This window comes from Malaya genurostris, chromosome 2 (assembly GCF_030247185.1).
Source record: "Malaya genurostris strain Urasoe2022 chromosome 2, Malgen_1.1, whole genome shotgun sequence".
Classification (NCBI taxonomy): domain Eukaryota; kingdom Metazoa; phylum Arthropoda; class Insecta; order Diptera; family Culicidae; genus Malaya; species Malaya genurostris.
Genome location: NC_080571.1, coordinates 71,928,506 through 72,070,446, shown reverse-complemented (window position 1 = coordinate 72,070,446; position 141,941 = coordinate 71,928,506). Strand labels below are relative to the sequence as shown.

The 141,941-nt window shown below is 37.1% G+C and overlaps 2 protein-coding genes across 3 annotated transcripts; one reads left to right on the top strand and one right to left on the bottom strand.

The window, feature by feature from the left end:
• The first annotated feature begins 4,187 nt into the window (after positions 1–4,187).
• Positions 4,188–30,505, top strand: LOC131427978 (cryptochrome-1). Its single transcript, XM_058591594.1, has 6 exons — positions 4,188–4,436; positions 21,207–21,487; positions 21,716–22,050; positions 28,685–29,346; positions 29,405–29,653; positions 29,753–30,505. The coding sequence occupies exons 2-6, from the start codon at positions 21,340–21,342 to the stop codon at positions 29,991–29,993; spliced, it is 1,635 nt and encodes a 544-aa protein (XP_058447577.1). The 5' UTR covers positions 4,188–4,436; positions 21,207–21,339; the 3' UTR covers positions 29,994–30,505.
• A 9,075-nt stretch (positions 30,506–39,580) lies between these two features.
• On the bottom strand, positions 39,581–136,000 carry LOC131432280 (phosphatidylinositol transfer protein alpha isoform). 2 transcript variants are annotated; one of them, XM_058598465.1, is made up of 8 exons: positions 135,445–136,000; positions 95,272–95,302; positions 63,663–63,774; positions 63,434–63,585; positions 62,897–62,974; positions 55,041–55,150; positions 54,782–54,961; positions 39,581–40,874 (listed from the first exon to the last, which is right to left on the bottom strand). In XM_058598465.1, the coding sequence occupies exons 1-8, from the start codon at positions 135,459–135,461 to the stop codon at positions 40,736–40,738; spliced, it is 819 nt and encodes a 272-aa protein (XP_058454448.1). In that variant the 5' UTR covers positions 135,462–136,000; the 3' UTR covers positions 39,581–40,735. The 2 variants fall into 2 exon arrangements, with proteins under 2 accessions (XP_058454448.1, XP_058454447.1); XM_058598464.1 differs by lacking the exon at positions 62,897–62,974 and adding an exon at positions 62,382–62,459.
• Positions 136,001–141,941: the final 5,941 nt, after the last annotated feature.

The following is a 141,941-nucleotide window of genomic DNA, read 5'->3' as shown; positions in this document are numbered from 1 at the left end:
CACTTCATCCTTGATTGTTGTTTTGCTCTTGGTTAAAATGACAGGTTTATTTTTATTTTATTTCGATCGAATTCTCGTGTAATTTATGCGACATGGAGATAAAGCTGTCTTTAACACTTAGGGAAATCGTGTGATAAGTGTTCAAATTGTTGTAGTTGAAATATTTCTATAACAGGCAGGAGGATTTTGTTATCATTCCGGAAAGTAGTGGAACGTTTTAAAAGATCGCGGCGAATAGTCGAGTAGGTGACAGTAGTGTTTCCAACGTATAGCAAATTTAAAACTTACACAGGATTTTGAAAAATTTAGTTCGAGCCTGTATATCTGTTATCTGTGGTGCGGCGTAAAGGCATTCTGAGGAGGTTGTTGTTGCGAAGAGCTCGTGCGCGAACATTTATGTTTATTTGACAAAGAAGTGCTGAACAATCGACATTGTTCAACAAAACGTCGGCGATTAGCAATGCACGGGACAGATCACGTCGCACCTTCAGTGTATCGAGTCCGATAAGCAGTCCGCGGCTTTCATAACTCGGCAACTGATGGGGATTATTCCATGGTAACTGGCGAAGAGCGAAACGAACAAATCTGCGCTGTATTGATTCGATTCTGATATTCCCATTATGGTAAAGCGGGTTCCATACCGCCGAACAATATTCGAGCGTTGAACGTACAAGCGAGCAGTAGAGAGACTTCAAACAGTAGATATCTGTGAAGTGCTTAGCAGTTCTCATTACAAATCCCAGGCAACGTGAAGCTTTTGCAACAATGTACGAGATATGTTGCTTGTAGTTCAGTTGTTCGTCAAGAAAAACCCCAAGGTCCTTGGCACATGTGACTCTATCTATCGTAGATCCTCGGAGACAATAGTCGAAACGTATAGGTGTTCTTTTCCGTGTGAACGTGATGATCGAGCATTTACTGATATTTAATGTCATTCGATTAATCTCGCACCACTCCGAAAAAATTTCTAGATGACTTTGGAGGGAAATGGCATCCTCAGTTGTCTTAATAATTTTGAATAACTTAAGGTCGTCGGCAAATGATAATCGTGGGACACTCAGTAAAAAGTTCACGTCATTGAAGTACAGAAGGAAAATCAGTGGTCCGAGATGACTGCCTTGTGGAATGCCAGAAAAAGCATAAAAATCATTAGATAGATCATCACCGATCTTAACCGCCAACCGTCGATTGCAGAGGTACGATTCAGTCCACTGAAGAATACAGGAACCGAAACCCAGTCGGTCCAGTTTGGCGATAGTAATAGCGTGATTTATTTTGTCAAAAGCAGCGGAGAGGTCCGTATATAAAACATCTGTTTAAAAACCGTTTGACATAGCATCTGTTATAAACGTCGTAAAGCTTAATAGATTAGTAGCAGTTGAGCGTTTCGGCGTGAATCCGTGCTGAGTTTCTACGATATACTGCTTACAGTGATTGAAAATAGGTTCCAGAACAACCAGTTCGAACAGCTTAGGAATTGCACTAAGTAAGGTAATGCCGCGATAGTTGTCGATATTCTTCCTGTCTCCTTTTTTGTGCACTGGGAACATATAAGAAGATTTCCAAACAACAGGAAATACTCCAGTCGTGAGTGACTGTTGAAACAGTTGACATAAGGGTGTTGCAATACCGCTGGAACATTTCTTCAAGACGACAGCGGGGATGCCGTCGGGTCCAGGAGAATATGAAGACTTCATTTTAACGATAGCCTTTTGGACAGAGCTAATATCAACATTGATGAAATTCAACGATTGACTCAAAACAGGAACGTTCCGTGCTGCCTGGGGGATTTGATCCGTTGATAAAATATCTCTAGAAAAAACCCCAGAGAATTTCTTCATAAACATGTCGCAGATTTCTTGCAAGCTAGAAGTCGGTTGATCGTTGTAGTACATAGACGAAGGAAGATCTGGCTCTTTCCTTTGCTCATTAACGTGCTTCCAGAACGACTTAGGGTTAGATTTTAATTTCCTCTGCACACTTCGCAAATAGTTGGCATAACATCGTTTGGCTGTTTTTTTATAAACGTTATTTATTTCCAAATAGTTTTGCCTGAGCAAAAAACCACCTTTCTTGGAATATTTCCTTAGAGCTGTTCTTTTCAAACTTTTTAATTTTCGTAACTCAGCGGATTGCCACGGTGCTTGTCTGGAAAGCTGGCTGATTTGCTTTGGCACATATTGGTCAATTGCATAAATCAGAACGTTGGAAAAGGTTTGCGCTGCAAAATTTATATCATCATTGTCAAGAATTTCAGTCCAGTCCACGTTTGAAAGAAATGCAACAATACTGTTGTAGTCGGCTCTTTTAAAATTGTATCTGACGGTTTGAGAAACTTTACAGTTATCCAACGTTTGATTTGATTCAAGTACAATGTGCAGGATGATATCTAACGGATTTCACTATAGGAATTGCTGCTTCGGAAATTCTGGGTGCAAAATCGGATTTACTTGAAAAGCAAAGATCGAGAATTCTGTTGTGCTCATTTTCGACGTGATTCACTTGACGCAATAGGTTAAGACTATTGATCAAAGTAAACGAGGAAATAGTAGCAGACAAAAACAAAACAAACAAACAAAAACTCTGCAATCTTCGACAAAAATATGTATTTTTATAATTAAAATATAATTGTAGAACATTATCAAATTCTAAAAATTCATTGAAAAAACTTATGATGAAAAAACTTGATTTTGAGGGTCTCTAATAAACAATGCATCATATCTCGATACCAACACAAATGAGAGCTTAAAATTTTCAACACACTTCATCCTAAAGTTCCGGAATAGTTTTTTTATTTGGAACTCGGCTTGGAAAAATCGGTTGTGCCAGAAAATGGAATGAGTTCCGTTTTAGAATATTTGACCCCTATTTCTGCTATTTTCGAAACTGGATTTCGGGGACCGGTAAAGCCAAAGCTGGTTCGTAAATAGGGATAGTTTTAAGCTCAATTTAGAAGAATATTTCCCTATTTTGCATCGTCGCGCTGTAAAACGGATTAAAATTTTTAATACTCATTACTCTGTAATTCCGGAACCAAATGTCAGATCCACCGAAATTCAGGAATTTTGTATAAGACCGTATCAGAATCAGAATAAATTGGCTCAAAAGGAAATCTGTTCGGATATCGCGGAAGTTTATGGAAATCTGTTAGGTTCTCGTGGAGAAAAGTGAATGAGTTCCATTTTGGAGGTTTTGGCCACTATTTCCGGTACTTCCAGAACCGCATTCAAGGAACCGGTATATTCGATGTGAGTGTGTGTGTGTGGTCATCAACTTACGAGACCAGTGAACTAGAGGAATTTATTCAAAAATTTTAAGCAATTAGCTAATCTTTACATATTCTTCTATAAAAGCAAACTATTCGGAAGTCAGATCCATATAAGATTTAAAAAACAATCTATAGGACAATAGTGGTTTTCATTTGAGCCTAAGTTTGTAAACATCAGTTCATCTATCTCGGATAAAAATGAGCGCATATTTTTATAACATAGACACATTTTGCGATCTCGACGAACTGCTTCGATTGGTTCCTGCCACTCGGCTCACCGGCCCTAAAGTCAAAAGTCGGGTTTCAGAGTGATTGCCTAGCCTTTCTTTATTAAAAATGCAAAACGAATGTCATGTCTATTTAAATGATCTAAAACTATAGACACAAATAATTTGAAAAGATCGATGTCATAGAAAACGTTGTCCTACCACGACCATACAAAACGATAAATTAAGATGAATTTGTGTTCATTCAAGGATCTAAATAATATGAGCTATTTTCCTTCTAAATTAGTAATTGGAAGTTTCTTGTCTAAGTTGAAATCAAAGTAACGCATAAATGTGCCGATGATAGCTCACCATAACGAAAAATTGTTGATAATTATGCACCGATTTCTACGATTGATAGGCTTTAATTCAATTTTCGGATTCCACCACTACCACAAACAGATGCACTATGTAATTAACCGGCATCGCATCTTGCCTGAGATGTGATACTGCTCGTGCGTAAACACGTGCTCGAGTTTTCCAATTACAATTAGCAAGACAGAGAGTTCGCTTTGTTTACCGACCAAGAAGTTGAAGGAAAACTGTTTCAAACCAACGAACAACCCTAACCGGTATTACCATGTCGCATGCGCGGACCGGCTGTTTTCATCGGCCCGATAACAGTTAAATTCTATTCCACAGGTAGATTTCGGTCTACTTCGCGTCGCAACGTTGTTACGGGTGCTAGTCTTACGGGCGGTCATGTTTCGTACTCAGCAAGTATAGTAAAGATCCAGTTCAGTGACAAAACAACCAGATTTCTGTTCGATAACTTGTGGGTCTTCGCGCAAAGTGTCATAGCACGACGTACACGGAATACAACTTCTGCATAGCGAAAATCAATATCATAGTGAGAAATGCACGTGTAACTTCACAGTGGCAGTTAGTTAGACATCGAATCGGTAATTAATATATAATCGAATTTATAGTAGAAATAGATTACCGGTTTCTATTTTTTATAATAGAGACCCGAATAAAAAATACTGTTGAAAAACAATACGATTTGCTGTTACAAAACGTGCCACAATTTTGCTTTGACCATTGAAAAATATTTTAATGTATTGTTATACACTATTCAATCAATTGTGAAATTGATTTCTACAATAGAATGTATAGGTTGTTAAGTATCGTAACAATTCAAATCATAATGTTATTTTCACATACATGTTTTCTTGGAAAACAATAAAATGTACAGTTTACATATTGTTTGAAACACCACGTGTACAATAAATTCAATTGTAGAATCGTAGGAGCAATATATTGAATCGTTGGAAATGAAAAAAATCTTGTCAAGATACAATAAAATTTATTGTAACCCATATATCTAATTGTGAATCAATTGTTTATGCTGTAAAATCAACGGTTTATTTGTTTACGGGGAACCATCTCCAAGTCAGGCTTCACGTTGAAAGGTACCAACGTGTTGCAATCAGTTATACAAATGATGAACCGACACGTGAGATATAGTTTCAGCTAAGCAAAAGTTTTGCAATTTGAAAAACTATTTAGACAATGTAATATAAGACAAAGGATGTGTAAACAATCGTTGGATGTTTGAAAGCTTATGATCAGTTGAAAAAGGTTTCACAAAGTGAAACTCCCTGTGTTATTCAAAAATTAAATAATAATAGTAAAAGTTCGCGCATAACTTCCGGAGTGCAAACTTTATGAGTTTGTTATAACTTTTGTCCTCTGGTGCTTAGGAGTTTTTCCGGTAGCATTATTTCTGAAAGCCATTTGTGTCGTGGAACTCCTTTTCATAATTCTATACACGTTTATCACGTGGCACTGAAGGATAACATCTGGCATTTCCTCACATAACCAGAATTTTTGTTGCAATACAACAGTGACCTTAATGCAATCTGTAATTTTAGGTTCTCTCTTTCCGAAACTTCTTACTTATTTACATACTATTTAGTTGAAATAAATTCACTTGAAACTATTAGCTACTTTAACTAACGCTTTTGTTTGTTACCATCATACATTGTTGTGTGTTTGAAGACATTTCCTTTATGGTTCCGTAATAATCGAAGTAAACTAAAAGCTGCTCTCGTTTGCAGATAGGCCCTTCTGTCGCGTGACGATCTAATTATTTACATATCATAATCAAGCCTTGGTATTTTATTTTTTATAATATCTAATGGTCCGGCGCTTCATCAGCCCGGTTAAGAAAGAGAAAGAGAGAGAGAGAGATTCTGTATGAAATATTATTTTATAAAAATAAATTATTATGTAATGTTATGCAATTTTCAAAACTATTATTAATTATCAATTTATACGCTAGAATAGTAGAAACAGACACAATTTTACTTATAAACGCGTAAACTCAGTTAGTCATTTCATAAATAAGATCGTAGTTAATTTGAACCATTTTTTTTTTCTTCATATAACGGCGTAGTAGGATTGATTCAACATAGACATTGCCGATAACATCAACTCAACGTTTGTTAACATAATAAATCGTTAATTTATTTTAGCAATAAAATCAACCGAAACACATATTTTTTCCATTTGACTTGACCAAAATTTTGATTCAAATCAAACAGAGAACATTGTTGATGTTGAGGGGAAAAATTGGTTCAAAACAATCACATTCTAGCTTGAAATCAAAAGAATCAATTTTAAAAATTTACTAACTATTTTGTTTTTCTAAACGAGCTCCATTTCTCGGCGTGTACAGTTTGTTGTTCCATTATTTCAATGGAAAGATTTTGATGATTTTCATTAATATAATATTTGAACTCGCATGCAATTAAGCAGATAATTAATAAAAAGCCAATAAAAATGTTTTAAAACATGTTTGATATTGCTCTTTATCGTAATACACACTGTGTTGCATTGATTTCGTATCCGTTCTTTATTGAGTGATAAGAAAGTACAATCCTTTGGTTGATTGTGCCTTGGTTTATCTAGAACAAAGTCGCGAAAAATTTGATGTATTGATATCAACGTTCTCAATCAGATAATCAATCATCTGATTGAGAACGTTGATATCAATACATCAAATTTTTCGCGACTTAAACATCTGTCCGGTGCTTTATCACTCTCGTGACTATCAACTTAAACATCTTACATGCCTTACCAGCAAAGACTACACTCAACTTTATAATTGGAACTATGTTTGAATGTACAATTTAGGTTTTTCAGATAGCTAATTTGAATTGGAATCACCGCAATTTTTTAGAAATGGATAGCAAGTCATAAGACTTAGCACATAACAAGTCGTTCCTGATTGTACCTGATGGTGATTGCTACTGTTGATTTCTGGATTGCTATCAAGCTGCAGGATTTTTTTTATTATCTTTGAACTCGATTTGATAACAAAAATGAAGCTTTCTATAGTGAAAGCTATGAGGAAAATGCGAACGAGGGAGTGTTTGTACTATTCAACATGTAACACTCGGCGATAAAATAATCAACTAGTGATTGATATCCTAAGACAAGCCTAGCGCATTCAATTTCTTCAATTCTATTTCTCGAAAACAGAAAATTATTGCATTTGAGTACGTCTAAATTTTTTTCACATCGATTGATAATTACATTGAGATTGTTACAATTCTTTTTTTGCTGCGTACCACAGTAATTTTGCTGAGAATACAAGCCACATGAGAAAGGCATCATCACACCACTAGGTGGGTTGAAACAGGTTTTTAAGTAATTATCTACACTTGCAAGTTCGTGCAACGTAACTGAACGAACTTCTAAGCAGCTTCTAGAATACATTGTTCATCCTCTATACAGCAAGAAAGTTCACACGGAACTTGTTCTGCATTTTCAAGTTCCCTAAAGTTCTGCGTGTAGTTTTAAGCAGCAAGAAGGTGGATGTTTTAAGTAATTGTGGAAGTTTTGGTTGCTTGAGTACGCATTCAAATCGCTGATGCCATTCGAGAATCAATGGGCACAAGCTAATGCTATCAATAACCTACCGACTGCGGTAAAGTTTGCGAAAAATCGCAGTAATTTACCTCGAAATCTTATTTGTACCAGGTCCAAGTAACCCTAACCCTTCCGTGACAAAAAGCAGATAGGCCCTTCTGTCGCGTGTCAACGCGTCAACAAAAAATGCTGATGATGCGACATCATCAATCTGAAAAATGGTACAGACGAAAATTGTTATGAAAAAGGCGGGTGGGTAATGTCAGAGACATAACTGGATGTCGTGAATACGTAAACAACTGACATGTTCCTTAACACTTCTGAATATCAATTAGTTGATCAATTGTATGAATTATGCAAGCATTCCCCTTTTCCACATTTTTCGCAAAAACAAAGAAGGCTTCACTTGATCTCGATTACTGTGAATTTCCCACAGCGAAAAGTGCACAAATCTAACCAAACTATTCTAGATTTGCGCTAAACTGAGGATATTTCCTTTCGATTTGCGAACAACAAATCCTAATAGTTCTTTAGAAATCTTTTAGAGCCATTAGAACGGCTGATTTTGTGTAATGCTCTCCACCGTTGCTTTTTCACCAATGCAAATGACTGGCAGCTGTGACGCAATCGCTCTTGTCGGAAGCGAAACTAACTTTGCAAACGACACAAAATACATCTGCTCGCAGTGACGATAGAATCCAAACTGATCCAATTTTGTTGAGAGGCTTGTTTTTACCTGATCTCGTTTGTAGCTTTTTCACTAATGGGCGGTCCTAACGGCTAAAAAAATAGCAGCATATAGAATTTTAATTTCGATATTTCATTTCGGATTTGCATTTCATTGAAAGAAACTATCCGGATGCTGTACGGGATTCATTCCTGCGTTTCAGAAGCATCAAATTCTGGAGTTCAATACGATATTAAACACTGTTCGGAACATTTTCTCGAACGATTTGTTGTACAGCAGCAGATATTTTGTTCTCTTCCTCAGAACGCGTTCTGATTGGCTACTTCAATGAAATAAATACTTCAATGCTTTTTCTTTACACGCTTAAGTTGAAAAATTTCGATTCTATTGGTAGTTAGATTATATAAATCCTTTCACAGATCACTGAGCTATGAGCTTTCAAAATACGAGAATGGCAAACGCGCCTTATGGATTATCCCCTTTGATACTCGTTTATACCAAACATTTCAGAAAAGTTTAATTTTAAACTATTTGAGATTATGTCACACAACTGAATATTTTACCATAAAATTGTGATCATATTTCCGATGGCATGTAGCAAAAATTATGTTGATTCGTTAGATACAACAAGAGATATTCACGATCAAAAACTTATCACTCTCTCAGAGGGTAAATTTTGAAAAGGCACCCCATAGTAAAGTGAGTCGTATTCACGACAAAAATCTACCTTAAAATAAATAAGATAAACCGGCAAATTTTTACTAGAAAATGGGGCGTACTTGATTTCTTAATCCGCATAGCAACATGAAATATATTTTGAAAAACACTTTTTTAACAAATGTGGATTTTTTTTTTTTTGGGATTCAGTAAAAACCGCGAAGAGGTTGTGTTTCGATTGTACTGGCTCGTGAGTTAACGGCTGCTACCGAGACAATTCTAAGATTCAGGTAGTTAAACTGCCCATAGCAAACGCAATATTCGGGGCGTTTCCCGACTGGAAAGCTAGCAACGAAGGCCATCCCGTTCATACGCACAGAGGTTTAGAAACACAGAGGTTCGAGAGCATAGAAGTGACGAGTCACAGAGGTGCCATCGCATAAAGGTGCGAAGACGAAGGGGTGCAAAGGCACAAAGGTGCTAAAGCAACCCAGTGCTGATCTACCAGGTACCAGAATTTGTACGCTGCGTAGGATCAAAAGAGACGGCATATATCGCGAGGTGCTACACTGCAAGCATCGCATTTGATCGCCACCAAGAGCAAAAGCACTGTACCTGGGGTCAGGTACAGGCAGCACACCAAGTTCAGTGGTGTCCACAACGACGGCAGAGCAACTGAGATAGCAGTAAACGACAGAAGACTGCCAATTGGAAACAGCAGAAGACTGCCAATTGGAAATCGTTGGAAGAGCTTCACGTCGTTCTTCACGATAAAGGAACAGAGACATCAGCTACAAGGTAGATTTAATTTAATTTATTTTTTATTTCTTATATCTGAAATTTTACTAAACATAAGTTTTTATTTTGGTATTATTAATTTACAAAAAAATTTAATGTAATGGATGATCTCATGGAAGATCATCCGAATCCGATTCCGGATACTAGTAAGAGTTTAAATACTCCGAGGGCTAAACATTATCCACAGGGTACCACTGGGCCATGGATAGTCTATCTTCGAAAAAAAGAAAAGATTTTAAATTTGATGCAAATTACCAAGGATTTGACATCACATTTCTCTGAAGTTAAAGAAATATGTAAAGTTAATAGAGATAAAATTCGAGTTGTTGTCAATGACTTGAAACAGGCGAACGAAATTGTAACCTGTAAATTATTTTCTGTTGAATATCGAGTTTACATTGCATCGAAGGAGGTGGAAATTGACGGTGTTGTGACTGAAGCAAGTCTGACGGCCGATGATTTACTTAAAAATGGAGTTGGTCGTTTTAAAAACTCCATGCTTGAGGGAGTTAATATACTCGAGTGCAAGCAATTGTACTCAGCATCTATTGTCGATGGAAAAAAGTCGTATCGTCCCTCAGATTCGTTTCGTGTAACATTTGCCGGATCTGCGTTGCCTAGCCATGTCTATATCGATAAAATTCGTCTTCCTGTTCGGCTTTTCGTACCGCATGTTATGAATTGCACGAACTGTAAAAAATTCGGGCATACAGCTACTTACTGTAGTAATAAGTCCAAATGTATCAAATGTCAAGGGCCTCATAAGGATAATCTTTGCGATAAAAATGTTGAAAAATGTGTTTATTGTGGGGAGAGACCTCATGATGATCTTTCAGTATGCGCTGCATTTAAGTTGCGTAAAGACAAAATGAAGCTTTCTTTAAAAGCACGGTCTAAGCGCACATATGCAGAAATGCTTAAAACGGTCATACATGTCTCCCCCTTGGAAACCGAAAACGGTTTTTCAAATCTTATGGAGCCAGAGGAATCTGACTCCGACGGAAATAGTGAAGATACCTCGTTTGTCACTCCTCAAGGGTCTGTTAAGAGGAGATTAACAAACCACAAAATACCTAAAAAGACACCTAAAATTACATCTTCAAAAAAAGATCCCCGTGTTAAAGCTAAAAAGCCAAATTTAAAACCAAAAACTGTGCCTCCTGGTTTGTCAAATTCACAAACCAATCCAGAAACTAGCTCAAGAAAAGACAATAATCCAGTGGGCTCCGTTTCACATTCACCAACAGGATTACTTAAGTTTTCGGAAATTGTAGAATGGATTTTCGCAGCATTCAATATTTCTGAACCTCTAAAGACTATCATAACGGCATTCCTTCCAATAGCTAGAACTTTTTTGAAACAGTTATCAGCTCAATGGCCAGTTCTTTCAGGTTTTGTATCATTTGATGGATAATTTATCATCCGCCGCAAATGATTCAATCACTGTCCTGCAGTGGAATTGTCGAAGCATCATGCCAAAACTTGATTCATTTAAAGTTTTGTTGCATAGTCAAAAATGTGATGTATTTACTTTGTGCGAAACATGGCTTACATCAAACATAGCCTTAAATTTTAATGACTTTAACATTATACGTCTCGATAGAGACTCTCCGTATGGTGGAGTGCTTTTAGGAATTAAGAAATGTTATTCCTTTTATAGATTAAATATTCCTTCGACTTCTAGTATAGAAGTTGTTGCTTGTCAAATAAACATTAAAGGAAAGGACATTTGCATTGCTTCAGTATATATTCCTCCAAGAGCTCAAGTTGGACAACGACAGCTTAATGAAATTGTGGAAGCCCTTCCTGCTCCACGTTTGATTTTAGGAGATTTCAATTCGCACGGAATGATGTGGGGTTCCGTTTACAATGATAGCAGATCATCCTTAATATATAATATTTGCGACAATTTTAGCATGACGGTACTAAATATGGGTAGCATGACACGGATCCCAAGACCTCCTGCACGTCCAAGTGCATTAGATTTATCTCTTTGCTCGACTTCAATTCGACTAGATTGCACCTGGGAAGTATTTCCTGATTTACACGGTAGCGATCATTTACCAATCATCATCTCAATTAGCAGTAACAAAGGCATTGCTAATTCAGTTAATATTCCATATGATTTGACAAAAAATATTGACTGGATTAAATACCAAAGTAATATTTCAAGTGCCTTAACTTCAATGGAAGAGCTCCCCCCACTTGAAGAATATGACTTCCTCGTTTGTGCGATTCTGGAGGCCGCAGAACAAGCCCAAACCAAACGATTTCTTGGTACATCGTCTAACAGAAGGCCTCCAAACCCTTGGTGGGACAAAGAGTGCTCAGATGCTAAGCACGCGAAACAAAATGCCTTCAAGACGTTTTTAAAACGAGGAGGAGGAACTCCTCAGAATTTTGAAAAATTCTTGACTTTAGAAACCAAGTACAAGAGCATACTTCGGGCCAAGAAATGTAGCTATTGGAGACATTTTGTCGAAGGTTTGTCAAGAGAAACCTCAATGAGCACTCTTTGGAATACGGCCAGACGAATGAGGAATCGTAACGTAGGAAATGAGAGTGAGGAATACTCGAACCGATGGATATTTGATTTTGCGAGGAAAGTTTGTCCAGATTCTGTTCCTACGCATAGCATTATTAGGGAATCTTTTTCAAATAATGGTTCCATTGATAGCCCCTTTTCAATGATGGAATTTTCCATAGCACTCATGTCTTGTAACAATAACGCTCCTGGGTTGGACAGAATTAAATTCAACTTGGTGAAGAATCTGCCCGACCTCGCAAAAAGACGTTTGTTGGAATTGTTCAACAAGCTTCTTGAGCAAAATATTGTTCCACCTGACTGGAGGCAAGTGAAAGTTATCGCCATTCAAAAGCCGGGGAAACCAGCTTCCAATCACAACTCATATAGACCCATCGCGATGTTGTCCTGCATCAGAAAATTGTTCGAAAAAATTATTCTACGACGTCTCGACACTTGGGTCGAGACGAACGGTTTGTTGTCAGATACTCAGTTTGGCTTCCGTAGAAATAAAGGGACGAATGATTGCCTTGCATTACTTTCGTCTGACATCCAAATTGCCTTCGCTCAAAAGCAACAAATGGCATCTGTATTTTTAGACATTAAAGGAGCATTTGATTCAGTTTCCATTGATGTTCTTTCAGACAAGCTTCACCAACATGGACTCCCAGCGGTTATAAATAATTATTTGCACAACCTTTTGTCAGAGAAACGCATGCATTTTTCACATGGCGATTTGGTAACATTCAGAATTAGCTACATGGGTCTACCGCAAGGCTCTTGCCTCAGTCCGCTCCTCTATAATTTTTACGTGAATGACATTGACAGCTGTCTAGTATCCCCATGTACACTAAGACAATTGGCAGATGATGGCGTAGTTTCAGTTACTGGACCCAAAGCTATTGATCTGCAAAAACCATTGCAAGATTCCTTAGATAACTTGTCCGTTTGGGCTGTCCATCTGGGTATCGAATTCTCTGCGGAGAAAACAGAGCTGGTCGTCTTTTCAAGAAAGCATGATCCCGCGCAGCTTCAGCTTCATATGATGGGAAGAATGATCCAACAGGTTTTGACTTTCAAATACCTCGGGGTGTGGTTTGATTCCAAATGCACGTGGGGAGGACACATTAGGTTTCTGATAACAAAATGCCAACAAAGAGTAAATTTTCTTCGAACAATAACCGGATCTTGGTGGGGTGCTCATCCGGAAGATCTAATAAAATTGTATCAGACAACGATACCACAAACGAATTTCCAGACATGACAGTCACGATCTTTTTTTGGCGCACATCTACGGTCCTCCGTGAAACTGGCACCAATGGTGATAAATTGGTTGCACTGCTGAGTTCCCATCATACATTCCTAATGCAAATGTCAAACCGTGAGAACCGTTTCGATTCGGTAGCTCATTTGTATATATTGAGATTTTATGGCACACTTTGGTTCAAATGATAACAATGCAATTAATCTCGCGCTCCACCAAGCGGTGAGTGCGGTCATTTCAGAAGGTACCGGGAACGAACCACATTTTTCAAAAATATTTATATGCACGTACATGTCTTTATTATTTATCTTTGACGATACTTTCAGTGATGGAATATGGATGCGTTTGCTTTCGTTCCGCTGCAAACTCTCATATTATCAAATTAGAGCGAATTCAATATCGTTGGTTGCGAATTGCTTTAGGCTGCATGCATTCGACACATACAATGAGTCTTGAAGTTCTGGCGGGAGTTCTTCCATTGAAGGATCGTTTTTGGGAGCTTTCGTCGCGACTGCTAATAAGATGCGAGGTACTGAATCCCCTAGTTATTAATAACTTCGAAAGGCTAGTTGAGCTTCAATCTCAAACAAGATTCATGACTGTATATTTTAACCATATGTCACAGGAAATCAACCCTTCAAGATATATTCCTATCCGTGTCAGCCTCCTAAATGTCCCTGACTCAACTTTATTTTTCGACACATCCATGCAGCGCGAAGTGCGTGGAATTCCGGAACACCTACGCTCGTTGGAAATCCCAAAAATATTTACAAGTAAGTTCAGGCATATCGACTCTGAGAAAATGTTTTACACGGACGGATCGCGAATTGAAGAAGCGACAGGGTTTGGTATGTTCAACAATAATGTTTCGGTCTCCTTTAGGCTTCAAGAACCTGCATCTGTTTATATAGCAGAGTTAGCAGCAGTTCATTATAGTTTGAGTATAATCGTCACATTATCTCCAAACCATTATTTTCTTTTCACAGATAGTCTGAGTGCAATTGAAGCCATTCGCTCAAAGGCTGCTGGCAAAAATGAACCTTTTTTCTTGGGCAAAATAAAACAGTGCCTGAACGTCATATTGAATAATAATTATCAAATCACAATAGTTTGGGTCCCGGCTCATTGCTCCATTCCAGGCAATGAAAGAGCCGATATTTTAGCCAAACGTGGTGCTATTGAGGGTGAAATTTATGAGAGACCAATTGCTTTCAATGAATTCTATAGCGCGTCTCGCCAAAGAACACTTGCCAGCTGGCAAGCTTCTTGGGATAAAGATGATCTGGGTCGGTGGATGCACTCAATTATTCCTAAAATATCGACAAAGGCATGGTTCAGGGGATTGGATGTGAGTAGAGATTTCATTCGTGTGATGTCCAGACTCATGTCCAATCACTACACGTTAGATGCACATCTCCTTCGAATTGGACTTTCCGAGACTAATCATTGTGCTTGTGGCGAAGGTTACCGCGATATTGACCATGTTGTTTGGACATGCGTGGAGTATCGTGATGTCAGATCTCAACTAATAAATTCCTTGCGTAACCAAGGTAGACTATCCAATGTCCCAGTTCGCGACATTCTTGCTTGTCGTGACGTTCCTTACATGAAACTTCTTTATTATTTCATTAAGTCCATTGGAGTTCCAATTTAAATTTTATTTTATGTTAGATTGTTTTCTCTTCCATGAGTTCAACCAATAGCCAGCTATCTTATATTAAATAAAAGTGATGAACTGATACAAACAAACCTGAAATAGTTATAAGATCATGTACAAAATAAATGTATTTCATTTAATGTAATTTATAATAGCAACTCGCTTGATAAAAACAGTGTTTAGATTAACTAATGAATACCAACATACTAATAGGATATTCGAAATGTATTAGGTTTAAAGTACTATGTATTGTAGATGCCACGGCGAAGAAAAACTTATGTATATTGCCTATGAAATAAACGTATTTATGAAAAAAAATGTGGATTTTTAGCGGTGTTAAGAAATTCTTTCCTTTCGTAACATTTAAATCCGTATTTTTCAGGAGAAATAAAATATAGGTTAATTTATCATCATGTTTCGAAACGACACCCATACTAGTATAAAGATGTGTTCTACATCGATACCTTTATTTTTGCATTGCGTGTGAGCGTTGCCCGTCGTAATTGAATGCGTTAGTGATAGAGCAAACTTTTTGCAATTTCCATTTCGATGAATCTGATGCTTTTGGTAAGAAATGAAGAAAATTCAATTAATTCTTAATGACAATCCGTGGGACTGAAAAGGGCCTTGAATTGTCACGGCCAGCAGGATCTGCAATTAGATGAAACTGATATGGCTCTCGGCGTGATTTCCAACTGGATTCCAAAGAAGTTGGAGCGGGATCAGTAGGTGCATATGGAACTCAAAATGAATTCCGACTCAAATTCCGGACAACTTAACTGGGCAGCGCTTCCATGACGACTGACGACTTCCACTGACAGGCCTTTGGTGTGTGCCCGATTGCGACTGTTCTGCGGCACAATTCTGCTGTTCGGCACCCGCTTCATTCCAAAAGCATGAGATCTTCGATGTTGCTCTCCCGTATGTCTTACTTACGACAACCGTTGCTCATAAAATGATGGGAAAAAGAGGAATATTCGTTTTTTATACCGATGCAGTTGTACAGCAGCACATATTTTGTGATCTTCGTCGAAACGCGTTCCGATTGGCTGGTGCTGACATGGGTTAAATAAAATAGGTTTTTCAATAGTGTACTATTGAAACACTTCAATGTCGTTGCAATACACGTACAATTTGAAAAATTTCGAATCTATGGGTAGTTAGATTATATAAATCCTTCTACAGATCACTGAGCTATGAGCTTTCTAAATACGAGAAAGGCAAACACGCGTCATGATACCAAACATTTCAGAAATGTTTACTTTTAATTATTTGAGATTATGTCATACAACTGAAAATTATAACATAAAATTATGATCATATTTCCGATGGCATATAGCACGTTAGATACAATAAGAGATATTCACGATCAAGAACTCTCTCAGAGGACTCAGACTACGAATGAAGCTGATACGCATCCTCATTAGTTGATTGAGTATGTGGAGTATGCAAGATAAAATCACTAAAATTTCTATTTGAGCTGTTAGTAGAAAATTCTCACTAATAGTACTGTTGTTGTACCGTTCAATTCCACTATGTCACGTCATTACACTCTCACAAAGTCACTATTTTCACGAAAGTGTATCAAACGTATTTCGGAATGTTATTTACACCTTTCTTCACACTTCACACCGTTACTCTGAAGAAGGATGTAAAAAACATTCCGAAATACGTATCTGTATTATAACGTTTGATACTCTCTCGTGAAAATAGTGACTGTGAAAATAGTGACTTTGTGAGAGTGTAATGATGTGACATAGTGGAATTAAACGGTACAACAACAGTACTATTAGTAACCTAAATTCGTTCTCATAATTGTATCGATGAATCTAAAGTACAACTTATTCGCATTAAGCGTAATCTAATGCACAAATAAATAATGCGAGGCAAAAGGGAGTAAGCAATTTTTTCAACCCCAGAACTGCCCACGGTGCAAACTAAATCAATTCTGGCGCGTTTTTCAATCAAAGAAATATGAAAAACAATATTTTGAGAATAATTTTTGTTTTCGCCGCTGTATATTGTAGAAAATAATTGCTGCTGGTTTGGTTCAAATGGTGCACTTAATGAATCTTCCAACTGCCCGAACAGGACACAATGTGAATTAAATCAATACCAACATTAATTGGATGAAAACGAATTTATTTAAATACTGCGTCATTACACGTTTCCAATCAATGAGGCGGGACTGACGAGAACTAAAGAAATGCTCGAGCGCAAAACGACGCATGGTGAAACTTTTATCATGAATAACTGATTATATTTCCAACACAACTCGAAATATTCGCGACTGAAAACTTATCACTCTCGCACATGGTAGATTTTTGAAAGACGTCCCATAGTTAAGTGAGACGTTTTCACGTAAAAAAAAAGAATTGGGCCGAACTGGACGGTTCATAGAGAGATGAAGTGCTGGAAGGGCTCCCATATTTATTTGGTGGTAACTACACCAATACGAATCAACAATAGAAGGAAAAAAACAAAGTCTTGTATTACATTCCTTTTGTTAAATTCGACCTTCTGTTTGAACAGACGTCGCAGCCGATTCATAGCGTCCAGCATCATTGCATGGCTGGTGCTACGATCCTATTGACACTAAGGTTGTGGTCAGAGTGAAAGCGTCACGCGATGCGTCTAGGCGCGCGTGTGAGCTAGTTGCATTTGATCAAAGCAAACCTGTCAGAGTGAATGCGATGCGATAACAGTACATTGCATAGAGACGCTTCGCTTCGCATCGCGTTCCGCGTTCACTCTGACATCAACCTAAGGCTGTGAACCATTTCGCAGTTAATTTTAACTTTTAGGTCAAATCTGACATTCGAGCGGTTAATTTGATGTTGTCAAAAATAACCCTGCTCGAGAGCATGGTTATTTTTAACAGATCGATAGTTATTTTGCGACACTGAAAAAAATCCTGCGATGAAAATTCTTTAGTTGAAATTATTTCCAGTGGAAAATAAATTTTTAAATGAGCCGCAGTTTTAGTTAAATTTAACTACTCGACACAAAAGAACCACTCAAGTGTCAGATTTTAACCGAAAGTTAAAATTAACCACGAAATGGTTCACAGCCTAAGAATCCTTCCAGATTATAATTATAAGTTATAAGTTATATAAACCTGCGATAGATGGAAGCAAATCATATAATACAAAATTACACTTTGAATTTTAGCCAACCGATTAAGCGAAACCGAATCTGAATAACATCATTACTACTGCAAAGGTTCTTTAGACTCTTAAAATAGGTTGACTTTAATATTTTGAAGTATTGCAAACGTTTCAAAATCAGAAGCATAATTTGATATAGGGGCGGTTTCAGCGAGCGAAAAGCAATCAAAACAACCTTCATCACTAAAAATCATCTGCAGATTTCAATTACCTATAATCTTTTCAATTCAATAACGGTCGTGGCATTTGTGAGTTCCTGCTGTTTCTGGATAACAGCAGGACAACTTATTTGTGCAACAGTAAATATCTGATATGATATCTTTTCTTCCTGCTATGACGTAAGCCTGAAGCGTGCTGTGCATTGAAACCACGTGACCGAGCAGCAGTTGTCAGTGAGCTACTAAAAAAGTTCAATAGCCGCAAATGAAATGAATGAATCAAACCAGAACATAAACACTGAGATGATTAAAGGTACGGTTACTCGATTTTTAATTCAGAATGATTTACATAATTTGTGTTTTTGTGGCATTATCAGTAAACTTTTCAACTTTGCGAAACCAAAATGTGATGAAAACAAAGCGCAATCAAATGAACTAAGTGAAAAACTTTCATCTCATATTTTTGAATACTTTTATTGCTTCGGGTAGTTTTTAAAGTTTTTAATCGTTAATTAAACAAATGGCAAGTGAACATTACTAATTATGAAGTCATCCAGCATTCAACAGTAGTGTAATTTTGTGAAATAGTGATCATGTTTTGAGACGAATCGATTAGTGGATATTCAGAAACATGACGAACTGTAAATCGAAAATTTGACCTAAATTGAAAAACGAGTTTGTTTTAAATGAAAACAAAAACGATCACCGAAGAATTTAAAATCATTTCTTTCAATGGGAAAGTGTGACAATAGCTAAAAAAACATTTCAAAACATTTCACAGTTTGCTTCCGGTACGTTGTGAGATATTATTAATGTTCGTAGTAATGAGATGAAGGGATGAGATGAAAATAGAAGCTCAGATGAAATAGGGAGCCGTTACCCTATTTGAGATTTAGAGCGCCTTATTTTGGCACTGAATTTCATCTTAATGCTCGTCCATACCAAACATTTTAGAAAATTTCAATCTTGAGTTATATTTGGATATCTCATACTACTGAAAATATTATCATAAATTACTAAACATATTGCCGATGGTATAGAGAAGAAATTATGTTGCTGCCTTAAATACAACAAGAAATATTTACGATTAAGTTCTCCCCATTCTTATACAGGATAAATTTAGAAAAGGTGCCTCATAGTAAAGTAAGTCGTATTCAAAAAATATTGTGAAATAAATCGGTGAAGAAGTATTTTCGAGGACGCGTTTTGAAAATCATGATTTGTGGTACTAACTGTATCTCAGTTCAAAAAATTCAAGTAACATAATTGTAGTAGATGTTTTTTAGGCCTCAACGTCTATATTTGTTTTATTTTTTTATTTTCGGTGTTTGTTCAAAGTCAAAGCTGCGATTTTTCGTAAAATCTTCCTAAAGCAAAAAAACGAAAATAAAACGTTGGGTTTTGAGTATTTTATATGTGTGTGCCAAGTTTGAAAATAATTGGTGTAGCAGCTCTTGAATTTCGACGTACACGGACTTTTGAAACGTGCTTACGAGAAAAACGCATTTAAAGTTTATTGTCTATAAAATCAAAAGGAACCATTTTATTTTTCTAGGGGTCACCCCCTCTAACACGGTACTAACACTTTCGTAAAATCGTGTTTTTTCTTTGCATTTTGCATTTTTTGAATCTCTAAAGTTTTGTTCAGATATGCTTGAAAATTGCACAAAACATTCTTGAAATGTTTTACTATAAGAAAATACAAAGATAAAAACATGATTTTTCAAAAGTGTTAGGGTAGGGCGGGTTGGTCCGTTAAGAAAACAAGATCTCTCTTAGCATGGATTGGTAGAAAGAATAATCGCATAGATTATGACGTTCAAATTAGAGATGGGCAATTCGTTCGCGAACGGTTCAAAAGAACTAGTTCTTTTAAAAGAATGAATGACCACTAGTTCTTTTTTTGCGAACTGTAGTTTTTCAGAGTCTCAAAGTCATGGACAATTTTTTTTTGCTCGCTCAATCTTTTTCGGCCTACGAAACCTTAGTTCTAATTGGAATCTCGGTTAGTCATTTAACTACTAAACTAACTATAAAGAACGAACGAACGGCTCTCGAGAACTAGTTCTTTTGATAGAACTCGGCATCACTGAACGGTTCTTTGAAATGAACTGTTTTGCCCATCTCTAGTTCAAATATCTTTGGAACTGAGAACATATTATGTATCTGCTAATCGGAAAACTAGATTCATGACAGTGTATTCCAATCACATGTGACAATAAGTCAAACATTCCAGATATACTCATACAGTATACTCCCAACTCTACTTTACACATGTTAGGGGAAATTCGTGGTATCCCGAATCTTTTGCGATTGGTACAAATCTGGAAAATTCTTTTCAAATTAGTTCTAGAATGTTTTTTTGCAGGGAATAATGTTCCTTATATTAGTCAGAGTATCATAACTAATAGTCTAAGTGTGATTAGAACTGTTGGAATATTGAAATTCGATAAGCATGAACCGTTCTTTTGGCGCAGATCAAAAAATATCTCAGTTCTTGAACACAAAAAATAGATAAATGTTCAATTCAAGACAATGAATAAGCGTATGAACTAGTCTCTGAAAATTTGTCATTTAAATCTGATACACAATCGAACATTTCATTTGTTTACCAGGACATCAGTTCCGAAAGAGACATTGATGTAAATCGATGATGAAAGACTGCATATGCAATGACATAACCCAAATTCACAACAACATCCGATATTTCAAAATTTTTAAGAGATGCGATCTTAACATATTTGCATGCGTTGAATGCATTCCTCAAATCGATGTGTGTTCGAATTGTTGCAGTGTGTTCACCATATTTGTTCTTCGATAATAAAGCGATATGCGTTCAACATTACAAACAGAGATTAAATTTAATTCCAATTTGAATTTCAGATTCACTATCGCCCGTTCCGTGTGCTCTGAGGTGGTTTCGTTACATTCGACAGAACCTTGTCACAGTCAGTTAGTCAGTTCGCAGCCATCAGCAGTTACGGTTGCATCAAGTAAATCGGTAAAACACAAAGACATGACAGTGAATAACATTCTCTGGTTTCGCCATGGGCTCAGATTGCACGACAATCCAAGCTTGCTCGAGGCGCTTCGCAACGACTACGGTGACAACACGGAACCAGTCCGACTGTATCCGATCTTTATTTTTGACGGCGAAAGTGCTGGTGAGTACATCCCTCGGACAGGTTTGAAAATCTGGTTTATTGTGGTTTAGTAACTGGACTTAGATGGAATTTATTGCCACAAAGATCATGCGCATATGATTATTGCATTTAGTCAGCAAAAGAATAACAATTCAGGTTTGATCAAACATCCTTCTAGTGCCTAGAACACAGTTATAAAATATATTCTTAGCCATTGCGTTCACGTGACTTATGTTTATACTCCCACAGGAACAAAACTGGTGGGCTACAATCGGATGAAGTTTTTGCTGGAGTCGTTGGCTGATCTGGACCGACAGCTACGGAATATCGGAGGTCAGCTGTACCTGTTCCGCGGTGATGCCACCAACGTCATGCGACGCCTGTTTGAAGAATTGAATATTAAAAAACTGTGCTTCGAACAGGACTGCGAACCAATTTGGAAAGACCGAGATGAACGGATTGTGAGTCTGTGCAAAATGATGGACGTACGGTGCGTAGATAAAGTATCGCACACACTGTGGAACCCGGAACAGGTGATCCATGTCAATGGGGGAATACCGCCACTGACGTATCAAATGTTTTTGGTAAGTACTGAAGATTCCGTTTACCAACTTGTCCGCAATTGGATGACCAAACCAATGAAAAATCGGTACTAAAACTTTGCACAATATGCTTGGATGCAGAGATGCCAAGTCATTTGTCCAAAAATCTGTGATCAAGCAAAAAACAGGCACGTTTCCCGTACAATAAAAGCTTATCAGAATCATTTTGGTTAACAAAACAAATGTCTTACTATTTCCAATCGCTCTCTACTTTTTGGTGCTTAACTGTGATCGATTTCAAAAATCTGTGATCGATTTAGGCTGTGAACCATTTCGCGGTTAATTTTAACTTTTTTTTGTTAAAATCTGACACTTGTTCGGTTATTTTGTTTCGAGTAGTTATTTTGTTTCGAGTAGATGTTCGGTTATTTTGTTTCGAGTAGATGTTGGTTACGATAGCACTAGCTGGAGCGCCTGGAGTCGGCCGCCGACGCGCCGTCGGAAGCGGCGGCCTCTTGCATACAAACCTGTAACCGCCTCGTTTGCCCGGTCTACTCAAAGCTAGGTTTCTTTGCTTTAGTTAGGTCCGAACGAGCGGTAGCGAGGACGGACAGCACATGAACCAAAACGATGTGGCGTAGCCGCATTAGTATTTTTTTCATTTTCACCTAATAAACGAAAAATACCACCTACATTTGCCTAGTAGATACACCTATGCAATTGCTTTGATGCTTACTAGCTAATAGTCAACAAGTTTTCTTGGGAACTACTTTCTGAGGTTCATGAATCAATCTTTATTCAAGAGTACAACAATCAATCATTAATTTAAATCAATTCTAATTACGATTTCAGGACGATTTCAGGATTCGGCGAAATGACCCTTTCGGCGAAATGGCTTTCGGCGAAATGGCATTAGGCGAAGTGACCCATTCGGCGAAATGTCATTCGGCGAAATAACCCTTTCGGCGAAACGGCTTTCGGCGAAATGACCCTGATCCATTTGGAATCACTTGGAGGCGTAAAGTATCCGAAATTCCACATATGGCTTATTTCATGGATTTGTCGGAAAACACAGTAGAATTAGAAGTATCAAATAAATTGCCACGGAGAGGATTGTAGAAAGAAGAATTATTGTTATGTTATATAAAGCCAAAATACAAGGTCATGAATCGGGTCTGAGAAATAAGCTCGACTAGCCGTTCAAAGTTATCGATAACCAACGAATTTAAGACACTGCATCGAATCGTCAGTATCTCGATACCATTCGTATGAGTCGACTATATACAATCCAAGGCAATACGCAAACAACGATATTAAAATATTTTCTGCTTGATGAAGTGTATCTTCGCGGCGGAACGGAAACAAAAATATCCATACTACATCACTGACAATATCGTTGTTTGGTACAGCCTTATCAGATTTGTTGGATGACCTCCCCATCAAGTTCCGATTACTGTACGGAGAAAGTTGATTGACATTTTCGTTTCTGATACCTCAGGTGACATCCCCAGATACCTTTGGAATCGAACCAGACTCCGAAAATACTTGATGGTGGAAGCCTGAGCTATGGTTTAACCCATTCGTTGAAACTGTAGTTTTGGAGGTTTATACTTCCTAGAAAATACTACCTGCTCAGTATTCTCCCTGGAGAATTTGATACCCAGCTGTAGAGCCCATGTAGACAAAGTATCCAAGGTAGATTGTAATGGTCCTTGAAGATCGGTAGACTTGGATCTTATAATAGATACTACACCATCATCTGCCAGTTGCCTTAACATGCAAAAGTCGTCGAAAATTCATGGAAACTCAATCAAAAGCCCCCTTTATGTCTAAGAATACTGATGCCATTTGCTTCTTGTGAGCAAATGCCGAACTCTTTGTTTCCAACCTTTAGCAAATTTAAAATTAACACAAAATTTTGGAAAATATTGTTCGAGCCTGTATATTCGCTACCTGCACAGCAAACAGATATACAGGCTCACATATGAACTGTGTGTAAAATTTGCTCAATCAGCGTGGCGAACACTAGCAGATGTCACCACGATCGACACGAGGTGCCACAACGTGATTTATGCGACATGGAAATAAAGTTGCCTTTAACACTTAGCGAAATCGTGTGATAAGTGTTAAAATTGTTGTAGTTGTATAATTCCTAAAATATTCAGGAGGATTTTGTTATCGTTCCGGAACGAAGTGAACCGTTTTAAAAGATCGAAAAATTTTGTTCGAGACTGTATATCTGTGCTACCTGTGATAAAACGTAGGGGAGACCGGGGCTAGTTGGCCAAACGGCCGTTTGGCAGAGCAGCTTTTCTGAAAAGGCTATTGTGCGCAGAGGCGACATCTATAATGATTTTAGTGGAGCATTAGGTCACCCATGTACCGACATAATTTTAGGTGTTTCTGTGTTGTCGTTTGTGAAGGAGCACGTTCTTTTTCGGCACTGGTGAGTAAATTTCAGTATTTGTAAAGTAATACGTGTAACGAGGATCAATTTATATTTGATTTCCAAAAACATGGTACCATTGGAAAGGGTATTCAAAACTTTACAAAATGGAACATTGGTTCTCAGTAAAACCTTACTTTTATTTTTGTTAATCGTGAGTGTTCTCGAAAACATTCATTGGGACAGGTTGGTAGAGTTTTGTGCATGGTTGGTTGGCCGAGTTGTAAGTTTGGCTTAGAGTAAAGTGCACTTGGATATTCGTGAAATGTTATCCTTTTGTCGTGAATACGACTTACTTTACTATGGGGCGCCTTTTCAAAATTAACCATATGGAAGAATGGGCAGAACTTAATCGTGAATATCTCGATTTGTATTAACGGTAGCAACATAATTCTTTCATAATTTCATCAAAAATATGATCAGGAATTTAGGATAATATTTTGAACAGCGTGAGATAACCACACACAACTCCAAAATTAAGTTTTCTCAAACTTTGAAAACAACGCGGAAAACTCTTTACTTTTGTGGTCAAAAATCGATCATTTCTTCTTGTGCGTTGGACGGAAGCAGACGTCGTGGGACCAGCAGCTTCAGAGAGTGCACCTTTTGCGTGGTATAAAGCCTCAAACGCTCAGGTCGTGATTTCATGTGGACTTCTATCGTCGAGTGCCCGGGTTGGCGGTTCAATGCATAGGACGCTGGTCTTACAAGCCAGTTGTCGTATGTTCGAGCCCCGACCTGGAAGGATTCTTAGTGTCAGTAGGATCCATAGTACTAGCCATGCAATGATTCTGTACGCCAAGAATCGAAGTCTGTTGAAACAGAAAGGCCAGACCTTTAGCGTTGTACAAAACCTCAAACGCTCAGGTCGCAGTGCCAGAAGATCGATTACATCATCCTGTTGGCGGTCGTTTGCATTGGAGCAAAATACAACGGGAAATGGACAACAATGTGGAACATTATGCAAAATCAGCCCTTCAAATGGCTCTAAATGTTACCTAAAGAACTATAAAGATTGCTTCTTTGTAAATCGAAAATTAAAATTTTTTTATCATAAAGAATACTGGTTATTTTGTAATATTTGTGTGTCAGAATGTTTGATGTAACTAATCTGTACTGTAGTTTGGATGTATCGTTTCAAATTCTAGTAGTGAAAAATGGTAAAGCTTGCACAATTAACACAATCGATCAACTAATTGATATTCGGAAGTATAAAGAAAGAGTGTCAGTTTTATTCGTATTCACGACATCCAGTTATGTCTCTGGCATTACACACCTGTACTTTTTATGTCACGTTATTACACTTTCACGAAATCACTACACTTTAATGAAGCCTAACAAACGTTACCATACAGATACGAGTATTTCGGAATGTTATTTACATCCTTCTTCAGTGTATCGGATGAAGAAGGATGTAAATAACATTCCGAAATACGCGTATCTGTATGGTAACGTTTGTTAGGCTTCATTAAAGTGTAGTAACTTTGTGAAAGTGTAATAACGTGACAGTGAAATAGTGGAATTAAATGGTACATAAATAGTGCAACTATTGGAAACATACAGGAATGAAAAAAAATCACACGTGCTCAAAAGGTGTATCTTCATGACAGAGCAATGGGTTTATAAAAATGTCCAACCAGAAAGCGTACAGAAATTCCGAAAGCGAAACTCGGCCAACTAGCCCCGGTCTCCCCTACTTTTTCAAATTGTTTACTTCACTTCACACTTAAAGTATATCAGATGGAGTTCGTGGGAGGACAAAGCAGTTTTCTTAATTCAATTCTGATTTCATTTGTATTTTGGTCATTCGATGAACCTTGCAAGACAAGTTTGTTGGGTTTCACATCACATGAAATAAGATTTATATAGTTTCTTAGACAAATACTGGAGAAGGCGTTTGTGATCCCCCAATTAGGTTTTGCACGATGACGCCACGAATGACCGCCGATAAATCCAGTTCATCTTTTGACAGCTATCAGTGGTTTGTTTACATATTCATTAACACGTATTAGGTTTTCTACCGTCACTGCTAACGTCGATCGGATGAACATTTTGACAGTTCAGTTGTATTTTTTTTGTTTGTCTGTTGACAAATTGGATGAGACCATTTACATCCATATCGCCAAATTAGAGTTTTGAAAAATTTGTTCATGATTTGGTACGGTTTGTTTTTGAGATTTATTAAATAAAAGTGACTAGTTGCAAAGTGTAAAGATGATTGTTTAAGATGTGCTCTTCGATTTTTGTTTAAGCTTGTTTGTAAACAGTGCCGCTAACCTGTCAAAGATGAATGCAATGTTCATTTGTGACGTCACGATAAAAAATCTAATTTAAATTAGAATAAACACATACACAACTGATAGCTGTCAAAATTAGTTCATTTTGTTCATTTTTGTGAGTTTATGTCATGTTCGTGCAAAACCTAAATCAGCCCATTAGGTTTTGCACGATGACGACACAAATGAACTGCCGATGAATCAAGTTCATCTTTGACAGTTGCCGTGTACTTGTTTTGTTTTGCTACTCGAAGTTAAAAATTGAAAAAATGACGAAAAAGTGCCTGTGAAAATGAATAACAAGATTGCCCTGTATGTGTTTCCAGCATCAAGGAGCGATATATGTATGAATCTGTTGAGTGTGAGGCGACTTGCAATTTTTACTTTCGAACGATGAACTTCTGATGAATTTTTAAACTGTAAACAAGTACACGTCGACTGTCAAAAAAAGTTCATTCTGTTCATTTTTGTGAGGTTATGTCATGTTCGTGCAAAACCTAATTAGGTTTTGCACGACGAAATGAACTGCCGATGAATCAAGTTCATCTGTGACAGTTGCCGTGTACTTGTTTTGTTTTGCGACTGCAAGTTAAAATTGAAAAAATGACCGAAAAATTGCCTGTTAAAAACGTATTCCACAGTGAAAATAACTAAAAAGATTGCCCTGTATGTGTTTCCAGCATCAAGGAGCGATACATGTATGAATCTGTTGAGTGTGAGGCGACTTTTCAATTTTTACATTCGAACGATGAACTTCTGATGAACTTTTAAACTGTAAACAAGTACACGTCGACTGTCAAAAAAAGTTCATTCTGTTCATTTGATGACCACTCGAATGAACTATCAATGAACTGCCGATGAATCAAGTTCACCTTTTGACAGCTATCAGTGGTTTATTTACATATCTATTAACACGTATTCAAATTAGAATGAACGCAATGAACACATAAATTGATAGCTGTCAAAATTGATTCTTTTGTTCATTTTTGTGAGGTTATGTCATGTACGTGCAAAACCCAATTAGATTTTTAATCGTGACGTCACAAATGAACAAAAATTCATCCTTGAAAGTTCAGCGGTACTGTTTACAAACAAATTTAAACAAAATCGAGGGACACTTCACAACTAGCCACTTTTATTTAATAAATCTCTGGAACGAATTGTTAACAAATGTTTTGAAACTCTATTTAGGCGATATGGACCGTGAACGTTTTCATCCGTTTGTCAACAGACAAACAAACAAAAAAGTCTGTTTGCAGACAGTACCGCTGAATTGTCAAAATGTATTCATCCGATTGAGGTTAGCAGTCACGGTAAAAAAAAACCTAATACACGCTCAGTTTTCCGAACAGTCCAAATGAACCTTGGGCGGAATAAAAAACTGAACAATTAGCTTAACTGTGCGTTTGTTTCATCAGTTTTTTCCATGGAAGCACATTATTCTGATCAAAAGAAAACTGATGCACTGAACGATTAACTGAAGAACTGATCAGTTTACCGGATGAAACCGAGCTCGAGAGCTTCAGTCCAAAAACCGGACGTTTGGCCGGATGAACTCTTCAGTCACTTCAGTTAATCGTTCAGTTCACAAGAAACTGTCCGAAAAACTGAGCGTGTATGGGCAGCTTAATACATCCATTAATACTCGACATTCCCCTCTTCTTCCGACTTCCGGAAGAAACGAAGAAAGCTCATTACGAAATGCTTTGAAGTTGGAGATCATCTCAGTCTTTGAAAGAATAGATTGTTGTATTTTTCCCAGAAATTTAAATTTTCGATTTTGAATGAATATTGCAAATGTTATTAGAAGAAAGTGGCTTAATGAGATGATTCCTTCCGTGTTCTTTTAGTTTTAACCTTAGCCATCGTTTTGTTATATAAAACAATCTGACAATTTTTCACTTCTGTTTCGAAAATTTCGAAAAAGAAAATAATGTTCAAAAATCCTTTTCAGCATACTGTGAACATTATCGGCAAGCCACAACGTCCTGCGGAAGCACCATGCTTCGAGTTTGCAGAATTTGGCAAAGTGCCGGCCATTCTGGCTACGGAGCTGAAAATGTTCACCGCGATTCCCAGTCCGGAAGATTTCGGCATTTACTACGATGGTAATCCAGATCTGATGCATCATCGATGGGTGGGCGGCGAAACTAAGGCACTTGAAAACCTCAGTCGCCGGCTCAATCAGGAAGAGGAAGCGTTCCGCGATGGATACTATCTACCCAATCAAGCTAAACCGGAGTTTTTGGGTTCACCAACGTCGCAAAGTGCCGCTCTACGCTTTGGATGCCTGTCGGTGCGAATGTTCTACTGGTGTGTCAATGATCTGTTCGAGAAAGTGCAGGCCAAGAGTCAACACAAGAATCCGCAAGGTCACCACATAACCGGGCAGCTGATTTGGCGGGAGTATTTCTACACGATGTCGGTGCACAATCCACATTACGCTGAAATGGAGGCAAATCCGATCTGCCTTAACATACCTTGGTACGAGCCGAAGAGTGATTCACTGGATCGATGGAAAGAGGGCCGAACCGGATATCCAATTGTGGATGCCGCAATGCGGCAGCTGCTGGCCGAAGGATGGTTACATCATATTCTCAGGAATATAACGGCTACGTAAGTTCGGAAAGAATTCATCACAGGGTATAATAAAGTGATTCTGTTTTCCCCGTAGATTTCTAACACGCGGCAGTCTGTGGATAAGTTGGGAAGCTGGTGTGGAACATTTCCTCAAATACTTGCTTGATGCTGATTGGTCAGTTTGTGCTGGTAACTGGATGTGGGTGTCATCATCAGCATTCGAAAAACTGCTTGACTCATCGTCCTGCACATCGCCCATTGTGCTAGCTCGTCGGTTGGATCCATCGGGGGAATACGTTAAACGATATCTTCCAGAACTCCGAGGCTTGCCAACAATTTACGTGTAAGTTTTTTAAGAACTGAAATAAAAACTATAGTCTTTTATCGGCATTAACGATTCTAATCAATTTTTATATTTACCGTTGATTGCCTATACTTGCAGTCACGAACCGTGGAAGATGCCGATTGCCATGCAGAAGCAGTATGGTTGCATAATCGGTCAGGATTATCCTGCCCCGATGGTCGATCTGGATGAGACGGCCAAGCGGAATGCCAATACTATGAATGGAATTCGCAAGAAGCTGATGGAACGCGGATCAACACCACCCCATTGTCGGCCGTCGGACTTGGAGGAAGTTAGGCAGTTCTTTTGGTTACCCGAGGATATCGTAGCGGATTGCTAAATATTTTGGGTTTTTTTTTCTACCTCTTCGCACAGCGGTTTCAAACCTGGAAGAAACGATTAGAGAATGTGGCGAATGTCACAAAAAATACATAAATTTATAGCATCTTATATAGGCATTAAGTTCAATTGTCGAAACTTTGTATACATTATCAGATATAAAATCAGGTCTTTGAATGCAGTTAATCCGACGAATGGCCGATCTGATTAATATTTGTGAAAATTTATGAACGGAACAGCATTGACTAAAAGAGACATATTTTTCGAACTATGCTGCAACGAATCAAAGAAAAGAATTAGGTTAAAGCCGGGGAAAAATAAACGATATAAAAAATAAATCAAAGAAAAGCCCACCAATATTTGTGGTATTTATTAAATTGCGTAAATTCGTTACTATTAGAAGTAACATTTCAGTCAGAATTTGATATTGATAACGAAAAACAGACTCATTAAAAATCTCAGCAGCAGAGTAAATCCTAGTAATGTAACTAAATAATAAATTATAAACAAAAATGTTTTTCAATATCTTAACTTGTTCATATGACACATCCTTTAATTTACAGTTTTAGTAAACAAAACACATTACCTTCAAGGAATTTTTATTTCATTCAAATTATTTTACATCGCTTTTTGAACGATTTTGCCATCTTTCTGATAATTTGGTGAGCCCATTTTACAAATTCTCGCAAGAATCGTAACGCTGCCCCGAAAGTTCGTGACCCAACGAAGCAAAGAGACGGTAGTCGGATGGGGCCAGGTCTGGTGAGTATGCCGCATGGTCAAGCACTTTCCACTGGAGACTTTCTAGCGTGGCGCGAACGTCTTTCGACTTGTGAGATGGTACGTTGTTGTGGAGCTAAATCACTTTTTTCTACCATTCTTCAAGTTCTGATCGGTTCTTTTCAACTGCTCGGCTCATGATCCCATGCACCAGTCACGGCCGGATACCAGCTGGAGGCTGGATCTCCCAGAGTTACTAAATTCTGCCATTTTCAAATAGTTATAAAAATGCCCTTAGTCCTCCAAAAGTATCCCATAAAACCGACATTGTGATCTTTCCTTCCCATTGAGACGCCCTTCAAGGCACTCGTGCCGCTTCGAAACACTCGTGCTGACTTCAGTATATTGTCGGGTAATCATTCTGTTCTTTGGTGTATAATAATGGATTCAACCAAACATGTACTCAAAGTGTGCTTGCGTTCGTCTTTTTAGCCCTAAATAAGTATGTGCGAGATCCAGCGGCAGGATATCTTTCTCATCAACAGAATCTTGCTTAGCTAAGGCAAGTTCGCGCACTTTATCTGTCCGGTCGTCCAGTACAATTTTATGTATTATTATTATTGTCATTTTTTGTCGTGAATACGACTTACTTTACTATGGGGCGCCTTTTCAAAATTAGCCATATGGAAGAATGGGCAGAACTTAATCGTGAATATCTCGACTTGTATTAATGGCACTGCGAGCGGATGTGTAGGTTTGTTCGCAAAGCTAATTTCAATTCAAGCAAGAACAGCAGAGCTGCTGGTCGTTTGCATTGGAGAGAAAGAAAACGAAAAGTTGACAACATTATATAAAATCAGCCGTTCTAATGGCTCTAAATGTGATCTAAAGAACTATTAAGATTACTTCTTTGCAAATCGAAGGTAGAAATCATCAGTTTAGTGAAAATCCTAAATAATTTGATTTGCTTCGTGCACTTTTCGCTGTGCGAAAATCGTTTCGAGAAAAATATTTCGAGCTGTGCTAAATATCGTAGAGAATTCCACAATTTGGTCCTTCTAAAAGGCAGAAATGATTCCTGTACTTCACCTTGATAGTTTCTTTCAATGAAATATGCAAATCCGAAATGAGATAATCGACGTCAAAAATCGTTGAAAATTTTAGTAGTGAAAAGGGGGAAAGTTTCTCAATTCACACAATCGATCAACTATCAATTCGAATTCGAAAGTGTAAAAAATCGTGTCAGTTTTATTCGTATTCACGACATCCAGTTATGTATCAGACATTACACACCCGTACTTTTTTCACCCCGGTTTCATTCTCCATTTTATGTGGTTTTAACTCTGTTCTGTTTAGGACCACATTGAAGGAATCCAGGTAAAGTGTAATAAATATATTAAATGTTTATATCCTCTTATAAACAGAAATTCTAAGCTCTGTCTAAAAAACAAATTGTTAATTTATAAACAAATTTTCAGACCAGCCATGCTTTATGCAGTACCAATTTGGTCAAGTTGTTGTTCCACCAGGAAGAAAACGCTTCAAAGGATTCAGAATAAAATTCTGAAAATGATTTTGAAGCGTTACACAGACTCACAAATATAGAACCATGAGATGTAATGTCACATAATATTATAAGCAAATTCCGACAAAAATCGATGCAATCTTCAATTGAATCGATTCGCTCTCTGTATTAGTTAGTAAGTTATCATATAAGTTCCTTTTCCTCATTACACAATACAAGTAGGATTAGAATTTTCCCAACACAAAAATCTTAGAATTGCGGAAGCAAATGATGTCCTCATGGTAATAACCAAATCATATATATAATAGGGCTGAAAAGTCACCGCTTATGGCTGAACACCCAATTTAAATCTTAATAATTTAATTTTAACTCATATTCCATGAAATAGTTATTGAAAAAAAACTGTTCTGTTTCGTAGGACTTGTCACTGCGTGCTTAATCGGCAGTGGAGTTTCGATTCAGCCATAAGCGGTGACTTTTCAGCCCTATTATATATATGATTTGGTTATTACCATGAGGACATCATTTGCTTCCGCAATTCTAAGATTTTTGTGTTGGGAAAATTCTAATCCTACTTGTATTGTGTAATGAGGAAAAGGAACTTATATCATCACGTAACTCTCAAAAATTCTATCTCACGGTGCAATCTACAAGATCGACAGCCTCATAATATTTCTCAAACATTTTTTTCGATTCTGTTTCTGATTTCAGAAGCCCCCCCCCCCCCCCCCCCTTCTGAGTACGTGGCTGTCGGTAACATTTAAAATATTGAAACCGTTGAATCATGTAAAATAACATTTCAATTTACTGAACACTCTCATATCAAGAAAAGAACTAATGATTCCTTCATGGATAGAATAGAACAATTAATTCACTAGAATAATATTTATGCTTATTTTCTTTTAAAATTTGATACAAGTTTTCGTTTCGATAAGATATGTCATCGTGCTAAGTGTGATCTATGTATTCCATGTCGTTGTAGAATCATTTCTAATTCCCTGTTCACAATTTTGACAATTCCAGTAGATTTTGCCAATAAGTGACTTTTCAATATGTTCAAATTGGGATATCAAAACTTTTGTAACGCTTTTCAACACCTATAACACATATACCGTTTCGTAACACACAAAACTCACAACAGAGTAACGGATGTAAAACATAAGGTAACTAATCGTAACGCTTCAAACTTACTAAAAAATAACGCATGTAATGCTTAAAACTTACAAACGAATAACGCTTGTAACGCTTCGTAACGTCTATAATTCATTAAAAGTAACGCTTCATAACGCTCCGAAACGCCTGACATACTAAAAAGTAACGCATGTAACGCTTATGATTCATAAAAAGTAACGTATGTAACACTTATTAACACCTGTAACTTACAAAAAGTAACGCATGTAACGTTTCGTAACGCCTGACTTACAAAAAATTAAAACATGTCACGTAACGTACGTACTAAAAAGTAACGTATGTAACGCTTCGCAACACCTATAAATTACACAAAAGTAACGCTCCGTAACGCCCATAACTTATTAAACGGTAACGAATGTAACGCCTCGTAACACCTATAACGTACAAAAAAGTAACGCATGTAACGCTTCGTTACGTCTATAATCTACAAAAAATATCGCATATAACGTTTCGTAACGCTTACAACTTACTACGCATGTAACGCTTCGTAATATCTATAACTTACTATAAATTAACGCATGTAACGCTTCGTAATGCCTACAACTTACAAAAAAGTAACGATTCGTAACGCCTATAGCTTACTAAAAAGTGACGCATGCAACCCAAATAGCAATCCGCAACTAGTTCTGATACGACAAAGTCCAAACTATGTTGCAACAAGAGTACGAATATGTTTTTCATGTTATACTGGTTAAAACATGGTGACAGCAATGTTTCATCCTAAAATAACTAGTTACGAAATAGTTATTTAGGTTTCCAATATTAACATCTTTGTGTCATATTGAATTAAATATAATTTATAAGCAATAGTTACTTAATCCAAACATATCTTTTATCACAACAATGCTTCTAGGTACTAGTTGAAAATAAGTTTATTTGACTTCAATAGTAGCAACCCGTAACTAATTTTGATACCGCTTAACCCAACTGTGTTGCAACAAGAGCACGAACATGTTTTTCATGTTATACTGGTTAAAACAAGGTGACAGCAGTGTTTCTTTATAACGTAAACATTGAAATAACTATCATTTGTAACAGATCGGCTGAAAAGTTCGTATCGTTTCTATGAGAGGGCGCCACTAGAATTAAATCCATACCATTTTCAGTTAGTACCAACCTTCAAAAGATACGTGTATAAATTTGACAGCTGTCTGATTATTAGTTTGTGAGATATTGCATTTTGAGTGAAGCTACTTTTGTTATTGTGAAAAAAATGGAAAAAAAAGGAATTTCGTGTGTTGATGAAACACTACTTTTTAATGAAAAAAAGTGCCGCCGATACCAAAAAATGGCTTGATGAGTGTTATCCAGACTCTGCACCGGGCGAAGCAACAATTCGTAAGTGGTTTGCAAAATTTCGTACTGGTCATATGAGCACCGAAGACGATGAACGCAGTGGACGTCCAAAAGAGGCTGTTACCGATGAAAACGTGAAAAAAATCCACAAAATGATTTTCAATGACCGTAAAGTGAAGTTGATCGAGATAGCTGACACCCTAAAGATATCAAAGGAACGTGTTGGACATATTATTCACGAATATTTGGATATGAGACAGCTTTGTGCAAAATGGGTGCCGCGTGAGCACACAATCGATCAAAAACAACAACGAATTGATGATTCTGAGCAGTGTTTGGAGCTGTTATATCGAAATAAAACCGATTTTTTTCGTCGATATATAACAATGGACGAAACATGGCTCCATCACTTCACTCCGGAGTCCAATCGACAGTCAGCTGAGTGGACTGCACGCGATGAACCGAACCCAAAGCGTGGAAAGACTCAACAATCGGCCGGTAAGGTTATGGCGTCTGTTTTTTGGGATTCGCATGGTATAATTTTCATCGACTACCTTGAAAAGGGAAAAACCATCAACAGTGACTATTATATAGCGTTATTAGAGCGTTTGAAGGACGAAATTTCAAAAAACGGCCTCATATGAAGAAGAAAAAAGTTTTGTTTCATCAAGACAATGCACCGTGTCACAAGTCGATGAAAACCATGCTGAAATTGAACGAATTGGGCTTCGAATTGCTCCCTCATCCACCGTATTCTCCAGATTTGGCCCCCAGTGACTTTTTCTTGTTCTCAGACCTCAAGAGAATGCTCGCTGGTAAAAAATTTAGAAGCAATGAATAGGTAATCGCTGAAACTGAGGCCTATTTTGAGGCAAAGGACAAATCGTACTACAAAAATGGTATCGAAAAGTTGGAAGATCGCTATAATCGCTGTATCGCCTCTGATGGCAATTATGTTGAATAATAAAAACGAATTTTGGCAAAAAAATGTGTGTTTCTATTAAACGATACGAACTTTTCAGCCGACCTGTTAAGTTATCGTTACTTGATTCTAACATACACGGAACCACCCGCGATCCCATTTCAACCAGAATATTAGTTGATTTTCTGAATTCAATTGGTTAAAATTTGGTACAACTAATCGATTGTTGTTTTAACTAAACTGTCATTTTTGTTTATCGATTAGCAGAAACGATGGTTGAAACAACTAATTTAACTGTTTGAAAAAAAAATGCTGTCAATTAGTGAGGACACATACCTTTCAATTTTAACAAATATTTTAGTTGAAATAACTGGTTTGTTATTGAAACAAAATACTGTAAGTTGAAAAATAAATTGGTTTTATTTGTTTTAGACATTGCAAATAGTTGAATGACCTCGAACAATGTTATTGATTTGCGAAAATAATCAACATATTCTTACTGATACACGTCATGATCTATTTGAAATAAGTTCGGTATGTTGAGATTAATGGAATAAATATCGTTGTTAAAATATAAACAGTATTTTATATTGACATGTAATATCATTAGGGCTGAGAAAACCACCGATCACTGCTGATTTCAAGTGATCTTAACCAAGGAATATATTATCATTACGAAATCAGAACTGAACTGATCTCTAAGTGATTTTGATTTTTATATGATCATGATCATGTCAAGTTGAGATCAGTAAAGATCTAAGTTCTAAAAAAACACTACTGATTCGATCGGAAATGATTGATGTAGAAAAACGTTTTTAATCAGCAACAGTGCCCGGAGGGGCGAGTAAATTAACGAAATTATAAAATTTACCTAAAATGAGTATTGAAAGATGATGCCTTCAAACGGTTGTACTAAACTTATGCACTGATAATTTTAGTCAATTCATATGAGCTTGGGTGCATCAACTGCTGGGAATTGGAATTTTGCGACGGCAATTCAAACGCGCCATTCAATCGCAGCGCGTTCTGTGTGTTTGAAACCCTTCGCTCCTGTTACTTTTATAAATTAAATGAATGAACATCATCATCGATATCAAACAGCTGGAAGTAAAACAGTCTGCTGGAAGTAAATCAATGATCGAATTTGAAGCATAAAATTTTTGCGCATACCTGAAAGATTACGAGATGATCATTCATTAACATTTTCTAATTTGTCACCAATTCTTTTTCATCTTAAACAAGGTTAACTTTATCACAACACCGCTGTTAGATAAACACTTGTTATCATAAATTTCTCAAATCGAATGAACACAATTTCACCAAACGCTTTAACCACCGATCTTGTTTCCATTGACATTTTGAAGCGACGCGAACAGATTTCAACTAAAAAAGTTGTTGATTTTGCATTGCGATTATTGTTTGGCTTTCAACTGTCTCCGGCATTTGACAGCATTCAAAACAACATATTTTTCAATTACTTGAATATATGCAAATCAAAAACCATATTGGTTGAATCAAAAAGAAATTAGTTAAATCAACTATTGCAAAAATCAAAAACTGCGATATCGCAATTTTATGATCGAAAGGTTCTCCGTGTATCTTTAATCACAGCTATGCTTCTAGCTACTGGTTGGAAAAGAGTTTATCTTCCGTTGCGAAACCATTATAAATACGTTAGCGTATATGTGAATCGTTGCTGTGAATTGATATAGCAATAACATAGATATTATAAGATTATAACATATAATTTCTTCAGTGATTCAGATAGTTATCGGTAGGTTTTCCCAACGTTATGATAACGAAAATGCAAACAAAAAAACTTTTGTTGGCTTTAATATGGCGAACACAATATAGAGTCTCAAGAAGTGTATGAAACATAAATAAAACCAGGATATTACTTTTTTTTAAAATATTTTTTGCCGAAAATAGCGAAAGCCAGCATAGTCATTTTTGTTCTATGCACTGTCATAAACACGAAGAAAATATTATAGGGATTGAACATCGATTGTGATAATATTATAATTCTCATGATATATGAATTTAAAATGATGAGAAATCACTCTACTTGGAATAATTTTGAGCATTCTGAACATAGGGTTATTTTTTTGTTTATTTTTTATATCTTTATCAACAGATTTTGATTGTAGGCGCATGAAAAAAGTTAAGTAAAATTGAATTCCGGTCGACAGTGAAATTTGTACCTTGTATCAAGTTTGTGATTCAAAGTACTCTTCTGCCTTTTTATTGATGATAGAAAAGGATCTGGATTCATTCAAAATTTATAATTTTGAGGGTGAATAAGTTTCAACTAGTTTACTTGAAAACAGTTTTTTTTAAGTTATGATAAGATAAGCTATTTCAGTATGGCATTACAACGTAACGACAACTTATTTTTAGCCGACTTAACAACTAGTAGAAACTGCGCTTTTTGAGTCATGCAAGTGGTTAGATGTTAGTAACAATCACACAAATATCTTGTTGCAAACTAGTCAAAAACAAGCTAACGTAACAAAAATTGTTACTTGGAAAGGTTCCATAACTCACAAAAAAGTAGCGCATGTAACACTTCGTAACGCCTATAACTTACAAAACAGTAACACTTCAGACGTAACAACAGTAACACTAAACACGCATGGAACGCTTCGTAATGTATATAACTTACTAGAAAGTAACGCAAGTAACGCTTCGTAACTTCCATAACATAACTCACAAAAAAGTAACGCATGTAACGCACCTAGTACATCAGTAGGGTAAAACTAACCTGTTTCACGACGGTCTAAACCCAGCTCACGCTCCCTTGAAAGGGTGAACAATCCTACGCTTTGTGAATTTTTCTTCACAATGATAGGAAGAGCCGACATCGAAGGATCAAAAAGCCACGTCGCTATGAACACTTGGCGGCCACAAGCCAGTTATCCCTGTGGTAACTTTTCTGACACCTCTTGCTAAAAACTCTTTAAACCAAAAGGATCGTGAGGCCTAGCTTTCGCATGTAACGCTTCGTAACGTCCCTGAAGATATTTGAAATTTTCACTAGGAATCTCTGATCTTAGGACCTTTCAGTCTCCTAATGTGTCTACTTCCACTTCTAAGATCACACAGTGGTCCTACGTTTTTCTGGCAGGATTTAGCCATTACTCGAAAGATGTTTTGAAGTATTACAAGGCTAATGTGGTCAACGTCGTGCCGAAGAACTTCAATCCCCCTAACGCACCGGAACTGCTGCCAATTGAAAAGTACGAGGCCATCATGAAGCAAACACTTCGTAAACCTTTCTGTGTAAGTAAAATCGGAGGAAGATATGAATCGAAAATGGATTTCTACACGAAAAAAATGGTCCAAACGTTGTACAAGACCTTATGAGTAGTATGAAGAGGAAGGTTCGTACAACTGGATATGGCATTGAAATAACTTTGATTTGTTTCCCTGAAAGTTTGGAAATGATCGGTTGAATGGGTGAATTTGGCCGAATATTTTCTTGTGATGAAATTTTAATCTACACACCTCTACCAAAATGTTCTCCTATGAAACAAATCACCATGGTCATGGTCTGTGATTTTTTACGTTTCGTCTTCCACTCGTCAGTGCATAGCAGTTTAGACCGAACTGTTATGCCACCTAGCAGTTCAACATAAACCGCTCAGCAAACTTAAAGCTCAAACTCAACTTGAGTTGCAACTTTTCCTAAATACACCGCAGTGCGTCAGTCTTACTGATGTGCCGAACGTAAAAAAGTTTCGACTTACTGACCGATTCAGTTTGTAGTCGGTCAGGAGTTTGCCTAACTTTTTGCTTAGCGATGCACTGAGGAATCGAAGATGAAACGTAAAGAAAAAATATTGGTTCTGTGCCCTTGGAACAAAAATTTTCAAACACTTACTCTACAAGGTAAAACACATGGATGTGATATGATATAGTAAAGCACAGAGAAGGATTTTCCTCGAACTTCATTGTTTAATTTCATAACGTTTACCAAGTTTATCGCCGGAACAAATCGTTTTTTTTTGAATAGTATGTTTCGTCGTCAGCGTTTTATAGTTTTTATATACCGAATAACATATTAAACATTCCGGCGCCTGCAATTGCGAACGGCAGAACTCACAAATTGATTATTCGGTTTCCAATTTCCATCGGTCGCCCGGACACTGCATTTCTCCACTAAACCACATTAATGTTAATGGAAAGAATCGATTTGTTTACATTTGTTTTAGTTAACTTTGCCTACTAGAACTGAAACTACATGCGCACCGAAATCGATCGGATCTATCTCTCTCTCCGATCGAACTAAAATAGCTCTCACACTCGCTGTATGCCTTTTTGGATTTTGATTTACTCACGCACGCATGAGCACGAAATGCTCACTCTGGTCTGCCATTTAAATATGATGTTACCGTTAAAACAAATCAGGAGAATACAAATGCGAGTCTGTATGCGTCAACTAAATATCAAAATAAAAACATCCGAGTTTTACAATAGGTGCGATGGACATAAATTAACATTATGTTTAAAACAAATTTGACTATTTCCTCGCATGGACCACCCATGCTTACTCGCATCTAACTTAAACTGTAATGCTCTTTCACTTCATAAATAAGAAGGAAACTGATTGTTATATCCTATTTGTCTAGTTGTTGTTTTGCTTCTTCACCATTCAGAATATTAACGCCTAACAGTTTGCATCCATCATAGCTACACGCTACGTGCTATTTTTTTGTTTGTTTGTTTTGTTTTTGCTTGGCCGGTTCGCCCTAAACATAACCCATTGCATTTGCTTTAGATTTGCTCGTGGCATCCTAAATGAATCCTAATACAGTTATTTCCTGTGTCTATGCATGTCTAGAAGTGTCTCTGTGTGTGTACGTGAAGGTTTTGGAGTAAGTCTCAATGTTGTGTACTGCTGTAGTAGATTTTTGTATTCTTTCTTTGCTTAATAACTGTTGTATTTCTTTTATTTCTTCTCTGTTAATTTTCATTTAATAGATTTAATGTCTATACCTCTCATCCAGTGCTATGTACTGCTCCCACTTTCTATATATATATATACCAGGATGGTGTGATCTGTTTCTTCCAAATACCGAAAATCTTACGTCTAATCCGTTTCGGCACGCATTCCGCGGACCTCGCCGAGATGGCGCTGCTTGTCTAGCTCCTCTTTGGTTTTGTCCTCCAACTCACGGATGTCCTCCATGGTTAGACCGTGCCAGCTGTCCATCCAGCAAAACACTTGTCTAGAAAGAGGAAAGAAGAAAAAAATCGACAGTAAGCCAACATTAATTTTCTTTAAACCATAAGCCGATTTTATTGTCATCAGGAAACGGATTTGTTTTTAGGTAAATGAATGTTCCTTTGGGCGAATAAAATAGGGAGAATGAATTTAAAACATCTTCCAGAGGTAGAAGCAAAATTTGAAACCCTCCTCCAATTCATAGAACTGCTGTGCCAAAGAGTTACCCTAAGGATGTTCGGTTGCAAACCAATCAGACAAATCATCAGTTCATGTGAGAAGTGGTATGTCGATATTGCATAAGCACATCGCATTCAAAACATGATTTTGCATTTCCACATTAATTACATTCACAACCATATTCCAGGAAGGCAAGTGGATTGTCGATTTCAATTTCCCGGTTTTTCCCGGTTTACGAGATTAAAATGTTCGGTTTTTATAATAGACCCGAATCACATCTGTTGATTTTTTTTAATATCTCTTTAATTTAAGCTTTGAACAGAAATCCCCAATTAAAAAAAAAACTATAATAGGCTCGCTAGATGAGGATTGAAGTATCTCGATATATAAATTCTATAGAGAAAGGCAAAAGGAAATATTGGAAATTTGTGATAGAATTCTCAGGTACATTACATAACTACAAATAACACGAAGTTAAAGTATTCCTAAATGATTGAAAAATAAAGAAGGAAAAAAAATTATGTTTCATTCATTTTAGCCTGCGTAGTTTCAGTTCAGACTAGAATTCAGGCCTTGAGTCCAGTTTCTGAAACTCAGTTCCTCGTCTAGAATCCAAGGCCAGAATCGAGTTCCAGAATTCTGGAACTGAAACCGAACTTCACCGGGTTTTGGAACCGAAATTTGAAACAGAGATCTGAATCTACATTATTGATCTGGATTTCGAGACTGAATTTTAAATATGAATTCTGGATTTGGATTGGAATTATAAAACTAAATTCTGGAACTGGAATTAAGGTTCAGGCTAGACCTAAGTTCAAAAATTCAGTTGTACACAGGAACCTCAATTTACGCGCAGAGTCGGGGGTGCGTAAATTAAATTTCACGTAAATTTAATAAAACACGTTATATCAAACTTTTCGGGAAAAAAAATATTTATCAAATTTCATTTGATTTTAGTGTAAATAACATGAACTATCCTACTACGTCCGATGCTGTAGCGTCTGAGGACCTTCTGAGTATGTTCTGACACTATAAAAATGCTTAAGAGATGTTCCAAGATCCAAGAACTACTTGGAGTATTGTCCTTATATACATTGTGTCACAGAAAAAACTACTACGGCTAATACAATTTTTGTTTGTGGTTCATACTTTTAGAGCTACACATTGCTTACTTGTCTATTTATAACTCTTCCAGGTAGGTTCCCAATCGTCCAAGAACTTCAGTGAAAACAGGTCTTAAGTTTTATACGAGTATTCAGTAGTCTATGTATAGTTTTTCATTGCTGGTCATAGTCGTGGAGCTACATACTGCTTACTTGTGTATTTTGATCTTTTCTCGGAACATTCTCAGCCGTCCAAGAACTTCATTGAAAACAGTTCTTAAGATTTATACGAAAATTCAGCAGTCTATATATAGTTTTTCAATGCTGCTCGTAGTCGTAGAGCTACATACTGCTTATTGGTGTGTTTTGATCTTTTCTCGGAACATTCTCAGCCGTCCAAGAACTTCAGTGAAAACAGGTTTTTAGGTCTGAGGACAGAGGGTCGCGTGTTGAGTTTTGAATCGACCACGTGGCTCGCTCAATTCCCTTTGCGCATCGTATTTCTCTTGTACGCTTTCGTATATGAGCAAACTGTACCGGGTTGCCAGCATACATTTTATTATTTTGATGAAAAGTTTTATCACATTAATCTATCGTACACTCAAAAAATAAATCACTTAAGTTTCATGGGATTATTCATGTGAATGCATTGTTTGACTTATTTTTGCTACTTTACGTGATTCCTATGTATAACAAATGGGATTCATGTGCAAGTTATATGATTTGCCCATAATTTTTATGTGATGAAACACATACTGGAAAGTTAAGTGAATTTCCGGTATGAAAAAAATCAAAATCAAAATGGCTGACATTCTGCTTACCGAATTGGGTATTCTGCTTCTCTTGTTGGAAGATTTTAAACGAAAGTAGAACATTTAAATATATATGTAATTTTACGTTTCCCTTTTTAGTGAAAGAACATTAGCTAATTTAAACTCCTAATGTTTGCGACAGGATATTTTCTGCACAATTCAGAGCACTTTCAGGAAATAAATAAATAGAAAAAAGCAGATGGTATGGACGAGGACTACCATTAATCAAACATCGAGCTCAGCGAATCGACCAAGGCTTAGAAAAATTTTATGATTATCAAAAGGATGCCAATTCAGACGTTATTAGGAATGGTAAGGCCAACCAGAAATATCGACCTTAGATTATGTTCAATTGTGTTGGGAGACCGTCTAAGTAAATAAATTACCAATGCATAGCTCTTTCTATTCATATTGGACTGAAAGGTTCACTATTAATGTGTCATTTTCATGAGAATATTATGTGAATTTCCTATGTTCAAAATAGATATTCGTCTCATGTAATCATTACGTGAGAATCAGTAGAAAATTACATGAAAGCACGTAACCTGTACCTTACAAGTAACATATTACGAGGTCTGTTCAAAAAGTTCCCGGAATTTTTTAATTGCGCGCGTCCGGCGGTCAAAATTTTTTTTTTATTGTGTTGGTACATATGTCCCTAATGTATGGTGAAACTTTCAGCTGTATTCATTGTTTACATTCTGTCTTGTAGCGGCTGGTGTAGATGTGTTTTTTGAGCTCGGCTATTTTTGTTAGTTTAAACAATGGAAGAATTGAAGAGTCAAAGAATTTGTATTAAATTTTGCGTGAAAAATTATATAAAGTGTAACCAAGTGTGCGAACTGTTACAGAGAGCCTACGGTGAGTCTGCTATGAAAAAAACAAGTGTTTACGAGTGGTATAAGCGTTTCCAAGATGGCCGCGAAGACGTTGAAGACGACGAACGCTCCGGTCGACCCAGCACGTCAATAATCGATGAAAATGTGGGAAAAGTGGAAAAAATGATTATGGACGATCGCCGAATCACTATTAGAGAAGTTGCTGATGAATTTGGCATATCAGTTGGCTCATACCATCATATTTTTTCAAATGTTTTAAGGTATGAAACGAGTGGCAGCAAAATTCGTTCCAAAACTGCTGAATTTTGATCAAAAAAACAAACGCAAAAACAAGACTTCAATCATGCCCCAACCTCCTTATTCACCAGATATCGCTCCGCGTGATTTTTTCCTGTTCCCAAAGTTGAAGAGACCCATGAAAGAACAGCATTGTTCATCGATTGAAGAGATAAAGGCAGAATCGCTGAGAGTGCTACAGAGCATTACAAAAAGTGACTATCAGGGGTGTTTCGAAGACTGGAAAAAACGCTGGCATAAGTGTATTATATCTAGGGGGATTACTTTGAAGGGGACCATATAGATGTAGACGAATAAATAAATATTTTTTTAGAAAAATGAGAATTCCGGGTACTTTTTGAACAGACCTCGTATTTACGTGTTGAATAAGATGCATGATATATGAATACTCCGGTTCATTCTATCTACCTATCCAATAGAATGTACGTGAAAAGTTCTGTGGATGAGAATCATACATGTTTTCAGGTAGAAGTAACGTGAATTATTTTCTGAGTGTATGGGTTGGACATTACATGGATTCCAATGAACAATGAAAAAATATTCAACTTCCACAAAGATTGAATGTCTGTGTGTTTGGCAGCCTTATCGAGCCAATTTTATTTCTCTCTCCTTTTCCAGAATGCTATCAGGAAACCAAAGCGAAAAAAATGGCGGATGCATTGAAACTGACTTTGTTTCACAGAAAAATAAAAGACTTTATTTTTATCGCGATAACATATATGTTTTTATGTACTAATCGCATCTAAACTAAATTATCTAGACTTTGTCACGGTAGATTTATGATACAAGCCTTCAAAGCCGAGATATTCGATGAACAAGCAGAGGTATGCATTTCCGAGCGTTCCAATTTTCAGCAGTTCTTCAGTCAGAAAAAAATACAACACGACCGCTAAACTCAATGAATCATTCTGAAAATTTCACAGAATATTCTCAACTAAATTTCGAATACATTGTCAGGTGGGTTTTTCTACATTCTGCACCGTTTCCAAGAAAATTTAATTTGAAACGGGAAAATAGCAAAAAACCTACCACTTTACGGTACTGTCCTCAGCCCTTAAGATCTATACGAGAATTCAGTAGTCTATTTATAGTTTCACAATGATGCTCATAGTCCTAGAGCTACATACTGCTTACTTGTGTGTAAGCTAAGGAACGATAAGGTCGTTTATGTACTTTGTTACACTGGTAGATCTCAAGGCCTGAACTTCAGGTAGTTTTTAAAAGGTTACGTTGGTAGACCTTAAGGCCTTTTCCAAGAAGGTTATGGATGAGCAAGTTCTTCTACAGATCTTATCATAGTATGTCAATTTTCTGTAAATAGTACTACGAGTACATACCGCACTCAATAGACATATAAAAGTTATATATTATATATCATATTTGTTTTCCAGATAATTCTTTGATGCCCACGATCGTATTTCACAACATTCAATTCCCTGAACCAGTTAGATTGTTTTGTATATATGTATATAAGTTGAAATTTACATCATTATGCAAAAAACCTTTGTTGCGTCGCACTAGTTTTACTGGCGACACTGTTTACCAACACTGCCTTCTGCAGATAGTTGGTGCTACCGTTCATAGAATTATGTCAGTTTCTCAGGCCCTTCTGGCAACTCAGTTTTTCATTTTATCTTCTCGCTCTGTTCACAATCATCAGACCAGTTAGTCTCAAATAAACCTGCATTAGAATCGGACCGTTTTTGATCTGTCATAAAGTCCGAAGTGTATCGAACAGCAGAAGTGAAATACACTAGCAATAGTCAGTGAATAAAGTGACTCAAACGTTAAAATAGTGTAGTTTTTTATTGGCAAGAGTCCGCCAAGGTTCATCCAGTTGTGAGTTTTATCAGTGCAGCTGTTTGTTTGCGGCTGTTCGTCTTCTGCTCCTTTGGCTGCTTTGGTGACCGCTGTGGCTGTTTGCAGAACCCGTTAGTTGCATTGCTGTTCGCTATCGGTTTACTGCAGTGCGAATGCAAGTAAGATCGACCGACAAATTGCTGCCGTCGCTTCGCGGAAATATCCTGGTGAGGATTTAATTAAACACAACGTAGGGTCCCGGCTAGCGCCAACATATTTTGGTGCCGTGACCAGGATAATTTCGGACCGCGTCATTCTGCTGCAGCCATTTTGCAATTCGGAGCCAGGCGTTGGATGGAATTTCGGATCTTTGCTGCTTTATATGTACAAGGCCTAAATAATTGGGTATAAGATATTTTTCCTTTGTTGCATGTACATCACACGTTTCTGTAATTGTTCGTACGAACAATTGTTGCCATTATTCGTGGAGTTTGCATTGTGTTGGCCACCAAGCGCCATTATTCCATTGTAATTCGGTTACAATCACTCCATTGTTCACTGTGGCGTCCCTAGCCGTAGTGAATACCATTAGCCGCGCGCCATTTTGTACGCTACTGCTGCTGTTGTTCCGGCTGATTACTGGAAATCTGTTTTGCGGTTCATCGTTTCACTGCACTTGTAACATAACCGGATTTTGTTGCTGAAAATTTTACTGGATTTCGGAAGCCGTCCCGGGCTTTGGAATCTCAAGTTTGTACGGACTGTACTAATTCAAGTTCCTGTTGGCTGAAATATTATACAAGGCACATTTTGCCTTGAAAAAGGTGAGCCTCTTTCCAAGTTTTTACTACCCTCCTGTGGGTCTACTGTGGTCTTTTGTTCTGCAGGTAACTTTGTATAAATTGGACCACGTTTCGCGTTACCGCCATACAAAATGGCAGACGACCAACAAAGGAACCAGTTACTGTCGCGAAGAGATACGCTGCTCACTTCTCTGGGTCGGGCAGAGGTTTTTGCCGAGGAGTACGTTGCTGCGAGGGACGAATCGCAGGTACCGTTGAGGCTGGAGTACATCACCAGCGTTTGGAACAATTTGGAGTCAGTTCAAGCGCAACTGGAGGACAACGAAACAGATCAAGAGGGTAAGGCGGAGCATGCTGCTGTGCGCGCTAATTTTGAGCCACGGCTTTTTCAAATAAAGGCATCTTTACTTTCTATGCTGACTCCTCTTCCTAACGATCGTAGCCCTCAACCCCCGCGTGTTTCCTCCACTCTCTCCGGCATCAAACTGCCAACAATTTCGTTGCCTGAATTCGATGGCGACTACATGCAATGGCTTCCGTTTCACGATACGTTTTTGGCGTTGATTCATTCCAACTCTGATGTTCCAGATATTCAGAAGTTTCACTATTTAAAGGCAGCTGTCAAGGGGGAAGCTGCTCAGTTGATAGAATCGATTGGCATTAGCTCCGCAAATTATTTATTGGCTTGGCAAACGTTGGAAAGCAGGTATTCCAACGATTATTTACTGAAAAAGCGTCACCTACAGGCACTATTCGATGTTCCGAAGATGAAGAACGAGTCCGCTGCGGCACTTCACGGGTTGGTGGACGAATTTGAACGCCACACCAAAACTCTTCGACAACTGGGAGAACCAACCGAGCACTGGAGCACGATTTTGGAGCACCTTCTTTGTACCCGCTTGCACGACGATACAGTGAAGGCATGGGAGGATCATGCGTCGACCGTCAGCAATCCGGATTACAATTGTCTCATCGATTTTCTTCAGCGCAGAACACGAGTTTTGGAATCCATCTCAGTGAATCATCGAATACCCGATACGCAGTCTACTTCCGCTTTACCAGCTCAGCCGTCGAAGAGATCGTTTCATTCCCAGATCCGTCTTTCGTCTTGTGCCTCTACAGCTAATTCAGCAGTGACGGATTCTCTTGAGAAGTGCATCCTATGCAACCAGTATCATTTGTTGATGCGATGTCCGCGCTTCAACCGACTTTCATTGAGCGAACGCCAGCAGTTAGTTAATTCCAAACGTTTGTGTCGCAATTGTATGAAGTGTGATCATATTGTCCGTCATTGCCAGTCGAGCTTTAATTGTCGAAAGTGTAATCGTCGTCATCACACACTTCTGCACCCTGAGCATCCCAACGGATCAAGCCAAGTCAGTCATGAAAGTGAGCCTACCGTTCCAGCTAGTCCAGTTTTCAATTTTTCGCAGTCTAATGGATCTTCTACAGCTGAATCTTTTAAGCAATCCACTGTTACCGCCACCGAGAGTCCCAGAGTTGAAGTCAGTAGTGCAGTTCATCAACCACGTGAAAGCGTTTTTCTTCTCACAGTGATCGTGAAGGTTATCGACGTCTTTGGTGTAGAGCATCTTGCACGGGCACTTCTTGATAGTGCATCTCAACCGAACCTTATAACCGATCGTATGGCACGAATTTTACGTCTTCAAAGGCAAAAGGTGAATGTAACTGTTCAGGGTGCCGGCAAACTTTCCAAGCCTGTGTGTGAATCCGTCTTCGCTCAAGTTCAGTCCAGAAAAGGAGATTTCTCATGCAATGGAAACTTTCTGGTAATGGATAAAGTTACGGCGAACCTTCCATCACAAAATATTTCGATTGCAGAGTGGTGTATTCCGAAGGATTTGTTTCTCGCAGATCCATCCTTCAATGAAAGTCAACCAATTGACATGGTTTTAAGTGCAAAGCATTTTTATTCGTTCTTCCCGAGTGCTGCTCGTCTGCAGCTAGACAAAAATCTCCCTCTGCTCATTGATAGCGTTTTCGGTTGGATAATAGTCGGATCAGCAAGCCAAGTTTCTCCTACACAAACCCCCGTGTCAACAGCAAACGGCATGGTCATTTCGATGTTATCGTTAGAAGACAGTTTGGAGCGTTTCTGGAAAACTGAAGAGCTGACAACGAAAGACAACTACTCTAGCGAGGAAAGACACTGTGAATCCTGTTACCAGTCAACTGTTTCTCGAAATTCCGAAGGACGCTATATCGTTCGATATCCCAGAAAGCCAGACTTCAACGTGATGCTGGGTGAGTCGAAGAGCTCTGCGCTACGACGGTTCGAATTACTTGAAAGACGTTTGAAACGAAATTCAAATCTCAAAGATGAATACCACCAGTTTATGCGAGAATATCTCTCCCTCGGCCATATGCGATTGGTTGAAGCGGACGACGAAAACAATTCCCAAACTTACTACCTGCCGCACCACCCCGTTTTCAAGGAAGCAAGTACCACAACCAAAATTCGAGTCGTGTTTGACGGATCAGCGAAAACTTCTTCCGGCTTCTCTTTGAACGAAGCTCTCTGTGTCGGTCCCGTGGTGCAGGACGATCTATTGACCATCATTTTGCGCTTCCGAACCTATCCGATTGCGCTCGTCGGTGATATCGCTAAAATGTACCGGCAAGTACTTATTCACCCAGACGATTCTGCTCTTCAACGTATCCTTTGGCGTTTTTCTGATCAAACACCAGTCCAGACATATGAACTACTCACTGTTACGTATGGTCTCGGTCCGTCTTCATACCTAGCAACTCGTACACTTCAGCAACTGACCGAAGACGAAGGGATTTCTTACGCGTTGGCAGGAGCTGCTATTAAAAAATGTTTTTACGTAGACGACTTCATAGGTGGAGCTCAAACCATCGAAGAAACAATCCGTCTACGCACCGAACTGAGCGACTTGTTGCACAAAGGAGGATTTACACTACGAAAATGGACTTCTAATCAGCTCGAAGTTTTGCAAGGTCTTCCCAATGATGAGATTGGTACTCAATCTGCTTTACATTTCAGCCCTAACGAGACAATTAAAGCCCTTGGTATTAGCTGGGAGCCTGAAGCCGATCACCTTCGTTTCGACTCTCAAATTCGATGTAGTAATGAACCGCCAACCAAGCGTACTATTCTTTCGGATATAGCAAAACTATTTGACCCTTTAGGACTAATTGCCCCCGTTGTAGTTCGAGCAAAGATACTGATGCAAGAGTTGTGGCTGCTATCGTGCGGATGGGACGATCCTGTTCCAGAACCTATTAAAACCAAATGGGAGAAGTATTACCACGAATTGGCGAATATCTCCGAGCATCGAGTAGACAGATACGCGTTTCTACCTGACTCTGTTGTACAACTGCACACATTCGCAGATGCATCCATATCTGCATACGGTGCCTGCACATACGTCCGCTGTGAAAGTAAAGGGAAAGTAAAAATACGACTACTGGCTTCGAAGACACGCGTCGCTCCGCTGAAACGAATAAGTATTCCTCGTTTGGAGTTGTGTGCGGCAGTACTAGCAGCCCATCTACATGCTCACATAAAGAAAGCTATCGATGTAAACGTTTCAGAATCATATTTTTGGTCTGACTCATCTGTCACTCTGCACTGGCTACGATCACCACCGAATGTTTGGCCTACCTATGTGGCTAACAGAGTATCTGAAATTCAGCAGTTTACACATGGTTGTCAATGGAAGCATGTTCCCGGATGTGAAAATCCTGCTGACCTGGCTTCACGTGGCATGTCGGTTGACGAGTTTTTGAAAAACGATATTTGGATCAGCGGTCCCAGTTGGTTATCACGTCCACTCCAAGATTGGCCAGAATCAATCCCACCAAGTGTTTCACACGAGGAATTGGAAATCAAAACTACCGTCGCAGTTACTCAAATAACGCCAACAGTACATCCCTGGTTTCTCCGTTGGTCGTCATACGGCCGTCTTCTTCATGTCATTGGGTACTGCATGAGATTCGTCAACAATACCCGAGCTAAAATACGCACGCAGCCGCCCACCTCGCCCGAAGTTATTGTAGGCCGTACACTTACCGTAAATGAGCTTGCCAAGTCCAAAACGTTCCTCATTCGGTTGGCGCAGAATGATGAATTTGTCGCAGAAATCAACCAGTTGGATAAAAATAAATCGGTATCGAAATGTTCCCATATTCGCCAAATGACGCCGTTCTTAGATGCAGAGAGAGTGTTGAGAGTAGGAGGTCGTTTAAACTTCGCACAGCTACCCTATCAAGCAAAGCACCCGGCTTTGATTCCAACAAACCATCCGTTCACACGACTGATAGTTGAGGATTTCCATCGCAAATTACTACACGGCGGCGGACGTCTGCTATTAACAGCAATCCGAGAAGAATTCTGGCCACTCAACGGTCGAAGACTAGTCCGCAACGTAGTCAGAAATTGTTTCCGTTGTACTCGCCTCAATCCGGTACCTGCGCAGCAACAAATAGGCCAACTGCCTGTATCGAGAGTCATTCCCAGTCGTCCCTTCAGTGTTACAGGTGTTGATTATGCCGGTCCACTCTATCTTCGTCCTATTCACAAACGTGCCGCTCCCGCCAAGGCCTACCTGTGCGTATTCGTGTGTTTTTCGACCAAAGCAGTTCACTTAGAGCTAGTGAGCGATTTGTCTACTCAGGCCTTTTTATGTTCATTGCGAAGATTCATCGCGCGACGCGGTCGACCCGCACACATTCATTCCGATAATGGGAAAAATTTTGAAGGGGCTAAAAACGATCTTACCGAACTGTTTACGATGCTTAAAGACGGTTTTCAGCAGGACGAAATCGCAGCCTTTTGCACAGAAAAAGCCATAACCTGGCATTTAACACCGCCGAAAGCACCGCACTTTGGTGGCCTTTGGGAAGCAGCCGTTAAAGTTGCCAAAAAACATTTGTTCCGTCAACTAGGTTCGAGTCGTTTATCTTTTGAGGAAATGTGCACCATTCTTACTCAAATCGAAGCAATAATGAATTCTCGACCGTTGCTTCCAATGACAGAAGACCCCAATGACTTAGCTGCCCTAACTCCTGCGCACTTCCTGATTGGATCATCGATGTATGCCCTGCCCGACCCAGACCTTCAGAACGCACCTGTCAATAGACTCGACCACTACCAGAAACTGCAACTGCATGTGCAGAAATTTTGGACCCACTGGCGGAAGGAATATCTCCAAGAACTGCAGAAAGATACACGAGGATGGATACGAAACAACGAAATTGTTCCCGGTAAAATGGTCATCATCGTAGACGAACTACATCCACCAATCCGTTGGCCACTTGCTCGAATCCAAGCGGTATTACCTGGAAAGGATAAGCTAACACGAGTTGTTTCGCTTCGCACTGTACGAGGTATCATCAATCGGCCCATCAGTAAAATATGCTTGCTGCCCAGTGCATCGGTGGCTCCCGAAGTAGAATCTACTAGCAACAATCTCCAGCCAGTTCAAAGGATTTCGGATACCTCATTAGATTAAGCTGAAATTTTTAATGTGTTAGCCTGTAAGAATTGAAAGTGTATTGTATCATATCTGTAAGTTCAATGTTTGTGAATTATGTGTATATTTAATGTTGAACATAGTCGTTCAAGGCGGCGAGTATGTTGCGTCGCACTAGTTTTACTGGCGACACTGTTTACCAACACTGCCTTCTGCAGATAGTTGGTGCTACCGTTCATAGAATTATGTCAGTTTCTCAGGCCCTTCTGGCAACTCAGTTTTTCATTTTATCTTCTCGCTCTGTTCACAATCATCAGACCAGTTAGTCTCAAATAAACCTGCATTAGAATCGGACCGTTTTTGATCTGTCATAAAGTCCGAAGTGTATCGAACAGCAGAAGTGAAATACACTAGCAATAGTCAGTGAATAAAGTGACTCAAACGTTAAAATAGTGTAGTTTTTTATTGGCAAGAGTCCGCCAAGGTTCATCCAGTTGTGAGTTTTATCAGTGCAGCTGTTTGTTTGCGGCTGTTCGTCTTCTGCTCCTTTGGCTGCTTTGGTGACCGCTGTGGCTGTTTGCAGAACCCGTTAGTTGCATTGCTGTTCGCTATCGGTTTACTGCAGTGCGAATGCAAGTAAGATCGACCGACAAATTGCTGCCGTCGCTTCGCGGAAATATCCTGGTGAGGATTTAATTAAACACAACGTAGGGTCCCGGCTAGCGCCAACAACCTTTTTTTACGCCATCATCTCGTAAATTTAATAAAAAGTCGCGTTATTTCAAATAAAACGCGTAAAAAAAGTCGCGTAAATTAAACTCGCGTAAATTAAGTTTGCGTAAATTAAGTTCGCGTAAATTGAGGTTTTAGTGTATTCTCAGAATTCAGTTCTAAGATACATTCCAGGATTGGTTCAGAATTTAGTTCCAGAACGCAGGTCTAGAGTCTGGATACAAAACCTGAATTCATGCTCAAGATTCTGAAGATTTTTAACTAAATTTCGGATCTGGATTCTAGAACTGAAATTCGAAAATTCAATAATTTAGAATTCAGTTCGCAAGTTCAAATTCAGAATTCAGTTCCAGAATCTAACATCAAGTTTCAGTATTCAGGTAAAGAATTTTGTTCTTACATACGTCTAAAAATTCGGTTCCATAACTCCAGGTCCAGAATTCAGATTCTTTGACATCAAAGAAACTGCATCGTCCATTTTATTTGTATTCACTTCATCCGGTATTTCTCTTACATTACACACTCGTCTCTTTCTTAAAAGGGTTCTATATGCTACGAATCTTTCGTGGAATGCCCAGAAAGTACGAATTCATCATAATTAACTTTTCGCTGGTTTCTACCCAGTTTTATTTCCAAATAGCCCAACTAGTTTGTCTTCTACGAGAAATCCTACTACAATTGATCTGGTCTAGATCAATTTAACATTTGTTTTGTTCTAATTACTCAAACAGACTTTGATTTAGATAATCTACCAATAACATTCAGGATTTCAAATAAAGCAATCATTAGTTCTATATGCTATCACCTTAGAACTAATCGGTTAGGATACAGAGATTTATCTACAGATAAATCATTACATTATTGCAATTAGGAGTTCCAAAAGCTCGAACTACAATTAATGTTCCTATAATCGGTAATCTTCAACTGCTGCTTCGTCGATGTCAATATCAATATTCTTGTAATCCTACTATGGAATCTATAGTTGAGAACCTTCAAAAGAAAATTAAACATAATTTTACTAAACAAACCAAACCATATTCCAAACATTTCTAAGGTTCTTTAGAAGTGCTCAGGAAAAAAAGGAAATCGAACACTTCCTGCAAACGGTGGATAAAATCAAAGTCGATAAATTATTAATTTTTTTTTCACACAAATATAACCATAACACAAGTTTTGTCTCGAGATGACAATACTGAGACAAATTATGATAAAATTAGAGCTGCAAACTTAAAAACATGAAGGCTCCTAATTTTTCATAATATAACTAAAAGTTTTTCCGATTTTAGCTTGAGACTTTCTCAACAACAATTTATGCTCAAATTAAATAAAAATCCAATAGATGCATACATATTATCCTTATTTTTCACTATGAGCTTTCATTGTGCTATAAGTGATAGTTTTTTTATATCGTTTATTTAAGCCCGGCTTCAACCATTATGGTCGTTCGCCGGACGATAACTAAGAAAACTCTTATGGACGAAACATGGGGTGTTGGGCGAATTTCCAATGGATTGTCCAACATAGAACTCGTAACACTTTTACTGAATTTCTTGTTCAAATGCAAAATTTAATATTGCCTCCTACTTTTTACTTGTTGAATAAAAACAATCATGATGCCTAAAAAATTGTAACCGAATTCCCGACTTTTTCAAGATAACTTGCCGACTTCAAGATCACTTGCCACCCTGATATTCACAATTTGCTTTTCCAGCGTTCGACAGGTAGAGACATTCAAAAATACAATCTGATTCTATTTGCCGCTGATCAATTTTTACATTTTTATATTACAGTAACGAGTTTAATCATATCGATTCCTACTGAAGGATCGAAGCAATTCTGGAATAGTTTACCATCCAGATAGTTCAAAGATAGAAACATTCACTTACCGGTGGAAAATCGTGAACAGTCTTCGCTCAGATTTCTGGATGAAACTTTCTATTCTCGATTGCAGCCCGAACCATTTAAACTCACAGGTGACCAGCTTGTAACAGGTCATCACAGGTTGGACCTTTTTCTTCCAATCGGGTCCGACCAGCGGTCCACGGCCAGTTTTCTGCGACTTGAATCTGAAGCGGAAAAGAGATTAGATGTTAGAACAGTCAGAGCAGTTACTGTGTTACGGTGTCATGGTCGTTCAGAACTTACTTAGTAGGATCCTCCGTTTCTTTGTAATCAGCGGCAGTCACAGGATCGTTGGCAATGTCAATGTGAACTACATCACGCAGTTTCAGCTTTTCTGCCGGCAGTTCGTGAGCCTGTTTAGGGCCAATAATATAAATTTAATCATGGAAAGTTTATGTTTTTTTATTTTTTTAATGATTCGTATGTGGGGTATGTGATAAATTTATTCGTGGGGAAGCAAAGAACAATCACACTAGGTTCTACGAAAAGTGGAAGGTTCAAATAATCTGGTTGAATTTCAAACGGTGAAGCCAATTACGATTCACTCTATTTACATGTTAGTTTGAATGCACTGTTTAAAGCGGTGTAGTTGGTAATCACTATTTGAATGGTTAGTAAAATGTTCAACGAAATAATAATAGTTTATAATGTCTCTAAAGCTACGTTCGTATCAAATGTGAGATTCAGTTTTTGACCAATGGACGATAGCGTATCAATAGCGAATTGAGTGTGTATTTGTTGGCATTTCGACCAAATTTTGATTAATAGTTCATACATCTGGAAAACAAGAAAAGCTTCAACGGTTTTCGTAGTCTGATTAAAGCGAAGTTAATCTTTTTAAATACTTATTTTCTGATTGACCTAATATCTGATTACCTCGAATATTTAATCCATTTCAAACAATACATACTTGACTAAAGATACTGATTGTAAAACTGACTGTCGTTAGACTTTTTATGAAAATAAAATCAATTAAACCTTGTTTTTCAATACTAAATCTCGTTTTCGTTGTGACTCCCTCATAAATATTGGTTCCCTGACGTTTTCGTCGTCACTCCTGTTTGAGTCTTTGTTGGCTGTAACAGACGCCTCTTGTCCTGCTAGTGAGTACGTTGTTAGCAGTATTGAAATGTGGCCCGTTGATTTCCGTTGGTGATCAGCGATTTACATTGTACTTTGAACGAGGACTAAATAAGAAGGGATAGGCTACTTTATGTACATAAAGAACACACATTCTCCATCCCGGGTACCAAGGAAAAAGTTTCTCCACGCTTCTCTTTCCGCGAATCTCTCCTTATTGCGTCTAGAATTTTAGAACAACCCCATCGTCAACCGATGAGGCGACGCCCTTATTCGTCCAATCATCCACATCCGCTGGTATGTTGTATTTAACGTTTTCGTGCACGACATACCGTACATTACTATTATCAGGTTTTGGGTAGTTGATTTTGATTTTGGGAACTGATAAAAATGTTAAAACTTATGTTTAAGGTGACAAACGCCCTTATTACAGAAATAAATGCTTACACTGCTGTACTGATTAATAGAACATAATATCACTTAAATTATATTGGAGCAGACGTGAAATTCAACTCTACTTACTTAGAGTCTGCTAGCAGTTCAACATGAACCGCTAATGCACTGATGGATCGATAACGAAACGTAAATAAAAGTGAAAATAGATATGCACACTTAGCGCAAATCGTAAGTGCTTATTCGTGAAGAAAGGCAATGTAATTACTGTGAAACCCGACATTTAATCCGAAGCCCGGAGGGACAATTGTCCTATACCATTCGAATAAGTTCGTCGAGATCCCAAATATGTAGACTTAACTCCAAGATGGCTCAACCGATCTTCACAGATTTAGGTTCGAAAGTAAGACATTATTGTCTCGTAGATTATTTTGTAGGAATTTAATATGAATCTGACTGTTGAAGCCGGGATAACAATGAAAAATATGCGAAAAACTCCGAGATGGCCGACTTTAGAGTTATAGCGCCGAGGAATGGACATTATATTATGTAACATTCGTACGATAATACATGTTGGTACCGAATTCCGCTCGAACTTGTTAGCCCCATTAAACTTCAAAATGAAACATACACTTTTTGCTCATAGATAGCGAGACCGATTTTCTCGAACTTAGATTCCATGCATATTTCCTGAATTTTCACCGGACTTCCGGGTCCGAAATTAGAGGGTATTGAATGCTTAAAACTATCTAACCGTCGCATAAAAAATTAGGCTCCCAATTTGTAGATTATGTTAGTTGCTGGCTATACGAACCGACTTCTGCTAACAGATCGGCTGAAAAGTTCGTATCGTTTCTATGAGAGGGCGCCACTAGAATTAAATCCATACCATTTTCAGTTAGTACCAACCTTCAAAAGATACGTGCATAAATTTGACAGCTGTCTGATTATTAGTTTGTGAGATATTGCATTTTGAGTGAAGCTACTTTTGTTATTGTGAAAAAAATGGAAAAAAAGGAATTTCGTGTGTTGATGAAACACTACTTTTTGATGAAAAAAAGTGCCGCCGATACCAAAAAATGGCTTCATAAGTGTTATCCAGACTCTGCACCGGGCGAAGCAACAATTCGTAAATGGTTTGCAAAATTTCGTACTGGTCATATGAGCACCGAAGACGATGAACGCAGTGGACGTCCAAAAGAGGCTGTTACCGATGAAAACGTGAAAAAATCCACAAAATGATTTTGCAATGACCGTTAAGTGAAGTTGATCGAGATAGCTGACACCCTAAAGATATCAAAGGAACGTGTTGGACATATTATTCACGAATATTTGGATATGAGAAAGCTTTGTGCAAAATGGGTGCCGCGTGAGCTCACAATCGATCAAAAACAACAACGAATTGATGATTCTGAGCAGTGTTTGGAGCTGTTATATCGAAATAAAATCGATTTTTTTCGTCGATATATAACAATGGACGAAACATAGCTCCATCACTTCACTCCGGAGTCCAATCGACAGTCAGCTGAGTGGACTGCACGCGATGAACCGAACCCAAAGCGTGGAAAGACTCAACAATCGCCCGGTAAGGTTATGGCGTCTGTATTTTGGGATTCGCATGGTATAATTTTCATCGACTACCTTGAAAGGGAAAAACCATCAACAGTGACTATTATATAGCGTTATTAGAGTTGAACGAATTGGGCTCTGGAATTACAGGAGGAATTGTGTTTTATATTTCAAATTGTTGCGATTTGTAATCTATGGTATTTGATGCCCAAACAAACCTTTTAGTTTTATTTCAAAAGTCAAATGAACGTATTTTGAACAGTTTCACTTTTTCTGTACCATTTAATTCCACTATTTCACTGTCATGTTATTACACTTTCACAAAGTCACTATACTTTAATGAAGCATAACAAACGTTACAATACAGATACGCGTATTTCGGAATGTTACTTACATCCTTCTTCAGTGTATCGGTTTTATTTGTATTTTGAAGATACCAGTGATACGAGAGTCATCATCACATCGCTAGGATTTTCCAATCAAATGCCTCAAAGACTACAAACTGCACGGCCAGTAAGCCGCAACTTGTTTCCGTTCGAAACATTGCAGTACTTCAGTATGAAATTCTAAAAAACTTGTTTAATCCACCTCGGGGTGTGCATTTCACATATTACTCATATTTTCCATAAATATTACTTTCAAGTATTTTGCAATGAATCTGGAATTAAAACCAATAAAATTCATTCGGGCATCAAATAGCAAAATCTTATCAATATGTTACCAGTGTTAAATCACATTTAGATGATTTTTTCCGCTTTTCGCATCATCGCTCTAAACGTCGGTTTGTAAGTTTAAGCCCTCGTCAACTTGTAATTCCGGAACCGGATAAAATTCACGAATTTTGTATATGTCAATAATAACTTCCATTTGAATCTAAGATTTTATTTGTTTCGATTATACAGGTTTTGACCCAGAAGTGGAAAGAAACAAATTTTTTGATTCACAGTAAATAAAAATAGTCAGTATTATCTTTTCATATCACATATTTATTGTAGATATTATAATGAATTTTGAAACGAATGATTTTCGATAAGATAAATTTTGATTTTACTTAAAGTTTAAAAATGTCTTCATCGTTATCAGTATCATTGTCTGATTCGGAGTCAACATGTCCACAAAGTTAGGTTCATTTTAATGCTACTCTGTGTTCATTAAAGAGGTTTGAAGTTCAATCGGCTATCACTTACAGTACCGGGGATATATAATGGTATAAGTGACGTAAACGTCAAAACTGATTACCGTTAAATTTTCTCGGATATAGTTTATCCGATATCAATAATTTTTGGAACGTTAGGTGAGTTTATTTTGAAATTTGAATTTTTTTCAGTAATACCGTCCTGGTGGAGTAATATCATCAATTAAAACAGGTAATAATATTAACATACATGCTGCGATGAATAATAATTATAAAGATAAGAAAAACATGTCAAATCAATAAGCGTGCTACGCAGCTGATTAATATTACCCTGTTTAGCTTGAATGTCATACACAGAAGTAACAGGAGTGCAGGATTTTGCTACACCAATTCAAATGCACCATTCAAACGTTGCGCCAAAATCTTCACTCTGTTCGATTTTTTGATTCACTATCGGAAATCTCGTGCGCAAAATGGGCTTATTTTCACCTCTGTTTTGATCTTAAGGTCTTAACCCCCAATCTAAGCTTATGAAAATTGATTCAGCCATCTCTGAGAAATTGAAAAGAGCTACAATTGTGAACTATATTACACATACTTGCATGTAAACGGGGTGAAAACTGAGACACCTCATTTATGTGCATCTTATGGGATGTAAAATCAAAGGTTAGAGCGCTCGTCTTTCAAGCCAGTTGTCGTATGTTCGAGTACCGACCAGAAAGGAATCTTGCAATGATTCTGTACGCTAAGAATCGGTTCTATTGAAACAGAAGGTCAAATTCCACAAAAGGAATGTAATATCAAGGCTTTGGCTACGTTTGCGAAAATCGATTCTGACGTCTCAAAATAAATGAAGTGAATTCCGTTTTTGAGCTTTGGCCACAATTTCCGATACTACTGGGACCGGGAACTGAGAACCGATATATCCGAAATCTAATTTTTTGTTAACCTAGTACGAAGAATTCCATTCGTTTTTACCTCGGCATGTATACAACCAGAGCTGCTATATGTCCAGTAACCTTCGAAGTAATTGGGAGCACATTTTTTTGTAATTTTTTGCACCAGTTTTCGAGATAACGACAGCTTTTTTTCGAGATGACACTAGATCTCGACATTTCAGGCAATTTTAAGGCATTTGGCATTCAAAAAACCTTTCAATTTCGAAAATTGCATGTACTTTTTTGAGGTGCTTAAACTTTTGAACACTACGCACTTAAATTGAATTACCGATCTCAGCTGTTCAAAACTCGGTAGCTGATTTTTTCGTTAAAAATAGCATTTCATCACAGCGGTACCTTAAGGTATTACTGTCAACATATGTTTATTTGTGCCGATATATCGGTAGAATGAAAATGTTCGGTAGTTCGGCTGTTCTAAACTCGTCAAAAGATGGAAAAATTACCGAACGAAGTTTAGTGTGTACCGCTTTACGAAATTAGAGATGCCACCAGAATATTGGCACCCTAATACACATACATCTTGCGATCTCAATGAGTTTCAAAAGTCGGGTTTCACTGTAATTACTAAACCTTACATTATTAGCCTTTACTAAACCTTTATGAGAAAGACAAAAATATCACTCAAGTAGAGCGGAACTTTACCTTATGATAAAAAAAGAACCGGAATTTTATTAAAAAACGCAAAATTTCAATTTTTAATAAATTTCTTTATTATCGCCTTCAAAGTACTCTCCTCCTGCGGCTATACATGCATGCCAACGCTTGATCCAATTTTCCATACAAGTTTCATAGGCCGCCGAAGGTATGGCCTTTAGTTCGCGCAGCGAATTCTCTTTTATGGTCTCTATGGTCTCAAAACGCGTTCCCCGCAATGGCCATTTGAGTCTGGGGAAGAGGAAAAAGTCACACGGGGCCATATCTGGAGAGTACGGTGCTTGGTTGATGATATTGGTTGAGTTTTTGGCCAAAAACTGCGACACAACCAACGCTGTGTGAGCCGGCGCATTATCGTGGTGTAAGCTTTTTTGGCACCAGCCGAGAAGCGACGCGTTTCAAACCCAAAACATCAATTAAAATGTGTTCGGCTGATCCATAAGAGATGCCCAACAACACAGCAATCTCTCTAATCGGTACAGAACGATTTTGCAACACGATTTGCTTCGCCGATTCAATGTTTTCTTCAGTAACAGATGTTGTTGGGCGGCCAGGGATCTCATCATGATCCAAGCTTGTACGACCACCTTTGAAGCGTTTATACCACTCGTATGCCTGTGTTTTTCCTAGACACGATTCACCAAAGGCCTTTTCTAACATTTCTAACGTTTCGGAACACTTAAATCCATTTGCAACACAAAATTTGATGCACGCACGTTGTTCTAAATTTTCATCCATTATAAAAATCGCCACACGAAAATTTTTCAACTTCTTTGTATAGACGCCAAACAAAAACTAATCATACGATATGCGTCAAAATTTGACAGAATGTGTATAAAAGTGTTGCCAACGTTGAGAGAATAAAAGTTTACCGATTGGACAAGCGCGGGAATTTTAAAATGAAAATTCCGGTTCTTTTTTTATCATAAGGTATATCGATTTAGTGGTTTAGCAGTTCAACATGAAGATTCTTGTGCCTATGAGTCCTTCTCGTCATCAGGCCCCGTCTTGTGTGATCAGTGCTCGTCAATGATGCTGTAGTTGAAGAAGCAGAAGTTATATTGCTGATTGACTGCCACACTAAGTATTCACTCCAGTAGATATTTTGCAATGCTACGGTAATCAAAAAGTTTTCGGCCGAATTCTGAGTGATGACAAGAGATTCACAAGTTCGCGTTTCTCACGTTCGATTGTTGTCCCTATAACATCGTTTCGATCATTGACGATTGTTCCGATTTGTATTCACTTGACTTTGCGAAGCAGATTTTATCCGGTTGACTTCAAAGATCTTCTCTAAACTATTGTTTCGCCGGAGGACAACGGTGTCCGTTTTTTTTTGTTCTACACGAACGACGTTTGCAGATAATGGCAATATTTATTACGTTATTGATTACGGTGAAATACGAATTTTCCGTTCTGTTCTTTATTTATATTTAATTTAATGAGTCATTTGTTTATGAGTTAATAATGCACTGCTAGAAAATTAAGATTTCGTTGTTGTTTTTGGTCTTGCATAAATTAAAAGAACTGCGCAAAATTCAAAACGATGCATTGGTTCAAAACGAAGACAACATAACGAACAGAAGCCGTATAAAAAAAACATACAAAACAAGCAAAACTGTGCCAATTCCAATTCCAGACACGAATTCACGTTAGTTACTAATCTAGTTTTTTTTCTCCTTTCCAGATGTATGCAACCGCTCGTTGAGACTACTGAATGTGCAATCGCTTGTTAAGACTACTGAACTATGCGTTTGTGGAAACACTCGAATATGAAGTACATGAGTCACTTACATTGTTCTGATCACCCACATCGGCAACATGGAGTGATTCGATACAAATGATGAAATTGTCCTTCATATAGCCGGGATTCTTGATTGATGGTTAGTACGTTTAGTTTGTTTGTTTTTTTTTATGTTTTGCCAAACACCACCACACGCAGTAGAACAGGGAAATGGCACATGCCGAAATCCATTTGCGTCAAATAGGAGTTTATCAGTGATTGCCGAATAAGAGACCCGGTAGGTCATAGCCCATACACACGCACACAAGCAGGGTGGTGGTTATTGATGATTAATGGATACAGCATTTTCAGAAGGATTTCGTAAGAAAACGGGGCGGGGATCGTTTCCAGTCGCGATTTAGTATAAATAACACCACCACCATCCATCGAAATTCCAAGTTTCAACATGAATTAGTAAGCGCAATAGGTGAATATGTACGCGAATGGTTTCACGCATGTAAGAAGAGTAAGAAGAAGAAAAAAAACGAAGAAAGGATTAGATCTTTCACATCGTTGAACAACTCACGTTTTCCATCTCTCCATCTCCCTCGGCATGCAGTGTCTCCACCATCAGGATCATTTTCTCCTTCATCCATTTGGGATTCTGTTTGTGGTTGAAGATCTTGTTAGGTTGTGGCAGTACATTTTTTTTTCAATCACGTATACAGAGTGCACAGGGGAGACTTTTCCGGAGTTGTGAATGGTTGAATTAAATTTTAATTAAACGATTCCCTTCAGGTCGTAAGTTAAGTATTCTACGTTAATCATTCAATAGCTGGCTTGTGGTATAATTCAACAAGTTTCTGTTACGATGATTAAAACAAACAACAGCTTGTAGAAACGTTGTTACAAAAGTTTTTCAACTGACTAAAAGTTCTGATTTTAGTGCAATTTTCTATTCTCTCACTACTCAAAATCTCCACCGTACACCCTGTAAAGCAGACTAACTGCACCGAGAAGAGATTGCGATAATATATTTTAAATTATGGCAGCCGCACGGAGGAAATCGTGCTCATGGCAACCGACATCGTCCTTTGGGCAAAATTTCAGGAATCATACATACGGTTATTACTGTCCGGCAGTAGGGATACGCATTCCAAGCCTCCTCGTGTACTTCCAGAGATCCTTTGGGTGCCAGCAGCCTGATAAATGCCGGCACTTTTGATGCCAGATGGTAGATTTTGTACGTATACTGTCCGGAGGAATATTTTCCACCTAAAAAAAAACAAAATAAAACAACAACATGAGCACTAAATTATCGTTGCTGGTTCTTTTAATGCTACTGCACTTACCCAAAAGTGGATGGTTGGTGAATGGTTCGTTCTTTAACACCTCTATGCCTTCTCCGCCGCCCGTTTCATTTTTTGACACCTCAGCCACCGAGTACAGCTGTGCTACTTGATACTGCAGAAGAAATGAATAGGAAAGGAAATATTAGATATTTTCGTAAAACGACCAGTAAATTGGGCGAGAGTTGGAGTAACTTCAACGTTTGCTGTGTACACAGCAATGCTCCCTTATAAGTATACCGCCCCCACTCCGAGTGTTCTGTGCGAAACAGATTGAAAAGTGAATTCCTGAAAATTAAACATTGGTCTGTCAGCGAATGTCCTGCGGGGAAAATTTTCCCCAATATTATAGTTAGCGCTTTTAGCAGAAATTTCATTAATTTATTGAAGGGGCTTCACCCTTAAATTATACTGCGTTACTTGCGCTTTACGCATATTTCCATAAATCAAAGTGTAACTAAATCAATGTGCTATAAATCTATATACTGGTTTCTACCTCATTGTATCTAAATAGGTATATCGAAATGCGCAACTTGTAATCTTTTCTTCACTATTTGGAAATTTTAACTCATTTATTGTATTTCGTATTACGGCTTTTACCATTCTACTCAATCCAATTAAATTGGCCTTGTCTGTGTAAGTGTTTCCGAAAGCTAGACATCTCCGTTCAGCTACAGAATTTTTTTCCATTAAGGTAGCGCTTCGCCGTGGTCAGGTCGAAGCAAGACATCTCACTGCTTCCTCTTGCTTTGTCGCCGAAATTTCAAATTTCTAAAATACTAACCCGATTCACGAAAAATCAAAAACATACGATTGTAGGTAAATGATTTTACTATGCATTTGGCGAAAAATATCGCTTTTCTTTCGCGAGATTTCGTGCGAGTTTTGTTAAAATTTGGTTTTCTTTTTTCCTTTTCTCGCTATAAACAACTCGCATATGTAGGGATGTGCTACGTTTTCAACAAAGCGTCAAAGCTAGTAGCGATGAAAATCTTTACTGATTTCTGGTTCTACTGAAACATGAATAGAAATTATTTTACAAAGTAGTAACACTTACTTACATTTTCTACTCATCTATATTCAACGTTTACGCAGAGAGAACGGACAACGAAAACAAAAGAAATGTTGTTAGCGTCTACCGCATGTAGCATTTTGCACACCCCAATGCATGCGTTGACATTGTGTGCGTGCGAAAGAATAAGGAAAAACTCATTTATTTTTATAACTCGCACGAAATCTTTCGATAAAAATGTTTATCAGGCACAATTTATATACGAATCGATAGAAAAATTAATTATCTAGAATCGTATGTTCTTGGAATTTCCGTTTTCTTCCCCGTTTTCTCACAATTTTGGGTAAAGTGCGTGAAACCCCGGGATAGGCAGCGAACTCCCGTGACCACGGCGAAGCGCTACCTTAACCAGAAATTTGACATTGCGTTGTGACGATGGTCTTGGCGGATTGAACACTGATATCATCATGCTGATTGACCATTAAGAAAAATTGCCTAGGAAAGAGTATTGGGAATTGATTCCAACTCAAACTGAACATCTCAACAACCATCGTTCGCTGAAAAGGATAAAGGATCAGGAAGAGAGGAAATGTTGATGCTTCACCTACTCTACAGTAGGACGACGATTCATCCTTCTCTTCCATACCTATGCATAGATGTCGCGGAGCTGGTGATTTAGACGGGTATGAGGCACATTGGCACATGTTCTTTGTGTTACTAATTCATTCTACCATCTTCAGTGCGGACTTCCTTATATTACTAAAACCCGTCTCAAATAACGCACAAAAGTAATCCGAATCTACTAATTCATTCTTCGTTGTGTAGCAATCACGTGGTCGATTATTGTCCGTTACCACCGAAATCGGACCCCAGAGCGTCGCCATGTGGTATCAGCGGCATCATCATTTTCGCCGCTAGCCGAACTCAGCCCCATTTTTTGTTGTTGGTATGCTGTTTTGAGGTCCAACACTACCAGCAGTTACCCTTCTACCCGAGGACCTCACCCGAAGAACCTGCGCTAGGAAGCGCAAATATCGACAGCGACACATCTGCGCTGAATTGTTGCCTATTTAGCTATATCTTCTTCATATGAGTTGAATTTTGAGATTTTTTGAGATCAGCAAATAGACATAGTCACTGGGGGCCAGATCAGGGCAATACAATGTATTGGAAAGGAATTCGTTCAATTTAACCCCTTAACGCTCAATGTAAATATGTTTCCCTTCTATAAAAATCGTTATAGATGCTCCAATTACTATTAAATTGATGTTTTTTATACTGAATGTTAAAGAAAACTTATTTTCAAGGCGACAAATGTGTTTCTGAACGAATAAGTAAAAAGAACTATCAATCTTTGTTACAATAAAAAAGGTTTGTGCAAAATGACGTATAGAAAATAGAGCACATAATAAATGTATTATGTGCAACGTCCACAAGCACATGAAATCGTTTTGTAGAATGGCACAATTAACTATTTATTTTACTATTCTGAGAATTAATGCAATTAAGCAATAAAGTAAATTACGATATAATAAACCCAACTCTTCTTTTGTTTATTTCTAAGAATCATTGGGAAAAATATTTCCCATGAAATTATAAGAAACTTATGCACCCTGCTATGTTTTTCTGGTGATATTCTCTTTATTTACACCCCCAATAGCTAAAATATTGTCTTGTACTGACATATTTCGTCCTGCACATCTTATGGTCGTGAAAGGGTTAACCGACTTGTGGATCGGTGCTTAGTATTGAAGAAACAGTGTTGTTTTCTTTGGCGTATCAGGTCGTTTTTCCTTGATTTTTACTTTTAAACGATTTAATAACGCTATATAGTATTCGTTATAGATTGTTTTCTTCCTCAAGATAGTCAATGAAGTTTATATCATGTGCATACAAAAATACTGGTCATACCCTTCCTAGGTAACTGTTGTATCCTTGAACGCTTCGGACGTAGTTCACCGGCTGCAGTTCACTCAGACGATGATCATTTCGATTCCGGAGTGAAGTGATGGATCTATGTTTCATCCATTGTCATATATCGACGCAAAACAAAATCTTATTTATTACTTCAAAACATGGCCTATTTGGTTCTGAATCAACAACACATTTTTGTTTTCGATCAACTGTGAGTAAACACGGACCCCATTTTGAAAAAAAAGCTTCCTTATGGTCAAATGTTTGTGCACAATTGTAAACACTAGCTATCTCACGCAATTTTTATTTACGATTAGATATAAAATGAAGTCTTTTTTTATGCGGAGAAAACCTACCGCACAAAAAAAACACGCAATCAAAACCACGTAGCTTCGGAAATCCGCATTAAAAAACGCGTAACTTCGGAACTCCACATAAAACCATAGCAAAATTTTGTAGTCGCCAATGTCATAAAAAATTCAGGAAACATCTGGTATTATTTGGCAAAACATCTGATGTTATATCGGCAAAAACTACCTCAATTAGACGACCAGAACGTTCAAAATAATCGGTGTCTGTTGAACCACGTTTAAATAATGGTCCTTTTCGATGCAGCAGAGTCCTTCTAATACTTTTGAAGCCATTTCTGAGCTTGTGTCGTATTTTTGTTCCCATCATGAAGCAATGATAAATTATTAACACATGAAATTGTTTTGAATCGAAATGCCATTAAATTTCACACATGGTCTTTAGAAAGTTGCTACTTCATAAACATCATATGGATTTGACAATGGTAGCGCCATCTGAGTGTCAGTCACACGAATGATGACATTCACGCGTACACGCAGAAAAATGGAGCTTGTTTAAAAGAACAAAACAACTAGTAGATTTTAAAATTTGATTTTTGTTAATTTCTATCTAGAATATGTTTTTTTTTCATAAATACGTTTATTTCATAGACAATATACATAAGTTTTTCTTCGCCGTGGCATCCACAATACATAGTACTTTAAACCTAATACATATCGAATATCATATTAGTATGTTGGTATTCATTAGTTATTCTAAACACTGTATTTATCAAGCGAGTTGCTATCATAAATTACATTAAATGAAATACATTTATTTTGTACATGATCTTATAACTATTTCAGGTTTGTTTGTATCAGTTCATCATTTTTATTTAAGGTCATCAAATGGTGAGATAACTAAGTCCTCACAAGTCCCTATCTCATGCCTCCCCGAGCGTCTATGATGACATTTGGTCAATAGAACGGCGTCGACTGGGTGCTATCGCCTTCTGCGTTAGTAGCAGAATGAGAGGGTGCGAAATGGCTTGTAGGTTGAAGCCCATCCTAAAGTGCAGTGTTTATCATAGTATATTACAACATATAATTGTGTTGTTTATTACATCATGTATTATTATTATTATTATTATTAGAAGAGCGTAACTTACACTGCGATATTACCTGTTATATTGTATCATAGCATATTATTTCATATATTATCGTCTTACACTATTTTATGTTATTATATACTATGTTGTATGGTATTATACTGCATTGCATTATATCATATTATATTGTATTATATTGTATTATATTTTATTATATTATATAATATTATATTATATTGTATTCTATTGTATTGTGTTATATTGTATTGCATTATGTTGTATTATATTATATTATATTATAGGGTTTATTATTAGTAGTACTACGTACCTCTGCGCAAAATATAAATTTGTTTTCCTTATAAGTTATCATTTTTAAAGTAACTTTCAACTAAATGTCAAGGTCGTCACAAGCTGAGCTTCATGCCTACACGTGTGTCTGTGGTGACAAATGGTCGATGGAATGCGTTGATGGCAGAATGAGAGGATGAGAAATGACATATAAATTCAAGTAATATAATATCATAGCATATCGCAACATATCATTTTATTTATTCTATTATTTATTATATAATTCATTGTACTATATTATATTGTTTTTTATTGTTATTTTCATTATTATATTTATTGTTATTATTATTAATTTGTCATCAATAATAATAACATATATTATTTTTATAGATGTGGATATTATTATTATTATTAGAAGAGAAATATTCTACTTCCTGCAGTATTGCCAAGATAAGAGCATAACTTACACTACATTAACTGTTATTTTATATCATTGTATTATATTATATTGAATTAAAATATATTATATTATGTTATGTTATATTATATTATTTTGTAATCTATTATATCATTTTATGTTATATTAATTTCATTACACTATGTTTCATTGTATTTATCAATATAAAACATTTTGCACGGTTGCGTAAAGGGGAGGGAGCATCAGGGCATCGGACGAATTGATGACTGGACGAGGGATTGTGGATAGCCAGCCCAAGTCACTTGAAGGAAACTTGTTTCCTTCTGAAGGTTTGAAATGAGTCTGACGCGCCCTTCTCAAACAAACCATCAGGCGGGTTCAAGCATGTATAGCGATATGCTTCATCCATGCACTGGATATTATGGTTGGAAGAGCAGCTTTTATTCCCGCGGAATACGAGTAAGTGACTCTACTTACGTATCCGCCCAACCCTTTTTGTTCGCTTTTCGGTAACAGCTATAGTAAGAAGGTGAGTGGATGAGTCATATCGGGGCTACTGTAAGTCTACCCGCATCCACTGGCAAGTCCTTGAACTGATGGTGGCTTCACTTCACATCACATCACATCACATCAGTTCATCATTTTTATTTAATATAAGATAGCTGGCTATTGGTTGAACTCATGGAAGAGAAAACAGTCTAACATAAAATAAAATTTAAATTGGAACTCCAATGGACTTAATGATTCGAAGGAGATGTGCATCTAACGTGTAGTGATTGGACATGAGTCTGGACATCACACGAATGAAATCTCTACTCACATCCAGTCCCCTGAACCATGCCTTTGTCGATATTTTAGAAATAATTGAGTGCATCCACCGACCCAGATCATCTTTATCCCAAGAAGCTTGCCAGCTGGCAAGTGTTCTTTGGCGAGACGCGCTATAGAATTCGTTGAAAGTAATCGGTCTCTCATAAATTTCACCCTCAATAGCACCACGTTTGGCTAAAATATCGGCTCTTTCATTGCCTGGAATGGAGCAATGAGCCGGGACCCAAACTATTGTGATTTGATAATTATTATTCAATATGACATTCAGGCACTGTTTTATTTTGCCCCAGAAAAAAGGTTCATTTTTGCCAGCAGCGTTTGAGTGAATGGCTTCAATTGCACTCAGACTATCTGTGAAAAGAAAGTAATGGTTTGGAGATAACGTGACGATTACACTCAAACTATAATAAACTGCTACTAGCTCTGCTATATAAACAGATGCAGGTTCATGAAGCCTAAATGAGACCGAAACATTATTGTTGAATATACCAAACCCAGTAGCCTCTTCAATTCGTGATCCGTCCGTGTAAAATAATTTCTCAGAGTCAATATGCCTGAGCTTACTTGTAAATATTTTTGGGATTTCCATTGAGCGTAGGTGTTCCGGGATTCCACGCACTTCGCGCTGCATGGATGTGTCGAAAAAAAAGTTGAGTCAGGGACATTTAGGAGGCAGACACGGATAGGAATATATCTTGAAGGGTTGATTTCCTGTGACATATGGTTAAAATATACTGTCATGAATCTTGTTTGAGATTGAAGCTCAACTAGCCTTTCGAAGTTATTAATAACCAGGGGATTCAGTACCTCACATCTTATTAGCAGTCGCGATGAAAGCTCCCAAAAACGATCTTTCAATGGAAGAACTCCCGCCAGAACTTCAAGACTCATTGTATGTGTCGAATGCATGCAGCCTGAAGCAATTCGCAAACAACGATATTGAATTCGCTCTAATTTGATAATATGAGAGTTTGTAGCGGAACGAAAGCAAACGCATCCATATCCCATCACTGAAAGTATCGTTGTTTGATACAATTTTATTAGATCTTCCGGATGAGCACCCCACCAAGATCCTGTTATTGTTCGAAGAAAATTTACTCTTTGTTGGCATTTTGTTATCAGAAACCTAATGTGTGCATTTGGAATCAAACCACACCCCGAGGTATTTGAAAGTCAAAACCTGTTGGATCATTCTTCCCATAATATGAAGCAGCTGTGCGGGATCATGCTTTCTTGAAAAGACGACCAGCGCTGTTTTCTCCGCAGAGAATTCGATACCCAGATGAACAGCCCAAAAGGGGAAGTTATCTAAGGTATCTTACAATGGTTTTTGCAGATCAATAGCTTTGGGTCCAGTAACTGAAACTACGCCATCATCTGCCAATTGTCTTAGTGTACATGGGGTTACTAGACAACTGTCAATGTCATTCACGTAGAATATGGTTGTTTCAAACCAATTTCCTCCTTCAACACCAACAATGCAATGGTCTCTGTTTGATGTGAATTAACATTTTTGTCTACCCCAACGAAAAAAATTGCTGTTGTAGCTGATTTTATTGTTGAAATAAACTACAATTTTTTGCTTATCAACAAAAGTTGAGTTGATTTAATTGGCAAAATCTTTGTTGATTCAATTCTAATTTATCTTTATGTTAATAAAAATTTTTATTCCTTTCATCTATGATCTAATTTGTAGAATGATACAATACAGTTTATTGTTGAAATGAACCGTGTCAGTTATATTTCTTATAAACCAGAGAAACTTTTTCAACTGTGAATAAACAAAATAGTTCGTACGTGTTTCAAAAAGTGAAATTTCATCTGCTCATTACTTTTTCGTGGAGTATTTCAACAATCCAAACGTTGTTACAGGATATCTCTATTTTAACTAATCTGGAAGGGCATCGCGCAATAATTGTGGTTTGGAAACAATTGTAATTTCATTTATGTAAGTAATTAGAAAATGTTTAAATAAAATAAATTGACAAAAAATGTATCATAAATAACCCTCCAAATTATTTTGAAAGAAATCATTTTACACTTAACAAAAAAAAAGAATTTTAAGAAACAAAAAACGTCAGTAAAAATAATAATAATTTTAGATTTATATATTATCATTTATTTCAACTGCCAAGTTTATAAATTCAAAGCACTATAAAGATTACCTTCATTTAAAGTTAGTTCATTGTAAACTGATTTTGCAAGTTAAATTTACTATGGAGTTGTTTGTTAAGAAACTGACAGAAATGCACAGGTCAAATATTTGTTGTTTTTAACCAAATATTTATTGAAATAAACTAATTCACTGAGACAAATCAAACATCTAGTTTTGTAGTTTCAAGCAACAATATTTGCTATATGAAACCAATTTTTTTTGTCACTATTTCAATAAAATAAATCGTTGCGAGAAACCAAAATTTAGTTACTTTCACAATATTTTTCTCTGCGTGTAGCATAAAACACCAAAAATATTTCATTGTAATCCAGTAAACAGGAGAGCGAGCGAAATGATTTCCAGTTAACTGTTTACTGAAAAGATGCTGAATGAAATTCTCAAGGAGGTAGGTTGTTAACTGAACACAGTTAACTGCAAGTCACTATGAAGCCATGAAGTTAACGTCCACGGTCTGTGCGTACACAAAAAAGTTATTTAATCGGTACAAGCGAAGATTGCTCGCAACTCGGTGCATTCCATCAGGAAACTTACTAAAGTTTCCAAAATTCCTGCAACTTATTTTCGGAAAATCATCAAAGCTGACTTACATGCAACTTTTAGAGTCGGAGTGAGAGAGAGCAAAACATGATGATTACTGAACTGGTCTAGCAGTTAAGAGTGCCTGGTTCGTTCGTTGCAGAAAAATAAAGAAAACGTTAATTTTGTTCACAGACGCTAAACTTTTCAGCACTGATCCTGGGCCCAACAATCTCACAGTTCACCACAAATTGTTAGAAATATTCCGCTGAAAAACTAAACTCAGACTACTTGCGAGGATTTCATTTACCTTCGTGAAGTCTAATGATTTACAAGAGATTTAAAAAATGTGTGTTTGGATGCTAATGTAAAGATCATACAGAAGTGTCTTTCTCAAAACGTTATTTCAATAAATAGAATGGACATACCACACTTCGAGATGGATTGAATGTTAATTGATGGCAAACATATAACTATGTGTGGAATTTTGGTAGTCACCTACCAACTGGTAGCTTAGCTCATTGAATCATTCTGAGAATGTTTACTTCGTGCACAAGCAATTCCACCGCAAATGACAGATTTTTTTTTTGAAATTTTATTCTCATATATTTTGGCTTGGTTCAAATTTAGCATATGCGTTATTTATGATCAAACGAAACAATTTGTATCATCAGTTTGCCATTTAAACTCTAGCCTTACTTTTGAGAAGGGACTAAGAAAAAATCCCTTGAAAATTTTCAATAATAATAATTTTCTATAATAATAATTTTCAATATATTCCAGAAACGACGAGGCCCGGAGCAACGTTGCCAGGTATACAGATTTCTCGGTATTTATACAGATTTTTGACTTCTATACCGCAATACAGATATGTACTCAGAAAATACCGATAATTCACGAATCATACAAATAAATACCGATTTAGGTTTTTAGCTTGGAAAAACATGAGACAAGATTGTCGTGGGACCTTTTTTTTTTGATCACCTAAATGAGTCTTGGTGACATTTTCCTGGTACTTATGTAGAAGAGATGTTGATACCGATATGGTACAGATAGATTTTTGCACCGAATACAGATTTTTGGAAATATGACCTGGCAACGCTGGCCCAGAGGGCCGAATGTCATATACCATTCGACTCAGCTCGACGAACTGAGCAAATGTCTGTGCCGGTCCGTCCGTGTGTGTATGTGTGTTTGTATATTTTTCTAAGATTCAAATAATAGGTGTTATGGTCCCATAGCCTACTATTGAATTTCCTTTGGTTCTAACTTCCGGTTCCGGAGTTACATGCTAATATGTGAAAATTAGAGAAAAAGTGTGCACTCAATTTTCTTTGAAACGGCTCAACCGACTTTCACAAACTAAGATTTAATTGAAAGGTCCTCAAGTTTCCCAAAAAATTGTAAAACGATTTATCTGGATCCGACTTCCGGTTCCGGAATTAAAACATGATAAGTGGAAAATTACAAATTTCATTAGTATTTTTTCACGAACGATGGTCAAAAACAGGTACAAATCCCATAAAATTGTCTGATAAATTCTTCTAGTTTGCAGAGCTCGTTAGTTTGTGAGCATAAAAACTTAATTAAGCACTACTTTCCTGTTCCAGAAGCACCGAAAGTGGTAAAGAAAAACTCCACAAATAGAATTCACTTCGATTACTCTGCGATGCTTGAACCAATTTTCACAAATCTTAATTTGAATTAAAGCTTATATTATCTTTAAAGCTATTGTAAAATTTCATCCGGATCTGTCCTCCGGTTCCGCATACTTTTATTACTTTATACTTTTATTAAATAATTTCGGATACTAATTTGGACACCAATTGATTCAGATTGATTCGAGTAGATCACAAAAACATGCTTCAGTGTTTATGTCACACAGTCGTCATAATTTTTCCCAACCTAGTGCTTGATATTTGCGTTGCCAATTTGTATGAGAACAGTAATGCTAATCTGAAAAACCCCTTCTCAGACCACTAAGTGGAATTTTCATATATCTTGAAAAATCACCATAGGGGGGAGTACATGAAATTTTCGAAATCGAAAAAAAATTTTTGATGCCAAAAGGCTTAGAATTGCATGAAACGTCGAGATTTAGTGTCATCTCGAAAAAAAATTTTTTTGAAAAAATCGACTTTTTGGGACTTTTTTTAAGTCCCAGAAAGTTGATTTTTTCAAAAAAAAATTTTTTTTGAGATGACACTAAATTTCGATGTTTCATGCAGTTTTAAGAGTTCCACGTCCGATTTAGCTTAAATTTTGCATGAGGACTTTTTTCGAAGTGCTTAAACTTTTGAACAATAGCGCTTTACGAAATTAGAGGTGATCCCAAAATATTGGCACCCTTTTATACATTAGAGCTGTAAAAAACAACGTTTTTTGTCGGTTACGTCGTTTATACAATCATATCTCCGGAACCAGAAGTCACAGCCATTTGATCTTTGAACTTGATCAAATGATCAATAGTAGCTTTCAAACGAGCTTAAGTTTGTTGAAATCGGTCTAGCCATCTCTGAGAAAATTAAGCGCTTAAAAATGCAAGCGTTTTTCGTTCGTAAGTCGATTCATGATTAAATAATAGACCAAACTGAACAAGTTTGACAATGACATAAGACACGATTCACTCACGATCCGTCAGAAATAGATAACAGCAAAAAATCAGCCATTCCAAAAACATATAACATCCGTCTTCAAATATGACAAACCATTTATTTTACTCGAAAGAACAATTCAACCAGACTCAAGAGTGATTTTAAAAGAGGGCGAATGATTTGTTGTATGTACTTTTTTTCATATCACTTTGTCGCTCGGTAACTGCTAATCGTCGAGAAAGAACTTATAGAAAATTGATTGAGCACTTTAAAAACTATAAGAGCAAGCCCACGAGTCGAACGCTTTCTTCAAGAATTGAAAAACAACTGAAAAAAATCAAATGAATAAAACATCTGCAAAATTTTCATTTTAAATACTCCTATTTTGAGCTTAAACTTAAACTCAACATTCGTTGTTAATTTGATTGGTGTGAATTGAAGGATAAAAACCTATTCTTAATCCACCTTGTGGTGCGATAATGCATTACTCTGGTCATAAAATAGTCCCATATGAACATTTGTAAGATTCTATCATCGGCTATTAGTATTGTGAGCTTATAAAAAAAACTTATAACACATGGACCAATAAGTCCCGAGACTAAAGCAGAGATGGCGCTCGTAGTAAACCAGTAACCACGTCTTTCTAGAGTACTAACCTTTGCTTGAAACGGGTCAAAATTTTAAGTCGATCCGACCAGAAACAGCTGAGTTATCGAGGTTGGAGTAAAGTCGTTTTGTAGTTTGTTTAAAAAAATGGAAAAAACCGAGTTTCGTGTTTTGATAAAACATTGTTTTTTTAATGGGTAAAAACACCGTGCAAGCGAAAAAATGGATTGAAAAATGTTATCCGGACTCTTGTCCATCAAAAGCAACGATTTGTCGGTGGTTCGCCGAGTTTAAACGTGGTCGTACCGACACAAATGACGCGGAACGCTCGGATAGACCTGTGGAAGCCGTTACACCGGAAAATGTGAGTGAAGTGACGAAAATTATAATGAAAGATCGTAAAGTGAAGCGTAAAGTGCTGAGATGACACAGATATCATATGGAAGTGTATTTACTATCCTTCATGAAAAATTGAGCATGAAAAAGGTTTTTTCCAAGTGGGTGCCGCGATTGCTTTCGATGGAACAAAAACAGCAACGAGTCGATGATTCAGAAAGCAGTTTATCGCTATTTACTCGCAACAAAAAATATTTCTTGCGTTGTTACGTGACCATGGACGAAACATGGATACATCACTACACTCCAGAGTCGAAGCGGCAGTCATCTGAGTGGCGCACAGCTGGCGAAAGCCGTCCGAAGCGTCCGAAACGGCAGCAGTCAGCTGGTAAAGTCATGGCGTCAGTTTTTTGGGATACGCATGGCGTGATTTTCATTGACTACCCCGAAAAAGGTAAATCGATCAACAGTGATTATAATATTGACTTACTGGTGCGTTTGAAGGAGGAAATCGCAAAAAACGACCGCACATGCAGAGAAAAAAAAATCCTTTTTCATCAAGGCAATGCACCCTGCCACAAGTCGATGAAAACAATGGGTCGATGAACAAATTGGGCTTTGATCTGCTTCCCCACCCCCCATACTCGCCAGATTTAGCCCCCAGTGACTACTGGCTCTTTGCTGATCTTAACAAAATGCTCCAGGGAAAAAGATTTGGCTCAAATGAGGAGGTCATCACTGAAACTGAAGCCTATTTTGAAGCAAAAGATAAATTTTTTTATAAACATGGTATTGAAGAATTGGAAAAACGTTGGAACCATTGTATCACCCTAAAAGGTGATTATGTTGATGAATAAAAAAAAATTTTGCAAAAAAAATGTTGTTTCTATTGTTAGTCTAGGGACTTATTGATCCATGGGTTAGTAGCTTTCAAACGAGCTTTCAAAGTCTTTCGAAATCGATTCTTTCATCTCCGAGAAATTTTAGTGCACTTAAAAACACTGAGATTTGTCGGTTACGTTACATATAAGATTACAACAACATTGTTAGCTTTTAAATAAGCTTATAAGTTTATCGAAACTTGGTTTTTCGATCAAATTCAATCGATGGAAAATGTGCGGCTATTCGTTTACGTTACTTCTATCATTATAAAGACTGTCCCAGAAAGTATGGACGCACTTTGATTTCGCTGTAAATAATTCACAAGTGTAAGATATTAAAATTTTATTCGATATACTGATAATATTAAACTACAACAACAGAATATTATTCTCAACATTTGCTACTTAGCCATTGTAGACTAGCTGGCGCACCTTCTTGCGAACGTTCCTCATTAAATTCCGTACAGACTTCTTGGCGACAAGTTTTGACACTTTTTCCAATCTTTTTCGAACTAGTGAATGGTTCCGGCTGCCGAGACACGTTTCCTAAGATGTGCCTTCGTTAATGCCCAAAATTCCTCAATTGGTCGAAGTTGTGGGCAATTTGGTGGATTCATGTCTTTTGGAACGAAAGTGACATTTTTGGTAGTATACCATTCTACCGTTGATTTCGAGTAGTAGCAAGAAGCAAGATCTGGCCAACAGGATCCTTGTGGCTTCGAATCATTGGTAGAAGTCGTTTTTGTAAACATTCCTTGATGTATATTTCGGTGTTCATTGAAGAAGTGGTGATGAAGGGTTTCGTAATCTTACCGAAGCTACAAATTGCTTGCCAGACCATAGCTTTCTTACCAAATTTTTCGACTTCTATTGATGTCTCGGACTGGTTTAACACTTCCCCTTCTCGCACCGTATAATATTGTGGTCCCGGCAAGGGTTTGTAATCGAGTTTCACGTAGGTTTCGTCGTCCATGATTATGCAGTTCAAATTTCCATCAAGAATCGTATTGTACAGCTTTCGAACCCTCGGCCTGATCGATGCTTTCTGTTTCGGACTACGTTTTGGTTTTTTCTACTTCTTATAGGTTCGAAGATTCAAACGTTCTTTAGCACGAAGAACATATGACTTCGAAGTGCCCACTTTTTTGGCCACATCCCGAACTGAAACCTCCTTCTTTTGCTCGAACGCCTTCAGTATACGTTTATCCAACTGAGGGTTAGCAGGCCCATTTTTCGACCCGTTTTCGGTGTATCCTTAAAGGTGTTATCCTCGCCGAACTTCCTGATTGCATTTCGCACGGGTTTTTCACTTACTTCTTCCATTTTTGCAATCTTTCTCAGTGACAGTCCGCGTTCTGTGCACCATTTGTACACAATTTTCGACGTTGTTCTGCTGAAAGTCCACGCACTTCGAAACAAACTAATGAAAACGAATAAACAACTGCACAAGTGGTTAGAAAAGAGTGTAAACAACAGGACGCAGCCATAAAAATTGACAGATTCTGAACCATTGCGAAATGGCAGCGGTTTTTGGTTGCGTCCATACTTTCTGGGACAGTCTTTATTTCCGGAACCAGAAATCACAGTCATTATATCTCCGGAAACGGAAGTGACAGCCATTTGATCTTTTTGCGCAATTTAATAGTAGCTTTCGAACGAGTCTAGGATTGTTGAAATCGGTTCACATACATACACGCAGACATTTTCCGATCTCGTCGAGCTGAGTCGAATAGCATATAATACTATGGATCTCCGAGGCTCCGTTCGAAAGTCTTTGGTATTCCCTTGTAGACTTTGACCTTCTGTTTCAACAGACTTCGCAGTCGATTCGTAAGCGTAAAGAATCATTGCATGACTGGTGCTACGATCCTACTGACACTACGAATCATTCCAGACCGGGGTTCGAACATACGACAACTGGCTTGTAATATCAGTGCCCTATGCATTGAACCACCAACCCGGGTAGTATTTTTTAGAATGCTCAATCTGTTTCTTCTTCGACACATTTTTTTCTACAAAGAACAATTTCCGAGCTACAACTATTTCAAAAAAATACACACCTCTTTAACAAACATTAGTTTGTCATACTAAAGATGTGTGCAAAGTTTCATCCAAACGGGAACAAGTCGAACATGATTCTGTCACCTTTTCTGCTCTTTTTTCGGAAATTGCTAACATCCTTTTCATGGAGAAAGGCAAAATCTAAATTGAGTTTTACACTAGAAAAATCGGTATTTGAAATTTAAAGTCGACTTACCAAAAAACAATGTTTTTATTGTGATGAAATCTAGACAAATACAATGCGAGAAAAAATAAATTTTTCTAACAATTTTCTCTTCCCAAATTAATTTTCTCTTCGTGTCGAAAACTAAACCGATGAAGGTCATAATCATCTTAGAATCCAACAGAATTGAAACATCTTTTCTAAATTCAAAAATTAGAAATTTGAAATTTGACATTGCGTTGTGACGATGGTCTTGGCGGATTGAACACTGATATCATCATGCTGATTGACCATTAAGAAGAATTGCCTAGGAAAGAGTATTGGGAATTGATTCCAACTCAAACTGAACATCTCAACAACCATCGTTCGCTGAAAAGGATAAAGGATCAGGAAGAGAGGAAATGTTGATGCTTCACCTACTCTACAGTAGGACGACGATTCATCCTTCTCTTCCATACCTATGCATAGATGTCGCGGAGCTGGTGATTTAGACGGGTATGAGGCACATTGGCACATGTTCTTTGTGTTACTAATTCATTCTACCATCTTCAGTGCGGACTTCCTTATATTACTAAAACCCGTCTCAAATAACGCACAAAAGTAATCCGAATCTACTAATTCATTCTTCGTTGTGTAGCAATCACGTGGTCGATTATTGTCCGTTACCACCGAAATCGGACCCCAGAGCGTCGCCATGTGGTATCAGCGGCATCATCATTTTCGCCGCTAGCCGAACTCAGCCCCATTTTTTGTTGTTGGTATGCTGTTTTGAGGTCCAACACTACCAGCAGTTACCCTTCTACCCGAGGACCTCACCCGAAGAACCTGCGCTAGGAAGCGCAAATATCGACAGCGACACATCTGCGCTGAATTGTTGCCTATTTAGCTATATCTTCTTCATATGAGTTGAATTTTGAGATTTTTTGAGATCAGCAAATAGACATAGTCACTGGGGGCCAGATCAGGGCAATACTATGTATTGGAAAGGAATTCGTTCAATTTAACCCCTTAACGCTCAATGTAAATATGTTTCCCTTCTATAAAAATCGTTATAGATGCTCCAATTACTATTAAATTGATGTTTTTTATACTGAATGTTAAAGAAAACTTATTTTCAAGGCGACAAATGTGTTTCTGAACGAATAAGTAAAAAGAACTATCAATCTTTGTTACAATAAAAAAGGTTTGTGCAAAATGACGTATAGAAAATAGAGCACATAATAAATGTATTATGTGCAACGTCCACAAGCACATGAAATCGTTTTGTAGAATGGCACAATTAACTATTTATTTTACTATTCTGAGAATTAATGCAATTAAGCAATAAAGTAAATTACGATATAATAAACCCAACTCTTCTTTTGTTTATTTCTAAGAATCATTGGGAAAAATATTTCCCATGAAATTATAAGAAACTTATGCACCCTGCTATGTTTTTCTGGTGATATTCTCTTTATTTACACCCCCAATAGCTAAAATATTGTCTTGTACTGACATATTTCGTCCTGCACATCTTATGGTCGTGAAAGGGTTAACCGACTTGTGGATCGGTGCTTAGTATTGAAGAAACAGTGTTGTTTTCTTTGGCGTATCAGGTCGTTTTTCCTTGATTTTTACTTTTAAACGATTTAATAACGCTATATAGTATTCGTTATAGATTGTTTTCTTCCTCAAGATAGTCAATGAAGTTTATATCATGTGCATACAAAAATACTGGTCATACCCTTCCTAGGTAACTGTTGTATCCTTGAACGCTTCGGACGTAGTTCACCGGCTGCAGTTCACTCAGACGATGATCATTTCGATTCCGGAGTGAAGTGATGGATCTATGTTTCATCCATTGTCATATATCGACGCAAAACAAAATCTTATTTATTACTTCAAAACATGGCCTATTTGGTTCTGAATCAACAACACATTTTTGTTTTCGATCAACTGTGAGTAAACACGGACCCCATTTTGAAAAAAAAGCTTCCTTATGGTCAAATGTTTGTGCACAATTGTAAACACTAGCTATCTCACGCAATTTTTATTTACGATTAGATATAAAATGAAGTCTTTTTTTATGCGGAGAAAACCTACCGCACAAAAAAAACACGCAATCAAAACCACGTAGCTTCGGAAATCCGCATTAAAAAACGCGTAACTTCGGAACTCCACATAAAACCATAGCAAAATTTTGTAGTCGCCAATGTCATAAAAAATTCAGGAAACATCTGGTATTATTTGGCAAAACATCTGATGTTATATCGGCAAAAACTACCTCAATTAGACGACCAGAACGTTCAAAATAATCGGTGTCTGTTGAACCACGTTTAAATAATGGTCCTTTTCGATGCAGCAGAGTCCTTCTAATACTTTTGAAGCCATTTCTGAGCTTGTGCCGTATTTTTGTTCCCATCATGAAGCAATGATAAATTATTAACACATGAAATTGTTTTGAATCGAAATGCCATTAAATTTCACACATGGTCTTTAGAAAGTTGCTACTTCATAAACATCATATGGATTTGACAATGGTAGCGCCATCTGAGTGTCAGTCACACGAATGATGACATTCACGCGTACACGCAGAAAAATGGAGCTTGTTTAAAAGAACAAAACAACTAGTAGATTTTAAAATTTGATTTTTGTTAATTTCTATCTAGAATATGTTTTTTTTTCATAAATACGTTTATTTCATAGACAATATACATAAGTTTTTCTTCGCCGTGGCATCCACAATACATAGTACTTTAAACCTAATACATATCGAATATCATATTAGTATGTTGGTATTCATTAGTTATTCTAAACACTGTATTTATCAAGCGAGTTGCTATCATAAATTACATTAAATGAAATACATTTATTTTGTACATGATCTTATAACTATTTCAGGTTTGTTTGTATCAGTTCATCATTTTTATTTAAGGTCATCAAATGGTGAGATAACTAAGTCCTCACAAGTCCCTATCTCATGCCTCCCCGAGCGTCTATGATGACATTTGGTCAATAGAACGGCGTCGACTGGGTGCTATCGCCTTCTGCGTTAGTAGCAGAATGAGAGGGTGCGAAATGGCTTGTAGGTTGAAGCCCATCCTAAAGTGCAGTGTTTATCATAGTATATTACAACATATAATTGTGTTGTTTATTACATCATGTATTATTATTATTATTATTATTAGAAGAGCGTAACTTACACTGCGATATTACCTGTTATATTGTATCATAGCATATTATTTCATATATTATCGTCTTACACTATTTTATGTTATTATATACTATGTTGTATGGTATTATACTGCATTGCATTATATCATATTATATTGTATTATATTGTATTATATTTTATTATATTATATAATATTATATTATATTGTATTCTATTGTATTGTGTTATATTGTATTGCATTATGTTGTATTATATTATATTATATTATAGGGTTTATTATTAGTAGTACTACGTACCTCTGCGCAAAATATAAATTTGTTTTCCTTATAAGTTATCATTTTTAAAGTAACTTTCAACTAAATGTCAAGGTCGTCACAAGCTGAGCTTCATGCCTACACGTGTGTCTGTGGTGACAAATGGTCGATGGAATGCGTTGATGGCAGAATGAGAGGATGAGAAATGACATATAAATTCAAGTAATATAATATCATAGCATATCGCAACATATCATTTTATTTATTCTATTATTTATTATATAATTCATTGTACTATATTATATTGTTTTTTATTGTTATTTTCATTATTATATTTATTGTTATTATTATTAATTTGTCATCAATAATAATAACATATATTATTTTTATAGATGTGGATATTATTATTATTATTAGAAGAGAAATATTCTACTTCCTGCAGTATTGCCAAGATAAGAGCATAACTTACACTACATTAACTGTTATTTTATATCATTGTATTATATTATATTAAATTAAAATATATTATATTATGTTATGTTATATTATATTATTTTGTAATCTATTATATCATTTTATGTTATATTAATTTCATTACACTATGTTTCATTGTATTTATCAATATAAAACATTTTGCACGGAGGCGTAAAGGGGAGGGAGCATCAGGGCATCGGACGAATTGATGACTGGACAAGGGATTGTGGATAGCCAGCCCAAGTCACTTGAAGGAAACTTGTTTCCTTCTGAAGGTTTGAAATGAGTCTGACGCGCCCTTCTCAAACAAACCATCAGGCGGGTTCAAGCATGTATAGCGATATGCTTCATCCATGCACTGGATATTATGGTTGGAAGAGCAGCTTTTATTCCCGCGGAATACGAGTAAGTGACTCTACTTACGTATCCGCCCAACCCTTTTTGTTCGCTTTTCGGTAACAGCTATAGTAAGAAGGTGAGTGGATGAGTCATATCGGGGCTACTGTAAGTCTACCCGCATCCACTGGCAAGTCCTTGAACTGATGGTGGCTTCACTTCACATCACATCACATCACATCAGTTCATCATTTTTATTTAATATAAGATAGCTGGCTATTGGTTGAACTCATGGAAGAGAAAACAGTCTAACATAAAATAAAATTTAAATTGGAACTCCAATGGACTTAATGATTCGAAGGAGATGTGCATCTAACGTGTAGTGATTGGACATGAGTCTGGACATCACACGAATGAAATCTCTACTCACATCCAGTCCCCTGAACCATGCCTTTGTCGATATTTTAGAAATAATTGAGTGCATCCACCGACCCAGATCATCTTTATCCCAAGAAGCTTGCCAGCTGGCAAGTGTTCTTTGGCGAGACGCGCTATAGAATTCGTTGAAAGTAATCGGTCTCTCATAAATTTCACCCTCAATAGCACCACGTTTGGCTAAAATATCGGCTCTTTCATTGCCTGGAATGGAGCAATGAGCCGGGACCCAAACTATTGTGATTTGATAATTATTATTCAATATGACATTCAGGCACTGTTTTATTTTGCCCCAGAAAAAAGGTTCATTTTTGCCAGCAGCGTTTGAGTGAATGGCTTCAATTGCACTCAGACTATCTGTGAAAAGAAAGTAATGGTTTGGAGATAACGTGACGATTACACTCAAACTATAATAAACTGCTACTAGCTCTGCTATATAAACAGATGCAGGTTCATGAAGCCTAAATGAGACCGAAACATTATTGTTGAATATACCAAACCCAGTAGCCTCTTCAATTCGTGATCCGTCCGTGTAAAATAATTTCTCAGAGTCAATATGCCTGAGCTTACTTGTAAATATTTTTGGGATTTCCATTGAGCGTAGGTGTTCCGGGATTCCACGCACTTCGCGCTGCATGGATGTGTCGAAAAAAAAGTTGAGTCAGGGACATTTAGGAGGCAGACACGGATAGGAATATATCTTGAAGGGTTGATTTCCTGTGACATATGGTTAAAATATACTGTCATGAATCTTGTTTGAGATTGAAGCTCAACTAGCCTTTCGAAGTTATTAATAACCAGGGGATTCAGTACCTCACATCTTATTAGCAGTCGCGATGAAAGCTCCCAAAAACGATCTTTCAATGGAAGAACTCCCGCCAGAACTTCAAGACTCATTGTATGTGTCGAATGCATGCAGCCTGAAGCAATTCGCAAACAACGATATTGAATTCGCTCTAATTTGATAATATGAGAGTTTGTAGCGGAACGAAAGCAAACGCATCCATATCCCATCACTGAAAGTATCGTTGTTTGATACAATTTTATTAGATCTTCCGGATGAGCACCCCACCAAGATCCTGTTATTGTTCGAAGAAAATTTACTCTTTGTTGGCATTTTGTTATCAGAAACCTAATGTGTGCATTTGGAATCAAACCACACCCCGAGGTATTTGAAAGTCAAAACCTGTTGGATCATTCTTCCCATAATATGAAGCAGCTGTGCGGGATCATGCTTTCTTGAAAAGACGACCAGCGCTGTTTTCTCCGCAGAGAATTCGATACCCAGATGAACAGCCCAAAAGGGGAAGTTATCTAAGGTATCTTACAATGGTTTTTGCAGATCAATAGCTTTGGGTCCAGTAACTGAAACTACGCCATCATCTGCCAATTGTCTTAGTGTACATGGGGTTACTAGACAACTGTCAATGTCATTCACGTAGAATATGGTTGTTTCAAACCAATTTCCTCCTTCAACACCAACAATGCAATGGTCTCTGTTTGATGTGAATTAACATTTTTGTCTACCCCAACGAAAAAAATTGCTGTTGTAGCTGATTTTATTGTTGAAATAAACTACAATTTTTTGCTTATCAACAAAAGTTGAGTTGATTTAATTGGCAAAATCTTTGTTGATTCAATTCTAATTTATCTTTATGTTAATAAAAATTTTTATTCCTTTCATCTATGATCTAATTTGTAGAATGATACAATACAGTTTATTGTTGAAATGAACCGTGTCAGTTATATTTCTTATAAACCAGAGAAACTTTTTCAACTGTGAATAAACAAAATAGTTCGTACGTGTTTCAAAAAGTGAAATTTCATCTGCTCATTACTTTTTCGTGGAGTATTTCAACAATCCAAACGTTGTTACAGGATATCTCTATTTTAACTAATCTGGAAGGGCATCGCGCAATAATTGTGGTTTGGAAACAATTGTAATTTCATTTATGTAAGTAATTAGAAAATGTTTAAATAAAATAAATTGACAAAAAATGTATCATAAATAACCCTCCAAATTATTTTGAAAGAAATCATTTTACACTTAACAAAAAAAAAGAATTTTAAGAAACAAAAAACGTCAGTAAAAATAATAATAATTTTAGATTTATATATTATCATTTATTTCAACTGCCAAGTTTATAAATTCAAAGCACTATAAAGATTACCTTCATTTAAAGTTAGTTCATTGTAAACTGATTTTGCAAGTTAAATTTACTATGGAGTTGTTTGTTAAGAAACTGACAGAAATGCACAGGTCAAATATTTGTTGTTTTTAACCAAATATTTATTGAAATAAACTAATTCACTGAGACAAATCAAACATCTAGTTTTGTAGTTTCAAGCAACAATATTTGCTATATGAAACCAATTTTTTTTTGTCACTATTTCAATAAAATAAATCGTTGCGAGAAACCAAAATTTAGTTACTTTCACAATATTTTTCTCTGCGTGTAGCATAAAACACCAAAAATATTTCAATGTAATCCAGTAAACAGGAGAGCGAGCGAAATGATTTCCAGTTAACTGTTTACTGAATAGATGCTGAATGAAATTCTCAAGGAGGTAGGTTGTTAACTGAACACAGTTAACTGCAAGTCACTATGAAGCCATGAAGTTAACGTCCACGGTCTGTGCGTACACAAAAAAGTTATTTAATCGGTACAAGCGAAGATTGCTCGCAACTCGGTGCATTCCATCAGGAAACTTACTAAAGTTTCCAAAATTCCTGCAACTTATTTTCGGAAAATCATCAAAGCTGACTTACATGCAACTTTTAGAGTCGGAGTGAGAGAGAGCAAAACATGATGATTACTGAACTGGTCTAGCAGTTAAGAGTGCCTGGTTCGTTCGTTGCAGAAAAATAAAGAAAACGTTAATTTTGTTCACAGACGCTAAACTTTTCAGCACTGATCCTGGGCCCAACAATCTCACAGTTCACCACAAATTGTTAGAAATATTCCGCTGAAAAACTAAACTCAGACTACTTGCGAGGATTTCATTTACCTTCGTGAAGTCTAATGATTTACAAGAGATTTAAAAAATGTGTGTTTGGATGCTAATGTAAAGATCATACAGAAGTGTCTTTCTCAAAACGTTATTTCAATAAATAGAATGGACATACCACACTTCGAGATGGATTGAATGTTAATTGATGGCAAACATATAACTATGTGTGGAATTTTGGTAGTCACCTACCAACTGGTAGCTTAGCTCATTGAATCATTCTGAGAATGTTTACTTCGTGCACAAGCAATTCCACCGCAAATGACAGATTTTTTTTTGAAATTTTATTCTCATATATTTTGGCTTGGTTCAAATTTAGCATATGCGTTATTTATGATCAAACGAAACAATTTGTATCATCAGTTTGCCATTTAAACTCTAGCCTTACTTTTGAGAAGGGACTAAGAAAAAATCCCTTGAAAATTTTCAATAATAATAATTTTCTATAATAATAATTTTCAATATATTCCAGAAACGACGAGGCCCGGAGCAACGTTGCCAGGTATACAGATTTCTCGGTATTTATACAGATTTTTGACTTCTATACCGCAATACAGATATGTACTCAGAAAATACCGATAATTCACGAATCATACAAATAAATACCGATTTAGGTTTTTAGCTTGGAAAAACATGAGACAAGATTGTCGTGGGACCTTTTTTTTTGATCACCTAAATGAGTCTTGGTGACATTTTCCTGGTACTTATGTAGAAGAGATGTTGATACCGATATGGTACAGATAGATTTTTGCACCGAATACAGATTTTTGGAAATATGACCTGGCAACGCTGGCCCAGAGGGCCGAATGTCATATACCATTCGACTCAGCTCGACGAACTGAGCAAATGTCTGTGCCGGTCCGTCCGTGTGTGTATGTGTGTTTGTATATTTTTCTAAGATTCAAATAATAGGTGTTATGGTCCCATAGCCTACTATTGAATTTCCTTTGGTTCTAACTTCCGGTTCCGGAGTTACATGCTAATATGTGAAAATTAGAGAAAAAGTGTGCACTCAATTTTCTTTGAAACGGCTCAACCGACTTTCACAAACTAAGATTTAATTGAAAGGTCCTCAAGTTTCCCAAAAAATTGTAAAACGATTTATCTGGATCCGACTTCCGGTTCCGGAATTAAAACATGATAAGTGGAAAATTACAAATTTCATTAGTATTTTTTCACGAACGATGGTCAAAAACAGGTACAAATCCCATAAAATTGTCTGATAAATTCTTCTAGTTTGCAGAGCTCGTTAGTTTGTGAGCATAAAAACTTAATTAAGCACTACTTTCCTGTTCCAGAAGCACCGAAAGTGGTAAAGAAAAACTCCACAAATAGAATTCACTTCGATTACTCTGCGATGCTTGAACCAATTTTCACAAATCTTAATTTGAATTAAAGCTTATATTATCTTTAAAGCTATTGTAAAATTTCATCCGGATCTGTCCTCCGGTTCCGCATACTTTTATTACTTTATACTTTTATTAAATAATTTCGGATACTAATTTGGACACCAATTGATTCAGATTGATTCGAGTAGATCACAAAAACATGCTTCAGTGTTTATGTCACACAGTCGTCATAATTTTTCCCAACCTAGTGCTTGATATTTGCGTTGCCAATTTGTATGAGAACAGTAATGCTAATCTGAAAAACCCCTTCTCAGACCACTAAGTGGAATTTTCATATATCTTGAAAAATCACCATAGGGGGGAGTACATGAAATTTTCGAAATCGAAAAAAAATTTTTGATGCCAAAAGGCTTAGAATTGCATGAAACGTCGAGATTTAGTGTCATCTCGAAAAAAAATTTTTTTGAAAAAATCGACTTTTTGGGACTTTTTTTAAGTCCCAGAAAGTTGATTTTTTCAAAAAAAAATTTTTTTTGAGATGACACTAAATTTCGATGTTTCATGCAGTTTTAAGAGTTCCACGTCCGATTTAGCTTAAATTTTGCATGAGGACTTTTTTCGAGGTGCTTAAACTTTTGAACAATAGCGCTTTACGAAATTAGAGGTGATCCCAAAATATTGGCACCCTTTTATACATTAGAGCTGTAAAAAACAACGTTTTTTGTCGGTTACGTCGTTTATACAATCATATCTCCGGAACCAGAAGTCACAGCCATTTGATCTTTGAACTTGATCAAATGATCAATAGTAGCTTTCAAACGAGCTTAAGTTTGTTGAAATCGGTCTAGCCATCTCTGAGAAAATTAAGCGCTTAAAAATGCAAGCGTTTTTCGTTCGTAAGTCGATTCATGATTAAATAATAGACCAAACTGAACAAGTTTGACAATGACATAAGACACGATTCACTCACGATCCGTCAGAAATAGATAACAGCAAAAAATCAGCCATTCCAAAAACATATAACATCCGTCTTCAAATATGACAAACCATTTATTTTACTCGAAAGAACAATTCAACCAGACTCAAGAGTGATTTTAAAAGAGGGCGAATGATTTGTTGTATGTACTTTTTTTCATATCACTTTGTCGCTCGGTAACTGCTAATCGTCGAGAAAGAACTTATAGAAAATTGATTGAGCACTTTAAAAACTATAAGAGCAAGCCCACGAGTCGAACGCTTTCTTCAAGAATTGAAAAACAACTGAAAAAAATCAAATGAATAAAACATCTGCAAAATTTTCATTTTAAATACTCCTATTTTGAGCTTAAACTTAAACTCAACATTCGTTGTTAATTTGATTGGTGTGAATTGAAGGATAAAAACCTATTCTTAATCCACCTTGTGGTGCGATAATGCATTACTCTGGTCATAAAATAGTCCCATATGAACATTTGTAAGATTCTATCATCGGCTATTAGTATTGTGAGCTTATAAAAAAAACTTATAACACATGGACCAATAAGTCCCGAGACTAAAGCAGAGATGGCGCTCGTAGTAAACCAGTAACCACGTCTTTCTAGAGTACTAACCTTTGCTTGAAACGGGTCAAAATTTTAAGTCGATCCGACCAGAAACAGCTGAGTTATCGAGGTTGGAGTAAAGTCGTTTTGTAGTTTGTTTAAAAAAATGGAAAAAACCGAGTTTCGTGTTTTGATAAAACATTGTTTTTTTAATGGGTAAAAACACCGTGCAAGCGAAAAAATGGATTGAAAAATGTTATCCGGACTCTTGTCCATCAAAAGCAACGATTTGTCGGTGGTTCGCCGAGTTTAAACGTGGTCGTACCGACACAAATGACGCGGAACGCTCGGATAGACCTGTGGAAGCCGTTACACCGGAAAATGTGAGTGAAGTGACGAAAATTATAATGAAAGATCGTAAAGTGAAGCGTAAAGTGCTGAGATGACACAGATATCATATGGAAGTGTATTTACTATCCTTCATGAAAAATTGAGCATGAAAAAGGTTTTTTCCAAGTGGGTGCCGCGATTGCTTTCGATGGAACAAAAACAGCAACGAGTCGATGATTCAGAAAGCAGTTTATCGCTATTTACTCGCAACAAAAAATATTTCTTGCGTTGTTACGTGACCATGGACGAAACATGGATACATCACTACACTCCAGAGTCGAAGCGGCAGTCATCTGAGTGGCGCACAGCTGGCGAAAGCCGTCCGAAGCGTCCGAAACGGCAGCAGTCAGCTGGTAAAGTCATGGCGTCAGTTTTTTGGGATACGCATGGCGTGATTTTCATTGACTACCCCGAAAAAGGTAAATCGATCAACAGTGATTATAATATTGACTTACTGGTGCGTTTGAAGGAGGAAATCGCAAAAAACGACCGCACATGCAGAGAAAAAAAAATCCTTTTTCATCAAGGCAATGCACCCTGCCACAAGTCGATGAAAACAATGGGTCGATGAACAAATTGGGCTTTGATCTGCTTCCCCACCCCCCATACTCGCCAGATTTAGCCCCCAGTGACTACTGGCTCTTTGCTGATCTTAACAAAATGCTCCAGGGAAAAAGATTTGGCTCAAATGAGGAGGTCATCACTGAAACTGAAGCCTATTTTGAAGCAAAAGATAAATTTTTTTATAAACATGGTATTGAAGAATTGGAAAAACGTTGGAACCATTGTATCACCCTAAAAGGTGATTATGTTGATGAATAAAAAAAAATTTTGCAAAAAAAATGTTGTTTCTATTGTTAGTCTAGGGACTTATTGATCCATGGGTTAGTAGCTTTCAAACGAGCTTTCAAAGTCTTTCGAAATCGATTCTTTCATCTCCGAGAAATTTTAGTGCACTTAAAAACACTGAGATTTGTCGGTTACGTTACATATAAGATTACAACAACATTGTTAGCTTTTAAATAAGCTTATAAGTTTATCGAAACTTGGTTTTTCGATCAAATTCAATCGATGGAAAATGTGCGGCTATTCGTTTACGTTACTTCTATCATTATAAAGACTGTCCCAGAAAGTATGGACGCACTTTGATTTCGCTGTAAATAATTCACAAGTGTAAGATATTAAAATTTTATTCGATATACTGATAATATTAAACTACAACAACAGAATATTATTCTCAACATTTGCTACTTAGCCATTGTAGACTAGCTGGCGCACCTTCTTGCGAACGTTCCTCATTAAATTCCGTACAGACTTCTTGGCGACAAGTTTTGACACTTTTTCCAATCTTTTTCGAACTAGTGAATGGTTCCGGCTGCCGAGACACGTTTCCTAAGATGTGCCTTCGTTAATGCCCAAAATTCCTCAATTGGTCGAAGTTGTGGGCAATTTGGTGGATTCATGTCTTTTGGAACGAAAGTGACATTTTTGGTAGTATACCATTCTACCGTTGATTTCGAGTAGTAGCAAGAAGCAAGATCTGGCCAACAGGATCCTTGTGGCTTCGAATCATTGGTAGAAGTCGTTTTTGTAAACATTCCTTGATGTATATTTCGGTGTTCATTGAAGAAGTGGTGATGAAGGGTTTCGTAATCTTACCGAAGCTACAAATTGCTTGCCAGACCATAGCTTTCTTACCAAATTTTTCGACTTCTATTGATGTCTCGGACTGGTTTAACACTTCCCCTTCTCGCACCATATAATATTGTGGTCCCGGCAAGGGTTTGTAATCGAGTTTCACGTAGGTTTCGTCGTCCATGATTATGCAGTTCAAATTTCCATCAAGAATCGTATTGTACAGCTTTCGAACCCTCGGCCTGATCGATGCTTTCTGTTTCGGACTACGTTTTGGTTTTTTCTACTTCTTATAGGTTCGAAGATTCAAACGTTCTTTAGCACGAAGAACATATGACTTCGAAGTGCCCACTTTTTTGGCCACATCCCGAACTGAAACCTCCTTCTTTTGCTCGAACGCCTTCAGTATACGTTTATCCAACTGAGGGTTAGCAGGCCCATTTTTCGACCCGTTTTCGGTGTATCCTTAAAGGTGTTATCCTCGCCGAACTTCCTGATTGCATTTCGCACGGGTTTTTCACTTACTTCTTCCATTTTTGCAATCTTTCTCAGTGACAGTCCGCGTTCTGTGCACCATTTGTACACAATTTTCGACGTTGTTCTGCTGAAAGTCCACGCACTTCGAAACAAACTAATGAAAACGAATAAACAACTGCACAAGTGGTTAGAAAAGAGTGTAAACAACAGGACGCAGCCATAAAAATTGACAGATTCTGAACCATTGCGAAATGGCAGCGGTTTTTGGTTGCGTCCATACTTTCTGGGACAGTCTTTATTTCCGGAACCAGAAATCACAGTCATTATATCTCCGGAAACGGAAGTGACAGCCATTTGATCTTTTTGCGCAATTTAATAGTAGCTTTCGAACGAGTCTAGGATTGTTGAAATCGGTTCACATACATACACGCAGACATTTTCCGATCTCGTCGAGCTGAGTCGAATAGCATATAATACTATGGATCTCCGAGGCTCCGTTCGAAAGTCTTTGGTATTCCCTTGTAGACTTTGACCTTCTGTTTCAACAGACTTCGCAGTCGATTCGTAAGCGTAAAGAATCATTGCATGACTGGTGCTACGATCCTACTGACACTACGAATCATTCCAGACCGGGGTTCGAACATACGACAACTGGCTTGTAATATCAGTGCCCTATGCATTGAACCACCAACCCGGGTAGTATTTTTTAGAATGCTCAATCTGTTTCTTCTTCGACACATTTTTTTCTACAAAGAACAATTTCCGAGCTACAACTATTTCAAAAAAATACACACCTCTTTAACAAACATTAGTTTGTCATACTAAAGATGTGTGCAAAGTTTCATCCAAACGGGAACAAGTCGAACATGATTCTGTCACCTTTTCTGCTCTTTTTTCGGAAATTGCTAACATCCTTTTCATGGAGAAAGGCAAAATCTAAATTGAGTTTTACACTAGAAAAATCGGTATTTGAAATTTAAAGTCGACTTACCAAAAAACAATGTTTTTATTGTGATGAAATCTAGACAAATACAATGCGAGAAAAAATAAATTTTTCTAACAATTTTCTCTTCCCAAATTAATTTTCTCTTCGTGTCGAAAACTAAACCGATGAAGGTCATAATCATCTTAGAATCCAACAGAATTGAAACATCTTCATTTTTATCGGTTATTTATTCGGGAAGCTGTGACATAATCATTGAAATATCGGCGGTGCGTTTTTATTGCCTGTCATCCTCGGGCTATCCAGCGTCATACCGTATTATTGGCGAAGAAGATTATCAAGCCGAACAAAAAAAAAACACGCTAAAAGTTGGCAATGTTTCCAAACCAAGAAATCAGGCATCTCACACTGAAAAGAGTGGCCATAGTCTTCCGTGTGAGCGGGTGGCATGCATGTATGCTACAACCGAGCATTTATCTTATCAGATGATGATACACTGCCATTCGATGAATAATTGTTCCATGCTCTATAAAACTTCCTATCTACATGGGATAATCATGCTTAAAGCGACTGTCAACATTCCATAAGTTGTACGTACACACAGAATTAAGGCATCCGGATTGGGGGGTGTGGTATTAAAAGGAGTTAATCAAGTGATTGGAAACCGATAATAAATTACCAGGAACTTACATGTGCTTTGAAGTCAGCAAATAAAAGTTCAAATCTAGGAACAAGTTAACCAAAGCCATTTGCAAACGCATAGCAAACATTTGTTTCGAGTCCGTATTATAATTATTTTCACTTTCAATTTACTTTCAGAAGTTATATCTTCGACACTTCCGATACAGAACTTACGGTTGCTGAACTACTAAACTAATCTACAACAGCAACTAAATTCGAATGTCAATTTCGAGAACTTTCCGTTAAATGGCTATGCACTCAAAACTGTAAATCCCGCTTTTATAAGATAGACTATTTGCTGTTTAGAATAATGACTATGTTGATCTATTTCACACGATAATTCCACGGAACGACCGAAATTAGCTCTGCGCCTAATTCGTATTACTGTTTTTGAATTAGTTGATTTTAACAACAAAATTTCCAAAATAACTATAAAATTAGTTAAAATTGAGAATTTACTTTGCTGAAAAAACTCTTAGTTTTAGAGAATGTGTTTAGTTGGTGAATATCCTGGACTCAAATCAGCAATATTTCAATCCAACACGAAATTCTCATTGACAACTAATTTTGTTATTAAAATCAGAAAATTTGTTTCTATTTATCTATCACCATCATTACTGAAGGACAGCACAAAAAAACCAAAACTGAAATGGGTATTATTAACAAGTTTATTAGCCAAAAACTCATGAGAAGTGTCAAAGCAAAACAATCCATTAAAAAGCTAAAAAGGACAGTCTTATTGAAACTGCTTGAACATTGTTTTGATGTTTTTCGCATGTGTGCGATATATCTTTATTTAAATTTCTAAACCGATATGTAAAAATGTCGTAAACTGTTAGTGGAAATCGCATTTATTTAGAATTTGTGCGCACTTGAAGCGATTGTGCGTAATAATGTTTTTACGCGGAACAGTGAAGTGAATTTCGAATGTTTCACTCTAATTGTGATGAAGTTTTTTTGTATCTTCAAACCTTCCGAGCTGCGCCGTCCGGTGTACTATTTGTATTCGGTTTTTGTTTTCCGAGTGCTCAAAGTTTTCAGTGAGAATGAAGAAAACAGTGATTTAGAAGAAAAAAAATTCAAAAAGATGTTTACGTTTCGTTTATGTCTTTTTCTCCAACACAACATCGTATTTATACCTGCCAATATAGAAAAGACAACCGCGTCTGAATTTTTTTCGGCAGTAGTGTGCCATCTAGTGGCTAGTAGTCATTAAGGTGTTACCGTTTCGGTGACAGGGCGCCATATAGCTGCAGATTGCAGAAGCCAATTCAACCATTCATATTGGTTGAAAACAACATTATATTTCTTTAATTCAACTAAAAAATTAGTTGACTGGATATGAAGTGTACCTTAGCTAAGAAATGACAGTACGTTTAATTTGTGAATTCAACTAAAAAAAATAGTCATTTCAACAAATATTTTATTATTATTAAGGGAATGAGAATAAAAAATCTAAATCAGCAAAAGTAAGATTTTTTTAGTTGTCTCAAAAAATAACTAACTAAAATCAGCAAATCAACTAAATTTTTCGCGAAAATGCTGATTTCGGTCGTTCCGTGTCTATTTAATAACTGATGATTAGTTTTCGGCATGATTTGAAGTTATTCGGTCAACCGAATGCATACGAAGAGAAACTCAAGATATCAGTTCTATCCCCAGTCCCAATAATCAGCAACGAAACAAATCGTTTTGCAACCAAAAATTCGTCATGTCCAAAAAAAACGTACTTTAAGACCATAAACCAAGTATGAAATACTTACCTCCTCAACCGTCAACGGTAACGTCACTCGACTGGAAATAGAAGAAAAAACGATTACATTATTGAAACTGAGCATTGGCTTAATAATGAATTTAATTGTACACACTGGCAGAAACAACACGGATTGTTTTGTTATCGTTTCCGTGTGTTCCCGAAGGTCGCAAGGGATGGCGAGAGAAACAACTTTGAAAGTTTGCTGCAACTACAGATTTTATTACAGCAGAATGTCACATAAGCCACAAGGTTTAGTTTTGATCACAGGAAAAGAATTCGTTACATTTTATGCATGTTTGAAAACTTTAACTAGCTGACTGGTGCAGAACGTGGTTCGCTGTTTCACGTCGGGGCAATAAAAAAAATTAGCGATAACGGTACTAGTTTGTTCAATTAGCTCCTTCTGTTGATTTTCAATGTTCAATCCCAGGAACTGAATATATGCGGGCGTTATCTTTTTTAATATAGATAGGTTTATCAAAAGCGCAACAGCTCTAGTCCGGTTAACCAGTATGTTGTTTGATTGGTAAATTGAAATTGTGGACATGATAATGATCATAGTGCCTATATTTCCCTACACAAAATTTGTGGCACTGTTTTATACATGATTTGCGCTCAGATTGCATACATTGAATCAATTGTTGGAGGTAGTTTGGTTCTCTTTTTATCCTGAGCATTCCAACCGATTCCTTTACTTCCTTCTTAATTTTCTGTTTTTTTTTTGCCTAATCAAGACCTAATCCATTCCAATTCAACATAGTCCATGCCAGATCGAAGGATTCATAAATATAAAAATTCATCGATTTAGCCTTATACCATTCCAGTACGCATTTAGCATAGTGGCATGGAGGTAAATTCGACAACAAAGTGTCGTTTTTCAATGTGATGTATCCAAAAACGGTAGTCCTGCAACTGCGGGTATCTACTCGAATGGAAAAATAAATTTTTCTTTCCACAGGTGTAAATAGCCTGCCAAATGAGGTGTTTTGATATGAATTTGGACATTTTCTGCTTTTTGGAACGATCGTTCACGTTGAATTTATCTTTTTGCCTTTCTCATATAGAAAGGCTATACAATCACTATAAAAACCGTCTTTTGAACCGAGGCCCGGAGGGCCGAATGTCATATACCATTCGACTTGAGCAAATATCTGTGTGTACGTGTGACAAATATTGTCACTCACTTTTCTCGGAGATGGCTTAACCGATTTTCACAAACATAGATTCAAATGAAAGGTCTTATGGTTACATACAAAGTTCCTGAATTTCATTTGGATCCGACCTCCGATTCCGGAATTACAGGGTGATATGCACCAAAAATGTGAAAATAATGTCACTCACTTTCCTGGTTTTCATTGAGATCCGACTTCTGGTTTCGAAATTACAGGGTGATATGCACCAAAAATGTAAAAATAATGCATTAAAAATGTGAAAATAATGTCACTCACTTTTCTCAGAGATAGAAGTTCTTAAGATGCCATAAGAATATCCCAAATTTCATTCGGATCAAACCCCTGGTTCCGGAGATAGGGTGCTCAGTATGAAAACGTCAATGTGAGGAATACTTTGTTCATAAGCTACCTTTTTATATTGGCTAGTGATTTCATCTAGTTTGCAGACCATGAGACTCTGTAACCAAATAAACCATTGATAATCTCATAATGAACAAACATTAATGTGCTGGTTTTACCCGAAACGATCGGTTACATCGAATCTTATGATATTCACCTCAAAATGCGTGCAGACCATGGACTCTGGATGGCAAATCGATGCAGCGTATATGGATCTTAAAGCGGCATTTGATCGAGTAGATCACAAAATACTTCTGTCCAAGCTTCAACTACTGGGTGTCTCAACGATGAGCGTAGAGTGGTTTAGATCGTATCTGACAAACCGTTCTGGACAAGTTAAAATCGGTTCTTCAACAACTGAAGTTTTCTCGAATTTTTCTGGATTTCCGCAAGGCAGCAATCTTGGTCCGTTGCTGTTTTCGCTTTTCATTAACGATGTTTCACAGCTGTTACCACCGGAATCCAGATTATTTTATGCAGACGATGCAAAAATTATGAAGGTTATCAAGCATCTCGCGGACTGTCTTGTACTACAACATATGATACAAAAGTTCATAGATTGCTGTTCAAAAAAATTGTTTGTGCCTGAGTATCGAGAAATGCTGCGTCATATCTTTCTATCGGAAAACTGATCCTATCTTGTATGGCTACGAAATTTCAGAAAGGTCCATGACACGAGTGGAATGTATTAAGGATCTTGGTGTCACTCTAGATCGTGAAATTACCTTTAGACTGCACTATGACGATATGTTGACCAAAGCAAACCGTCAACTTGGTTTCATCTTCAAGGTAGCCAAAGAGTTTCGAGACCCACTTTGTTTACGATCATTGTACTGTTCACTTGTACGTTCAATACTAGAGTCAAACGCTGTGATTTGGTGCCCCTACCATGCTTACTGGATCGCTAGGATTAAGACTGTTCAAAATAAATTTGTGCGGTACGCTCTGCGCCTATTACCGTGGCGTGACCCTATGAACCTACCATCATACGAATATCGCTGCCGTTTGTTGAATCTCGACCCATTGGAGGTACGACGCATAACTGCTCAAGCAACCTTCGCTGCCAAACTCCAAATGAGGTTCATGCAAACATTCGAGTTATTTCAAAATAATAGATGAAAGGTAAACCAGTTATGATAGCTGAAATATCAATTACAGATCAAACAAATTAACTGTTTCCTCTTTCAGTTTTCTAATACTTCGGAACACATCTCATTACATTTCAAATAGTTGAAAAATATCGATTTAAGCTTGCTGGTGATAATCATCTTCGTCCATCGTTTTAGCTATCTTATTCCACCAGATCGTCATCTGATTGATGTCTTTGACAACCTTTCTCTTTGCCTTGAGTCTCCTCTTCATGATTGCCCAGTATTTCTCAATAGGGCGGAACTGGGGGCAGTTGGGTGGGTGAAGGTTTTTCGGAACAAACTGGACCCCTGTCTCTGCATACCATTCTTTTTTTATTTAAAAGATATTTTTATTCAGGCCTATTTACGTACAAACTTTACGTGGCCGATTGAGCCGATTTTTCGAATAAATTTTTTTTTTTGAGTTGGATCTCGTTGTCACCCTTTTTCTAGGGGGAGAGGAGCTTCCATTTCCCTCCTGCGAGGATTGAGGGGCACTTCGTTCGTGGTTCGTCTCGTCATCCATTGCCGCATCGGTGGTATTGTTGTTGATTTTGTTGCTAGTTGCTGTAGATGCGTCTTGTACATTGTTTGCAGTTGCTGGTTGGTTGGATGGTAAGTTGTTAACTGCAGCTGGTGTACTTTGTTCTATAGGGGATACGTTGGATGGTTTCGTTGAAGAGGATGCTTCACTGTTGTTATTGACTGTCATAGGTGTACTGGGGTTGCTTGGGGTTGGTGTGAAGGAAGCACCGTTGTCCTTTGGTGTGGTTGTCTCCTTGTCCAGTTTATCACATGGCTTACCGTAGTGAACAGTTTTTTGGCATAATGTGGCCATCTGATTGTCATAGGTAACAAGTGATTTGCACGGAATTCTTGTATCTTGACCGAAAATCGCATAAGAAGATATAGGCCTCATCAAGTGTATGCGTAATAAACGTACACCATTTAGAATACCGGGGGAAAAATTCTTCCACTTTTCTTTTTCGATAGAGAGAATCTCTCCGTATTGAGACATAGTTTTGCGAATATATGAATCGGTGACGCTTGAGGGAAGATCATGCACACGCACTTCTATAGCACTATCTTCCATATATACTGGAATGTTGTACTTGATGTTCTCGTGCTCCACATAGTGCACATTGTTATTGTCTTTTGTAAATTGAATTGCATTCAACTCTTTATAAAACTGGATGTAAACAACATTATTCGTCTTATTGCATTGAAGTAAATGCACACGTTTAATGTCAAGATGCATTTGCTCCTTAAGCAAACCTTCAAGTTCTCGTATCGAAGGTCGAATTTTGCACTGCCTGAAGTCAACAACAATTGTGTTCTTTCGTGTCGGCGGTAGCTTTTGTTCGTTTGGTTCACTCATTTCGAGGTCGTTCTATTGTTCACTACACAATACTGTACTTGGTTTTTTCTGTCCCGAACGTAAGCGGTTTTGTTTTATCGACTGACTTGGATGAGATGTAAAAGCGAACTGAGCATACCATTCTTGAACGACTTTGCTGTAATGACAGCTTGCCAAATCTGGCCAAAACATTGCGGGATGGTCGTGGGAGCGAATGAACGGCAAATTCGTTTTTGGAGACACTTTTTTTTGGTATAGTTCCGATATCATTGCCTTATTTGTAACGAAAACTTTCGTTTTTTGCCACAGCTGCAAATACCCTGCCAAATCATAAATTTTCTTGCAAGTTTGTCGGCAAAAACAAATTTAAATTTGGCTGGAACATCCTCCCAAGCCGTTGCCAAGTAAAATTTTTGACCTGGGATTTGCCCGAAGTCAGCCTTGACATAGGTTTCATCGTCCATCAGAAGACACCCGTCGAACTTGGTCAGCACCTGGTCATATAGTTTCCGAGCACGAATTTTTACCACACTATTCTGTTTTATGGTCCGATTTGGCTGTTTGCTAGCTCGATACGACTTGATTCCTTCCCGGAGTCTAGTTCAACTCACGGTACTATGGGCAGCACCGAATTTTCTGGCCAAATCACGGTCCGACAGATTAGGATTCCTCTTAATCGTCTTCAAAATCTTACCACGCAGTTTCCGGTCGACAGTTCCACTTCGACGATTGGCTTGAGGCTTCCGAATCGTCGTCAATGTTTCCTTATACCGTTTGATAACGCGCCATACGGTATTTCTGGGCAATTTCAGCTGTTTAGCTAGCTTAGATGCAGACAACAATGGATTTTCCAAATAACTGTGCACAATTTTTTCCCTTCTTTCGGCATCCATGTTGATTGTTTACAAAGTACAGTCGGTTTGCGAAATGTCAAAAATCATACGTCAAACTGACAAAATTTCCGACACGTGGGGGCCAAGAACTTCCAAATCCGCCACAATATGAGCAAAAGTTTGTTCCAATTCTAACTGAAGCAAGCTTTACAATGGTGTTACCCCTTAAGCAGCACCAATTTGATCAAGTTGTTTTTCCTTCCGGAGTTAAACGCTTTAAGATTCGGAATGTTATTTTAAAGTGGCCTTCTCAGCTTAGTACAAATGAGTTGCACAGACTCACATATATAAAATTATTAGATGCAATATCATACATTATCAAACAAAAACTCAAGATAAGGTGATATGCGCTTTTACATGTATAATTTCCATAGGAGCCCTCGATAATCTCGGTTTACCGCCAGTCTCAGTTCAATTATTATTTGAATCAAAACAAAAAGCGTATAAATGTTAAATGCGTTTTCACTTTGACAATACTCGTTCATATATTAATAACATCAAGTTACAATATGATCGATATTTTGGAACATTGCTGCGTATCCAGTGGTTAATACAAAATCAAATATAAAAGATGTGGGAAGGGGTAAAAATCAGTTATTATGAAAAAAATCATTGGTCAGTTATATCATTCGTAAACAATTTAAGTGCCTAAACTAGATTAAGGTTCTAATAGGTCACTTGAATAAGTTTTTAGTTCAGTGCAGCCACCATCATCTTTATTTTTGTTATTATTATGGGAACATTTAAATTGTTTCATTTTTAATGTAATTGAGCTTGATCGTGTCTTGCATACAGCGTCATCATATTGTGACACGTAACATTGAGGAGATGATGAAAACATACATCGGACTGAAAGCCGACGCTAGGCGTGTCGGACTTGCCATAAATGCGTCGAAAACCAAATACGTTAGAAAATGATGCTCTAAAGAAGAAACACGACGCCTTCCAACACGAACATTAGCAGACGGTGACGATATCGAGGTGGTTGACGAGTTCGTGCATTTGGACTCACTGAGTACTTTAGACTGAGAATACCTTTCGATCGAGTAAAGTACGCCACTGCACGAAATTGACCGTCTATAAAATGCTCATTAAACCGGTCATTTTCTATGGCCTACGAACCATCTATGGCGAAATGCAGATGGAGGATGAAACGTGGAGACCGGATATGAACTCCGAATTGCAAACAGTGGCATGAAGAACCACCTATCGCAGATACAACAAAAGTAGAACGACTATGATGGGCTGAGCATATCATCAGAATGCCGGACGGAAACCCAGTGAAAATGGTTCTTGAATCTGATACGGATGAGACAAGAAGAAGAGGAGCATAACGAACCAGGTGGATCGATCAAATGGAGGGCGAGCCATAAAGCATCCGTGTCTTAAATGGCTAGCGACAGCAAACGACACTCCAGAACTACAGCGCTAGGTAAGGTAAGTTAATTAGTTTATTTGTTAGCTTGCGTAAGTTTCATCTCATTTATGTTATAATCTCTGCTGATGTTTGATAGCAGCAATGACGACTGTGATTTGGAACTCAATATTGAACTATAAACTAAACAAATCGTTAAGTGATTTGAGGTTGCGGACGAGTAACCGAAAAAAAACCGAAGCATACAAAAACTCCGCAAAGTTTTGGCGAGATTTGGCTAGCTGCTACTTACCAATCAAGGAACATGTCAGTGACACTCAACGCAGCGATTAATGGTGCTGAAAATGTACACGTCGATTTGTTTCACTTGGATATATTCACAGTTACGTCATAGTTGAGCACGTAAATTCACATTTCCGGTAGCATTCGATGTTTGACCTTGAAAATATGCAATTATGATCGAATACAGTACCGATCGTCAAGAGCAAGCGAAGAGCAAGTCAAATTTCTTGGCATATGGAAACAGTTAAAATTTAGAACATAATTTTTAGTTTATTGTTCGCTTTCTAAGCATGTTTTGTCTTTATTTGGGCACTTTACCCACAACACCTTTGATGTACTCAGTTCTTCACACTACGAGGATACAGGATATGCTACGCGACCTGGCAACGTCCAAACTGTCACAAGGTTGTATTTATGCCCAGAGGATTATTAATTAATTATTCTACTGATATATTATTGTCAGAATCTTTTTATCAGTACTAGTAATAGCCTTTGATTAACAGCACCAGTAATTAGCATTACATGGAAAACCTGCGGTGGAACATGTTTTACAATTTAGTATGCACCTACACCGAATTTGCATAAACAGATTGCACGTCAGCTGCGCACATTGATAAATGAATGATTGGCTTTTGTTACACAATGTCGACACGCACTTTTCCGCTAACATTTACATTCATAACACTGTGACTCACAAAGATGAATACTATTTATAAACTGTTGATTCAACAGTCACGACTTGGGATTCGATCAAAATTCGGACTATCGGGTGGTACGATGCAGTGACGTTAAACTGGAAAAAAATGGTGCGATAAACCTTACCGGTTGAGTCACAAACATTACTGGTTAAGTCCAATTCTAAACCACAAGTGAAAACAATAAATCTAGAGTACGTCGTCACCCAGGTTCAGCGACTTATCTCACCGAAGATGCAAAATCAGAAAGAATCCCCTGATGTAGTCCGGGTGCCTCGTGAAATTATTATTTATGACCCCAGACGATGTTTCTCGTGCTGCTCTCGTGCGATACAGCAGCACTTGACACGCATCAACACCACTACCATCATCACCAATCTAAATCAACACGCATTGACGGTCAAGGTGGTCGGAATAATTCGAACGAATTGTTTTTTTTTTCTTCTCAAGCGACCCGCTTCATCATACTCACCGTTCGGGGTTTCGTCTCGACGTGACAAGCCGCCGAACACTCACACACAGGTACACAAAAGTACGACAAAAGTGTTCAACCGTTTGCAAGTGCTTAGTTGGCACTATTTGTTTCCATCGACCTTGAAGCACACTTTTAGAACTGGACGACCCGGCCCGGTCCGGCCGGCAAGATGATGTTTGCTGGAATCCTCTATAGCTAGAGTTACGGGCAAGTGTTTTGCTACAATAAAATGAATGATGTGTAACGATGACGAACCCGGTGCAATTATTTCGAATAACCCGGTAGTAGTGAATAAGTGTAGGGTCGCGAGACGTTTGCGGCGAGAAACTCTTCGATAATCGTTTCTTTTTTAATTATTTAAAATCGTTCAGATTATGACTATGCTTAAAAGTTATGATGTTTAGTTTCATTTTTATATGGTACGATAAGAAGTAACCTCATTGACCTCCAAAATACAGCCGATTTTTGTTTGACATTGTTTTGAACCTGGAAACAAACGATTTTCGGTTTTGTCTAAAACCATTAGTTTTCGGGAGGTAAATCGGCGAAAAGGACCAAAAAAAAGGTTGAAAAAATATTATGAGGACAGTGCCCCTCAAGATTCACCGTGAAACATTGGTTCCAAGAGTTTCGTGGTGGCCGAGATTTCACTGCCAATCTTCCAATGCTATTACACAGGGCAAAGGTATCAAAAAATACGAACGCTCGCATACAGCGGAAGCGTGTTTGGCCATATAGATGCGAACTGGACTAGACTTTCAGCGTCTATTGGTACACTAATTCCGGGTCCACTATTACACTCCAGAGAACCAAATGAATTCATTTCTCCTGTCACTGCTTGATTACGATGTGACTAAATATTAATCAAACAGCATAAACATTGAATTATATCATTGATTTTTTTTTTACTTCAACAGGGAATAGGAGAATGAGAGAACGAAACAAAAAAGTCGCCTGTCTTTGACTGAGTATACTTCTACTTGGTCATAGAATTATCGAGTATCTCATTTGACAGACACTTTGACCGTAACGATTACAGTTGACGATGATTTTAGTCAGTCTGTCAAGATCATTTGACATGACTGACAATTTGCAACTATGGTTACGGTATACAATTCGTGGATCACGAAAAAGCTACATCTTAGTGGAGTGACTTAAAACTGTAATCGAATCGAAACGGCCTTATTTGTTGCTAAAAAAAATTCACAAGACAAGGTCGTCAAAAGGTAAAATACCTAAGTGATCACAAGATCCTATATGCATTGAAGTCTTTTTTTTACGCAGTTTTCTTTATGCGGTTTCTTTTCACGCGGCTTTTTTACACGAATTCCCAAAGCTACGCGGTTTTTTCACGTGGATTTCCGAAGTTACGTAGTTTTTTACGCGGTTTTCTTGTTTGGTCTTAGAAATGCATGAAACGTCGAGATCTAGTGTTATCCTGAATTTTTTTAAGTCAACTCTGACACAGAATTTTTTTGTTTTTTTTTTTCAAAAAAAAATGTTCATACACCAGATCTCGACGTTTCATGCATTTCTAAGACATTTGGCATAAAAAAAATCGATTTTGGAAAACTCGAAATTTATTTTTGAAAAAAATTTTTTTTTGAGATTTCACCACATCTGAATGTTTCATGCGTTTCCAAGACATTTGGCATCAAAAAAATGTTTCTTCCATTCTGCAGTTTTTTTCTACGCGGATTTCCAAAGTAACGCGGTCTCAAAATCTCTAAATCCCAATTTTTTTTTGAGATTACACAAAATCTGGACGTTTCATTCATTTCTAAGATATTTGACATCAAACAAAAAATTCTTTAGTTTTAAGTTTTTTCACGCGGATTTCCGAAGTTACGTGATTTTTTAACGCGGATTTCCGAAGATCGCGCGAATCAAAAAATGTTATTCGTATATTCAAAACTAAAAAAAAATTAAGACGCTCCGATTGCCAGCCATTTGCAAGGAATCGAAAGTCTTCATGTAACGTTTGAATCCATTTGATGCAAATATTGCATTGAGACGGGGCTGGGCGATGGAACCTCAAAACTCGATTTGCTCTGTATGCGTAATGGGTTATCAGAATTCGATTAAGGGACGGGTAGGGTCTAACACTTTCGAAAAATCATTTTTTATTTTTTTCTATTTTCTGATAGTAAAATATTTCAAGAATATTCTATAATATTTTGAAGCCTATCGGAACAAAACTCAGCAAGTTATGGTTCTTTATCCTTGCCGATTTCATACTACGAAGATTTCTGCAAGGATTCATACTACGAGCTGCGTACACAGGCCCAAGATTTCTGCTTGACTTAAAAACTTGACAAAACATTCCCGAAATGTTTCATTATCTACAAAAGAAAAAATATGGCTTATTGAGAATTTTAGAGCCTACGTGCTCCCTTGAGTAATAAATTGTTTCCTTCGATTTTATAGACAATAAACTTTAAACGCGTTTTTCTCGAAAGCAAGTTTTGAAAGTCCGTGTCCGTCATTCAAAAACTACTGCACCATTTTTTTTCAAATTTTGCACACACTTTCTACAAAACCAGATCCCAACGTTTTCCTTTTCGTTGTTTGTTACTATGGAGAGGTTTTACAGCTACAAAATGGCCGATTTTTTCGTGAAAAATCGTACTTTTGAAATTAAACAACCCCCAAAATTTCAAAAAAATAAAAAAAAACAAACAGAAATGTTGGGGTTTAGAAAAGTTTCTTCCCTAACTATGCTGCGTTCATTTGTTCACTTCTGATTAGTCTGCGCTGAGATACAGTGGACACCGCAAATTATGATTTTTAAGAAGCGTCCTCAAAAATGCCACTTCACCGACTTATTTCTCAATATTTTTCTCCGAAAAAATTACAAAATGTTGTTCGAATGATACTTTTCAACATAATGCATAATATTTGAATTTATTTTGTTGAACGAAAGTTCTGAAAAAAATAGCAAAAATGATGATTTTTTTCATCATTTAGACCCTACCAATTGTTCTCATTAGTTAATTAGTTGTAATCTCGATAATCGTTCTCATCAGTTCTCTAATTGTGTGAATCGTGCAAGATTCAACTTCTTCACTTTCTAAATTGTATCGGCACACCTAAAGCCTATCTAAGTTAAGTTTCGGGTACCAACAATAATAGCAGCAACAAAAAGCAGTGGCGTCTCGTCCTCATGCGCACCTCGTGCACTGCACAACCGGTCGAATTGAAGGAATGAACTGCGTCCCCAACCTCATCCAAATTCAATTATTATTCTTTATTTTATTTTATATATTTCTTTTGAATCTTTATTTATTCGAAGAAAGCATGTTGGATCGCACCGAAATTGCGTGTATTTACACGCATCTCATATACATCAGACATAAAATTTCATGTATCTGTTGTCTCTGTGTTAGTGTCTTTTCCGTGCACATGAGTTACTGCACAGATTCAAGAAGAGAAAGAATTACTTAGCTCAGCTCTGAGATTTGTTTGTTTTATAAAAAATCCCATTCGAAAGTATATCGTTATCTCATTGTATTGAAAAACACAAGCGAATCTCCATTCTCAATCTTTAGTTTTTACTTACAACGAACTGTTATATCTGTTATCATACCACATAAGCAGTGCACAACTAGTCAATTTTGTCACGAGACGCCACTGACGAAAAGTACACATAATTGAACGAACCCGGTTATTAATTTCAAAATTATAGAGCTATATGTAAATGAGAAACAGTTAATTAAGATATTCTTCTTTTGGCCTCTTGTACATTTTACCATTCCAGGATGGATTTCTGATAGTGACAAGAGGCCAAACAGATCAAACAAGAGCTGAAGAGTCGTGGCTTCTGATAAATGGTAGCAACCGCTTTCGCAGACATTTTTTGTTATATTTACACATCCTAATTGATTAAGAATAATTTGATTTGACAGATGATGTGCAGTTGTGGTCGAAAATCTGAAAGTTTCGTTTCTAGTGGCAGTAACATTCTGATTTTCGACCACAACTACACATCATCTAAAACGATTTTGTTTTAGACTTTGTTAAGACGTAAAGCCGCCTTGAGCTAGTTTTAATATGATCAGTATCTAACGGGGAAACAAATTGGAAAACCGACATGTGAACACAATGATGTAATGAAAACCGCGAAAATGTTACCGCAGAGACGGGTCTCGAACCCGTAGCTAACTCCTAACCGGGGAAATTGTTTTACCAATTAAACTACCCTGCATATGAAAACACATGAAGAGAAAGTCCAATTGATTGGACGAAACTAAGCATGCTTCGCTCTACTTAGCCACTACGGTATTCACTTACAGTCCCGTATCGACGGAAACAAATTCAACAGAAACACATACAATGATCACGAGTCTATTTCTACCCATCTGTTTTTGCCGCACGATACTGATTTGAGACTTTTGTTTTTGTCTATTTCGCTATCTGCGGGATTGAAGGACAATAAAAGGTTTGTCCACCTTTACCATTGTGTTTGAGATCACACAATCGTCACTGCTGCTACCACACACTAGTGGAGATCCATTAAATCGATGGATGAAACTATCGTGTGTTATCCCGTAGATAGCGAAATAGACAAAAACAAAAGTCTCAAATCAGTATCGTGCGGCAAAAACAGATGGGTAGAAACAGACTCGTGATCATTGTATGTGTTTCTGTTGAATTTGTTTCCGTCGATACGGGACTGTAAGTGAATACCGTAGTGGCTAAGTAGAGCGAAGCATGCTTAGTTTCGTCCAATCAATTGGACTTTCTCTTCATGTGTTTTCATATGCAGGGTAGTTTAATTGGTAAAACAATTTCCCCGGTTAGGAGTTAGCTACGGGTTCGAGACCCGTCTCTGCGGTAACATTTTCGCGGTTTTCATTACATCATTGTGTTCACATGTCGGTTTTCCAATTTGTTTCCCCGTTAGATACTGATCATATTAAAATTTTACACATCATCTGACAAATCAAATAATTCTTCGGGAAACGGCGTTCCTTCACATTGCGGTATGGAAAGCTGTTTAAAGTCTGCGAGCACGTATGTTTCGTCGTTCATTTTGATACATGGCTCTTTTACTTGATTTTGGCAGTGAAATTTTGCTTGTCATCGTGGTTGGGTACGTTTTTCACTTTGTACAACTTCAGTCTTTGCCGCTTCATCACTCTGTGATCCACATTTTGCACAGAAAGATTGGGATTTTTCTCAATAATTGCTACCACATTACTGAAAGAAGTATACCAAAATTAACCGTGGACAATCTTCCTATTGAAGAATGGTTTATTCACGATAAACATACTCTACCAGCTATTTGGAGATTTGTGCCTTGCCGTAGCTTCTCATCCATTTCCTGATGGGAAGGGAAGGATAAAAGGAACATGTGAAGTGGGTGAGGTGGGAAAACAGCACAAAACATAAAGAAACAAATGGATCTGCATCCCTGAAAAAATGCAGAAAACACTGATCCTGGGTTCTGGATCTGAAACTAAATTCTGTACCTGAAACTGAGCTCGAGCCTGAATTCTACAACTGATTGCTGGATATGGATTCTGGAACTAAACTCGGAACCGGGCTTCTGGAACTCAATTATGGATTAGGAACTGAATTCTGAACTTGCATTCTTGAGCTAAATCCTAGACCTGGATTCTGTAAGTAAATGAACTAGGATCTGCATTCTAGACCTGGTTTCTAGAACTAGAGCTCTGAATCTGAGCTTAAATTTGAACCTAGATTCTAGAACTAAATACTGAATCTGGAACTAAACTTTGGATCTGAGGCTGAATTCTGAACCTGGATTCTGGACCTGATGCTGAATTCTAGATCTGAATGCTGGATATGGATTCTGGAACTAAATTCTGAACCGAGATTCAACTATGGATCAGGAACTGAATTTTGGATTTTAGAACTCAATTATGGTTAAAGAACTGAATTCTGAACTCTAGAAATTAGTTGTGGACCTGGAACTGGAACCTGAACCTGGATTCTGGATGAGCAATTGAATTCTGAATATGGATTCTGAACTTGGAACTGCATTCAGAACCAGAATTCTAGAACTGAATGCTGTATATGGATTCTGGAACTAAATTCTAGAGCTGAATTCTGAATCTTGATTCTGTAACTGAATTCTAGGCCTTTAGCTGAATTTGAATTCTGAATCAGGATTCTGAAACTAGAATTGAGTTCTGGACCTGGTACTAAATTCTGACCTTGATTCTATAACTGAAATCTAGACCTGAAACGAAATTCTGTATCAGGAACCGGGATTCTAGAACTCAATTATGGGTAAAGAACTGAATTATGGAGCCGGACGAATTGTGGACCTAAAACTGAGTTCAGAATTTGGATTCTGGATGTGGAATTTTGAATCTGGATTCTGGACCTAGAACTGAATTCAAAACTTGAATTCTAGAATTGAAAACTGTAAATGGACTTTGAAACTCAATTACGGATCAGGAATTGAATTCTAGTCCTGAGTTCAGAAACTGAATGGACCAGGATGTGCATTCTGAGCCTATATTCTAGAACTGGACTCTGGGCCAAACCCTGAATTCTGAATCTGGATACTGGAACTGAATTCTAGACCTGGAACTGTATGCTGGACCTGGATTCTGGAATTAAATCGTGGATTTAGATGTGAGTGGACGTGGACCTCCATTCTGGACCTGGAACTGAATTCTGAACCTGGTACTGAATTCTGAATATGAAACTGAATCTGGATTCGAGATATAGATTTTAATTCTACAACTGAACACAGCATCCAAATTCTGGAACTGCATACTGGGCCGGGATTGTGGAACCGAATTATGAGCCCGGAAACCTGGATTCTGTAACTGAATTCTGGACCAAAACCGACCAAAATCAAGTACGAATCTCAGTCAACTGCGCAGGCTATAAAGGAATGAAACGGATCTGTGTTTAATCTTTTATACCTACTTTTATACCTACTCAACGAGTATCACAAGACCTTTCAATTGAATCTAAGTGGGTCAGGGTCGAAAGCAAAACGACTTTCGGCGAATCGATTTCCGGCAAAATGGCTTTCGTTGAAATGATACAATACAACGCACACATTTGCTGATCTCAACGAACTGATATGACGGCCCTCCGAGTCTCGGTTCAAAAATCAGTTTTCACAGTAATTGCAAAACCTTTCTGTATAAGAAAAACAAAAAAACAGTTTTCGTAACAATTCTGGCCTCGTTAGTAGTCAAAAAAACAAATTCTCAAACAAATAACAAAAAAGAAACAGTCAAGATATGACATGACATGTTCGATAATTTTGTGAGATTATTCGTTCAAAGCCAAAGCAAAAAAAAACAATTTTTAAATAATATAATTTGTTCAAATGAAACGTTTTTAAGAAATTGTTCCGAAATTGTTTTAAGAAATCCGATCCGATTGTAACACCAAGGTTTCACTTTACTATATTTGATAAAATCATTGCACTGAGGCGGGGATATTCGAAGCAACGATGACCTCGAAATACGTTCTGTTCTGTATACGAAATGGTTCATTGAAATTACACTAAACTAACACCTTGTAACATACATGAATTCCACCGTTATTATTTGTATTCATAAATAAGCCATTTTCGGGGCTCGTAAAATAAAACAAATAATTTTATCATCCTACCATCAACTAACGACTATTCATGGATAGACCACATCAAAAGTTGAATCCTTAACATTTTGATAATTAATAACTCCCCAAGTTACAAATGATTCTTACTGAAACACAGGTTGTGCTGAATCACTGTTGACGATTTCACCTTACAGTCTAAGCACCAGCACTTACTTAAGGGCTAAGTTGGATGATGATTTCTTATTCATTGCTGGGAGCACCTTGAATAAGTTACGTCAATGTAGTTTTGTTATTTGCCTAAAAGATGCTTCATGGTTCTAGTAAAACAGAATATGACCGAACAGAGGCGGCAGTAGCTCGGTTAGTTGGGGATGATTTTCGAATCATTTAACTTACCAATCGGTTCGAAACTATTCATCCTAAAATGAAAAGTAAAAGACCGGTCCAATCGGGCTTAAAGATTTTGAACCTTTTGATTGGTTTGCATACGCATATTTCATGACCAACAAAAAATAATCGATATTAATTTAACTCTACCCTAACTTTTGATAGAGGTCTAGGCAAAACTAACTTGGAAATTTTCAAAAACATAAAATGGTTGGCCCGATTGTTTCGGTGTCATCGGGAAAATTGTAGGTAACTACCCCCATAATTATAAATTGCAACTGGTATGGTTCAAATTATATAAAAATCTTTTGTGTAGTGGTAACCTCATTTGTTATGGTATGTGTTTGATGTGACGTTGTGATAGACACAGCTCTAAAACACGGTTAGGCATGATAGAACGCAGGTTCAAGTCCTGTCTCTGAGGGTATCTTTTTCCAAAAAATCATCTTTCCTGTTAAGCTATTCATTCATTTGGCTTCTCCAATCATTGCAAAAACTGAACTTAGTTAGAGTCAAACCAACCAAAATTAATGATAATATTATTCGAAAATTTACTAACAAACAACCCCTTCCTTTGATGCATCAAGGCAATGCTCGGTTTCTAGTAGCATTCCGACGTGGTCGTCGTCGGTATTAATCAGCTTGCTTGCAAGGATCCACGCAGTATACTCAATGTGAAATTACGTGATATTACCATGCAAGTTGTTTCAGAAAAACATTTTGTAAACTTAATTGGTTCTGTTCAATAAGGGAGTCGCAACACACAGGCGCTATTTTATTCATTTAATTTTAAAATCCAATTTTATGAAAGTAGGTCAAATTTTAAGTCAAAAATTGGCTAAAAACGTTTGCTGCATGCTACCGTTCCCGTGCTTTCATATACAGATTTAGAAAACACCAACAAAGTCCCAATTGACAGTTATTGAAATGAACTTGAAAATCGACCACTGTTAGCCAGCCGATTGATATACTTTTCAATAGCCATCGATCCCACCGGTTGCTTAAGTGATACAACGGTTGTTGCTGCTCGGCATTTACTGTGAATTTAATCAGAAGTTAGTTATCAACATAAAAAGTGCTCGATAGATTAAACTAAATGATACAAGCGCATTTCGTAGTTGTTGCTCGGTTGCTAGTGGTATTTGTAAGCAACGAAAGGAACCGGTGTGAATAGCAAGGAACGTCGGGAGTCCATTGAGAGATTGATAATACTATTATCTTGCTTATGATAGAATCAGCCCCGAGATGATGTAGCATTCGGTAGCAGGAATATTCTAACTGTGGAATGTTCAAGCCAGAAGTTAATTTACGTCCCCATAGACTAATTTTAGAAAGTTTCACATTTTCTCCTCAGAGATTAAATCGATTTCAAGAACACATTTTTCAAGGCGAATATCTTTATCGTTGACGACCTTTTCCAGAAGCAGAAACATGCAGGGATTTGGAAACTCGGACGCACACAAATTCGGAACATTTTCAAAATTCTAAACAACAGAAGACAAATTTTGAACCCCTATTTCTCAGCTAATGGAATCAGCGATGTCATTCCATCTGCTGAATAGATGAACAATACAATAGTCAGAGATCGAAATTATAATGAATAGCGAGCAGTGTGTCGTTTTAAACCTGCTATAACTCGAAAAAGTGATTCACACGTTCTGTCAGCCGGTCGTCACCGGCAGGTTGAATGCAATTCTTCCGGAGACATACAAAAACAACATCAACGACACAAAACATTTCTCGGCGAGCGGCGAGGTGTGAATTTGCGCTCATAAGGGTAGTATTGAAATCTAAATCAATGTTTGAAGTGGACAATAGAGAAGAAATATAACATTTCTTGATCAAAATAAAATTTTAAATAAAGCTAAACTGCTACTGCACTGATGAGTCGAAGACGTAATGCGAAACCAATTGCATATGTAACTAAAACCCCTAAATGTTCACAATCCGTTTCGAGGCATCAGAAAACACACCGTGGGTCGGCACAACAGTCCAAAAGCGGTTTCAATTAAAATGCCTACTGCACTGATCAGTCGAAGATGAAACGAGAAAGAAAATTTTATAATTTTAATCAAAGTACAAAGTTTTTTGCGCTTGCCAGAATTCGTCAGGAATGTATACTAAATGATAAAATATATTTGCAATCGAATGCCCTGTCTTCATGTCTTCTAGCTGTTGTCATGTTGATTTGCGCGTTTTTTTAAGCGGATTTCTGAAGTCACGTGTTTTTTTAAGCGGGTTTCCGTAGTTACGCGAATTTTCGAAATTACGAGCTTTTTTACGTGGATTTCCGAAGTTACGCGTTTTTAAGTGAATTTTCAATGCTATGCCGATTTCTTGTTTTATCTTAGAGATGCACGAAGATCTGGTGTTAGGTCTAACAGACGAAAAAAACACTATTTTTGTAAATTTTCGTTAGAGCTATCGTTCAAAAAAATAAATAAAAATGTTATGCATAATAAAAACATTATTTGAACATTTTGAAATTTTTTCATGAAAAATATTGAGAAATAAGACGAAAGAGCTAAAAACACTGTTGCCAAATTTTTGAAGAACCACAAAAATTTACTAAAAATGGATGCCGCTTAAAACTGAATCTATTAGTATAGATCTGTTACATTTTTTTATTAATCAACGGCTGCCTTCATGCAAAGCGGATGGGCGAAATATTCACTTTGTCATCCGCTCGATGAATAGTCAACTACTCGTTTTGCAGTGTTTTGCACTAGTTGTGGCAATGATTTCCAATGTATGTGTTTGCGTATAAGAAAACCGCTTCCATATATTTAGAATCAATATCAGCATTGCCAACCCTACGGATTTTTTTTCCATAAATACGTTTATTTCTTAACGCAATTTACATGAGTTTTCCTTCGCCGTAGCATCACTTTTACAAAGAATTCTTATCCTTATTTTTTCTTAATTTTTTTTGTTATGTTATGCCACCTTTTTAATGCCAACATCATATTTACGATAAACGCCTGGATTACATCGACAATTTTTAGCATCTCACATATATTTTGATAGTCATTTTTAGCAATCAAATGGAAAAAGCGAGGGAGCATTTCTATATAAAAAAACCCTTCCTTCATTTTTCATCTTTTTATTAAACATAAAATTTTCGAAACCGAAAAAATTTGTTGATACCAAAAATCTTAGAATTGCATGAAACGTCGAGATTTAGTGTCATCTTGAAAAAAAAATTCGGAAAATTGAAAAATTTTGTTTTTGTGATGACACTAAATCTCGACGTTTCATGCAATTTCAAGACGTTTGACATAAAAATAATTTTAATTTCGGAAATCTTGTGTAATTTTAATTTCGGAAATCTTATGTACTCCCCCCTATGGTAATTTTTCTAGATAGAAAATTTTCAAACCTTAACCGCTGGGTAGCACCCCTTACCTATGTCCGATTTAGCTCAAATTTTGCATGGGGACTTTTTTCGAGGTACTTAAATTTTTGAACAATAGCACTTAACTATATTAGAGGTGATTCCAAAATATTGGCACCCTTATATACATTAGAGCGATAAAAAATAACGTGTTTTGTCGGTTACGTCACTTATACCATTATATCTCCGGAGCCAAAAGTCACAGCCATTTGATATTCGAACTTGATCAATGGCCTAATAGTAGCCTTCAAACGAATCTAAGCGTGATAAAATCGGTTAAGCTATCTCCGAGAAATTTGCGCGGTAAAAAATCACAGCGTTTTGTCGGTTATGTCACTTATACCAACATATCTCCGGAACCAAAAGTCAGTCATTTGATCTTCAAACTTGACGAGTCTTAGCTTGTTAGAATTTGTTCAGCCATTTCCGAGAAACATGCGCGGTAAAATATCAACGCATTTTGTCGGTTACGTCACTTATACCATCATATCTTCGGAACCCAAGGTCGCAATCATTTGATCTTCGAACTTGATCAATGGCCCAATAGTAGCTATCAAACGAGCCTAAGCTTGTTAAAATCGGTTTAGCCATCTCTGAGAAAATTGCACGGTAAAAAAAACACGCGTTTTGTCGGTTACGTCACTTATTCCATTATATCTCAGGAATCAGAAGTCACAGCCATTTGATCTTTGAACTTGATCAATGGCCCGACAGTAGCTTTCAAACGAGCCTAAGTTTGTTGAAATCGGTTCAGCCATCTCTAAGAAAATTGAGCGGTAAAAATTGAGCGGTAAAATCGGTATACCGATTTTGCATCTTTTTGTAGGACAGTTTGAAAATTTCGATACTCATTGCCCTATAATTTCGGAACTGGATGAAATTGCACAGTATCTTTTAAGACAATAAGAGCTTTAAATTGAATCATGATTTGTGAAAATCGGTTTAACCGGTGCTGAGAAATCGAAGTGAGTTCCGTCACCTCGTTTCGCCATCACATTTTTTACTTATCGCACTGTAATACCGGAACCAAAATTTGGATCTAGATCAACTTATCGGGGACTTTTTAAAGAATTGTAAGACCTTCCATTCACATCTTAGTTTGTAAAAATCGGTTTAGATATTTCCGAGAAAATTGAGTGCGCATTTTCTCATAGATTTGCACATATTGACTTGTAATTCCGGAACTGGGAGTCGGATAAAGATAACATTCAATAGCGAGCTATGGAACCTTGCGTTTGAATCTAAGTTTGTGAAAATCGGTCACACTATCTCTGAGAAAAGTGAGTGACAATTTTTTTTCATTTTTTTTGTGCATATCACCATGTAATTCCGAAACCGGAAGTTGGATAGTGATTAAATTTAATAGCGATCAATGGAACCATAAGCCCTTTCATTTAAATATGAGGTTGTAAAAATCGGTTCAGCCATCTCTGAGAAAACCGAGTGACATTATTTGTCTCATACACACAGACATACAAACATACATACATACATACATACACACAGACATTTGCTCAGTTCGTCAAGCTGTATCGAATGGTACATGATATTCGGCCCTCCGGGTTCAAAAGTCGGTTTCACAGTGATTGTATAGCCTTTCTATATGAGGAAGGCAAACATCCGAGCACCTTTTCAATTTTCGAACAAATAAATAATCAGAATGAACATTATCATCCGCTAGAGTTCATAGCGTTCACAGAACTGTTTGATACCTTTTGAAAGATTGACGAAATATAAATAACCAATCGGTTTGTAATCAATGCAATCGTTGAACTGACGAACGAATGTTAACTGCATATGAACTTGGCGAAGCACCCAAAAAAATAAAAACTTCATATGAACTTAGCGAAGCACTCAAAAAAAAAATTGAGCAACAAATTCAAAATTACCATGGCTTTTGAGAAACAAATTATCCACTGGTTTTCGATTTGTTTTCAAGCTTGTGCTTCGCTAGCTGCATATAAATTCAGCGTAGTAGTCAAAAAAAAATTAAAAATGAATAAATTGAGCAACAAATTCAAAAGTAACTAATTAGCAACTAATTTACAACAAATTATTCAGGGGGTTTTTGATTTGTTTTAAGCTTATTTAGGAGAGGTGCTTCGCAAACTTCATATGTACTTAGCGAAGTACTCGAAAAATAAAAATTATTAAATTATTCAAAAGTACTGTATCTAATTAGTAACAAATAATCCACTGAATATTGATTTGTTTCTAAGCCTATTTAGAAAAGGTGCTTCGTTAACGTTATATGAACTTAATGAAGTACTCGAACAAATTTTAAGAACAATTGGACAACAAACTCAAAATTAACGTAACTAATTAGCAACAAATTATCTACTGGATTTCGATTTGTCTTATAGCTTATTTAGTAGAGGTGCTTTGTTAACTTGATATTAACTTAGTGAAATACCCTAAAAATAAAAAAAAATTGAGCAACAAGTTCAAAAATACTCTAACTAGTTAGTAACTAATTTACAACAAATTATCCAATCGATTTTGATTAGTTTCTATGCTTGTTTAGTACACATGCTTCGTTGACTTCATATGAACTTAGCGAAGTACTCAAAACAATTAAAAAAAATTGAGCAACAAATTCAAAAATACCGTAACTAATGAGCAATAAATTATCCACTAGGTTTCGATTTGTTTTCTAGCTTATTTAGGACAGGTGCTTCGTTAACTGCATATGAACTTAGCGAAGTACTTGAAAAATAAAAACAAATTTCAAACTACTATAACTAATTAACAACAAATTATTAACCTATTTGTGTTATCATCGGCGATAGGTGCCTCGATCAGTTCATGTTCATGATTTCAACAAGCCTAGGAATGCTTGAAAGCTGCTGTTGGGTTGTGAATCAAATTCGATGAAGCCAATTGGCTGTCACTTCCGGTTCCGGAGATATACCTAATGAAGCAATCCCACCGCAATTGACAATTTTTTTTTGAAATTTTATTTTTGTATTTTTTTATTTGGCTCAAATTTTGCACAAGCGAAACAATTTGCATCATCAGTTTGCCACTCTAACTCTAGCCTTACTTTTGAGAAGGGACTAAGAAAAAATCTTTTGGAAATTTTCAATAACATATACCCCAGGAACGGTGGGTTCGATCGATTTCATATCTTCTGCAATGTTTTAAATAATTTAAAGGACTATGTAAAAATGTTTAGTGTTGTTGAAATTTTTTTTTAAATAACCTCTAAATTGCAACTATATTAAAAATTGTATTTTAGATTAAACTGGGAACCATTTACTGATTCCTTACGAAAACTATATATCGCATTTCTCATATATTATGAGCATGAACTTAGCGAGGCACCTCTCGCCGATGATAACGCAAATAGGTGAATAATTTGTTGCTATTTAGTTACGGCAGTTTTGAATTTGTTGCTCAATTTATTTTTTATTTTTTTGAGTACTTCGCTGAGTTCATATGAAGTTAGCGAGGCCCCCTTCCAAATATGCTTCAAAACAAATCGCAGCCCAGTGAATAATTTGTTGCTAATTTGATGCTAATTAGTTACGGTAATTTTGAATTTGTTGCTCAATTTTTTTTAATCTTTTTTTTTTTTTGAATACTTCGCTAAGTTCATATTAAGTTAGCGAAGCCTCCCTTCCAAATATGTTTCAAAACAAATTGAAGCCCAGTGAATAATTTGTTGCTAATTAGTTACGGCAATTTTGAATTTGTTGCTCAATTTTTTAAATTTTTTTTTTTTTTTTGAGTGCTTAACTAAGTTCATATGAAGTTAGCGAAGCCCCCTTCAAAACAAATCGAAGCGAATTTTTTCAAAAATCTCTGATTGAATCACAAAACTGTCTTTGCAAAATCTGTGCACACTTCCCATAACAACACTGCAGATCGGAATCAATTTGGTGAACAAAAAAAGGTCTCTACTCATTTTTGCGAGCTAAAAATAAGGGGCTTGCCACTTCCAAGCGTTTTGTCAAGAATACATTTGCACTGCGTTTCCCCTAGCAATTTGAAGATGCCAGTGAACCTGGCGTCTTTGGTCCATTCAGTGCGTCAATGAGTGGTGTATGCAGAGATACCAGATCTGTAGATTTGTCTGAAAATCTGCAAATTTGTTATAGTGCTGCAGACACCTTTTGTTACGCTTATTAACATCGTTTTTTTATATAAAAAATTTTAATTAATTAATTTATTCGCTAATTGAGTAAAATGAACGAAAAACTAAAAAAATGGAGCAACAAATACAAAATTTCCGTAGCTAATTAGCGACAAATTAGCAACAAATTATTCACTGGGCTTTGATCGGTTTTGAAGCATATTTTAGAGCATATATGTCATATGATTTTAGCGAAGCCCTTAAAAAAATTGAGCAACAAATTCAAAATTACCGTAACTAATTAGCAACAAATTATTCACTGGGCTTCAATTTGTTTTGAAACCTATTTGGAAGGGAGGCTTCGCACCTTATATAAACTTAGCGAAGTATTCAAACAAAAAAATTTAAAAAAATTGAGCAACAAATTCTAAATTACCGTAACTAATTAGCAACAAACTAGTAACAAATTATTCACTGGGCTGCGATTTGTTTTGAAACATATTTGGAAGGGTTCCTTCTCTAGCTTCATATGAACTTAGTGAAGTACTTTTTTCCCCTTTATGGGCTACTCTGGCCGAGTGGGGTGGTTACAACGATCCGTACTTTCCATACCGGACGAACTAGGCTATGGTGCCCAAATGAACACTAGTAACGAAGGAGGAAACCGGCCTATCATTGATAGGTTCCCTCCAGCATGTAACCCAAGCGACAGATTCCTTTACGGTTATCAATTTGCAACGAAAGATACGAATATCTTCTATTGCAAGTTCACCAGAGAGTTTGTCACTTGGGCAGGAAGTGTGTGCTTCACCCTGTAACCAGTCAATCATTGAGTCGTGCGTCTGTATCGTATTAGTATTTTGTCATCCTACCAACAGCTTCTGTGTCTTAAATGTCCTCGTCGATGAGACTTTGGAAAATTTCGCTCTGTATCCGCTTCGTTCTTGGCCCTGCTTTCCTATATAGTCTTTTATGTCTGAAGCGGTACAAACGATTATTACTTTAAAGTTTCTAAATAGATGTAGATATGTTTGGTCTACTAACACTATCCATTCTAATCTGCTCTGATTGTTTCTATCTTTGTCGAAGTTACGTTACATTTCCTTTTCCCCATTGCATCGCTTTTTTGACTATGCCAGAGAAACCTGTTAATATCTCAATGTGATAATTTATCAAGAATAAAGAAATAATAATAATTACTATAACAATAATAATATCAATAAGAAATAATAATAGTGACAATCACAACAATAATAATAACAATAATATTTATAATAATTCAATAACAACAACAATAATAATAATGATAATAATAAAAGTAATAATAAAAATAGAAATATTGTGACTTACCAAAAGTGAATATGTCATCAAATGAGTTATTACATGAAAATACCAATTTTTCGTCGTTTTACAGGGGCTCTTGATTTGTTTTCAATTTCCTTTTGGTATTCCTGTGGCAAACTAGGATTTTTCCGCTCCATATCGTTTTTGTCTATAATTTTTTATTTTGATAGTTTCTCGTGATAAAAATAAAATAAAATCAGGTGTTAGTAGACTTGTTAAATTATATAATGAGAGGATGCGCATTTAACACTAGATTGCCCAGGAAAGTCACAATATGTTAACAATGGAAGGATTGCTTAAAATTCTGTGAACTTTTTTCATTCTTTATCTAACGATATATGCACTTAGGCACACTGCACTAGCTTTTATTTATTCTATCACAATTTTTATTATTGACTTTCTCTCTTCCAATCATTTTGACTGCTTCAAAGCAATTTAGGTCTAAACTAAGTTTTGGGCCTTTTAGTGTTTAACACGCATCCAGGAAACAAGAACTACATGTATTTCGTGAAGAAATACTAGGTGTGATTGGATGAAATGGTCCACGTGAACCGTTCTCTTCCAGTAGCACATCTCACACTCTTAGTTAGAAGGTGACATTTGTGTCCAAGTTGGAGAAATCTAAGAACATTCAAACCTTTCTCGATTTGAGTGTGTATTTACACCCGATCAATCAGCCTCGCTGTCATTGCAACTTGTAAACATTACCGACACCGGACCGGATCGGAAATGGTTGAAAGTTCCTAAACGGTTCATAAGATATCAATTTAATCCTATTCCTGATAACAATAGTCCTCCTTTTTGAATTAAATTCACCAGTCCAGGACGACTATTATATATTAATATTCATCCCAACTAGATCAAGATAATTCAAATTGGTGACCAATTCCAGGCATAGAATGCTCGAAACCACCTAATGACCTATTGTCAATTTCAAGCAGTATTAGTTCTGTCCACTCCGACTCCCACCCCCATCCACCAAAGGGGGGGGGGGGGGAGGGGGTACGCGCCCTGTAGCTCATCATCCAAAGCCTAGGGATGATTGAGCATGTTTTTCTTATCATTATAATTATAGATCATCACAACATATATGTTAATGTTATTTGCTGGTTTTATTGATATTACCCCGCCAACATGGTATTGATGAATAAATTTTAAATACATCAAGAAGCATGAAATTTCGATGCGACCGACCAAACAAACTTTATTTATTTATATTCCACATCTGCTTACCTATCATAAGATTTCCGAGATTTTAAAAATCCATAAATCAAGCGATTGGTGCACCCAAACTCATATACATTGACTAAAATTGTCAGTGCATAACTTAAGTTAAACCGTTTGAAGGCATCTTATTTTTACTCATATTAGGCAAAATTTATTAATTTCGCTAATTTACTCACCCCTCCGTGCACTTTTGCTGATCACAACAAAAATGATTTCCTTTTACATCAACAAATACATGTTTTCCTATAGAATGTAAACGTTTATTGTGGAGATTTTGGCAGGAAATAGAGCAAAGCAGTAATATAATTAGGTACTTCAAAAATGCGCTCATTGAAAATATTGGACGTCCTATTCCAACAACCCTCCCTCCTTCCCCCTGTCACAAAAGGTCACATTTTGTGAAACACCCCCCTCCCCCTTGCGGCGTGACGTCTTTTATGGACAGCCCCTTGTCATGAGCACTGTCTTATTGAAACAATTTGTGTTTTTTCATTAAATTTTTTTTTCGTTTGGAATTGCTAAATGGTATAAGTAACGTATCCGACAAAACTCGTATTTTTTGTCCACACATTTTTTCAGAAAGAAACCAATCGTCAAGTTAAAATGTATTATTACTGATACTTTTTGGTTTCGATAATGTTGTCAAATATGCGACATAAGCGTTGAGTCACACTTATCTTAATTAACCGAAACAATCTGAGTGAATTTGTGTAAAAAATCAGTCCAAATTCGTGTCAAAAATTATCCCATCGAAAAAATATGCTTTAATGAGACTGTTTGAATGACAAGAGAAAACCATTATTACACCACTAGGTGTATTAGGAGTTTTTTTTATTTTGATACATAGAATGTTTTATTGAAAAGAAATTCATAGGACCTGGGCACGATATCAAGAAGGGTAGTAACATAAGAAGGAAGCTGCCAAATTCACGAACTATACCAATAAATTAACAGACCAAAAGTTCATTTTCTTTCGTAAACCTTCGTCGGCCTCCTCTGTTCATGAGCCGTTAAAGGAAAAAAACAAATGTCGAAACACAATTTCCATTCGTGTGTACGGGCGAAAATATGGAAATTTCGGTTATCGCATTCAGTCTCACGCTTGTCACTGAAAGCGTGCCACCCTGCACCACATAAGTAAGAAATATGAACCCGACACGAGGTAGATTGTTTATACGCTGACATGTGCAAATTCCTCGACACTGTAAGAATTAATCATCCGTGTATTATGGCAAGTTTATTTCTGTAATCTACACAGCACACAAATTGTTATTAACCTTCGAAAAAATTTGAGAAAAATGATGATTGTCTTATACCAAAATTGCAAAGACCGACTCGTCCTTTGATATTCAAGCTGGGGCAGTGGGACACCGCGCGGGGTGAATTGCATTACACTGTAATGAACAGTTAAACTACCCGGGTAACGGTTTTCATATCAATAGCCTTGTACAAATATAAACATCACATAAAACTTCTACGTGCCATTGTTTCGCATCCGGAAAAAAAGCGATGCACTCCTTCACTTACTCACTCACACACTCACTGAGATGTGGAAGCGTCCGCAAGCCTTTCATTTAAAATGCTCGCAGCGTCAATGTGACCTTGAGTCAGCAGCATATAAACGATCTGCTCATATCCTTTGATTAACTTTTCGTGCGAAAAGTTCACTCTTGATCGTGACGGCTTAAACCACCACCACCCCCACCCTTGGACTCGTCCCAGTCGGTTTGCACTGATGCACACGTCTGTTTAACCAGGTCAATGCGGTGACTCTCCGCGTCTACAAAATAGGGTCATCTACATCCCATCTCCAGCAGTGGGTTACAACTGCTGTTCCGTTGCCAGTTTAGGTTGGCAAAAGGATGGAAAACTCATATTTGGCGAAGGCAGGATAAGGATGCACGACGAGTGGCGTCATTCAAGGCTAATGTTGCTGCATCCTCCTCCACATCCTAGGACTTGGGGGCTGTATCTCACTCATGTGTGTGCAACCGAGAAGAAGCTGGTTGGCACACGGTTTCCCACTTTGTTGTTGTTACTCTCTCTCAATAAAATCACTGTCAAGCAGCGGCGGGGTCCTCGGTCCTGCTGAGTGCACGAAGTAGTGTCTTTTTTATTCTTTTTGCCTTTCTCATATAGAAAGGCTATGCAATCACTGTGAAAATCGACTTTTTAACCGAGGCCCGGAGGGCCGAATGTCATATACCATTCGACTCAGCTCGACGAACTGAGCAAATGTGTGTGTGTGTGTGTGTGTCCGTCCGTGTGTGTGTATGTGTGTGTATGTAACAAAAATATGCACTCACTTTTCTCAGAGATGGCCGAACCGATTTTCACAAACAAAGATTCAAATAGAAGGTCTCATAGTCCCATAGCCTGCTATTGAATTTCATTCCGATCCGACTTTCGGTTCCGGAGATATAGGATGATATGTACCAAAAAAGTGAAAAAATATGCACTCACTTTTTTCAGAGATGGCTGAACCGATTTTCACAAACTAAGATTCAAATAAAAGGTATTATGGTCCCATAGCTTGCTATTGAATTTCGTTTGAATGTGACTTCCGGTTCCGGAGTTATATGGTAATATGTGAAAATTTGAGAAAAAGTTTACACTCAATTATCTCTGGAACAACTCAACCGATTTTTGCAAACTTAGATTCAAATGAAAGGTCTTATAATATCCTAAAAATTTGTGGAACATTTTATCTGGATCCGACTTCCGGTTCCGGAACTAAAGCGTGATAAGTGGAAAATTACCAATTTTATTAGTATTTTTCCACGAACGATGGTTAAAAACAGGTACAAATCCCATAAAATTGTCTGATTAATTCTTCTAGTTTGCAAAGCTTGTTAGTTTGTGGACATAAAAACCTAATTCGGCACTACTGGTCCCCTCTTTTCCTGTTCCGAGAGCACCGAAAGTGGAGAAGAAAAACTCCTAAAACTAAATTCACTTCGATTTCTCTGCGATGCTTGAACCGATTTTCACAAATCTTGATTTGAATTAAAGTTCATACTGTCTTTATACCTACTGTGAAATTTCATCCGGATCCGACTTCCGGTTCCGCAGTTACAGGGCGATGAGTGTCAAAGTTTTCAAATCGCCATATAGAGTGACAATATGTACAACACCGAAAGAAGAAGAAAACACAAAACGAACAAGGCGTGCTTTGTTCTATTTCGTACACGTTGTGTAGTGATGTCAATAATAATAAAAACAATCCTACTACATGTTTCATGCTGCTGATTCATGCTGTTTAGCACGCAGTAGTAACAGAAACGCAGGCTCGTTTCGTTAGATTTAGTTTAATTGGTTTAAACGAAATAGAGCATGAGATAGTAAGTATAAGTTTAACTACGTTCAAAACTGTTCTAATTTGTAGGTCATATTTGTTGCTAGCAAACGAACCAACTTCGGCTATTCCGTTCATCTGAATCCGGTTTCGGGAGAATTGGAAATAGTGATTAGAAACTGCAAAAAGGATCTCACTCACTTTTCTTGGATATGGCCGAATAGATTCTCACAAACTTATAGGTTCAAGTCTTACAGTTTCATACGGAATTCCTTAATTTGTTGTGGATACTACTTTCGGTTCCGGAACTACAGGTTAAACAGGATTTATAGAGTTTGAGAGATTAGATCCGAACAAATTATCCTATTCCTATTCAATAAACAGTTGTTTTTGTGAATTTCACGGTTATATTTATGATGTAATGAGTAATATGAGAAAGGCATCATTACACCACTAGGTGGATTAAAATAGGTTTTTTTACTTTGTGCACGCCGTGTTTGTCCTCTTCGTGCCTTAGGACTACCAATCTGGCACTTGGTAGATTATGTCGCAGCTGTTTGAAAATAGTGTTTATTTGCTAATGCGAAAGTACCTCGGCCGGAGCAAGGGTTCCGTTCATTACGAAACAATCGGAAGCAATGCAAAGGAGGCTTCTGACGGTTGATTTTCAAGGTCTGAACGCATCATAAAGTAATGTGACAGGAGAGTTTATTTTTGAACTTGATTGTTTATGTTTTTGTTTTGTAGCTTATTTTCAAATAAAAAAAAACCTGTTTTAATCCACCTAGTGGTGAAGGATTCCTTATGAAACCCTAAGACTTTTCTTTTGAATCTATAAGTTTGTGAAAATCGGTATGACCATCTTAGAGAAAAGTGAGTGAGATCCTTTTTGCAATACTTCCGAAACCGGATTAGCCGAAGTTGGTTCGTATGGCCAACAAGAAATATGACATACAAATTTGAACAGTTCTGAACCTAGTTAAAAAAATCCCTCTTTCACTTCATAGTATAAAATTTTCAACACCTAATCCAGAACCGGTAGTCGAATTCCAGAATTTTATCTGGAACCATAAGACCTTCTACTTGACCGTGAAAATCGTTCAAACCATCTCTGAGAAAATAGACTGAAATCGTGTTTTACCAAAATCACACACCAGTAGCAGACATTCGTAACTGTTTCGTTTTCATTATAGCGTGTACGAAATAGAACAAAGCACGCATCGTTCGAATAGTTTTTTTTTCTTCCGTGTCAGGTGCGTACCGGTGTTGTATTGTTATTTTATATGATGAATTGAAACCATTGACACTCGCGTTTGAGACAATGTTAAACCAAAATTTGTGAAAATTGGTTCAAGCATCGCTCAGAAAACAAAGTGAGTTCTATGCAGTGTTGGTGATTGCCGAAAATTTGACAGAAGCTGCTATATTGCTATCTATATTGTATACAACATTTTCAATCCGGTAGAAGATGCTACAAGAACTCGAGTCTCTCAATACATGAACCGCGAGAGAATTTTTCTACATTTCTTCGCTCCACTTCATACTCTGAGTATTTCACGGCCCTTAAAAATTTTAAACTCTGATAATAATCGTTGCTGAGTGGAATTTTCCAAGAGAATCAACTTGATGATTCTCATACTAGGTTGCGATATTTAAAAACCCTTGTGTGGAGTATTCACAGACATTTTCTTAGACACAACTTATACAAAGGTTATATGCACATAGTTAGAATAAACGGCAATAGTAAAATGATTCTATTGCAATTATCAACTGCATGTATAGAATCGGATCGCGAAACGAGAATAAGCGACCGTTTGTTGCTTCAGAGAGGATCCCCACAGCAGCGTGCTAAACTTCAATTCTCAGAAATGTCATCGAAAGAAATTCGCTCTCGCACTGGTGTCTATTCTATGTTAAATGAGCCAAGCCGGGTTTTTGTTGTTGCGATGATATCGGTCTCTCTTTGATGGCACTGATTCAATCGTGTGAAGAGTTGCTGGTGAGCGTTCTTTGATACGATAAAAGTCATCCTTGGTTCTATGTGTGAAGTTTTTCTTCACTGCTTTCGGTGATTCCGGAACAGGAGAAGGGGGGACTAGTAGTACAGAATTAGGTTTATATGCCAACAAACTAAAACAAACTAGAAACATTTATTAATCAGTTTTATGGGATTTGAACCTGTTTTTCCCACCTATCACGCTTTAGTTCCGGAACCGGAGGTCAGATCAGGATGATATGTTCTAGAAATTTTTAAAGAACTATAAGACCAATCAATTGAATCTTAGTTTATGAAAATCAGGTAAACCGTTTCCGAGAAATGAGTGCGAAAATGAGTTGGTTTCGCACTTAGTAACAGGGATTTGAGCATACCTGACATAAAAACCAGATTCGAAACTGACTCGATTTTCAGTTCAACAACGTTGAAACTAGGTTCGAAACTAGCCTCGAACAAACGGTTGACAGCAGTTACAGTGGAAACTGGGTTTGGTTTAACATCAAGCAAAAATGACATAACAGACAGCTACATTTAACATGCAATCGGACTACTAGGTGTGCTGATTTTGGACGATGTTGTTCACGCTGTTTGCGGCTCCCAGAGGAAACAAAGAGGACATGATTCTATTCCCCTCTCTGAGTTAAAGGACAGGGGAAACAGAAATATTGAGTTAATACACATTGCAATCTATGCACACATACATACCACCAATCATGAGAGATTTGATTAGTATTTTTTTATGTCTTCCACAGAAAAGTCATAATCGTTCTGTCGTTCTGTCATAATCAATGCAATGTGTGGAGGAACACGAGCAGTTTTTTTGCCCTTTGAAAAATATTTTGAGTAATTTATTTATCGTAGCTCCGTACATAGAGTGATGAAGTTAGAGTCGGGCCATTGATCAAGTTCAAAGATCAAATGGCTGTGACTTTTGGTTCCGGAGATATGATTGTATAAGTGACGTAACCGACAAAACGCGTTGTAGTTTTACCGCGCAAGTTTCTCGGATATGACCAAACAGATTTTAACAAGCTTAGGCCCGTTTGAAAGCTATTGTTAGGCCATTGTTCAAGTTCGAAGACCAAATGGCTGTGACTTTTGGTTCCGGAGATATAATGGTATAAGTGACGTAACCGACAAAACACGTTGTTTTTTACCGCTCTAATGTAGATAAGGGTGCCAATATTTTGGGACCACCTCTAATTTCGTAAAGCGCTATTGTTCAAAAGTTTAAGCACCTCGAAAATCTTAAAATTGTATGAAACGTCGAGATTTAGTGTTATCTCAAAAAAAAAATTTTTATGGAAAAATCGACTTTCTGGGACTACATTATCAAAAAAAAATTGATATTTTTTCTATGTCCCAGAAAGTCGATTTAAAAAAAAAATTTCGAGATGACACTAAATCTCGACGTTTCATGCAATTCTAAGACTTGACATCAATTTTTTTTTTTGATTTCGGAAATTTCAGAAGTAAACCGATGACCTGCTGGATCGTGCTGCATCCGTCGGAACAACCAGTAATCAGAAGGAGTAATGTCATGACAATACGGCGGGTGCGGCAAATGTTCCACTTGAGCGTTCCGAAATATTTTTTCACGACTTTTGCGACATGAGCCCAAGCGTTGCCATGCAGGAGAATAACTTTACCATGTCTTTGCTTGTATTTCGGTCGTTCTTTTTGTAATGCATGGCTCAGATGCGGTAATTGCAGCCTATACCGATCACCCGTTGTAGTATTACCGGTTTGTAGCAGCTCATAGTATACAACACCCTTTTGGTCCCACCAGATGCACTTCAGCTTTTATGTTGATGGTGACTCGGATCTTCATCAAGTAATCCGAGTCTGTCTGTTTCCCAACTGTTTTTCTTCGAATTTTTTTTGGTTGTCCAGAGCGAGGCCAGTTCTCAACGCTGAAATCTCCAATCTTGAAACGTCAAATCCATTTTCTACATGATTTATCAGTTGGAGCATTATCATTATCATTATCTTCCAATTAAAACAGAAAACAAAAACTTCCTGCAAATGCAGCTTCGTTAACACAAAATTACTCATAATTAACACAGTGAAAAACAAGGTATTTAAAAAAAAAGTAAGGTGAACTAAATATTAGTAACAAATGTCTAGCCTCCTGAAACCATCGACATCAGCTCTTTCTGTTCAATATTAATAACAGCCAGAGCCATCTTTTGAAAACGGATCGAACTAATTCGTACTCCCAATAATATTAAATTTATATGTAAAGTCAACATTTTATGCTAGTTTGATTAGTATCAATCAAAAAGTTAAGAAGTTATAACTGAAATACATTTTAGACACTTTTTCAGCTTTAAGTTTCTGATGAAAAATTATCAATTCAAAAACAAGATTGTTCTATACATAAAAAGCAATAATTTTACTTACAGTAACTTTGAAAGAGCTCAAATTTTCAATGAATAACGTCGTTTCAACTTGAATTCTTGAAAATGACTGAAAAAAACAACTTTTAGTACTCAATTTTACAAACGACACGAGTTGAATCAATGTCATGTTTGAAAATATATTTAAAAAGTTTTTGAAGAGATTTTTTTTATTTGAAAGATATTTTTTATTCAGGCCTATTTGCGTACAAGCTTTACGTGGCCAATTGAGCCGATTTTTTAAATAATTTTTTTTTTTTGAGTTGGATCTCGTTGTCACCCTTTTTCTAGGGGAAGAGGAGCTTCCATTTCCCTCCTGCGAGGATTGAGGGGCACTTCGTTCGTGGTTCGTCTCGTCATCCATTGCCGCATCAATGGTATTGTTGTTGGTTTCATTGCAAGTTGCTGGAGATGAGCCTTGTTGTACATTGTTTGCAGTTGCTGGTTGGTTGAATGGTAAGTTGTTCATTGCAGCTAATGCACTTTGTTCTATAGGGGATACGTTGGATGGTTTCGTTGAAGGGTTCTATAGGGGATACGTTGGATGGTTTCGTTGCTTCACTGTTGTTGGTGATTGTTACAGGTGTAGTGAGGTTGCTTTGGGTTGGTGTGAAGGAAGCACCGTTGTCCTTTGGTGTAGTTGTTTCCTTGTCCAGTTTATCACATGGCTTACCGTAGTGAACAGCTTTTTGGCAATATTGACATGTGGCCATCTGATTGTCATAGGTAACAAGTGATTTGCACGGAATTCTTGTATCCTGACCGAAAATCACACAAGAAGGTATAGGTCTCTTCAAGTGTATGCGTAATAAACGTACGCCATTTAGAATACCGGGGAAAAAATTCTTCCACTTTTCTTTTTCGATAGAGAGAATCTCTCCGTATTGGGACATAGTTTTGCGAATATAAGAATCGGTGACGCTTGAGTGAAGATCATGCACACGCACTTCTATAGCACTATCATCCATATATACTGGAATGTTGTACCTAATGTTCTCGTGCTCCACATAATGCACATTGTTATTGTCTTTTGCGAATTGAATTGCATCCAACTCTTTATAAAACTGGATGTAAACAACATTATTCGTCTTATTGCATTGAAGTAAATGCACACGTTTAATGTCAAGCTGCATTTGCTCCTTAAGCAAACCTTCAAGTTCTCGTATCGAAGGTCGAATTTTGCACTGCCTGAAGTCAACAACAATTGTATTCTTTCGTGTCGGCGGTAGCTTTTGTTCGTTTGGTTCACTCATTTTCGAGGTCTATTGTTCACTACACAATACTGTACTTGGTTTCTTCTGTCCCCAACGTAAGCGGTTTTGTTTTATCGACTGACTTGGATAAGATGTAAAACCGGACTTGTTTTTTTTTTGAAGTGATGTTTGTTTTTAATTTGATTTTTTCGGTTATATTTTTTTATTATTCAAAAAGCGTTCGACTTTTTTCAGTATAAATTTAATTTAGAGTGTACAGGAAATTTCTAATAACAGTAATTTTCATGCAAAAACACATTACCTCTTTTTAAAAATTAGTAGGGTAACAGAGGTATTTTGGACACTTCATATATTTTGACCAACCTTACAAACTTTATGGATTTAATAAATCAATAATCAATAATCACAATAAATTACCTATTGCAACCCTTTTCAAAGCTATTACAACTTTTGATGGATATTTTTATAAAGTGAGCCAAAATACGAGTTTTGCCACTTTTTGTGCTGATAATTTCTGGAATTGCTCAGCTCCAACTCCAAACATTTGATAATAGTTGCAATCGTCACTGAGTTAGGCGAAAACGCAACAAAACTGCTAGGAAAAAAACTCTACATATTCAAACAAAAAATGGTTTGTTTCGAAAAAAAAATTGTTATTTTAAAGTATCAGGTGTACAACTTTGCTTCCGCCATTTTTTTTAATTTAAAACTTTATTGCGAAAAAGTGCTTACAGATGGATCATTCAAAGTATTGTCACATCTGGGGAATACGGCGGGTGGGGCAAGACTTCTCATTTCAGCGTTTCCGGGTACTTTTTGACCACTTTTGTGACGTGAGGCTGAGCATTGTCGTGTTGGAGGTTGACTTTGTCATGTCGCTCTTGATATTGTGGCCGCTTTTCTTTTAGCGCGCGACTAAGGCGCACCAGTTGCGTTCGGTAGCGATCTCCTGTGATGGTTTCACCCGGTTTTAAGAGCTCGTAGTAAATCACACCGAGCTGATCCCACCAAATACAAATCATAACCTTGGCGCCGTGAATATTCGGTTTTGCCTTCGACGAAGTAGCATGCCCGGGCTTTCCCCATGATTTTCTGCGTTTAGGATTATCGTATCGAACCCACTTTTCATCACCGGTTACAATTCGATGTAAAAACCCTTTACGATTTTGTCTTTGAAGCAGTTGCTTACATACAAATAGACGGCGCTCGATGTCCCTCGGTTTCAACTCGTACGGCACCCAGTTTACTTCTTTCTGAATCATGCCCAGGGCCTTGAGACGTTTTGAAATGGCTTGCTGACTTACTCCCAACGATTCGGTAAGCTCTTCTTGGGTTTGGCACGAATCTTCATCAAGCAATGCTTCTAGTTGTTCATCTTTGGGTTTTTTCTCTTCCACCACCATGTTTGTCTTCGACATCGAAATCACCATTTTTAAAATGTTGAAACCACTCCCGACTCGTTCTTTTACTCAGAGCAGCATCACCGTAAGTTTCTGAGAGCATTCGACGCACTCCAGATGCTTTTTTTCGAATTGTAACAGAAAAGTAAAACTTCCCGCAAATGGCGAGAATTGGGCACATAAACAGACATTTTCGAGCGTGAATAATACGAAAACAAGAACAATTGTCACTGAAACGGCGATGACAATTCGTTAGACACTGTACACACTCACTTTGAAGGCATTATCATCTATGTATTTTAACCAGCCTCAGCCGGTACAGTCACCTATCGGAAAACGGTGAAAGCAAAGCTGTACACCTGATAGATTTTCGGAGCTGTCGAATATTTGATTTCTAATTTTGAAAGAAATATTGAGCGAAACTTTTCTGCATTGTTATAGAAAAAATGGACAGACAAATAGTAACAACATTCAACATTCAGTTTTTTATGGCTCTTTAGAAAGCGTGAAATTTTGTAAATAGCGGTTTTGGCTCCCAGTGTTGCGAAGGATTAGGATTTTTTAAGAAAAAATCAAGATTTCCAGTAAAACCGTTCTGTTTTCATCTCGGAACAACAGCAATGGAACAAAGTTTCAAGAAATTTCGGTTTTCCCGGAATGTTCTTCGTTTTCAGCAAAGAGTCGCACTTTTTCCATATTAAAGAATAGAAAAAGCGACAAGTGACGTGACGCCTATTCCAATCAAATTTACTAAGAAGTGTTTGGTTTGGCAGGCGATCTGTGGGAGCGGCAAATTCAGCAAGCCGCATATAGCGCCCGGTATCAACAACTGTCACATATATGATGAAGGATGCTGCCTCCAGAAGCGCATGCTGCCCTTCTTCCGAACCCACAAAGGTGACATTCTATTTTGGCTAGTTCTGGCATCGTGCTATTACTCAAAACGGAATGACCTCAAAACCGACAATTATATGAAGACAAAATAGATTCGCGAAAGTGTATAAGAAAGATGAATCCAAGTGTTGCGTAGAATTAGGATTTTTTAAGTCGAAGGTGCGAGCAGGAGAGGAAGTTGGATAAATCAACAATTGGACATGATATGTTCAATGTTATACCGTGCGATGGCGTTGCTGAACTGAAGAGTTCGCTCCAAGCCGACAGGCTCTGATAATACCCAATTGGATATGAATTGTTTGTGATCATTTTGCCTGTTGCTTTTTTTTCGAGTACAATCTTTGATAAGTTCCTATTTTTCATTACAACTGAAAATAGATTTCTAATCTATATTCAGTATTCTGATCAATCTAATTTAATTCTAAAAATGTAAAAATATACCATAATTCAGTTACAGTAAAAACAGTAAAAAGATGATATGCCATTTCTAACCGGAAGATTTTTGTACATGGAAACAAATCCGTTACCGCAGTCATAATTGAAGCCACGAAACCAATCAATTTTTTGAGAAGTTTTAATCATGTGATCATTCGCTTTTCAGTCATAATAAATTTCTGACCTGATGTACAGTGTTGGGATCGAACCCAGACAGGCTGCGAGAAAGGCATCGATTAACCCATCATACTATACCCGTCCCATACAAGAGGATGATTGCACGTACACTGTGGTCTTTTTTTACGCGGTGTTTTCTGATTTCCGAAGTTACGCATTTTTTTATGCGATTTTTCAAAGTTATCAAGGTAAGGAACCAAGGTTCTCATGTTATTGTAATTTTATTTAGTCAACTCTTCGACACAAATTTTCATGTGCACTTTAGCACAAAACGGTACACATGAGGTACCAAACCCATAAATGACTACAATCTGTTGGCGGCCAGTATGTCGTCAATTTGTTTTGCTCTTTCGGCACGTCAGGATAGACATGGCACTTCGGTGCCAATAAGTGATTTGTAAGTAACAAATACTTTACGTCTGCTCAGCGGTTTATGTTGAACCGTTAGGTGGCGTTAGCAGTTCAACATAAACTGCTGACGCACTGATTAGCTGAATGCGAAACGTTAAAAACAAATTTTCAATTTTTTTTAATATTCACACCAGATCTCGACGTTTGTTGCATTTCTAAAAGAAATAGAATCAAATTTTTTTTTCGATTTTGGAATTTATTTCAATTTTTTTCAAACAAATGAGTGACGATGTTTCATAAATTTGTTAAGGCAAAAAAATGTCTATAGTTTTTTTCACGCGAGTTTTTTTAGAGGTTTTTTACACGGATTTCCGAAGTTACGCGGTTTTTTTTGTGCGGTACGTATCCTTCGTGTAAAAAAAGACTGTTTATACAAAATACACATGACTGTTTTAATTTTTTTATGCTTTTACGTTTCGTCTTCGACTCATCAGTACATAACATTCCATGTGGTATGCCAGTCCAACCTTGCGGAAATCGGATATAAGATCCAAAGGTTTCGAATATTTCTATTCCAAGCAACCCAAAAATTTCGGAGATGAAAATTGACAACAATAAAACAATTCAACGTACGTCTGGTATGACTACGGCAACACTCCAATAACCCAAAATATAATAAAGACGAAAATATGATCTTTTGCCGTGTCAAATAAATGAATTCAAATAAAAATGAATGGATGAAAAATGAATCATAATAATCTTAATTATAGTAGAAATATTTATATCGACTTCGCAAAACATTTTTTTGCTATCGTCATAAATTGTTTCGTTTGCGTTCAATCAAATAACAGATGTTCTAAATAGTTCACTCTAGTTTTTGTGTTCTTTTTTGTAGATCGATATTTCCATTGCAGAATAACCACGCGCGTTTGATTCCGGACTTCCTTCGGATTCATTTGAATGAATATCAAATTTCTGAAATGTTAAAAACTGTTGTATTTAGTCAGAAGAAAGAATACAACCGAAAAATTCGTCCTTCAACAACACTGTAACTAGCAAGCGTACCGATATTTCTTGCGTTTGACCCCAGCTGAGCTTGTTATGTAATGCACTAATTCCCCTTCATCTGAAGTGTGATTACAAAATAGGATACACACAGAACCACCCAAAGCGGGGGAAAGAAGCTGATTGTGTACCGAGCAGGCATGCAATAGTGATTTTTCTCACGTTGAGTGAGTGTAAATTCACAATTCCAGCCAGATTTTACGACGCCTCAGTGCAACTACAACAAATTGCATACATTTTTTCCTAAGCAAAACATTCCCATTGCCGTCACCTACAATCTTCATTCATGTTTTTCGTGCTATCCTTTTCGCAAGTTTCCGCGCTTATTTTTATTCATTCATGCCTTCACTACCACCGACATCCGCACAGATGGCACATGATGAACACCCGAGAAACACATGCTCGAAGGTACTCACCGCTGCCTTAGCTTTCACTAACACCAACAGTAAGGCACCGATGAGTGACCGTCTGACAGCTTTCGTCGAATAGAATATGAGGAAAACCAAGAATATGTCGCGTGATCCGTCATAATGACAAAACCATCGTGTAATGTCCACTGCAAGATTGCCAAATTCACTGTATTTCATATTTTTACATAGAATAGGTAAATTAGGATAATCAAGGTTAGAGCATCAGAACAGAAATATGAAGGAATCTGTCGTCGTTAAACTAAAATTATAGAAAAAGGAATATTATTCGCATTGCGATCAATCTGGAATTTCCGCAAACCAATTGAGAAAAGATCAATTTATTGATATTCTCGGTTATTGCTAAATCGAACCCGGTTTTTTGTATCCTGTCATGAAATAAGACAGTAATCGGTGTTGAAATTGGGTTAGGCTTTATCTCAAAATACGGTCATTATATTCTCGCCTGGAAGGAATTTATTTAGTTGCTGTACTACCGTTTCATACTGGCAACACGGGTTCCGGACTGTCCAGAACACCGTTTTTAGCATTTTTTCTTGTTGTTCGAAGAAAAATCAATTTTCCTCTTTTGCAATAATGCCGTCAATGCCCTTTCGCTTTTCTGACTGAAAATTTTGTTTCAACAGATTCTCATTAGAAAATTCTTTCATTTGTATGTGTCCTTCATAGTATCGAAGCGGAACGGCATTAATTTGGTTCTTTACCTTATTAAATTCACAAAACTAGATGATAGCTCGTTACAGAAAAAGTAATTGCAATGTACTTACAACTCTTTGATCAGCATCTTCGATCGTCTATTGACGTGTTAAGCCGGAATTGGAATTTAAGCAGGAATGAGTCACAACTTTTTTTACAACTGACTGACTTTCAAATCAGAATATTCGGATGACTTCCACTTGTTCACAGCAAATGATTACACAAGGCGTTTTCAACCCGCCAACGAAAGAAACATGCAAAAACGATTCTTCTAGGGCCGTGAACTTGATCAATATCAAACTATTTCAAGACAAGTAAAATTCCTTGCAGAACTAGAAGACTGATTTTGTGACAGACCACACCACGATTTAGACACGGGGGTTTCAGCACTGGAAAGCTTAGAGAAATTCGACTCCAGTCGTAGCTTTTAATTTCTCACTTTTGCTGGGATTACAACCTACACCACACTAGGTTATGATCGGTTGCTATTTTCTCCGAACGATTTTGGTCGCAAGAGGATTGTGATATGCCTTCTCTCGTGTAGAACCGATGTGAGGAAGATACAACGCGGAGACGATGACGATCCACCTACAGAACCAAACAGTACCGAATCACTCAACGAACTGAAAGATTTGATTGACGGAATACAACCAAATGCAAAATTTTATCTCGGCGGTCACTCACTAATACAAGTATGTATAAAGATGCCTAAGTAGATCATAATACAGGTCAACACATTTTACAAGCTTTGTTGCACGTATGTACTTGTACAAAGGTGGGAACATATTTTAATTGTGGTAACATTTCCCGAAAATAGATTCTTCGTGTAATATCACTAAATTTCATATCAATAATCTAACCATCAGGTTTAACTCGAAATTGCGTGATGGTGATGCTTTTGACATGTGCATGAATGTGAAAAACTTACGGACAATATTTTCAATTTCGGGTAATGGTACCCTAATTCACAGCATTTCCACCATTCATCTCAAATATTATAACTGTTAGATTGAAATTTTCTATTTTTATTAGATGTATTGGTTCAAAAGGTAAGATGAAAATGAGTGCATACCCTTCGAAGCATTTTTGCGTCATTGTAACAGCAATAGTGCACTTTTGTTAAACTATTTTTGACGTGAATACGTCTTACTTTACTATGGGGCGTCTTTTCAATAGTTGCCCTCTGGTAGAGTGATAAGTTTTTGATCGTAAATATCTCTTGTTTTATTTAACGTATCAACATAACTTTTCCTCCATGTCATCGGAGATATGATCAGCAATTTGTGATAGAGTTTTCAGTAGTATGATTACCTCAAATAACATGAAATTAACGTTTTCTTCGTAGTTGGGTCGTTCAGTTAAGAGTTCAGTTCTGAAACTCAGTTTCAGAATCCAAGATTTTTTTTTTCGTTTTCAGAATCTGTCCCGTCCAGAATCCAAACCCTGAATCGAGTACCGGAATTCTGAAGCTGAAGCCAAAGGAAGGATCTAGATTCTAGACCTAGACTTTGAAACTAAACTTTGAATTTAGGGCTTGGATCTCAATATTGAAACTAAATTCTGGAACTTGAATTGAGGCACAGACACGAATTCAGTTCCGAAATTCTTGTCCGGAATTCAGATTTGGAATTAAATGTCAGAGTTCTGAAACTAAAGTTCAGGAACCGAAATCCAGGAACAGAAATTAAGTTGTACGTCCAGAATTCAGTTCTTAACTTTATTCCAGAGCCCTGGTTCAGAACTATATACCAAAATTCAGGTCTTGAATTTGGTTCCTAAATTCAGTTTCACAATTCTAGAAGTGTAACCGCATTCTGGAACTAGTTTCTAAAGCTTCTGGATCTGAATTCTAGAACTGAATTTCTGAGCTGAATTCTAGAAACTGAATCTGAATTTGAGAACTAAATCCTGGATCGGAATTCAGTAAAATTCAGCTGCGGATCAAAATCGAGTTCCAGAGATCAGTGATCATAATTTATTACCAAACCAAAAACCTGGCCTAGAATTCAGCTCCATAACACAGGTTCAGGGATCAGATTAACAATCCTAAATCCTGGACCGAAACTCTGTAACTAAAATTCAACTGCGGATCAGAATCCAGTTCCAGAGTTCAGTGCTAGGATTCAAATTCAAAATTCAGTGCCGAACCATAATCCTGGTCTCGAATTCAGCTCCAAAACACAGGTTTAGAGATCTGTTCAACAATCCAGATTCAGTTTTCAGTTTGAGAATTCGGTTTGGGAATGCAGTAGCGGAAATTAGGTTCAGAATTCAGTACCAGTATCTAGCATCAAAATTGAGTTTCAGAACTCGGAGTTCTAGTATTCGGCTAAAAATTTGGTTTAACATCAAAGAAACTGTACGATCAATTTTATTCGTATTCGCGTTATTCGGTAATGTCTCGGACATTACCTACCCACATTTTTTGTGAAATTTTTTCTCCGAGCCAGAGTAAAAATATTTTATCCGATATTTTCACAGTTAAGGACTTTACAAACTTTACAAAGCTTGATTGATTTTTCAAATGGCCGCAAGAGCAAATGACAGTTTCTCTTTGTTTACTTTCTCTTCTCTTAATTACCAAGCGGTTTTCACGTGTATCACTCAACTCTTTGTATAAAATGATTCTCGAAACCTTCGACTTTCAAAAAGAATTGTAAAATCCCGGAAAACCTCCATATTCACATCGCAATAATCGAAAAAGAAAGTAAACTAAGAGACGTCGGTGTTGAACAGTCGTTCGCACCGCACGCGTTAGCTCTTGGCTCCTGGAATTTTTTTCTGGCTACCTAGAGTTTCATTGATTCAAGGCTTCAGTCTTTTTCAAGGCTACCTGAATCACTAACTAAGTGACTAAGTGATACAAAGAGTGATATTAGAGTGACTAAGTGATACAAAGAGTGATATTAGAGTGACTAAGAAATTAATCAGCCTTTTTTAAGGCTAGCTAGGAGTCTAATCGAAGACTAATTTAGCCTAGTTAATTTAATTTAAAATTTCATTAATTTCAAAAATGCCTGCGTCCAACCGGAAAGGCAACAAGCCTAAGGCAAAAAATAATTCAATACGGAATAAATCACAATCCGTTATTCAACATTTTTCTAATAACATTCACGATCTTATAGAATCTGAATGTAAAAATAAAAGACAACGGACGGATTTCCCTTCCGTTGATCCTATGCCGTCTAACAATATTTACGAGATTCTTCCTGAATCCGATTGTAGCGACATAGAAGAAAATTCTTCAAAAATTCCCAAAATGGACGCTTGTCGTTCTGGGAAGAAACATCAATCTATGCCACCAGTGACGGTGATGATTTCCGACTTCAAAGCATTCCGTACTGAGCTTTCTACTTTTCTCCCGGAAGTAAAAGTCTCATTTCAAATCGGACGAAGAGGAGAATGTCGAGTCTTGGTGGATGGATTGGAAGATTACGAACGTCTTATTCGATATTTGTCCGAAAAACTTCATAAATTTTATTCATATGATATAAAATCAGACAGACCCTTCAAGGCTGTCTTGAAAGGATTATCAAATGATCAAAGTATTGATGAAATTAAAAATGAACTAAAAGAATTGCTTGGTTTTGCCCCTTCCCAAGTAATACTTATGAAAAAAAGAGCGAATGGTACTTCTAAACCACGCTCTGGAATTTCCCATGAACTTTACCTAATACACTTCAATCGAAGTGATGTAAACAATTTGAAAACTTTAGAAAAAGTACGTTTCATTTCCCACATTAAAATTCATTGGGAACATTATAAACGGCATAATCGTATTGCAAACTTAACGCAATGTCGTCGTTGCCAAGGCTTCGGTCATGGAACCAAAAATTGTCATATGGATATACGGTGTTTGAATTGTGGTAAATCGCATTCGAAAGACGTTTGTCCAATGAATGAAACCACTGATAAATTTTCATGTTCAAATTGCAATGGAAATCATAAATCCAATTATTTGAAATGTCCTGTCAGGGAAAAAATTTTAAACGCTCGTTCGCTTAGACAACAAGTCAAATCAACGACCTTAAATTTACAGAACATACCTGAAAATTCTTCTAAGGCACCTGCCAATTCGTCTTCTAACGAAAACAATTTATTGACAGGTAGATCGACCTCGTCATCATCTTCTTCTAATGTCAGTTATGCTGGTATATTAGGTAGAAATCTATCTCCTATTTCTTCTAATGTAAATAATCAAAACACAGGACCGCCTTGCAGTTCTTCTTCTAACGAAAACAATTTATTAATAGGTAGACCGGCCAAATCATCTTCTTCTAATGGCAGTCTACCTACAAATATTCCTTCAATGCCATTCGCTTCTTTAAATGAAGTCGATTTAGGCGATATAACTGAAAATAAAATGATCTACCTACAAGATCAACTTTTTCAAATGATCATCCAAATGAATTCGACTTCATCACTTTTTGAAGCATTTCAAATCGGATGGAAATTTGCAAATAATATTATAATGAATTTAAAATTTAACAGTGATGTTAAATAATTATTTGAATATTTTAAATTGGAATGCTCGATCTTTGAAATCGAGTGAAGATGAATTTTATAATTTTCTCAAAGTTCACAAAATTCATATTGCCATTGTGACAGAAACTTTTCTTAAACCAAATGTAAAATTGAAAAGTAATCCACATTATGTGGTTCATCGATTTGACAGGTTTACTGGAATGGGTGGTGGAGTTGCCATTTTTGTCCAACAGCAAATTAAACATCGAATTTTACCTTCTTTCAATACTAAAGTTATTGAAAGCTTGGGAATCGAAGTTGAAACCATTCATGGAATTTATTTCATCGCTGGAGCATATTTGCCATTCCAATGCACCGGCGAACAATTAAATTTCTTTAAAGGCGATTTGCAAAAACTTACAAGATATCGATCGAAATTTTTCGTAATAGGGGACTTAAATGCTAAGCATGTCCAGTGGAATTGTAGGCAAAATAACAGTAATGGTAAAATACTTCATAATCAACTCTCAGCTGGTTACTTTACAGTTCTTCATCCCAGTAATCCTACTTGTTTCTCTTCCGTGAAAAACCCGTCTACAATTGATCTGGTTCTAACAGATCAAAGTCACATTTGTAGTGAACCGATTACTCATGCTGATTTTGACTCAGATCATCTTCCTGTAACATTCAGAGTTTCCAACGAAGCTATAATTAATCCAATTAGTTCTATTTTCAACTATCATAGAGCTAATTGGTTGGATTACAGATCTCACATTGAAAATCATGTGGATCATGAAACTATTTTAGAAAATTCTGCGGATATCGACACAGCAATTGATAATTTGAATCATTATATTATCGAAGCTAGAAATCTTTCAGTTCCCAAAGCTCAAACTAAATAAAATTCTCCTATCATCGATGACAATCTTCAACTGCTCATTCGGTTGAAGAATGTTCGTCGACGACAATATCAACGTTCTCGTGATCCTGCTATGAAAAACATAGTTAAGGATTTACAAAAAGAAATTAAACATAGATTTACTCTTTTGCGAAATGAAAATTTCGCTAAAGAAGTTGAACAAATTAAACCATATTCTAAACCTTTCTGGAAACTTTCTAAGGTTCTTAAGAAACCTCAGAAACCTATTCCTGCTCTCAAGGAAGGAAATCAAATACTTCTTACAAATGGCGAAAAAGCTCAAAAACTTGCTCAGCAGTTCGAGAGTGTCCACAATTTTAATTTGAACGTTGTGAGTCCTATTGAAAATGAAGTCTCACTGAAATATGATCATATTTCAACCCAAGTGTTATCACACGATGACATTATTGAGACGAATTTTGATGAAATTAAATCAATTATTAGAAAACTTAAAAACATGAAGGCTCCTGGTAATGATGAAATTTTTAATATTCTTATTAAAAATCTTCCCGATGTTGCCTTGAGACTCCTGGTTAAAATTTTCAACAAGTGTTTTTCATTAGCTTACTTCCCAAAAAGATGGAAAAACGCTAAAGTAATTCCTATCCTAAAACCTGATAAAAACCCAGCAGAAACATCAAGTTATCGCCCAATTAGCTTACTTTCTTCTATCAGTAAACTTTTTGAAAAAATTATCTTGTTAAGAATGATGACTCATATAAATGAGAATTCAATTTTTTTACCAGAGCAGTTTGGATTTCGTCATGAACATTCAACTACTCATCAACTTGTCAGAGTAACGAACATGATAAAATCAAATAAATCTTCTGGGTTATCCACTGGAGTTGCTCTTCTAGACATAGAAAAAGCATTCGACAGTGTTTGGCACAAAGGTTTAATAGCAAAAATGTCTGATTTCCAGTTTCCTATTTATTTGATCAAAATGATTAAAAATTATTTAACTGATCGTACTCTTCAGGTTAGCTATCAGAATTGTAAATCTGAATTGCTACCCGTACGAGCCGGTGTTCCGCAGGGTTCGAGTGTAGCTCCAATCTTGTATAATATTTTCACTTCTGATCTTCCAAATCTACCCGTTGGTTGTCAGAAATCGCTATTCTGTGACGACACAAGTCTGTTAGCCACAGGTAGAAATCTAAGAGTGATCTGCAGTCGCCTACAAAG

What these genes read in the sequence shown, in the direction of transcription:
- LOC131427978 (XM_058591594.1), top strand. Translation starts at nt 21,340, where the DNA reads ATGACAGTGAATAACATTCTCTGGTTTCGCCATGGGCTCAGATTGCAC. An exon ending in CTCAGGAATATAACGGCTAC is followed by an intron (nt 29,347 to 29,404) that starts GTAAGTTCGGAA and finishes TTTTCCCCGTAG; the next exon opens with ATTTCTAACACGCGGCAGTC. An exon ending in GGCTTGCCAACAATTTACGT is followed by an intron (nt 29,654 to 29,752) that starts GTAAGTTTTTTA and finishes CTATACTTGCAG; the next exon opens with TCACGAACCGTGGAAGATGC.
- LOC131432280 (XM_058598465.1), bottom strand. An exon ending in TACCGTTGACGGTTGAGGAG is followed by an intron (nt 63,775 to 95,271) that starts GTAAGTATTTCA and finishes TTTCTTCTGCAG; the next exon opens with TATCAAGTAGCACAGCTGTA. An exon ending in ACTGCCGGACAGTAATAACC is followed by an intron (nt 62,975 to 63,433) that starts GTATGTATGATT and finishes AACCACAAACAG; the next exon opens with AATCCCAAATGGATGAAGGA.